Source organism: Dromaius novaehollandiae, chromosome 4 (assembly GCF_036370855.1).
Source record: "Dromaius novaehollandiae isolate bDroNov1 chromosome 4, bDroNov1.hap1, whole genome shotgun sequence".
In the NCBI taxonomy this organism is placed as follows: Eukaryota; Metazoa; Chordata; class Aves; order Casuariiformes; family Dromaiidae; genus Dromaius; species Dromaius novaehollandiae.
In genome coordinates this window covers 12,699,715-12,813,133 of record NC_088101.1, presented here as the reverse complement: position 1 = coordinate 12,813,133, position 113,419 = coordinate 12,699,715, and the positions used below count along the sequence as shown (strand labels likewise).

Genomic DNA, 113,419 nt, shown 5'->3' with positions numbered 1-113,419 from the left:
TTTTTTTCTTTGACAAATTAAATGCTTTGATTGGCTTGGAAACAGTACCCCCCCACACACTATTTTTTTTGGGGGGGGGGGCATCCCCCCAAAATAGATTTTTCCTCTGTTTCTTTGATTCAGCTATTAAGGCATTAAAAAACAAAAAAACAAAAACAAAAAAACAGTTTCCCAGCTAGTTCTGCTTAGGGTTGTCATGAAATGCTCTACAGGCCTGAACAGTGTTCAAGCTCAGAAACAGTGAAAAGGAGACGTTTGCTGTCATCACATGTAACAAGTTTGGTGCTTCAAAAAACATTAAAACACCAGGTAGATTTTCTTTGGGGATTCGGAGAATTAATGCTTGATAATACTTGAGCATTAGCATTTTCTCAGTCTGCCAAGCTGCCTATGGAAGACCTAAGCGAGAAATCTGTCTGATACATTTGTTTCAAAAAAAACCCCCAAACAACAAAAAACAAAAGGGTGAGTGGGTGGGGTGCGCTTTAAAACCAGCACAGCAGGCAATGACTGTTGTAATTTCCAGTCATGTGCTAGTTGAAATTCATAATGAAGGGAGTTAAAAATGATGTGATTAAAACCTCTGTTCCTGTCCTGGTGGCAAGATAGGATGGGAGGAACAAAGCAACGCCCTGGAGAAAGGAGAAGTGCAAACAGTTGCTGCAGCAGGAAATCTCTACAAGGTCAGAAGCGAGATGACCCGAATCTGGCTCGTGAGTCGCGGTGGCAATCTATTCACGCAGCTCCCAGCCACTTCTTCTGAACGGTGATGCAGCATCTTTGAGAGGACACTACTTCTCACACAGCAAAAGAGAGTCTGGCCGAAACTGCTTTGCTGACTGCAAGCTGGCAGCAATCCTCCAGCATTTGGTAAGTTGATAAAGTAAAGTTTGGCTGGGCAAATTTAGCTACTCCAGGTTGGGCTGACTAGGAAATAATCCAATAGCCCTTACAGCAGGCTTCTATCTACCTAACCAGGGCAGAGGATATTATCATTAGATATGCATGACTTCCGTGGGTAGGAAGAGAATACTGGGTTTTAAATTAATGATGCTTCTGGAATGTAAGATAATTTCTGATGAAGTGGGTTCAGACAAATGAGGTATTGCTGTACAAAAAAATCTTAGTATACATCATCCTTTCAGAAAAATAGCCTATAAATAATGCCATTAAAGACCCTTCCCGCATTTCACTAAAATGATTTCAGACAGCACCACAGATCATGACTTTGATTATTTAAAACAAAGACAGACTCGCCCCTACAGTCAGTCCGGACCTGGATTCATTACTTCATGCTGACTTGGACTCCTGAGATGCAGGTTCTCATAAGTTTAAACTCCAGAATGATTTGAACACAAGATCCAGAAGAGGAAAGATTATATTTTCCTGGTCAAAATCTCCTTTGCAGGGACACTTACTGGTTTATTCAGTATGTGTTGAAACAGGTTGAGGCTTCTTCTGGTAGCTCTTTATTATATTAAAAAAACAACAACAACAACAAACACCAAGAGATGCTCCAAGCTAATGCGTAACTATCTTTGGGGTTCCCTCTTTTTGTTAAGGTTTTCACAAAATACAAAATTAAATGTCTTTTCTACATACAGAACAAAGTAGAATCAAGTAACTGATTAGAATATGTACAAAAACTTACACATTCTGTCTTGTTCTTTAAAAAATATAAATATCAATAATGTTCAGGAGAATGGGTTGGTTTTATTTTTAAGGCTTCATTCTTTCAGATCCTTCATTATTTAAACGAGGTGCCAGGCAGGCAGGAAAGGGAGGGAAGAAAGGAGGTCAAGTTTTCTATTAAAGGTAATTTGTTTATTTCTCATGAGACTCTTCCTCATCTCTGGCAGGAGGAGAAATAGTTTAGTCCCCTCCAGGTTGATTTAAGATTCCAGGAAGCAGGGGTGGAGGAAAAGGGAAATAAAAACTTTATTATCGTTATTTTTTTCCTTCATTGAAATCTTGTTTTAAACCTGTCTCCGTTCATTGTCATTGTAGAGAACCTTCTGCAAAGTACTTGGATTAAATAGACTCAAGCAGGAGTATTTTACCACAGGTCCATCTGGAAAAGGTTAGAGTGAGGACGAGACCACTGGAGGTGTTTTACCACCGACCCCGGCGGAGGTAGCAAGTGCTGCAGCTAGGGCAGCTGCTGCTGTTGCATCCCTGGGCGTGAAGTCTGTGGGGAGGCTTTCCACCAGGCACTTGAGCTGTTCCTGACCCAGTTTGATCTTATCATCTAGCTCTCGTTGCTCTATGAGAAGTGCAGACTTCATCTTTACAAAGTGCTGGTAGTCCTGGAGCTGTTCCTCAGAGAGGTAGTTACCCAGGATTTCCAAGACCACACGTTCTCGCCGGTCAAGGTTTTCCTTGAGTTCCCGGGCGTCTTCGTGCTGGCCAGCCAGCAGTTTCCTCTTCTCGTTCAGAGAGCTCTGTACACATCAGAGAGAGCGCTTCAGTACCAGCAGCACCAACCTCACTGCTCCCCCCTCTCCGACCCCCCGACGCTACGTTTGCCGCCTCGCGGGGAGGCGGGATGGCTGCTCTGCACAGCCAGCAGCCTGGGGGAGGAGGCTGAACATCTCGCTGTGGCTTGAACCCGAATCCCACTGAATCGGACACTGAATGCTCTAGACAACGTGGGGCAGAAAAGGCCCCTAGTAAGCCAGTAAAACATGCTCAAAAGCCACGGCTACTGGCACAGTATGGCCTTGTCTCCTGCAGCCACCCAAAGAATGTTAAAATTGCCTTCTGCCGAATCAAGAGGCGGCAGGTTGTCGCATGACACGCAGCACGACACAGCCATTCTTCCACCCACTGGTCACTGACCTGCTGTCCAGAACACAGCCATTTTGTTTACACAAGAGACATTTATACAAATTGGGATCAAAATTCCCAGGGAAAGAACTGCATTTATTAATGCTTATACGTGCAGAACATGGCAAACTGCTGTTGCCCATCACTTTGAGTGCTGCGGTCAGAGGTATTGCTCAGACCCCTTCGTGGCCCCCAGAGTTGGATGCCTGAGTAAGGCACTTGCATCCCTGAGAGCCTTTGGAAGTCCTAGCTTATACAAGCACACTCTTCTGACTGCTGCTGTCTGGCACCCCGAGACAGGCCAAGACACTACGGTTATGCAGATACGTACCCGCTCTTCACTGTTGGCATTTTCCCCTAGACTACTCAAAACATTCTCTACCCGGGCCAGGCGTCCCGAGAGGGAGAGCAAGAGGTTCACCACCTTATCCAAATCGCCAATGAACATCTTGTATTTGTCAAACTCGTTAGGTTTGCATAGCTCACTGATCAACAGCTCCACTTCCTCTCCGAGAGCATTATTCATCTTAATGTCTGCAAGCAGGCCTTCTTTGGCTTCCTTCAGGATTTCCAGTTTCTGGGTCAAGCTCCTGATGAGCTCAGCCTGTCAGAAGAGAAACACATTGCCACTGGTCATTATCATGATCACACTGGTCATGTGGATGATGGCAACAAGAAGACACGGCTGCTGTCACTGAGAAGCAGGATCCATTCAGCAACAGCTGACAAAGGCGACATCAAGGAGGGAACAGAGAAGGCTGAAATTCAACACTAGCTGAAAACGTGAATGCCTGATCAAATAACATGGAGATATTTTTGTTCTACCATCAGTCAGTATTTTCAAAAGACACATCCAATTTGGTGTGCCATATTCTGACACCCAGCTGCATACATTAGCAAGAGGATAATCATATGCATCTTTCTTCATAAATTGTTTTCAAGCCTCTGGCTGAAAAGAGCCATAAGAGAGCTGCATCAAGAGCTACATCTCCTACACTGTCCCTGCTCCCTAACACAGCCTCAGAGTTCTTGTCTGGATGTTACGTTTTATATTGCCCACAACTGTATGAAATAACTAGTGGAAAAAATGAATTTAAGATGTCTTATTAATGGCGTGATAAGTGACTGAGCTAGAACTTGCTAATTACATATGCCTTAGCAAGAAAGGAGGAATTGCCACATTTATTTTCCCCCTCTTACAGTACACTGAAAGTACTGACTGCTCCTTTCTCGGCCATCTCAGTGTTGAGGTGCAAGCCTCACATTCAACTGTGACCAAAGAGATATTACCAATGCTCACTGCCTGTGCAGACTCTGCCTCATAAAGAGATGCATCAAGCAAGCATTTACACCAAAGATGCTCTAAATTTACTTAAGGCACTGGGTAAAGACACGGAGAGCACACATCCATTTTGTGAAAATGCTGACAACTATTTCACTGCCAAAGAAAAAGAAGACCCTAGTGTTTAGTGACTCCAGAACTAGCCGTATTGCACAAATGCTGGAGATCCCAATATCTGTTAGGATTTATGGGAAAAATATAGGCAAATGCAGAAGTCTGTGGCCTGGCGCTTGCAATTCTTGCTTCCATTTAGTCCTAAGCGAGAACACAGAAAGCAATCTCTTGATACAAGGGTTGGGAATGTTCAGTATTTTCAGTCTGTGCACTGATGAGCCATCATTACACGTATGTTAATCTATTCTGCATACAAACACTGCAGCATGAAATGGGAGTAAATCACAAGGTCACCTGAAAAGATTTTCTCAAAGTTTATGAACATAGTCTTCTTTCCATCAAGGCTGCTGGTAATTTCAAGTAGGAAGGTGGTGTACCTCAAAGGAAAGAGGATCTCCAAACACAGGTCAAGCTGAAGGTCGCTTCAAATTGGCCCCTCTGCCCAGGGGCTGCCTGCCTGAGCGGTGTTTAAAAGGCAGGTTTCAGAGCCGGGAAGCCAACAGCCCAGTTTAGCCAGACACCACTAGATGGTACACTGTGCGTGCATCCTCCGGAGCGCAGCGTTTTCTGGCTGCACTACAATCCATTGGCAGCTTCTGCACAAGCGCAGAGGCTGAATAAAAACTGACTAACATGCTCTTAAAACAAATGTCAGGCTCATGCTGGAATGACTGCCAAGCCGTGGCATTTTTTAGCAGGGTAGTTCAGGGGGAGATGACAGCAAAGGTAATACTAGACCCCACCTGCTAGGATAAGGGACAGCCAAAACTCTTTTACCTAGATTCTACCCTCAATAGGACAGGTAGTATCCAGGGACAAGAAGCAACATCCCCCCCTTTGCCTGTGATGCTAAAGCCATGTTCAAAAAGCTGGTTTTCATGAGGCCTGAGCTGTTCCTTCCTGCTGGCCGCTCCTCCCTGCTCCAGATGCTTTGCAGGAAGTGCAGGCTGCCCTCCAGCCCTCTTCTGCAGGAGACTACTGGGCTGCAGAGAGTGAAGCACCTTTGTTCTGAAGGCCTGTGAGTTGAAAGGGGACTGCAAAACACTTGCTTTATGTTGATTAATCAGCCTGTGGTCCCAAATGCCAACCAACATAGTTCCTTTGCGCATTTACAATGGAAATGAGCTTGGTTTACCCAAATGACCCTCAGAGTAGCTGCCTTCCTCAGATAATGCCTATGCAAATGTTATTTCACACAGACCGTGAACAAACATGCCAAGCAATCTCCCTGTCTCGGCCTAATCACTCCAATCTATTTCTGTTTTTCCATGCAAATGTAACCTTTGAGGCCTGGGACTTGTCCTTCAGTAGCAGGCTCACGCCTACTTGCAAGCTTGTCAGATGCCTGCAGCATGCCCACCGACTCCTTGGAGCAGCACCCTTGTCTTGTTTAAACACCCCCCACCTTTCATGTTGGTATAGGCAGGCAGTCATTTTTGAATTGAACAGCACCCCAAAAAGTGCTATAGACACAGCAGGGCCTGTGATTACCTTCGAGGCTGTGTGCTCTACAGCCAATGGCTTAGGCCAGCTAATGAAAGCTGCAGCCAAAGGCCTTAGTCGAATGCTTTTGATTAGCTATATGTGCATAACTTGCTATGCAGAAACTATCTAGGACCACAGATATAAGAGATGGCAGGGACTGTGAGCGTAGCTAGCTCATGCCAGTGCCACGGTATGACAGCTCCCTCGAGACATTGTTCTACCTGCACCTCACACAAAATGCGCTACTATGTTTACAACATATGGGACTTACACAGATATTTGTATCCTTCAGTATCCTTAAACTCTGCTGTTGTACTAACAGAATAAAATATGAGCTGTGTTACTCTGGCCAGTGCAATGTAGGATGTTCCAAATTTACAGGCAGGCATGGCTGCTTTTGATGTGCAGGTAGTAGGTGAGTGAAGAGAGGCAAAAAGTCATGGAAGACAGAGCACCCAGGCCTCCAGCAAGAACTGCAGGGGATGTTCCTCAGTGAAATTTAGCTACAGTAAGAGAGGAAAATGTTTCCTCCTCTCCTGTCCTGCTCTCCTTCTCCTCCCCATCCCATGACAAGTCGTCACACCCCCATTGTGCTGACTGAGGTGAACATGGCTTTCACCATGAAACAATAAAGGATGGGAAAATTTAAAAGAGTAAAAAATGTTTCTTTGGTGGCAGCAAGTAGGGACAGCAGGTAAAATGGGTAAATTGGCCTCACTAAAGAAAAAAATTACAAGGTAAAACCTTGTGCACCAAGACAGAGCAGTCACTGGCTATATTCCGTTCCTGTCTCTGATCTGATGTGTCCTTACTCAAGTCGATTTTCCTCTCCCTGTTTCTTCCTTGCTTTGGGGCAGGGACTGTCTTTGACAACCTATATGCTCAGCATGTGGCACAATGCAGGTCAGCCTGAGGCTGGATTTACAATAAGCACTCAGAGAAGCACTCTCCACTCACAGACGTGGGAAGGTATGTTTTAGGTTGCCCTAATGAAGCTTCACGTATGGCCTAAATGCACCCAGCTCCCATGTAATATCCAAGTGTGACATCCAAATACTGACATCAGATAGAAATGCACTTCTTTACTTTAGGACTTATTCCTATTTCAAGAAAGTAATCAGAAAGTGGTGATGCATGCTCTGAATTTACCTTTTTTTCATTGATGTCCAGCAGCTCCTCTTCCTCACCCGCTTCTTCTGGCAAGTCCTTGATTTTATTCAGCAGTTCTGCTTTGGGTGCTGAAACGTTATAATAGGCAGGGCAGTGGACCAGAGTTACAGGAGCTTCCTTTTCTTCTCTCCTACCACAGTAGAGAAAAAGGAGGAGTTCAATCTGAGTTCCACTTTTTCCTATGCCTGGATCCACGCTTTTCCAGCACCTCCTCTTTTGACACCTTCTCAGTGTTACTAACCGCAAAGGAAATGGCCAATTCCTGCCATCAGAGGGTGCATGTCAGCTGCTTTCGAATCTCTCCACTGTGCAAAAAGACCAGCACAGCTGCTCTACTGTTTAAATGATGACTAGTTACCAACTCTAAACAGGTGATTTCTCCATGGAGGTAAATCAGCATAGCTCAGCTGGTGATGGCGAGACTGACCCTTTTATCTGCATAATGCATTACAATTTATTTCAATGTGGTTCTCCAGCTATCACTTATGGTCCCCTGTCTTAGACCACTGCAGGACCTGTGCTGACCTTTGCATCCCACTGTAGGAAGCAGGCACCCCCCATCTCTCCCTCCAAACCTGGGCCTCTCATTACCTGTCTGCAAGCCACTGGTCTGGGCCTGATTTTACTCTCACCTCAGTTACCTTGGCTTGGACTGAACTGCTGCAGATTACAAAGGTTAAGAGAGCAAAATCAAATAATATCTCCAGAGATGGTTCATTTCCTGCCCCCCTACCAAGCTGAGAATCATTTTCTACACAGTCCTGAGAGGTGAGCAATAAGAGCACAGCCAAGCTAAAGAGAAACAGCATTCAGAAATGCCCTGTCAGCCTCATGCCGGGGGACTGAGAAACTCACTCTCTGTCAGTGCCCGTCTATAGCAATGCAGAAGAATTTGGCAGAGAATTCTTGCTTGTCCTTAAAAGCAAGCAAGCGGTGAGTTCTTTCGAGACATAAGCCAACAACCCGAACGAACAGTGCTTACTTGTCATCCTCAGATGCTGTCCTGATAGCTTTTTTCTGTGACATCTTCCTTTTCATGTTGCTCTCCTTCAGCAAGCTGCTTCCACTGGGGAAAAGCCCTTCCATTAAGTCCATGGTTGTCTTCATTTTGGAATCTGGATCCAGGATATCGGCCAAAGACTTATCTTTATGGACGATTTCTTTTGCTAGAGCCTCTGACTTGATATCCTCTGGGGTCTTTTTCTTTGTCTTCACCGGAGGAGCTGTGCTGAGCGTCCTGGAGTCCAGGCTGCCATTTTCCGACTCTCCAGCGACGACCGGTGGCTCTCTGTTTTTGCCTTCGGGTTGAGTTGCGGGCTGTTTATGAGAGCTTTCAGGCCCTTCAGAAGAAGCAACTAACTGGTGCTGTTTATCCACAGCAGACGGAGAGCTAGTCCTCTCTGATGCAGGCCAATTATTTTCACTGATATTGCTGCCCAGTCCTGCTGTCTCCCTCTCGACCAGGGCTTTGGGAAAACTTCGGAAGTTTCTACGGACAGAAAAATTCTGTGAGATGAAGAAAAGCTTACTGCATAGGATCTTTGTGCACACGTGGTAAAGGCCTAACACAGGTAAGTTTTCCTTCTCTCTCACCCATTTTTGTCTCTTTGCATTTCAACACAGAAAAGCCTATGCTGTGAAGCTAAAGGCACAAGAAGGATTTTATTCCCTGGATGCTGCTGTTTTGTCATTCCAACACAGAAAGAACCAGTGAGTGACCCTCTACGTTGTGCATTAAAGCAGGAGGTCCTGGAGTCAGAATCATGGAGTGTGCTCAGACACAAGAGGTAGCGGGGACACAGTTCAGTCAGTCACTTTTCTGCTCAGGGGCTGGGGACATTGAGTCTCATCCCTTGGGAGTGCCCATCTGAGCAGTCTCCACTCATCTGTCCCTTTCATGCTGCAAAAGTAAATTGCTACCACAGCCTTGGCCAGATTCTTCCCTATCGGAAATCAGAGCAGCTCCCTGGAAGCGAGGGAAGCTGTGCTGTGTTAAACCAGCCGGGCATCCAGCCCAAACTCCTATCCTTCAGGAAAAATGCCCTATACAATGTTACTGTGGCATATTTGCATTGTCATTTCGTAGCATATAGTCATCGTTCTATAATAGGATTATTTGGTGCCAGGTCTGCAATGTATTCTGGGAAACTCTAACGGTTTGGAAAAACCTGAGTTCATTATGGGATAGTTCTCTCTCAAAAACCAGTAACTGGAAGGAGTCAGCAGCCACTTTAGCTGTTTGTGCTGGAATGAGTAAGAAGAAACCCCACTGAAATCCATAGGGTAACTGCAAGGGAACGAGACCGGGGTAGTTTCTCACTCATAACCCCTTTTGCCTTGCCTGCTAAGCACCTGTCAGTACATCTGCTAGAAGACCACAGAGCTTTTTGTCTTCTTGCTTTATGCCCCTGCCCCGGCCACGCCATCTGACAGTGCTCTTGGCAGCCAGCAAAGCCTAGTGGCAGCGAGTCTGTCCGGCTGTCCCTCTCCCCTTCTAATGTGTGCGCTCCTCCACAAGCTTCACGCTCAGCAGCTGTGGGTGGGTCGCTGGGGCATGCAGAGCTGTGGAGGTCAGTCACATTTGGCTGGAGCCCTGCATATCTTACTCTATATGGCCCTACAACGCCTGAGGCACCACGTTACAGCTCCCCCTTACCTCACTTTGGCCTCCTCCAAGAGCCTGGCGGATTTGTCTCCAGCTGCCCCACTCCCCTCAAGTGCTGCCGGTGGGGCAGGAGGTGGGAATTCCTCCGTGCCGTTTGCTGAAGTGGAAGAGCTCAGCTCAGGAAGAGGATGGGGTGGCAGTGGGGATGAGAAGGGTTGAATGACGACACCAGGCTGGGAAGGAGGGACAAACACCTCATCGTCTTCATCATCCTGCAGCAATGGTGGGGGAGTAAGCTGCAGGCACGACTCTGAGATCCGGAGATGGGTTGTCCCAAGGGGAGAAGGAATCTCTGGGTCAGAGGAAGTGCTGCTCTGTGTCGGCAGGAACTGCCACCTCTGGGAGAGCTTAGGCCCGGCCACTGGAGGAGACACCATGGCCCTCGGGAAGCTGTCATCCTTGACCGAATGACCCCTTGTCACTCTGGGAGGCAGGTATCTGTAAGGCAGCCCAGCTTTCCTTCTCCACATCATTTCTTCTGTGGGAGTCTCAGGAGATCTATCCTGGACAGCATCCAAAGACTGTGCCTGAATATTACTGCTGCCCTCAGAGGCAACAGCATCTCGTTTGGCATGATGCTGTCTCAGAGCCTGGCAATCTCCTGCAGTCTGCAAGTCTGAGGCGGTCTGGGTGGGCATATTAGGTGCAGACTGGCCAGATCCAGAAGGAATAAGGTCAAGGACCAAGGGTTTAAAGCCCTGCTTCTGTTCAGGGTAGCGACTCCTTGCCTCTGTTGGGGATGGGACAAATGCAGAAGTCCTGCTATCTTGCCTGGAAAGCTCTGAGACCTTGTGGCTCTCGGTTAGTGTGGAGGAACCAGCACCAGCCTCGCTGCTGTTCTGAGGAAGGGGATAATAACTTGTGAATGTCATTTTTTCCGAGTGGCTTCTTTCCTTCTTGCTGACAGACCTGAAAACCAAGAGACAGACCATGATAAGGCTAACAATTAATCAGTGAGCAGCCCAAGCTATTGTACACCCCCTTAAAAGGCAAATTATGCAACCATGTTGGAGGCCTGGGTCAGTGCCTGCTGAGCCAGGTGCAGTGCAGTTGTGCTGCTGAAACTAGAAGTAAATCCAGTCTACTAATTCTAGGGACACAGAGCTAGATTCATTCCCACTCATCCGTCTCCCATCACTTCCAGTGCATGTTAGATCACACACATATGCACACATGTGGTGAGCATCACAGAAATACTCAGTAGAAAAAAAACACACTTATTCTCTGGTTATTGTTTCAAGGCTCAGCTGTCAAATATATAAATAAGAGTACGAATAATATAATTTTGGACTCCAGGGAAAATGAATGTATTTCTACAGACCAAGATTAATGAATCTTCTTTTGACCCACCTATAAAGTTCAGAGTAGCACAGGAACTAGGCAGTCATCTATACAGGGAAAACCTAAGTGCCTGGATTATTTTCCAGCCTCACTTTGAATTCTGTTTACTACAGATAGGGCAGGCAGTGATTGCTGTAAGGCAGATGATTTGACATTATCTACCATCAGACTCCATTCCCAATTACTGATAATTTTGACAACTTGAGCTTTATGGGCCAAAACTCCCATCATGCTGTTTGCTCCTTTTGGAAAGCTGCCATTAAAATGATTCAGTGATCTTCAAGAACAAAATGAGGCAAAAACTGCACTATTTTGATTGCTGAGATGAAGAAAAAAATTCTTAAAACCTTGGGATCCTGTTAGAAAAAAGAGCTCTATTCAGATAGGTTGGTGTTATAAAAAACAAGGCCAAAACACTTGAACTGCAACAGGATATGAAAGCTGCAAATTCAGTGGATTAAATTATTCTTTCCATCTCTTTTAAGATGTTTGTATGCGAATCCGAGAAAGAGTGGCTGGTCTAAGCGAGGCTCCTGCTTAGAACATGTAGCCAAACTTACTTGCCCGTATACCTATTGAGCTGGCAAACAAAATGAGCAATAACAATAGCGCTAGCAAATCTAAGAGAAGATCGCTTAAAAACATGAGGCCATACTGTAAAACAATAAAATACAATAAAGCAACACTGCCAATGTATTTGCTGTTCGCAAGATTCATTGTTCAAATAATCTAACACCGTCTGTCCACGCTGTTTGATACTTGGGGCCCAAATTTGCTCTAAGAGGTACTGGTACAAATTAAGAATAATTTTGTCAAAGACATGGGTTGTTACGGCTTTATTCTGGTGTAACTGAGAACAGAATTTGGCAGCCTCTGCCTGGGGGCAGGGACACTTTCCAGACAGACGGCTATTGGTATTGTCTGTGGATCCTGGACAGTAGCAATGTGTATTCTTTCCAGATACTCAGTGTTTGTCAGAGAAGCCAGATGGTAATTCTCTAATTTAAAGACCTCTCCTACTGTAGAGGCAATTGCTGAGTCTAAAACTGGTGGAACAACAACCGTTTCCAACGGTGCTTATGAGACAGCTATTGTACGTCACCTGGGGAACAACGTAAGAGCACAGAGCGTTAAGTCACGGAGCAGAAGTGACCGGACCAAATGATCGCTACCAGGACTTGCATAATTTCACCACTGGATGGAGTTTCGTCCTCTAACAAGAGAGGCGCAAGGGGCGTTCCCAGGTCCTCTCCAGCGCATTGAACGGCAGAGACCCGGGGGACCAATAAACATAATTCCTGCAGCCCGCTGTTGCCCCCCCCAAAGGGCCTGTGCATGGAGTACGCTGCAGGCAGGGATGGGATGGAGCTGGTTACATGTCAGAGGACTCGCTAGAAAACCAGCTAATCTGGCTGGCAATCACAGGATGCAGGCAAAGACCGCATCTCTTAAGACATGGACTGAGGATGCTGCCTCATGCCATGACACTCTCGCAGGCCCAAACCATCTATATGAGCCCGACTGTGTTGTACTCGCTCACACTGGGGTGGGGGAAGGTTCAGCAGTATCCTAAAAGTGGGACTTCTTGTGTTAATCATCGGCACGTGGGTAAGGTCCTGCTCTACCTGCCCCTTTTTGGTCTGTGGAGGATCCAAATCTTGTTCCCACTGGGAGTTAACTGCAAAACTTCTACTGGCTGGTAGGGAGTGGTTTGCAGGCTGTGCGCTGGGACTGTGTCCTAAAAGTCAAGAGGGTTTTCCTGTCTTCCCCTATCCTTTTGTTGTATCTTTTGGAAAAACCAGGAAAGTGTTCTGATCAAGAAGGGAAAGTGATCCCACACCTCCTAGGAGAAATGTGCTCGTATAGCGTACAAGATGCCTACACAGCACAAATGTCATAAAACTGCTAAGGTGACAGCAATAATCTGTACGCAGTCAAGCATATAAAGGAGAAACCCACAGTTCATGCTACCATAAACTTGTTCTCAAGTGGGGTTTTTAGTCCAGTTACTTGGAAAATAGATTGGGAAGAAAAGAAAATAACAAGTAGTTATTTAGAAGAATGATGAAATGCCAATTTTAGAAGAAATGGAGAGGCAGAATGAACCAAAACAGCTGTCTTTCTCTTAGGAAAAAAACAGAAAATTATTCCAAACCTAAGAAAACGGGTATGTTTTAAATAATCATAAAAGGGCATGCCTGAAGGCAAAATGAGTCTCTCCAGAATGAAATTTAGGTCATCCTAGGCACAAAAATTGCCAGTCAGAGTCTGAATTAAGATGCAGCTAGACCAGGAGCCTGCCTATACTTCTAGCTGTCACCCTCTGGCCCAGTGCTGCATATTGAAACCTTTGGATCCACAGTGTTAACTCCCAGTGTGACAAAGGAGCAGGAAGACATTTACTGCAGTTTTCTGAGAAACAGAGCTCCTTTGTGAATAATTACTTTAGTCCCTCTTTTACTGTAACAAGAGTTAGCTGTTTGGACGCTTACAGCTTAGGGCAGGCATTTATTATTTATATGTAAATACAACCAGATCAACTTCAGTTCTAGTTAACTTCAAAACAATCCACTGCTAATAGTTTCATAGTTACATATGCTCTAATATTCTGAGCTTTATGATTACACTCTTCTATTTTTAAAAACATTTCTCTCTCCCCTGTTGCTGAGCAAAACATCCTAGTTGTACAACAGAAAGCAGCCTAAATGCAAAGCTTCACGTTAGCAAGATACTTGAGATCTCCCAGTATTAGCCCATGCAAATGCTCACTTGCTTTTGGGGAGGCAGCACACTGGACTGGGGAAAACCAGACAGAGTGAAACATCAAGGTATTTTTTTCTTTTAGGATCCTTCAGTTATGATAACCTCCGGATGTGACTCTTAACAGCAGATCAAACACGTTTTGGAAGGCACCTAATTTGACTATTGCTGCAGAAACATGCTCCAAGATGACATGACTGGAAAGGAGAAATTTACAGTGAATGAATGTCTGCAGTGAAAACAAATTGCTCACAGCAGCTTACTCCTTCTAACTCTACTGGGCACAGCACACCCAAAACTGCGTCCATGTAGATGTTTTCTCTACCTCGTCACGATCCAGCCATTTACACAGACAACATATGCCACCTGTTATTGGCAGCAGGATGACAAGAACCTAACCCTGCAGTGACAGAGGGGATATTAACATATACCTACCTGGCTCCTGCACTGATCACGTAGAAAGGATCTCTCACCATGGGGCCAAATTCACTGCCTTCCCTTCTCAGCAGGTCCTGGAGCGCAAAGACAGAATTAGCAGCAAGCACAAAACAAAACAGAACAACAAAACAGTGGTGCCTCCTGGTAAGAAACCACTCCGTATGCCATTTATGGAGGGGAGGAAAATAGGTAAGGATGTGCTCCAGTGACCGGAGGGAAACCAATCATCTCTGGGGCTTTTACATACTGGTTAAATTCAACAGATTCATCCACCCACCAAGGCTCTGTCCCAGCCTGGCAGTATTTCCCCTGGGGGTCCCCAGAAGAGAAGTGGTACACCATGGCAACTCAGTCTTCTTCTGTAGGAGCTTGAGCTATAACATGCTCCTTTTCACCAGCATGCCAGGAAACTGGAGCATGGCATACCCCCCTCCAGCTCCCTGCTCCTACTTAGGGGGCCCGCCTGCCTTTCCCAGACTTTTCCAGAGAGATGGATTTTGAAAAGCTCTCAGCAAGTCCTTGCCTCTTCTGAAAATGTACCCCAGGGTATCCATGGGAGCTGGGTGTTCACCCCTGTTTTATATGCAGGTAAGAAGCCGAGCCATCTTCGAAACAGCCTTAACTGGGAAAGCTGAACACCAAACCACCTGTCCCTCAGCAGAGAGAGAGGCTGATTGCCGCCAAGGTTTGAAACTCTAGCCACAAGTGGAGGTGCTGAAAAACACCAGGAAGCCTGGCACTTGGGTCTTTTGAAAACCTAAGCACAGATGCACAAAGGTCTCAGGATCTACCTCCTCTTTAGGCATTTAATTCATCTGAAACCAGAGAAATTTAGGAGCTGAAATACCTTTGTAAATCTGACTCTCCCTCCCCTAGAGCTCCCACCATAGGACACCAGACTATTACAAGACATGAAACCAAATGCTAAGCATGCTTCTGAAGAGGTCGGTATTTTCTCACATATGATCTTTTTGGCACAGAGCTCTTCAGTGCCCCGTTCCCCACGCCCCTAGTTTGCTTTTTTTGTCAGCATTGCTGTGGAGGGAGGGTAAGTGCTGATCTTGATTTAGGAGTCGGAGCTGGGAGACATGCAGGCTGCGACAGACTAAAAAAGCAGAGGGGAGGAAGGCAGAGAATGCGTTCTGAAGACTGATAGCTAATAATTCCACATGGCTATCAATTTCCGTGTATCTTTAAACAAATTCCTGCAGTGACACTGCAACGTGATTTATATGCAGCTGGCAAAGAACTCTACATATTGTATACAAGACCCTGAAAAATATACAGTGAGGCATTGAAGACTGCTGCTAAACTGCAAATATGTGTTTCCCACAAAAGATCTGAAACCCCCCCCCTCCCAAAATAAAATCACCCTGTTGTTTCAGCTGCGGCCCCTACTTTTGCAGTTTTGGTTTTGTATTGGAGACATTTCAGAAGCAAACCTAACCAAGAGAGCATTTAAACGTATCTTCCCTCTCAGACAATTACAGACTGGTGTACATGTCTGAAGTCAAACACGCTTTCCTGAATCGGAATTTAAGAACAGGATTTTCAGAAGTGTTGTGCTATCTATGAGACTAAGTCCTCACTACAGAAGCGAATACAGCTAAACCACTCCAGAAAACAGCAGTAAGGACTCTCCCCTCTTCTGGACTTGAGCTAAGACCCTGTGAGTTGGTCTGCACTGCTGCTCATCATCTGCCTTGAGTCAGCTCCCAACAAGTAGAAGCTCCAGTTTGTCTGCTGCATGTATGGAAGATCAAAAATGACCCAACAAGGGAAAAAAAAGGATCTCAAGAACCTCCCAATCTGTCCCCTGACCAAAACAGCAGATAAACATGAGCTATGGCTGCTTGCTGTCCAACCTGTCACTGAAAAGTACATTTCAGTGACTCCTCTCTCTCTGGAAGCCTGTTTATTTTTCTTGCTGCTCTGGCTGTACTGATAGGCAGAAAAAAAGTTGCAGCTTGGCTTTCACCCTAACTCTTTTTTAAGGACCGTCCTTTTACCAAACACAAAAGACTTCATGATCGGCAAGTGTGACAAAGTGGCACAGATGAGCCTGTTGCCTGGTTGGTGTGGAAAAATACTGATGATGGGATGAGGGAGCAGTGGTGATGGAAATGCATTCCAGTCACTTGATATTCACAAGCTGCTTTTTAATTCTATTTTCAAGTGTAGTGTGGGATCTGAGCTCTTTCGAGGGAGGATATGAAGCACACAAGGGATCTGGGGAGACGGCTCCTTCCCCCCGCCTCGGTTTGGCCCGTTTCTGAGACGCTGCCCAGGACACAGCAGCTCACCCTCTCTATAATTTCCTTTATGGTACTCTGCTGAGTGCTACTTTATTGCACCTAGATTACTTGCTTTAGGCTGATAGCAAGTATAAGAGCTGAAGGAGGCATCCTGGATCTCAGCTGCCCTTTAAGTCTATGGGACTGGCCAAATGCTTTAAGACCATTTGGAGCAAGAAACCTGCCCACATGTTTTGGTTTTTCTTCCCTCTCCCCATGACGAATGGAGCCTGACATGAAAATGGGCAGGGGGAGCAGACCTGCCACTGCTGTAAATTAGTGTGGCTCAACCAGCCGCAGTTACCTAAACAGGTTGGAAGAGATTTGAACCAGCTGAAGAGCTGGCTTGGGCATTTGTTCTCCAAGAAGTTTGCCTGTTTCTACTATTTACTGTCGTCAAAGTCAGTCGAATTCCCTGTCTGTGACATCAGCCTAATGTTCTCAGCAACCGAGCGGGAGACATGGGAAGAGCAGCCAGGCTCTCCACTAAGCTTTCTCTGCAATGTTTCCCTCCAGTGCTGGAGACAAAACATCGTGGTTACTCGGCAGTGTCTCTGCTGAGCACCTCCCAGCTCCCCAGCTGTGGGGGCCAGTGGGAGGCGGTGCAATCTCAGGCAGCCCTTCGGCTTCTCTGCTTTGCATCAGGAAGGCGGTCTAAGGCCGAGCTCATGCAGGACAGCAGCAGCAGTGTATAACCACGCTAATGCACCCCACCGGAAACGTACTCCGTGCTTCTCCGGTGATGCTAACAGGCAAGGCTAAGACCCTTAGATGAGGGGTCAGGAGCAGCAAGAGCACAAGTACATTACCAGCCTATGCAACCAAATCACAGCATCTCTCCCTGACACAGCTCCAGCAGTACAAAGCAGAACAAAAGCAGTATCCCACCAGCAAGCATTTAAAATAGCATAATGCTAATGAAATTGCAATAAATAGTCTGTATCTCAACATGCATTTAACCTCCCTATTACCAATCAAGCAATTGCCATGACTGAACATTGGTCTGTTGTCCAGCATCCTCCCCCTTTCCTGGGTTCAGAGAGCCCCACTTGCCTGAGAGTATGATCTGCTTTCCACATACCTGATGCTTCTTTTCTGCTATAGGAGTGGGAGACGACCTTGAACGTATATGCACAGTGACTGTCTGATTGTCGTATCTATCAAGCAAGTCTTCCACAGACACCGATTTCCCAGATTTCCTGGCAGAGGAGGGTGTTTCGAAGAGCTGCTCCTGTTTCCCATAGCGAGGCTGGCCCTGCAAGCTGAGAGTGTCTGTCTGCGTGCCTCTGGTGAGCTCCGTTTTGGCTCTGTAAGCCAGGCACCTGTCCATTTTCGGTCGGCTTGTGATTGAACTGTCACGGCGCCCTTTCTTCTGCTCATCTCCACTCAGGTCGAAGCAACCCATCAAGCCAGGAGGAAGGGTTGAAGATATCCGCCCCGTCCTGGATATCCGCTCCAGAGATTCTCTCCGGCGGTAAAGGTTGTGGTCCTGGAGGGAGTTGATGCTGGAGGCGGAGGAAAGGCTCTGGCTGTCTGGGCCACCAGCCTGCAGATAGGAGCTGTGGGAGCGTTCCCTCAGCAGCCCCACATCTTGAGAGGACGGCCGTCTCCCCATCTTGCGCTCAATGTAGTCAGCAAGGGCGTTCTGCTGGAGCTGCTTGAGCTCCGGCTTGGAGAGGCTGGCCGTGGAGGAAGCTTTGCCATCCCTTTCGAAGATCTTGCGCCGGTCAGCCACCGTATTCTCCGGGAAGACAAAATGGAGGCCTTTTTTCTGGAGTGAAAAAGGCGATGGTTCACCATCAGAGATGCCCACCTCGTTCATCTTCTCCGGCTCTGAGTAAGACCTCTTCTTCTGCTCTGCTGTCAGCCGCTTCCGGCCCCCGATGCGCGAGATGTGCTGCGTCTTGGCATAGTCCAGGGCGGAGAGGCTGCCTTCTGTCGGTGTGACGCTGTGCCTCTCCTTTGGCGTGTGGGGAGACGATGCTGTGCTCCTCATCCCCACGTGGGCCGAGGCAGGCCTCTGGGTCACCCTCTTGGGGGCACTCCCAAACGGGGGGCTGATGCGCCGGAAGGATGTGGCCCTCAGCACCCTGGACTGAGCATCTTTAATGCTGTTCCTGTAAGCCCTGTTGAATGGTGTGTCCAGCTGCGACCCATGGGCATCCTGGATGCTGTCCTTCCAGTGGATCTCCTTCTCAGGCTCTCCTCCCAGCTGGAACGTGCTTTTGCTCCTTGGGAGCTGAGCCGCCCTTATTTGCGTCTCGTTTTCAGGACACAGGTTGTAGTATTCACTCGGCCTGGGCTGCTTCGCCGAGGCCGCCATCTGCAGCTCCACGGGGCGCCAGTCAGCCTCTTCAGGCTTCCCGCTCCTGCCAGAGGGGCTGGAGACCCTGCCCGGCTCACTGGGCAGCTGGCTGGACTCCCAGGAGCCGAGCTTGCCCCGCGTGTCCTCAAGGCTGTTCGGAGAGCACACGGTGCCGGAAGGCTGGCTCGACCTGCTCGGCCCATAATGTTGGCCAAAGGTGGGAACGCCAGCGCTCTGCGGCCGCTGAGTGCTTTGCTCTCGCTGCTCAAACTTGCTGACCTTCTCCAGCACAGAGCAGCGGAGCTTGCTGGGGTCTGGTTTGCCATAGGGAAAGCTTTGGGTGCTGCTAGAGCTGAGCCGGCTCCTCCCAAAATCTGAGGTCTTTGGGTGCTGCGGAGAAGGGGGCTCTTCGTCCTTTGGCTCGGCAGCATGGAACGGGGCCACGCTCGTGCCCTCCTCCCCCTGCCTCGCAAAGGCCTGCGGGTTCACATCACTGCACTGCTTGTGTCCCTGTCCTCCGTGATCCTTCTCCTCTTTACCATTGCTGTTCAGAAAGGACAGTTTGGTGCTGGAATAACCCTCACCTGGTGGCATCTCTTTCAGCTCGGAGCTGCTTTGCCTCCTGGAGCCCTCTGGGATGTTCGGCAAGGAGGAGAAGCCATACTGCTTGGCTTCGCTGTGACCCCAGTGATGGTGAGCTGCAGCATCTCTCTCGTTTTTCTGTGGGTTGCCGTTTTTGTCCTCCTGGGATTCAGCTGCCCAGTCCTCTTTGGGCTGGTAACGTGCTTTTCTCTCACTGGCATCCCTCAGCTGGGGCTGTGGGGCTTGAAAACTGTGCTTGGTGGGCTGTGCAGTACTTGCGGTCTCTCGGACAGCGTGCACTGCCTTGTAAGGGGGAAACAACTCCTCCTTTCTCGACGTGGTCAAGTAGACTTCTGGGCCTGCAGCATTAGGAGATTTATACTGCCCAAGTTTTGCTGCAGCATCCTGCTTTCTCTCAGTGGCTGGAGGCTGGTAAAAAACAGTCGATCTGTTTGTAGTGCTTTGGTTTCCATTCTCATCAAAGTCCAGGGCGGTGCTGGCTACAGCCTTGTCATACGAGACTGGAAGAGGTGGAGGGTACCCGCTTTCTTTGGCCAGAGCTGGATAAAGCGTCCCATTATTGCTTGCAGAAGGCTGGGGCATCTGGGCGTAGTGTGGCTCCGGGGAAGGTACTGGGTAGACACCAGTAGGCAGCAGGGGCTGCCCGGGCTGGGCTGACTGGGAATAGCTCTGCTTGGGCTTCACGGTGGGGCTGCTCTCCGGGCTCTTTTCCACCACGGTGTGCAGATGCCCTTCTCCGAAGGGGGTCTTCAGCAGCGGCCCCTGGGAGAAGCTGCTGACAAGTGGAGGCCAGGCCCCTTTTGGCTGGGTTCGGCCAGGCTTGTTCGGATCGAGGCCGGAGCACAAGCCGGGCCTCTCGTGATGCCTGATGGCTGCGTAGCTGTCACTGCGAGCGGGTGGCAAGGGAGGTCCCTTGGGGGGCTGGCTCTCACTGCCTGAGGAGCTCTGGCCTGGCTGCGCCCAGGAGGGAGCTGCGCTGTGCCGGTTGAAGCCATGGAGCCTGCCGTGGCTGCGACCATCTGCCAGGGTCCGGCCCTCATAGCTCGGAAGCAAAGCGGAGGACTTCACCTCGTACTCCTCGGAGATCCCTCGCTGGGCGTCGTAGACTGTTTTGATGTACCTGATGTCAGCCTGCCTCATCCCCTCCTGCAGGCCGCCTCGGGAGTGCATGTTGTCCATGGAGCAGGAGTGCTCCTTGCTGAACGGAGGAGCGGGGTATTCCGGGATGCTGGAGTTGGTGGAGAAGGAGCTGTAGGCTGAGTCTCTCTTGCTGTGGAGGTGGGAGAGCTGGTCAATGCTGTTGGTGGACTTGGCTGGGGAGAGGTGACAAGGGTGGTAGCCAGGGGAGGAGTGGTCCAAGCTCTCCATGCTCCCCCGGGAGCTGTACTGGTCAGGACTTCTCCTCAGGTAGCCATGCTCGTAACCAGAGAGATCGCTGGTGGAAGAGCTGGGGAAGAGCGAGAGAAGAGTAAAAACCAACTGTTAGCAGAGAGGAGGCACAACAACTTATAAGTGAGCTCAGAAGCAAGATGTTTAGTTTTGAGGAGCGCAGATTAAAACCCATATTTGGGCCTTACTCCATCCCCTGTTTGCAGTCATCCCAGTTCACAAAGAGGAACTGCTTGACATTGCAACACATGGCTCTTATTTACCAGAGAAGGGTGGGAGGGAAATACAGACAGAAACCCAGTGCATCTCTGGAGCCAGGGAAGATCAACCCCACCCATCAAACCTATCCAAAGCACTTGGAAAGCTGAATGAGTGCCGACGCCACTGAGGAGGAGGAGAGGAGCGCATGAGGCATTCTGGGGGGAATCTAATATCTTTCTTTTTTTTCCCATTTCATTTCTTTTTATGGAGATGAAGGCTATGCCCTGGCAGGCTTCCTGGAAATTCAGCTGTCCCTGGGACAGTTTGTTTGCTGCGAGAAAACTAAACAGGCAAGACAGAGAAGAGATGCATGTGTTTGTGCGTGGAGGCAAGTGGGGGGTGCACCATACTACCACTTTGAGAGAGCCCCAGGAAGTCTTTAAAGCCTCCACACCATGTAGCTTAGCAGACACAGATGCATCATGGCACTTGTCAACATGAGTTGACAGAGGACTCGTAGCCTCCAGAAGCGTGTTCATAAAGAAAGATATTTGGAGATCTATCGGCTGAAAGGGAGCTCCTATGCGCTGGCCACAGTTCTTCTATACTTCCCATGGCGACACCACAAACTGCTGTCAAGTTCCCCTGCGCTAATCTCTCCTCCCGGGCTCCTGTAGATACACTGAGGACTCGCGAGTGCACCCTGAAGATTTCACTTTCCTTTTCCCTTGTTCCCAAGTCCCTTCCCCTGGATACGGGGTTCTCTGGTTCCCAGGTGCTGTCCCGGCAGAGCCCCAGGGAAGCACCAGGAAAGAGCCTGCTGTCCCACCCAAGGGTGGCAGGGCAAGGCTCAGAGCCGCACGCCGGAGCAGCAAGCCCAGCCCGGGAGCAGGCCACAGCCTCGGCTGGCGCGGGGGATGGCTGCACAGTGGGGAGGGCACGCTCCACTCCTGCACGCTTCACCCGGCAGCGATAACAAGACCGAACCTGCTTCGTGCAGCGGGGGAGCCGGAGATGCACAGCAGCTCTGGGAAGCAAGGTGCTGTTTCTGGGAGGCAGCTGGTGCATTTGAAAACAGCCCCCTTGCTAACAAGGGCCTGCTGAGGAGCCTTGTCCTAGATCACATCCCAACTGCAGTCACTTCCCCCTTCCTGGACTAACACCCACAGGCCCAAAGGACAGACAGGGAGGGAGGAGGCTGCTACAGGGAGGGAGGAGGCTGCTAAGCACAAGGAAAGGCAAAGGGGAGCCCGCCTGCAAGGGGAAGAAGGAAGCAGCTCTGCAGAGAGATGCAGAGGAACACAGAGGCAGGCAAAACTTAGGATAAATCTGGTTTACTCATTAGGATGCATCACTCTTTATTTTAATAATAACAAAAAAACCTCTCCCTGGCAATGCCCAGCGGAGAGCTGACTGACTGACCACTAGATGTTCCCCATGCTCCTCTTCAGCCACCCAGGAGACGCAGCCACGCTGCCTGCCCGTGCCAGCCAAAGGCTCTGCCAGGAGCGGTGGCTGAAGCAAAGCCCCTCGGTGGGAAACGAACAGGCTACAGGATGAGCTGTGCTGAAGGCTGGAGAGGAACACACATTTCTCCTGTAATTCTCCCCTCATGGTTTTTTTTTTTTTTATGCCTTCATGGTTTTTTTTTTTTGTTTTTTTTAATGACCTGTTTTCTCTTTCCTCCTCCCTGCCAAGGCTCGGTCTCACCTGTACAAGAAATGAAGTTTCAATCCCAGTGGCTGTGGGGACTTCTGCCTTTTCAGGGAAAATCCTCCAAATTTAAACTTGTCTCCCTCATGCTGCCCCCAGGGTGTTGGGGGGCCTTTGGGGGCTGCTTGGAGGACCCGAGGGGTATGTGTGCCCACGCAGCTCTCCTGCCTGCAGTCCGCTCTGCCACGCCGCACAGGCTCGCAGGAGCAGCCCCAGCCCGCTGGGACCACACCGCTGTCTCCAATCTGCCTCTGCCGCAGTTCGCGGCTGAAACCAGGTGTCCTGCACCATCTTCTTTTAACAGCAATAACACTACTAGGTGAGACGAACCACTGCGCTAACTCCTTAGAGAAAAACACACGCACATAAAGTTATGATAAAGCTGAACCGTGCAGAAAGCAATTGCCAGAACCAGGAAACCCCTTGCCGAACTTCTGACTCTGGGACTATACGGTCAGTGATGCAATACTGCTGGCGACCCCCGCGAGGGGCTTGGGCTTGCTGATGGGCACAGTTACCCTGCTGCCTACGCCTTTTTTTTTAATAGGCTTATTTTGATTTTAGATTTCTTTTCTTTAGCTGGGAAAAGAGGCAAGTTGGAGAACACCTGTGAGTTTTTTGTCCCTCAGCGGGTCTTGCCAGAAGCCTGGAAAGGAGGAAAAATCAGGCATGCTGAATCTACTTCTGAGAAGATTCTGACTGACACTGATTTAACAGGCAGTGCCTACCCTGAGTGAGCCTGGAGTTTTTAAGAACTCAATTTCATCCCAAACATAAACGTGGGAATGAAGGTCATAAGGCACCTGGTTTCTACGTCAGGCAGCTCTCCAGGAACGGTTTGTCCGGCGTCACATCCATTCGCCATGGACTGCGCAGCCCGAACGACCACGCTGCATTTCTACGTGGGGGCAGTCTGCGAGGGAGCAGAGCAGGACACCAGCTCCTGCATCCGGATCTGCAGAGAGCTGCCTTAACGTCCTGGCACGGGGCTCCTGCCTGGGGCAGGGGGATTTTTAAAGCAATTAATTGCCAGATCTTCACCACTTTGCAGAGCATCTAAGCGAGGGGAACATGGCCACTCTGGCCAGGTAACCAAACAGGAACCGAAAGCCCTGCGAAGCCCTACCTTAACCATGGCTGTCTGTAAACCCATCAGCTGTATGGAGGTGACTGGGAATATTTTGCCCACAAATCCTTCATCCCCTTCCTTCACTTCTGTCCTCTAGATTTAGGCCCTTCCTTCACTTCTGTCCTCTAGATTTAGGCCCTAACCTTGCAGTTAGCACCATCAAGACAGCCTCGGGCAGGAGGCAGAGCCTCCCTGAAGCCAGCATTACGCTGGAAACAAGGAAGGCAGTAGGATCAGGGGACATAGGTTAGAAGCGCATTAGCTTGAGAGACCAATTCTCTACACACAGGTACCTGTGGGAGACGCTTCAAAACTGGACAAATGATACTAAAACTAAAATGGTAACCAAATATTGCCAGTCTATTCTCATGGCCCAGTCTAGAGCTCATATCCAAGAAAAATCAATGTGCATTTTAACAGCTGTCACTACTGTCTTCACCTGGGCACAACCCCAGTGGTGTCAGAAGCAGTCTGGTCCCTATAAAGGTCACAGGACACAACAACTAGCATAGCCATGAGCTCAGTAATCAAAGCGATGTGCTACCGACCTGGGATGGCCATTGAAAGGCTGCAGAAAAAGGATTCCTTTACAGATGAGCAGAAAATATTTTTTTTTGAATTGACAAACGAGAGGAAAGCACAGCAGACTGCTTTACATCTCTGCCTATGCAGCACATGCCCACAGTGCGTGGTGCTTACCTGGAGTGGTAGGACTGATGCCAAGGGGTGCCAAGCGTACCCTGAGATATTTGCATCATGCTGAGATCGGGCTGGTTCTCTGCAAATTTGGTTGAATGCCAGGAGTGCGGTCGGCCCGGAGTTTCACTCCGCCTAGGTAAAAGCAGAAGGATTTTGCACATCAGCAACAGACTGGCTCCTGCAGGGAAAATGCATGTGAAGAGACACTGACAAGTGCATTTACAATTGGTCCTGCTCATTCACGCGGATCCATTCACAGCCTGGGGCCGCGCGTGGACTCCCACACGATGCATCGAGCAGGGCAGCTGCATTTGATTCTGATGGATGCCAAACGAGCGCTTTTTCTAAAGGTTCCCTTCATTTTAAAGCGCCGTCTGGCAAAGTCATCTAAAGAATCAAATACCACGAGGGGGTGGAAGCCTCGACAATGCTGTTTTGATCTCTCCTCAGTGCTTGCAAAAATGCAGGAAGAGACACGACAAGCGAGTGCCACCAATGCGTGTCCTTCGCATCCCCGAGGGCCTTTCAGCCAGCCAGCTGTCCCACGGCAGCGCGTGAGCCTGGGTGCGTCCCCAGGCACGGCACAGCACCGTGGGCTTTCACTTGCTTCAGTCGCCAATGCTAACGAAGGGCTCCAACAGTTCTCAGGGGAAAAAAAAACCACAACACACCAACAACCTTTTTTAAGGCATGTAATGGTGCAATGGAAAATCAAAGCAGGGTAGTAGCAATAAAGTGCTCTTGATATGCTGCACAGACCCTCGTTTGCTGCAGCGTGTGGGCCTGTCCCTGTGCTTTCTGCGGGGGATCTCTCCCCTTATGGTCATAATTTCGAACTGAGAACGAGGAGCAGCGCAGGATCTGTGCACCGCTGCAGTCCCAAATGTGACAGCCTGCAGGCTCTGACAACCTCGCCTACCTACAAAGTGTAACAGCAAGAGGAGGATACGACACATCTCCAATCTTAGTCTCGCTCAAATTTTCATGGCAGAGCTTGTCTGGAATAGATCAGCAAATAGATTAAAATGTCCTCTGTAAATATAAAACAGGCACTTAAAGAGGGCTCTGCTATTACTGCCTGAAATTGTGGAAAGATAGACAGGGTAAAGGAAAATACACCAGGCCAAAAGTGATTGTTAGCGTCAGATGCTTAACTGGCACAAATCGACATCTGCACCAGCTGATGATATGGCCACATGTTCCCTTCAACGGAAAAGCGCTGGCAGGCAGCGGGAAGCAGTACCATTTCACCAGTATGTTTTGCTAGCCCTTTGCTACGGGTTTGAGAAGAATGGATCATTCTCTGATTGTCAGCTAAAAAGAAAAAAAAAGAAAAAGTTGGGGTTTTTTTCCTTTTAACATCTGTTAGGACAGGATTATGCTAATAAGAGTTGAACTGGAGGTTTACAGATGGTGAGCTGAGCCAAACAGCATTTTACCATTTCATGTGTAGGTGTGTTTAAAACAGGGCTCTTTTGTTACGCTCCTTGCCCAATGAAACCAGGAAGCTCAACACTGTAGGATGGGGAGTTGACAGAACGCTTTTTACTAAAAATAACCCATATTCTTGTTTTCTCTTAATCCTAAAATATCTACTGCAGAGATGTAAAGACTTTCTTTGTACTTTGGAGTAGAATGAACACCCAACATTTCAATTTCTTGCTGGGGAAAACAGCCTGTCTGATCACAAACAAACCATGTTACCCCTTGATCTGATCAGTAAGAAGCTGCAAGAGAGCTACGTAGGCAGTCGTCTGAGCCACAGACACTTTAAAAGCATTTTGGCCAATAACCTTGTAAAAATACAACATGTGGACAGGGAAACTATGAATTTAAGGAAGAAAACAAGCCGTACCAGCTCAGCCCGGGAAAACCTTGCGTTGTTTCTGCACCTACCTGATCCTGGAAATGTGGATTAAGGGTAACTGCTTAAGGCAGCAGAGGAAGGGCCACGGCACACCCGACCTCCGGCTCGTGTTGTAGGCTCACGCGGGTGATTGCCGAGGAAGAGGCAAGGCGGAGATGTTGCAGGCTGGCGTGCACACGCATGCACCAAACGGCAGGGACTGAGGGCCTGATTCAGTCCCCACTGAACCGATCGACAGACTCTCCGTGACGTGGAGCTCGGTGACGTGGAGCTCGGTGGCTGTAAAGAAAGGCACAGCCGACACTGCCTGTGCCTGTGTGTGTGTATGTGCATGCTCAGGGGAAAGCCAAAAAGTGCTTAGCCTCAGCTTTCTGTAACACCCAAAAAAAGCCCCTGGCTTCCTGCTACTTCCTTAAGCTTTATTTGCAATTACTGTTGGCCAAATAGGGAAAAGGACTGAAACCGGAGCGTAATGCGACAGTGAGCACCACTGTGTCTACAGGAGAACAGCTATCTCCAATTACAGATCTGAGGGCAGCTGAACACATTTCATCTGCCAGTTCTGCAACGGCTTTTGGTTGCACTTGCATTACTCTGGAGCACAGCTTTCAGAAACCAATTAAAACCGCTGCAAGATTCAACTTTTTGGCAAGTGGGGCAGAACTGCCCACAGCCCACGGGCCCACAGCCGTGTCAGATCCTGATTCATCCCAGACAAACTGTCTGAGTGATAAAAGCTGCATATTCCTAAGCAGCTAATTCCTGACTTGAATGAAGACAAAAAAATCGTTAGATCTTTAACAGGTAAAAATTTGGTAGAGCTCAGTGGCCTTCAACAAAACCAGGAGCAGCAGCTGACACTTTGTTCCAGGAAGTTGAAGGATTTCAAAATGCAGAATTGTTATCCCTTCAAACCAACCCATCCCCTGATGCTTTACACTAGTTTCTCAAGGGCTGCACCTGCACCACGCTTGTCGAAGTGTTCAATTTTACTACCAAAAAATTCTCCACTTTAGATAATGGAGAAAGCGATCCCTCTGCTGTAAATGCCAAGGTTAGGAAGGAGACCCTCAGTTCCTCACCGACACGTCCAGCGATCAGATAAATTGGGCACCCAGGTCAGGTTGGCACCTCGACAGACGCCGAGGAGCGAGGACGCCGGGAGAAGCCGGCAGACCCTGGTGCAACGCGGGAACCTAATAGGTTCAACAGAGGCTCCAACACTGATTACATACCAGATACTGCCAAATTCACACAGTCTGCTGGAAAACTGAAGGGAAAAGAAAAGTCTTTAATCTTGTCTGCTTGCTGTTATCTGGGTGCTCCTTGTAACTATAGCAGTTACAACATTTTCAGACAGAAACGTGACCATCACATTAGCAGTCTCCTCTGACAGAGTCTGGCAAGGGCTTGATGCAGTCCAGGCTGCAGGGACTATACTGACGTTGCTGAGGCCCTTGACCATTAATAGCCCCATAGCTCTCTTTCATTACGAGGGACTACTGCGTGTTTTTCATGAGTAAAAGAGATTATTTTTATGCTTTGTATGCATGACAGACATGGTAATGCAAACTTTATATCTTGGCACTAACTCTGCAAATAAATCAGCACCTAAAGAAAAGCCATTTGAAGGCTTCTTCACAGTATAACAGAAAGGCTGAATTATCTTTTTCCCATGGTGACAAACTAACGCCATACCAAACAGTGTGTCCAGTCTAATTTCTGTTCTTCACTCACTGTTCCTCACCAAAGCCATAGCGCGGGCACAACCAGAAGGCTTTGCAATTCAAATATACTCCAGCCCAGAGGCTGCTGACAGCACAACCATACCTCTGTGTAAAGACGTCCACCTTTAGTCAAACAAAGCACCCCAACTTCTTTAAATTGCCATTTTCTTTTTTTTTTCCTTCATGTTTGCCCAGACAGGTTTCCCTTTTCATAACTCTTCAAGTGGAACAGCTTTGCAAAAAAAGAAAAGGACAATAAGATGGTCAAACAACCCCTGCACTAGTGAGCAGACTGCTCTGCTCTAGGTTTCTGATGGCAGCATCGAGGTTGACTCCAGCAGCAGTCATCCTCGCTAGCTGCGTGCTTTGGCTGAGGCCGAGGAGCACAGCAATACGGCAATGTCGACCGCTGCTGCTGTTGGGCCAGATTTGTTGGCACAGGTGAGAAAGCACCCTATTTTGAGCTTCCCTGCATACACAAATCACCTTAAACCAAATCCACTTTAACTCTTTGGCCAACCTGATCTGAGTCAGATTATCAAGAGCAGAACAGCAAAAGGCAACTTCAGCACACCACTGAGCCTGGCCCATTAAATGGAAGATGAGCCTGACTTGACTGGCCACCAAAAGGTAATTAATACTAAATGAATGACTTCCTAATTTCAAGAAGAGACATCAAATAGACCCAGTTCCTCCCCTGCCCGCACAAACACTGTGATTTTGCCACCTTAAAACCAAACAGGAAAAAAAAAAAGGAAAGGAAAAATGAAAAAAAAGATTGTTCTTTAGAATATTCAAGATATTTATCTTCAACTTTGTTCATGTTTTATTGACCTTCCGGACTGAGTGGAACCCTGTGGCACTGCGGCACTGCGTAGTGGGGTACATGCAACAAGCAGGTTTCATACATCGTAAATGAGGCATAAACATTTCATGTTCAACAGAAGCAAGGATTTTCCTGACTGTCCGATACAGCTAATGCTGTACCTGTGCAGGAAGTTTTAAGAAGTGTCCGATACAGCTAATGCTGTACCTGTGCAGGAAGTTTTAAGAAGCTTGGGAAGATATGGACTACGGTATATAGTACACTGGGAGACTATGCAACCTTTAATTATGAAAACCACCAGAAATATATGGATGGGTGGAAAAAAGCTCTACGTACCCAGGCAGGGAGTTCTCAAGTGTTACATGCAGGCTACAGTCTCAGCTTGGGTACAGTGGCAGAGCCCACCTACCGCTGCTGAGGATCCAAACGGGTAAGGACCTACAGGTCAGAGAGCTGTTCACCATAATCTTCTCATCGTCTCCGCCTCGCTGCCCAAGTAAATCACAGAAGCAAGCATCAGAAGCCAGGACAAGCGCCTTTGCACCCACCTCTAGTCACCACACCAGGCAGCGGTACACATTTTCCTTTACCTTTCAGTCGGTACAGACAAAGGGGGAGTAAAGCTGACAGAGGGTGCAGAACAACGCGAATCAAGTCTCACCGCACACAGAATGGTAACACGCAAAATGTGAGGACAGAGAAAATAATTCCCAACGGAGAAGTTACCTTGCTTGAAACTCTAGCATTTTTGACAGCAGTCCTCTAGCCTGATCGAAGTTGCATACAGGAGGCACTTTACCCTGTGCCTGCACTTAAGAGTACACCGTACCGCTCATCTGCAAACGCAAAGGACTGCTCCGCCACACCAGAATCCCTGCCTCCAGCCAAAAGCCTAAATAAGAAAGCCCTGGCTATGTTCCACTTATTTTTCCTTCAAGTAACAGGTTTCTTCCCCTCTTATTCTGCCTGACTTTATAGCCAGGAAAAATCATCCCCCAAACCTATCCAAGTGCACTGCTTTGTTTTGCTAGGGATCTAAATATGATTTTAAAATACTTCTCATGTGATTTTAAAACACTTCATTAAACTTGGCTCTGCCTCATGACAATACTTCAGCACATGCTTAACTTCACTTGCAAACCTAAGCACCAAATCAATTTAGCAAGTGTTTTACTTCCGCCTGTGATTAAATCTGCCCTCAGTCTACGCTTTGCCAAGTCAGTGAATTAAATGAAAGGTTGGAGTTGGGCTTAGGAGAAGAAAGTTAAACTGAGCACATTCCTCAAAGCTACTGCCCCAGCGCATCCCCGGACCAGCAACCAGAATCCTCCCGTGCAAATCGCCTCTGAGCACCACTGGGCAGCAAAAGGGCAGTTTGGAGCACGGTGAAGTACCCAGCACGAGGGCAGAGGTGTCTCCAAACATGAGCTAAGGCAGATGCTGAGGAGAGGAGAGGCTAATTCATACCACCATCCATGCCTGCTCCCCCTCTCTTCTCTCCGGGGAAAACTCCGGAGTTGAACTCTCCCCCCAGTACAATTGCTGGAAAGAAGCAAAGCAGGCTGCTTACGCTAAAAGAGGAGGATTTCACAAGGAAAGCACCTTCTCTTAGGAAACACAGACTGACTTAATTTTATCCTTGCAGACAATAAGGGGATATAACTTAGCCTTTTAGAAAACTAACGAGTGCAAGCCAAGGAGGGGATGTTGTGGCTGACTGATTAGCAACTCAGACAGAGCTGTCGATGCCCCAATAAACCGACCTTTCTATTTTTACTGCGACGTACCCACGGAGCTTGTGGGGAGTTAAGTTTCCATCAGTCTCATGTCTGGCAAACGCATCATCCGAGACGAATGAATACAGACCGTTTCTGAATAACTCTTCTACCACTGATCTTGTGCTCACTTTTCCCCTGTCTCAGAAAGCTTCAAAATCCTCCACAGCAAAGAGCAGAGAGAGGAAAGCAGCAAAACCTTTCTAGGAAAGCATCTCTCCCCAACAAACTGCACCAATCTGCAGCTGCAGGCAGGCGCGGTGGCCTCAGGGACACATTCCCTGTGAGCTGCAGGGACAGTTTTGACCAGCTGCTAGTGCCAGCGCTCCCAAGGAAGGCGGGAAGAAACAGAGACGAGATATAAGGACGAGAGGGTCACGCTGTGCTGTCCCCTGTGCCCCCCCTCCCAGGGGGGCTGTGTTATCTGCATAAACATAAAGCATGAAAAGGGTCTGATTTTCCACCGCTGAGGACCTGTCTCCAAGGTGGCCACATCTAAAAGGAGTGCTAGCATAACACAGATACCTTCTACAGGCATCCTACGCGTTTCTGCAGTCCCTACACCTAGCTATTAAGCAGGAGATGAACGAAAAACTAAAGCACTCAGAAGCCTATTAGGATTTCTGCAGAGCCTGGCCACAATCTACTCAAAGCCATGTCGCTCTTAATTAAGGTTCAGTCATGGTTCTAAAAATAAGCATAACAGACGAGGCTAATTAGAAAGAAGTCGGACCATAACGGCATTGGCTTGATGTGTCTTTCACTGATTCTGTCTTTTTAGGCTCACAGAGCCTGTCTGGTAAATTCTGGGGCAGGAGACAACTGGAATAAGCTCTGTTCCTTCACAGTTTTGACCAAAAAGGAGGAGGACTTGCCAGAAAGATCTTAAGTTTGTGAAATGTTATTTCATGTCACGGGCCTGGGACAATAATATTTCCTCACCCAAAAAGTGAGTTGTCATCCTCCCCCACACTCCTATACTCAGATTAAACTCTCCCTAAGTGAAAAAACATTGCAAAGAAAACCCACTTCAGAAAGCTCAGGTCACATGTGTGAATACAGCTTTTAGCAGTTTCAGTCTTGAACCAAAAACCCGGTAAAATATCCCGACTGAGCTCAGTGCTCTACCCCAGATCAGCCTGGTCTCATTTCTCTTTCAGGTCCCTTTCCAGTGGCATTGGCAGATGTCATGCATCTGCTTTTGGTTTCTAGATGATGTGTTCACTTGCTATTCGTTTACTCCATTTGACAACCATCATTTGGGATGTCTGGTTGCATCAGACCAGGCCTTGAATGCCACGTCAGAGCTGCAGCAGAACAGAGAGACAGGTACGGAGCTCCCCGACATCTCTCTGGGGCAAGGAAGCAAAGAATCAGAGGCTTCTGCTCGGATTTCATGACGTTACCATCACCAGTCCTGCAGGAAAAAGTCTCGATAAACTCGCCACTGCTCTCCACTGGGCCATAGTGAAGAAAAGCCCTGGATGAAAGTAGAGATGACAGCCACATACATGGATGTACATTTATTTTTTTTCTACCATTCCTCTCAACTCCATGCGCAGGAAGCAGCTTGTCGCTCCTCCTCCTCTTCTCCTCTGGCCCCAAAAGAAGGCAGAGAAAAACCATGCAGAGAGACTACCTGGTGGTTAAACTACGGCACCTGTTTGGACACTGGGATGACCAGGGGCCCAGCTACATTTGTCCTGCTGACTCTGGTGAGGGACGGGGTGTGGGTGGCTGTGGGGACAATGAACCTTCAAGCCCTGCAGCAAAATTTGCCGGAGCTGGCAGGAGAGCGAAGATGGCTTTTCTTTGCAAGAAATGCTCTCCTCCGGCTGCGGAAGGAAGTGCTGGGAACACTCAGAGGTGATGGCAGCTGTGAGCAAGTTGCTCCTTAGCTGAACTCATGAACAGTCAAACATTGTAATTAATGATTATTGGTCTTGCACATCACACCTCTGTGTTATCGCATTTCTTTGGTAACCTTCAGGCTGCCTTATCCAAGCAAGGGGCATTTATCCCATTTTCCAGTAAAGGAAACGAAGGGCTGGAGAGGTGAAGTGACTTGCATAAAACGACCCAAGAGGCCTACCACAGAGCGCAGTGCTAGCAAGGGGGCCATGCGCTGCTACTCAATTTTCCATTCGCCCGAGCCTACGCCTGACAGGCAATATTTAGATTGAGGACTTTGCTCTACACGGTAAGAGAGTCCCCCTGACATTGCCTGACACTAACCAGACACCAGGCTTGAATAGGAACAGCGGGGCTTGGGTTATTAGTGTGAGAGGTGATGTATACAACCTTCCTTCTTGCTGATTACTAGATTCAAGGACTTTGTCCTACCGGGATCTTCTGGCAGGTTTCTTTTTTAATGAAAGCAATACTCAGTAACAGAGTAAGTGTGATTTAAATTGCGATATAAAGGGTATTTCAGATCTCTGCTTTGAAAAAGTACTTGCCATCAGGACAGTCTGGCTGCGCCTTTCACACAGACTGTGGCTTTGACAACTGGGAGCCGAGGCAGACTCCTGGCTGGTACTAAGAGCACACGGAGACTAGAATGAGAAGCTGGGGAGCACTGGATGTAAAGACCGTCTGCAAAATCCTCTTGTTGCTACAATTTTACTCTGCTTCCTTTATTGGAAAAAGAAGAAAGAACAGATATGGAAAAGACACAGCCGACTGCATCTTACAGATTGCTTCAGCTTTTATCTTTGAAAAGGACCCAGTTATTTCCTGTCTTTTCCAGACATTCCCACCATCTCTCAAACCATGGGCAGAAAAGTCCAGCGGCCAGACCCTCTGGTGGCTTAACCTGCCTACGGATTTGTAGAAGCCGCAGAGTTGCACTGATTTATCCCCATTGACGAAGTGGCCCAATAGGCTTAATTCAAATAATTTTTTCTCATTCTTTGTCAGTCACTAAATTAGTTAAAAAGATAAAAAAACAAGCATAGCTTGGATTCTTTTGCACCCTGATATCAAACACACAGCAACTTGCAACAGGAGAGACTTGGAAACAATGGAAGGAATGTGTTTTCGCAGCCTTGCTCAGTGCTCAGAAGGAACTCGGTGGCTGGCAGCAGAAACGCTACCCTGTAAGCCTGATTATCCAAATGTAACGTGGACAATGAGTCACGGCAGGTAACCAAGGGGATTTTCAGGGCAAGCGTTTCAGATGGTAGCTGGATTCTCCTCTGAATCACAGGGACACAAATCAAAGACAACTCTAATAAACTCAGCACAAAAACATTCATGTAGAAATGATAAATGGCCGAGAAAAATACGGTCCATTGGGTGCATTTGTTGTATGTGTATACACACATTTGTGCATATGGGGGGGTCTGTTCTGAATTAGCCTGCTTCTAAAGCACCTCAAGAAAGAAAAGGTAAATGGTGCCAGCAGGAGTTCAAACCTGCAGATAGTCAGGTGAACTCCTAATTTACTCCCCATGTTCCCTACAGGGAGCAGGGGTGATAGGTGGCAGTTCTTGTGCATCTCACCGGGACTTACACCAGTGGAGAAAGCGAAACAGCAAACCTGAAATCTGCAGTGATCTAGCACAATTCCAAGCACGGACCCTCTAACAAACCTGTCTTCTCCCTCACAGAAGCTTTTAATCATTTCAGTAATAACCATTTTGGTAAAAGACACCCCTGCATCTGGATTTCTAGACGCAATTCTTCTCTGCTTCTCATCTCAGACTGCCCTTTACAGCCAGGCAGAGCTGTAACAACACGCGACTGCACTGGCTGGCAGCAGCGCCCTTGCCTTGTTTATTTTGCACAGCCGAGGAAATGAGGCAAGCTTCAGTGAGTAAGTGCTGACTGTACGCTCGGGGGTAAATCGACGGCTGCTGTAGTGCCGCTCCTTTCCACAGAAGCTCAATTGCAACATCTGAGACACCAATCCGAAGGTCCGGCTTTCCCCTTTGATTGAGGACATTCATTCACCACCCTTAATTTCAGAGGCTGATCGGGACAACTGACAACTCATCACCCTCATCGCCTTGGGTGCGTTTAAAGAAAGTAAACAAGTGCGGGAATTGCACCCAGTGGTACCGCCAAAGCAAAGGCTGCTGAGTCTGAAATACTCTCCCACACTCAAATTCTTATACATTCAGGCGACTTCCTGTTTGTAACCAAAGCTTCAACCCAGGGTAAACCACTGAGACGGGCAGACACAGCCTCCAACACTGCCGGAAAAGCGGAGCAAAACATTGGCCCTGCATCCAAAGGCAAATTAATCCAAGTGAAATGCTGAACTTTGGGGCTTCTGCACAGATCTGCTGTTAGACCTGCAGGCAAGTAGGGCTTACAGCAGGCACATCCTGAATAAATTATTGATGTAAAAAGGCAGTGGGTTCAGGGGAGCCTCCTTCCTAAATTCACTGTGAGTCACATACTCTGGGGACTGCACAGTCCCACACCCCAATCACAGATAAACCTCTCCCTGATAAAACTAGGTGGAGGGGAGAATTCAGCGATACAATCTGCTCCATCTTGGGAGAAGATCATTTACAGTGCAAATGCTCAGCTGGTGGAAAGCAATACAAACTCAGGGAGGTTATACAAATGAGCACCTGCTGAAGAGCTGCGCCTTTTCCTCCTCCCTTCGCAGCCATCCCTGCTGCTCAGGGACAGCATCTAGAACTGCCTGCAGCGGCTAAAATCTGGAGCAACTCCACAAAGGGCAGTGGGTTTACTCCCAAAGTTCATCCTTGCTGATTAGATCTGAACATGACTCCACGTGTCCTGCGTGCCCTTTTCTCAGCCGCTTGGTAATAGAGTTTGGGCCAGATTTCCTCTGGCTGTCGGAAATCAATGTAGCTTCTTGACTTCATGTAAGTCAAGGTCTGGCCTGAATGTGATTTTGTCCTTAAAAGTCACAGCTTAAACTCCATGGTGCAATTCTCAGGAGAGTGAGACAGAAAAACCTACAAGGTCATCCAGATTACCATCTGATTGATGTGAGATGCTCTTTTGATGCCAGCAAAAGCTTTGCCTGAGTAAACAGTGTAGGATTTGGCCCTAAACTGCATGCACAGGAGAAGGGAATTGGGCTCTGCCGCAACCCTGGTCAACCCAGTGCAACTCAGAAGCCAACTTCTGAAAGCATTTAAGCATTTAAAGACGCAGATAGGCACTCAGTAGGATTGTCACGAATGCCAAACTCCCACTGGAACTCAGAATCAAAAGAAGCCATGGGGTTTTGGAAAGCCAAGCAGTTAAACCTGGGAAGCCACTCCAGGCTTACATGACTGCTGCGGAGATATTTTGGTCCCACATCTCCGATGACAACCTTTACCACGGCTGACATAGTTTTTGAGGAGAAAGGACACATCTTCTAGGACCTCTTCCCAGTGAGTCACCCTTACCTGCAGCCAGAGCAACAACTTGTTTACACACAGCCCTATGCAAACATGGTGACATCCAGCTAAGTTGATGCTTGATTTTAGACCCAAGAGGTCAGTTTCTTTCAATTCCCTGGCACCATGCCGGAGGCAAGCAAGCCATGAGAAAGGCGGGTGTGAGGCTACAAAATTGTCCTGAACCATTTCCACCTCCCGATGCCGCAGGTGCTAGGGATTCACAGTGCTCCAGGACTGTTAGCGCTGCTGCCCTCGCAAGAGGAGAGTGGCATTTGCCAGCTGCTCTCCAAGAACAGGAGCCATAAGGACACACACAGCCGATGGAGACACAAATACACAAGTTCTCACCTGGTCTTCAGCCGAAGCTTAACTCCTCCCAACCATGAGGCTTTGCTGGGCTGAAAGTCAGTGGTCACGCAGTCTGGGCTGAGCGGGCTGGAAGACAGAAGGTCAGTGCATCCCTTTGCTGCACCTGTGTCCCTGTCAAAAGAAACAAAGGCCATGTCAACATCAACACACAAAACAGTCCTTGTATGTTTAATGTTTTTAGTCCATGTTTAAAAAGCATTTTAAGAAATAATAAGGCAATATATAGACTCAGGAGACAAGGCAGGGGCATCAGTCTTGTATTTAAAATGTGTAAAGAAAACGACATGGAAAGCCACTTGTGTCTCTCCTTCTCTGTCATTGCTCAAGCAGTCTGAAAGAGTGAGATTTTGCTCTCCTTTATACCTGGGCAGCGTTCAGCCCTTCAGAGTGCTCCTCACAACCATTTTAGAGGAGCCACACAATACCGCAGCCCTGATTTTCAGCATGGAGGAAAGAGATCAGCTGCAGCATCCATGACCTAAAATTCATTACCCAAATCTGTATTCTGGGACTCAAAATCCCTAAGTGTTGAGTTCAGGGGCTCCGCTGCAGGATGTGCCCTATCCCCACATAATCATCTTCTGAGAGCTTAGAGAACGCTCTGAACAGACGACAGAAAAGCTAAGAGAAAGGCAAGGCTGTCTGCATCTCCAGATGGGAAACTGAGGCCTCAGAAGGGAAAGTGACTGATCGCAGCCAACCGGGGAGGCTGTGTTACAGCCGAGGGCTGACGTGCTCTCTTCTTTCCGAGGCAAGGCTCTTGACCACAGCGCGATCAGGAAAGCTGTTCCACTGGGGAGCCCTAAACCCAAAGACACCCGGTTCTCACCGCATCAAGACTGCAAGACAGAAGGAACAACTCACGCCACTGTAAAGCAAGTGACCTTACGCTGCCAGGCAACGCCTGGTCACACAGTGATAGCAAGAATTAGAAGTCTCTTCCCCCCCCGTACCAGTATTTCCACAAAGTTAGCAAACAAGTATTTACCCTGCTTTATCACACACGTGCGGAAGTCACCCAGACATCATGTAACTATGGCTTCAGCTCCTTTCTTCCTGCAGGCACAGGAGAGCCTCAGACTATTCAGTATTCTCATTTGCTACCGTTTTTAGCACTGAAACATGGGACAGATTTGAAATTTCTGCTAGTTAAAGGAACCCCCACGCTGCATAAAAGCAGGTACAAAAGGACCCCTCCGTGCCTCTCAGCCCACAGCGGGCCATGGCATGAGGTGCGCTGCAATTGCCTCTCGTTGTGTGCTTAGCGGGCTGCGGGCTGAGCGCACATGCCAGCATCAGGGGCTTTGGATAGCTGAGATGGCTTGGATGCCATTCCGGTGAGAGGCCGGCCGTCTTTGTGTCCGGCTCGGTCCTCCCCCACGCTCCCTCCCCAAGCCCCCACGTGCCAGGCAGGAATGTTAAGCCTCACATTGCGGATGAGATATACCAGGGAAGCGCAGCAGCACTTTCACCTAGATTAGGGAAATGGACTGGTCCAGAACAGCGTTTTCCCTCGCCCTGCTTATCTTCATCCGAATTTGACCCCAAATGCTGCCTTAGCTGCCTTTTCTTTCCATGCACCAAATCCCATTCTGCTTTGTCTCTGCCACCCACTCTGCTCTCTGTGTAAACCTTGCTAGGTGCCACTTGGAGGGATTATGACCTGGGTCCCCTGTACCTACTGAACGGAAAGGAATGAGGGATTTGGGCAGCAAGCCATCACACGCTCACTACCTGCAGCTACCAAATCATGCGAAGCCACTCACCAAACTAAAAAGATCCCCCTCCCTGCCCCAGCAGCAGCCTTCCTGTGTACCAGGAGCAGAACCTCCCTTCAGCCGCACCTGTGAAGCGCCAATACCAGAGACGGCTCCAATTCTCTTCTCTTACAGAGTTCACCATGAAAAATGCCCAATTTTTAGAGAAGCAGATTTCATTGCAAGACAGAGAAAAGACAGGAGAGCTGCTGCAGATAAAGGGAGACTTAGAAAGATTACACATACACAGTTTGCATATACAAATACGTATACAATTAAGTAAATTGTGTTACTGCTGTAGTGTTCAGAAGACAAAGCCCCACCGCGTCAGGCACTGTACCCAAACACAGCAGAGACGGTCCCAGCCCCAGAGAACCTCCCCTCTGCCCCCACAGCACAGCTCCGCAGAGAGTGCCGGGACAAGAGGCCGCCGGGAGCCCCAGGAGCGTTGAAGCACGGCTCCAACCAGCGGTGATGCTCCCGCCTGTCGTGCTGAAGCCTAACGAGGTGTCCCACTGACGGCACCGCGGCAGGATCCCCTTAGAGGGGGCCAACCTGAGCGGAGGCACTCCTCAGGCTCCGCTTCCCCTACAAGGAACTAAGGCCCTTCGCACCTCTCGGGCTTGCTAGCGGGGCCGTAATGAGAAGATGCAGTTTTGTGCTGGGGTGACACAACCTTACCTTAAAGGGGAAAGCAGGCACTTGCCTCCCTCCTCGACTTCGGGTGGCCTTTGCAGGAGTAAGACCTGATGGATCGGTACTGGGAGCTGGCCCAGCAGCCTTTTTGCAGAAGTGCTGAGGCCGGGGGCTCCTGCTGCTTGTGAGCGGTACCCTGGGGCCTCAGCCTCTTCACAAAGAGCATCTGGAGGTCCTACAGTGTTGCTAACAGCCACCGAGCTACAACCTTCATCGCAACACAGGCACACTTACAAACTCAGGGCGATTTCTTTTCTTCTTCTGACAGCACTGTTTCCACCTGTTTAAGAGCAGGTAACTGATGCAGTAGAAGGGGTTTTTTTCCACATTCATAGGAGATGGCTCAGGATCAGTGCCAAATTTCCCCAACACATCAACAGCAGTGCTAAGTCCTAACCTCCCTATTCGTTCCCTCATCACCACAACCTAGTGATCTTGCAGCACTTCGGGTCTTTTTTTGTTTTAAACAGCTTTCCAAACATCTTAAGAAAGCAAAAGGCAACACAGGCAAAATTCTGCTGTGAGCAGTGCTCCCTGAACATGCCATTTCCAAGCATGCCCAGGTGGATCCGCACTGATCCACACTTCACAACCGGCGGCTAAAAGCAGCAGGAGGGTGAGCAGCTTGGGTGTTCCTCCTCCCCGGGGAAGACCCCTGCCCGCCAGCATGCATAGCTTCGGGGTTTACCCCACAGAGACAAAGCAGCGTTAATTAGTGTCTGCATGGGCTCCAGGGCTGTTGTTTTGGGGTAAAAAGGAAACGCAAAGGAGTTTTTCTGAGGCTCTTCAAAAACTACAGTGGCTGAGCTCCCTGTGGAACAAACAGGCTCAAGAAAAGATTGAAAACTTGTAAGACAATCTATAAATACTAGCATTAACCAAGCCTGGTGGGGAACGCGCGAGATAAGGATGCTTCCACCAAGCAAGCACGCACACCTCGGGGACGGAGCCCTGCAGCCGTTTGGCCGTGGCGGCTGGCGGGCACTTTGCCTGAAGGAGACACCCCGTCCAGGCGTGCCTCCGGGAGAGCTCTGCTGCCTGAACGAGGAGCCGGGAAAACACCTCGGGCCCCCGCTGCCTTGCAACCACAGAGCTGGAGACGTCCCCCCACAAGTGCAGCGTCTTCCCTCCGCTCACGACTTTCTGCCTCACACTCAGTCGAGTGACCTCACTGTTTATCCCGGAAGATTTTCTAAGCCATTCCTAAATTATTTTCAAAGATGGATCAGTCTAACAGTCAGGAGTGTAACAGCCTCTAAATTTCTTCAACTTTAAGAAGGAAACAGCCACCTCAGCGCAGAGCAGATGTCAGGGCCTGCCTTACGCCTCGACTGTCACTACTCACGCTTCTCCTGGAGCGCAGCCTTCCTCCCCGGCCCGCAGCTCGGCACGGCGCGCGCCGTTCTCTACAGCTCCACTCGGCCCACTGGGATCATCCCTAAGGTCGGGGCCGCATTTTATTTAGGGATGCTGTGAGATGCCTCGCAGTTGCACAGCTAAAAAGTCTCCCTGGCAAGGAGTGGCCTGCAATTGCTCTTTTTGTTATCGTGTTCTTTCTAAAGTTCACAAACGGGAGACAGGAAAGCCAGCGCAGTCTATTTAAAACCCTTTAGCCTCCCACCTGAAGCTGGCAGCTGCCTCTGAAATCCTTCCTTTTCTGCAAAGTTCTTGTTTAATTATGAAATGTTATTTATACTTCTTGCTGCTTCCATGGTGCCTTTGGTATTTAATGCCACACATGTTAACGGCTAGCCGTACAAAGGCACTCTGCTCAGCTTTTCCCACATCTAAAAATACGGCCTGTTTTGATGCTTGCTTGACCAACAGCGAAAGAACCCAGCACTACAGATTAAAGCCGTATTTTTAAGAGGGACCTACAGTCAGCTAAAGTCCAATGTTAAGGGCCAGAGGAAGTAGCCTGGTCTTCAAAAGTTTCCACCGTGTCGCAGCTTCAGTCGCTTGCGCGTCGTGCAGAGAGCTGCAGCTTCGGGAGGAAGAAGCAGCATCTCCCAACCCACGCTGCAGCCTCTCCTCCGCAGTCCTCGCACTGCCTCCTGCTCTTCTAAACAACACGGCTGCCGAGGCTTTCCCTATCTTTCACTACCCTCCTCAGAGCTCTCCAAGGAAGCACGTGTGGCCTTACTTTATATGACTCCTTAATCAACTCCCTCTAAGTCTTGTTTGTCTGCTTCTGTCACCTGATGCCTCGCGTCCTTCCCCAGCCGCCACGATCTCTACAGAACTCATCTAACGTTTTAGGGAGATCCTTTGCTTCGGACCATAAATTACCCTGACCCCCTCTGGCAGCCTTATCTGCCTCCTGCGCTGACCTCCTGTTACCTGCATACTTGAAACATTTCTTACCATTTATCTTAACCTTTCGGGCACTTGGCTCTTCTTTCTCACCTTTTTCTGTTTGCCTTATCGTTATTTATACTCTCCACATTCCATCCTGCCATTTCTTAGGTTTCTGATGTTTTACATTTCTGCTTTGCACTGCTGTCTTAGTGCACTTAGCACCTCGCCAAGCCTCTTTGCCAGACATATACCCCGCACCGGTCGGGGTGTAACACTTGCCCTCCTGCAAACGCTCTTGTTTGCCGTCTGCACGCTCCTTCCTGCTGCAGCCGTAAAGACCATTTTCCTAATTCAAGGCCCAGCCCATAGGTGTGGGGCGTGTGTCTGCCCATCGGATCCCCCACCAATAATGTCTGAAGCTGCTGACCGAAACAGGCAGGCTTCACAGAGATATCAGCCTCAAAGAATTAAACTCCAAGTTTCACAAAAATAGTTACTGCGGGAAGGGAAGCAACACAAATTATCGCTCTCACTGAGGAAAAGGTGCAGTGCGAGCTCAGCCGGCCAACTAAACCCCCAAAGAGGGGAGAGATTTTGCATAGGAGAGCCACAGGAAAGCGGACTTCAGAAGTGCTTCTGCTCAGAGCACTTGCTTTCTAGCAAACTTGCCTTACGTTTCTTCTATCTGGATTAGCGGCCTGCCCTCTGCTTTACTACTGACCTGTCCGCAGTTCCAGGTAGGAGTCGAGGATAGGGCTGAGATCACCTATTAACAGCACCTGGAACTATGTTAAATTGTTAAAGGTTTTTATAATCTCTCTATAGTGGGTATTTTTCTAATGTTCCCACCTCTTGGAGTCATGATTACTTATTTTACAATAATGCCAGGTTTCCTGCCACGGTAAAAGAAAACCTAAGTCCTATGGAATCAAAACCACAAATATTAATAGGTTTAGTAATTTTTAATGTCTCATTATTGCTAAGCCAAAGGTTATTCCTAGATGGGAGGATGGAACTTAAATTCTGTTTTTTAAATCATTTGGGATGGACTGGAGTGTTTATAACCAGTATCAGAATTAAAACCTTTTCTAGAGCACCTCAAATTGGAGCATCTTAAATTGGGATTAAAGACAGGAACTTCCCTTCCAAGTTGTACAGTGACCTTTAGGCATTTCCTAATATTTTCCCCTTTGTCTTAAACCAGAATCTGAGAGGCAACCCTCCTGCACCCTAGAAACAGCAAACAGCACAGCACGGACACAAAAACAAGGGGAAGCGGCAACAAAGCAGAACTCAGCTCTGACAGTCCTGCAAGAAGGAAAACAAAAGGGTTAAGGTTCGTGTTTTATCCTTATGGCACCAGAGTCCGTGTTACATAACGCCACAGGTCGCCTCGAGATCCCTGCGCAATCAGCCCAAGCTCAGCCCAGTGAGATAAGGACAGTTCGGCCACTTCACCCCTGGCTAGCCTCATCCTGCAGCCTGCAGGCGAGCTCTCGTCAGCTGAGAGCTGGAATTAGGTCTCCTTGTGAATGGAAACGCTGCCTCCGCGACAACCCCCACCTCTTGGCAAGGAGAAAGCCTTTCCGCCTCCTCTTTGCTGCTAAAAGGGGGGCTCCCCCGCGTAGTGCTGCAGGAGGGCAGAGAGAGCGCGCTAGTGCCGGGCACTGACCTTTTGCTCTGCGGTGGGCATGCTGCTTTGCAGATCCTGCTGCTCTGCCTGAGGGGAAAAGACTGGATAGCTTATGTATTTCTGATTTTGTTACCTCCTGTGGCTGGTCCAGAAATAGCCCATAATCCACCTACCTAGCTGTCATGCTTAGAGAATCTCCTTTAGCTGAAGTGGAAGCGCCCAGCGTGGCGGAGCACAAGGGCCCCGGTCCTCTCCTGGCCAGGCTTAGCAAGTGGTGGCAAGGGCTGCACAGGTTCAGCAGCCTGGGCCCAGGGGACCTCTGAGCCAGGCGCAGAGCGAGAGCCAGCCAGGGATACGCTGACAGGACACTTTTTTGGCAGAAAAATTCTCATATGCTGAACTGAAACTTGTCCTTGGAGTCCATGCAGTTTGGACTATAGCTTCTGCTGAGAAATGACTTTCCAGGCCCTGAGGGAAATCTCTACCCTGATACTTAGGACACTCACCTATGATGTGGGAGACCCAGGTTCAAGTCCATGGTCTATCCAGGCAGATAAGGAATTCAAGGCTGTTTCATGGACACCTCAAAATGCAACAGGCTCCGCGTATTAAAACCCCCCAACCTAATGCAGAGCAGGGCAGGCTTTCAGATCTCATTAAGGCTTACCGAGTGCAGAAATCTTGGGACTGAATTAGGGAAGATTCCCACAGTTGTGCAGCAATACCTAAGTCTTAAGTAGAAACTGTAATTTCCACCTCTTGGATTTAGAAGGGGACAGTGGAGTCCAGTCAAAAACAAACCACCCAAAACCATTTGGAGAGGAGAGAGACAGATGAAAGCTAATTTCAGGAAAGGAATATTTACTACACATTTTTGTATCCATCGCAGGCACATCTGTGCTGACACCTGTTAAAATAGGATTACTTAGAGCTGATCTTCATGCCATAAGCCAAACACCAAAAGGGGAAAAAAAAATTTCCAGAAACAGTGCAGACCAGAGACAGAGCATGTGCTTTGCTAAATGCACAGACCACTGCTGAAGATAACCTAAAGGGGAAAGAGATCGTTGAGCTCTGTTGGGATGGGAATTTTTAGATTTACATATCTCAAATTCAAGCATACACCACATTCAACCTACTGGCTCCTAGCTGGTCATGCTGAGCACACGGTATTTCAGGGCAAGGAAAAACACAGGCAGACATGTCACTTAGGATGAATTTAAACTCATAGTTTTCCTTCTAGGAAGGGCTCTTTACTTAAGCAACTCTAAACTCCTCTTACCATCTAGTCCTACTTGTCCGGTGGTTTTTTTGGCTTTCTCTTTTCTCTGAGATTGGATGGGTTTTATTTGACCTGACCTCAATCCCACAGTCAGGCCACGCTGTGTTTGCACAGGCCCACACAAACACACACAGAAAAGCCGCTTCTCCACTGTACCTGTTTGCAAGCACAGAACTGAAAGGAGTATTCGCATTCATTTGGGTTCCTCACTTAATTTGGTATTGGCCGAGGGATCTTTGAGAAAATGAACTCCCTCTTTGTCTGTGAGAGAGCCCTAATCCTCGTTTTGCCCTGGAGGATTACTGGGTACTTAGAAAGGCACTCACATGCACATTTTTGGTCCGTGCCAGCTGCATTTGGGTCCACAATATGTAGCGTTCATTTTGCTCTTTAGGTTGGATAATAGGCATTCCACTGCACCCAGACCTCGACCCCAGCGACTGCCACCCTTTTAAAGGCACCCTAAATCGCCACTTTTCGAAACGTGGGCCTTCCCCACTTTGCACTGGTAGTTCTGCTGCAGACAGCGCGTGTGAGCTGAGCGTGCAGGCAGGCAGCTGGGCACGCCGCCCTGAAAGCTCGAGCCTTGCCTTGTGCTGCAGGGCAGGCTGTCAGAGCGCACGGTTCCCCGCGCGGCTCTGCCAAAAGGACCTGAACACTCGCTGGAAGGAATAACCTGTAGGGCTGAGGAATTAGTTTTTATCCCTAGTCAATTCCTGGCTTTTTATAATACAGGTTTACGGTTATGCTCAATTATAGCTCACTGTTTGTGTCACTGTACCACCCAGAGGGCCTGCTCAGGCGCTGGAGCCCACCATGCCTGGGGCTGCACACACCAACAGGCAACAAAAAGACATTCCTTCCTCCCCAAGAGCTTGCAGTTAAAGTAACCCTGACATGTCAATATTAAGATTCACGTTTCTACATTCTGATCTGCTCACGTTTAAGTTCTAAAACCTCCCAGTCTCCATCTGAACCAAACTTCATAATAATGCCACCACCGCAGGCAGGTCACAGTGGCCGTTCACTAGCGACCCGCGCTGGATTCAAATGGTTGATCTAGAGGAAGATCCCTCCTGGACACCAGATCCTGCAACCGCTTGACCACGTCTGTCCTTCGCTGTAAGCCCACCGAGAGGTTCAGCAACGCCAGGGGAGCGTCTTGACAGCTGAAGGCAAACTGGGGCATGAGACACGTCTGCACGACACTGCAGTGGCAGAGGGGTGCCCAAGTACGGCCCCACGTTGCTATCAGGCACCAGCAAATGCCCAGCACCGACTCTGTGCAGAGCTGGGCTTTTACGGCTGTGGCTCGCTGCGCTCACGGTGGGTTTGTTGCTGGCCATGGTTTTGCTCTACCAGTCCGGATATAGAGCCCTCAGCCTTTACAGTTTACTGGTGATCCCACACTGGGGAAGTGCATCTCTGCGTCACTTATGCGTCTCTGACCCCAATCTTTCTAGGATCACGGTTTAAGTCTGCAACGAAGCAATCTGGGATACAGCTCAGTGGAAATACAGTGCCCTGGCTTGCAGCTGGTGCAGAGCGGTACTGACTTGTGCAGCACTCTGCCAGCTCAGGAGAGACCTCACCTTCTCAGCAGGCGAGACCGGAGTGCACTGGGCAAGAGAGGTCACTCCTGTCATGGCCTGTCAAGTGGTATCACGAGGGCAACCACGAAAGGGGAGTGCGGCGTGCCCTGCACCCACACTCCGAAGTGAAACGCTGTCCTGCACCTTGCACTCAAACAGTTTTAACCACTTTAGAAAACAGGTCCATCTATTTACTGTGTCAAAAAAACCATAAAATAAAAGTAATAAGAGATGACATTTTTGCTCTCTTCTATCCGCAAGACTCACACAAGCATCCATAAACTTGCTCTCGACCACGCCGAACGACTCAGATTTCGGAGGACAGCAAGTCATGTTAGCCTTTGGGGAAGCTGTGGGATTTGCCTGGGGAATCAGAGCTTCACCCCTGTTCATGGGCTGTTCGGGACCAAGATGCAATTAGGAACAACCCCGCAGAGCTGGCCATAAAAAATTGGGATCAACTCTCTCTGAAGTGCAGAAGTGCTGAGATCGCTTAGCCAGAGGTGCCTCAAGTGAAAATGACACACTGGAGAACTCAGTTAAGCAGAAGGGTAAATAACACGTCTAGCCCTTCAGGTACCACGGTTACTGCACACAGATAAAACAATAGTTATCTGTACATGATCTGGGACATTCTGATGCTGAATCATGCTGATCAAAAGTCATTCAATATAAATTGTAACACTTAACTTTTCTTACATAACACGAAACAAAGCACAACTGGCTGTAAAGAAAAAAAATCGCAACTCACACAAAAAAAGACAGTCATGAGAAGGAAACAAATGTCATACTCATGTACAGTAAGAAGCCATTTCCATTTTAGGATCAGTTGCAAAAGTCAACCAACTCCATGGGAAAACACCACAAGAGCTGGGTCCAAGTGCTGAAGATACCCTGTTTGGTTTGCAGAGAGAAATTCAACAACCAGAAAATAATATTCCAGAATTCCTCTTCTTTTTTTTTTAAAAAAAAACACTCTAACCCTAACCCCTTTACAACAGTGATATTTTCCATATAAACCACAGCAGTATTAGAGAGGGGTCTGAATGCCAGACAGGACGCGTCCCACCTGGGGTCTGGTGACAGGGTGCAGAGCCCAGGTTGAAAGGCAAGACTAGCCCTCACTAGGAACCTTCTTGCACAACATGAGGGAGCTGGGCCAGACACAGCTGTGCTGGAGGAAAGCTTGATCTGCTGGTGCAGTGCCTTGCGTGAGCATTTCCTAATATGTTAAAGGCAAAACAATCTAGGTCAGTTCAGACCAACAATTTAAACGGTTTAAAGCAAAAGATTAGGAAGTGCTTACATGAATTGCTCCACTGGCAGATGGATGAGATCTCTGGCACTGACGAGCAAGCGAGGGCATTAATCTCTTCTGCCAGCACAGCTGGATCTCTCTTCCTGGCTTGCATACACATTGCGTGGTGAGTGCTTTAAGGAAACCTAGCCTTAAATTTTACACTGGCAGCTCTCCTTTGAAAATATGGATGTTACTGAAGTGCTAGAATAGCAGCTGAGCTGGGTTTTTGAGAAAATTTGGTCCCAATGCTTGGTAGGGAACATGTGACAACCTGGGCATCTCTTCAGAGTGGGCAGAAGAAAACCTAATATTCACATCTGCCACAATGCGTGGTGGATGTCCAGAATCAAGAACTGACTCAGGGCTGCAGATGAATCTTCTCTCTGCTCTCTAACCTGCCTACATCTTTGCAGTGCTTCCTGTTATGCCAGATATTAATTGCAAAAACTTGAGGGGTGGAGTGCATTTTACAGGGTTAAATCACCTTCACAGGTGCAACAGCTTAGGAGTACCTCCTCTTACACAATGCCTAATCCCTGTGATAAGAACTATTTCTCCATCATACTCACATGTTTCCTGAGCAATTCTTTATTCAACAGAGCATCTGTTTACTTCCTCAGGATTTCAGCAGGAGATTTGCACAAGTGAGAAATGAGGAAAAATGGAGTAAGGAGCTATGGATTTGGTCAGCTGCTTTACAAAATGCAGAGTCTTTATAGGACCTACAAGAATACTGACCAGCTAGGCTAGAAACAGGCAGTAATTGCTCGGTGATCCCCTTTTGGAGAGCAACTCCGACTTGCTTACGCCTTCCTTTGTGTGGCGCAGAGCGCTGAGCTTTTCCTCATTACTAGAGGAGAGCTATTCTTCCCTCTGGGCCGCTGCTGGCGTGGCCGGGCACAATGGAGAGGCTAACCGGGGTAATCCAAGAGATGTCGAGAAAGGAACAGGAAGGGAGAGCGTGCCGCCTGGCACACCTTTTAGCATTTGCAACATCTCAACTCCAGAATGAACGGCGCACTCTGCTCTCTTTTGTTTAAAACGTATTTCACGGCAACTCACAGACCATGCAAGATTTCTAAAGAGCCTCCCAGTAGCATCATTTGGCACAGAGTTCAGAGACCTGCAGCCCTCCGGTACTGCAGTATAGAAAAGCAAAGAGAATAACAACAGTTATTATAGATCACAGTAATGCCGCTTAGTTTTCCATCTATTCCTGAGGCAAGAAATCCTGTTGTTGGTTCATCATATCTCCTCTGCGCTACATTAACTGCATGGGTCCAGTGGAAAACCGATGTACTGACCCAGGGAGGGCACAAAATTAGCCTGGCAAAACCAGAAAGGACTGGAGCTTTTCAGGTACGTACAGTCCCCTGAGTGGGGTATAAGCACAGAGTAAACTGAAGCTGAGCATCCTACTGAATACAGCCGAGCTGGAACCCAGCTGATCATCCCCTTGCATTTTTATTTTTAAGGAGCACACTGAGTTTGCTGCGGTTACTGTCCTCCTGCCCCTCCTCCTGCGGCACTGCTACCACAGCTTTTTTATACCTTCTGCCATAAACCCAGCTATAAATCAGTGTGGGCAGTGAAGCCCATAGAAGTGAAGCCATTTGAGTTACAAGTGTGCCAAAGCTAAGGATCTCACCTCGGAGCATTTTGTGATTCTCTTATGATTTTTTTATCATAGTGTCCAAGACAAAATACAGAAATGCTGGCTGCTAAGCTCAGGAAAAAAAAAAAAGAAAACCCCACTTTGGGATGTTCTCTCATCAATTTTTTACTCAAATTATTTTTAGCATCCGCCAGTCCTGCACAGATGAGAGCTATCTGACAACAGTCTGCAAAGGGATGAGGTCTGCAGCCGTGATCGGACACGTCGGATGAGAGAGGAGCCCCCGGCCTCTCCAGCCTCGCGCTATGCCTCAGCACGTCCCTGCGGGGATGCACTCACGCAACCCACCCGAGAGAAGGAGGAGGCCTTGCCAATGCCACGCGCTCCCAGCACCTGCAGCTCGCCAAACAAAGCAGAGGACCCGTCACCTCCCCCTGCCCCGCGAAGGGGGCTCGGGTGCGTGGCAGCGGGTCCGGCGATGCGGGAAGGCAGCCCCCCGCCCCAGCTCGCGCCACTGCTGCTGGGGCACGCTCGGGGCACTTGCACAAAGGAGCTAATTTTAAAAGAGGAAGCGGGAGGGAGCTGAAGAATAGGGAGGACCGTAAGCGACAATAAAGTAATTATTCCCGTTTCAACAGGCTGGGGAAGCATTGTAGCTGCGGAAAAGACAAGTGGGCTCAAGTCTCCTGATTAGCACCAAACGGAGATGGATGAGGAACCAACACAGCAGCCACAAAAACTTTCACAGTCGCCAGCAGCCAGGTCTCAGTCTCAAGAAGTGACAGGCGCTCTGGGATACTGCCCTTCTTCGCACAGCACAATTAACTCCAGGGTTAACTTGGCTATCTCTACGTTACGAAGTCTTATACCATCTACACATAGAAACAAGATTAGTAATACTATGAGTGATGCACAAACAACTCAATTTCATACTAAGAGTAAAAATGTCACAAGCATTTTTCTTGTAATCACAGGACTGGGAAATGCAGGTATTTCAGGTCATTTAGGACTAGCTCTGCTGTTATGAAGCATAGAGAGACCTCTGAATTCCTCCTGCCAGCAAGATACTTCAAGTATCTTTACTGCACACAACCCTCTGTGTGAGAGCTCTTCTGTGTGCACTGCAAGGTGGAAAACTCTTCCTCATCATTTTGCCTCTCGTGTTTTGGTTTCAGTGATCTTGACTCCAGACCCAGGTCATTCCTTGGGCACAAAGCAAGGTTTGAAGCAGGGACTCCAGATGCTCTACCGCACGTGCTGCAGTATTGAACTACCATCCCTGGAAACTGTAGGTAAGCTCAAGGACCTTACGTGGATGAGTCACCCAAGGGAGGCACAGATCATGGTCTTCCCCAGTGATGTTGCCCTTGAGAAACAACAGGGCAAATTACCTCAAGGAACGGCTAGGAGAAATTACACTACAGACCAGCATAAGGCTTTGACAGTGGAGCGAAAAAAATTCAAGATGTAGTAGAAACCTCCAGCCATTTGGTGGTTTGTGAGTAAAATTCAAAGGTGACAGAAATTAGCTCTGTGTATGCTGAAATCATTATTATTTTTGCCACTGACTTCCATGTATGGGAAAGGAAACATTTCTTCAACATATATAATAGCACAAGTGCTGGGAACCCTTTTTAAGAGTACAAGAGCCTCTTTAGACCACGACAACATCCCCATCCATGCACATTAAGCACAGCTGGTTATCGGCTTTTAATGGGACTTGGCTCATAAGTCACTTGAAACACATTTAAAAACCCCACCCATAACCATTCTGTTTGAAACACTAGATGACTTTTCCTTAAAGCATCTCCCAGTCACATTAAGGAAGCACTGGGGAGATCGATCACGCAGTCCAGTACCAACTGGCAGACTGACTTGAGGTCTTTAGGCTAGAGACCTCTGTCCAATGCACCCTTCCGCAGCCAAACAAGAGGAAGCCGTTTACAAGCTGGTTAATAAAAGATGGCTCCCATCAAATTTACTATTCCACAGGGTGAACACCAGCACCCCCTCAAAGGAAGCCATATCCTTGCTAGGGACATTCAGCGATCTGCAGTCACAGTCTAGCTGGGACTAACTAGTCTAACCCTTGTTTTAAAAAAAAAATCTCTCCAAAATTAAGTCTCGGTGAAGCTAGTCCCAAACAGAGATCTTCATTTGAGTCAGAAGTGCCAAACTTGCAGAACAAACAGCAAAAACAAATCCTATTAGGCAGCCATCAGTGTCAATATTTGTTCCTCACAACTCAGAGACAAGTAGCCTAATAAACGGTGTCACACAGAGCCCGGTGAGATGGAAGAGCTACAGGACAGGCTTGGGGAAAGGGCACGACACATTAATCAGCACCACCCTGGCATAACCCTTGACAGAAACAAGGTAGTAAACTCATTAGCCACTTAGAAACTAAGCTCCTTTTGTGCTTCGTACAGTGATAGCCCACCGGTTCCAGCTCGAAGGTTTGCCATCCTTCACAGCAAAGCTACCAGCCCCCCTAAAATCTTTCCCTTTCAATCTACCTCTCAACACCATCGTCTCTGTGGTCCAGAGATCCAGGAATGCTTTGTTGGCTTAACTGCTCTCTTCCATGACGCACGACAGCACTATACAGCTATCTGGATCCCAGTGTCCCTGGACCAAAGATGTCTACACAGTAAGACGGACAAATAAGACTACGGTTCCACAAGACAAGTTCCTTGGCCCCAAGAGCCACTTTAAATTTTGTGGCTTCTCCTCCTCTCCATGGATGATTCCTGCCCTGGGTGGTGGTATATGCCTTCTTCTCGGGTGTGCTACCACCACCACGCGTGCAGCCACACGGTGACCAGAGAAGGGAACCAGCCCAGATCATCCTAACCCAGACGACTTGGCTGAAGATGCCTGTGTCAGAGCCAGCTTTCCTAGATATCTTGACCACAAAAAGCAGTTCAAGTTGGGTGAAATACAGTGTCTGTGCCAGATCTTTCAACCAATGTAGCTCAGTGAAGCTATTTGGATTTATATTTGCCCCTCACTTGAGCACCACAAGAGGCAGAGGCAAGATTTTGTTTTTCTTTATATGCTTGCTGCTAGGCCTTCTTTTACCCATGCATTTTCTTCTTTCTCTTTAATGCTTGCTACCACAGTCCTCATCCTTTGCATCTGGGATCTAATAACCTGCCTGAAACAGCCAGGACTAATATATGCCCAATATATGTTAATATATATTAACAGACCGGAGTACAAATGTTGGGAAATCCACTCAGGAAAAAATTGTGAGCTGTATAACCATGTGGTTTTGTTCTCCCTGGCTAGATAACCCAACGCGATACCAAGACAAACACACTCCAGGCTTGATCTTTTTCATCGGGACTGTAGCGTAGCTTTTAGAGCAACGACTTACAACGCAGACTTGTTCGTATCTATCCATGGAAACTGAAGCTGTCATAGCACTCTCAGGACACAGCCATGCTGCACGTGGGGCCCTATCCCCCTTACAACTGTACTGTGCATTGGCCATCAGTATCACTGTGTACTTTACTTAAATTAGTCTGAAATGGAGTCTGTCTCCAGCCTGGAGCCTGTTTGTAACTGCAAAGGAATCTGTGCCCTCCGTAACACACCAGACAGGATCAGGTCACCGCTGGAGAGCACTTGGCCTGGCTATTTTTATTGTCTGGCTGAATACTTTTCTTCGACACCCTCTTTAAGTTGCTTAAAGAACAGTAAAGATGAGCTTGCTTTTTTTTTTTTTTTTTTTTTTTTTTTTTTTTTTAAACAGATACACTGATAATCCGTAGAAATTGTGTCCCTTTATCTCAGACATTTCTCAAATCTTTTCCCTCGTTGCCAGGATGCTGAGGGCATTCTGAAGTCACAACATGATGAAATCCAATCAGGGTGAAGTGGTCTGGTTTCATTTTCATCAGATTCCTCTTCGACAGCATAAATTTACCTTTCTGATCCTTCCCCTTCCACCAGAACTGAGCCATTGCCTCCCAATGCAGCAGTTACTACTACAGCAAAAAACCCCTTCTCTTACCAGCAAAAACAACGGATGATTGAAATTCTTAATGCTTCTTTAAACCTAAAGGACTGTGCCACCAGATGCAGCACCAGTGCAACTAGAATATAAAGGATTAGAGAAGTCGTTCTCATCTGAATACAGGCAAATACGCATCGCATCATGGTTAGCCAAGCTTTTCACTCAAGTTAAACTTGGTAACAATCCCCCTAAATTACTGCTTTCAAACATACAGAAACTTTTCTCATGCGTCTGTTCTTCCCATTTGGGTATCACAAAGTTTTAGGTATTTATACTGTCTTGCAACTTTGGGTCCTTTGTACAGAACAATCCCATCCTGCAGCTCTGTGGATGCTGTCAAAGAGGGTGGCTGAAAAAGCAGGAGCCTGTGAAACCCCACTTTTGGAGCGGAGTCAGGCCTTGTCTAAAACGGGTACAAGAAGGAGGGAAACACTGACATTGTCTCTCCCCCGGTTTACAGAAGTTTAGCTGAGCTGTACGTATTGTTAATTCAGGCAGTACGCTTTATCCCCACTGTGCAGCTCGCTTATACGCCCGGCGACATAAAGGTAGTCTTTGTCTGGGGAGACGCAAGACTCCCAACTGCACTGTTACAGGAATCCAGAACAGAAATAAGCTTCCACTTGGGGACATTCATGAATAAGCATTTGTAACAGGCAATTAATACTTATTTCAGATGTCTGGCCTGCCATGGATTTGGGGCCAAGCCTGCAGCCAGCAGAAACTGGCCTCGTTCCATTTCCATGCTGATAACAGATTTCCTTCCTAGAGCTTAGAGCATCCGATATGCTGATATTACACACAGCGAGGCTACTGTGGGTCGGATCCTGCAGACCATAAGCTTGTCTCTACTCCCACATCTATTCAAGTCAGCCAGCCTCCCACTGTGAGCACCAAGGACTGATGACACCGGTTCTACTGAAACCTATTTCAAGGCCCGAGTCAGGCTCCCTCCAGGCTTAAAATGAAGCGTGTTCAGCCTTCACCCTTTCTCCCACACCCTTAACTCCATTCCCGAAACAGAGATACCACCATCCTCAGCAGGATGTCCAAGGCTAGATGCTCAGCCACAGTCACCAAACACCTGACACGGCCAGGACCAACTCTTTGTACTTCACAGCTCAAATAAACAAGTGTTAGTCAAGCAAGAAATTCCAGTGGGAATAAAAAAGGGCAAGGAAATAGTGGCATCTTAAAATACGCCATTTGATGTCATATCCTGCTTATTTATCTATTTATATCACCACTGAGGTGAGGAACCCCTAACTACAGAGACACGGGAGGGATGTTTTCCTTGCCGTCGTTGTTCACCTGGCACCCTTCTCGAGCCCATCTGCTCACAGATGCTGACAGCATCCTTCCGCAAGGACTCCAGCCTTCCTCCTGCTGCTGCCAAGAGCTGGGCCACTGCGCAAAGGGAGAAGAGCTCTAAATCACAGCGCTTTCTTCTGATCGAAAATCCAGGGTTGGTTTGTTTGCGACTGGCTGAATACAGGGACATTTGGCAGGGGCTTTTGGCTGCCACAGCATCGCAGCTTGCCCCGTCTCCCAGAGGCAGGACTCCCGCCTGCCACGGTAGCAGCCCTCTCTGCAGAGCTATGCCAAGGAAGCCAGAGCTGAATTTACTGCATACTTAGTTGCTGGCTTCTTAGAAACGTTTTATATTGAAACTTGTGGCACGCTGGTCTCTGGAAGAAGAGCCTCTGCAATTATGAAACTGACAGCTTGAATAAAAATCACATAAGAATCACAGCAATCTGTATTTCAATCACACCGAAATTCCCACCTTCCCAGAACCCCCACAGGTACTAAATGCCATTCAATAGGGGCCAACAATCTCTCAATCCTCTAAACTCTCGTGTTACGGATCTGCAGGAACACACCTCTCCTTCCCTGACACAGGCTGGCCTGGACTTCACCTTTCCTAGCCAAACCAGGTTTAGGGCAATGACTTTCCCTCAACATTGTTCTTGCGGGAATCAGTGAAAATGTGGTGCAGAACCTGAGTCAGGCCTCCACTGCTGAGAAAATACACAAGGCTGGGAAGACTCACCCAAACACTTTCTCGGCAAAAGAAGGAGCCTGGAGAGCAGGTAAGTGAGCTGCCTGGCACTGCTGACTCCTTTCCAAGAGCAGAAAACAGGCTGGAGAAAAAAGCAGCTGGGGGAGACAGAACGGGAGACAGAGGAGCCATGGGACAGATTCAGGATCAACTAGAGAGCAAAGGTAACAGCAGACGGGAGCGAGGGTGGTGGTAAGGAGCCCAGAAGCGGCGTGCAGCGCTGGGAACACGTGTGTGAGCAGGCGTGCACAGCTCGGAGGCTCCCCTGGGGGAAAGGCTGGGCATGCAGGGTCGGGTGGGCGCACAGTCGAGGTCGGGAGCAGAGCGTGCTTGCTCAGATGGGTGCTGTCGGTGTGACTCCGCAGGCAGGAAATTTAACGTGGGGTGTAGGCGGGAGGACACGCAGGGATGCCTTCTAAAGAGACATTATGACAGTGAATGAGAAAAAGGGACCTTTGACCTTCCGGGCAGGAGAAGCAGAAGAGATCGTAGAGATATAAGGCGGAGATGGGAAGAAGGGATTTAAGCAGAAGGTGGGAACAAGCTGGGGAAGAAAGAACAAAGATCCAGCTCCCTTCGTAGCAGGAAAGGAAAGCTGGAGGGAAGCTACACGGGCGAAACAAGGTCTGTGGGTCACATTCCTCAGATTTGCATAGGAGGAGGCTGGCTGCTAACGTTACACGCAAACACATTTCTGCTCTTAGCCGTTTTCGGGGTCCCTGACTCCAACCCGGTCAGAAAGTTTCCCGCTTACGCCGCTGCCCCTCGCGGCGAGGCGCCTGCCAGGTGACGGCCACCTCGGCCGGGCGAGCACGGCACGGCTGCTGCTCAGCCGCGGGGCGCTTCCCTCGGGAGACAGCGGCCTCACGGCACCCGAGCGGCTCCCTCGCAGCCGCCCGAGCAGATCGGCCCCGAAACCGGCAGCCCCCGCCGCCCCCGGGGCTCCCCCGGCCGCCGCCGCCCGCCCGGCGCCGCCGCTCTTTGTTACCGGCACCCGCCGCGCTGCCGCCCCCGCGCCGCGCTGCCCCCCGCGCTCCTCCTGCGCCCCGGCCCCCTCGGCCCCCAGCCCCCGGCGGCCCCCCGCACCGCCGCTGCCCGCGGGGCGCCGCCGCCGCCGCCGCCGCGCACTCACCGTGCCCCGGGGCGCCGGCAGCTCCCGGCGGCGCCGCCGCGCTCCGAGCCCCGGGCGAGGCCGCCGCAGCCCGGCGGCGCCTCCCGCCGCCCCCGGCAGGTGCCGCGGCGGCAGCCCGCCCCCGGCCCCGCCCCCGGCCGCCGCAAGGGGCCCCGCGCCGCGCCGCCCCCGGGGCTCCGGCCGCCGGCCCTCGGCGGAGGGATTCAGGGATTTAGGCCAGCGGGATTCCTGAAAGCAGGAGCTTCTGCTTCCAGTGCCCCGTGCTCAGCCGGCACAAAACGAGCCCCGTGCTCCTAGGGAGCCGAGCCGGTCTACGTCCAGCAGCAAACGCGGTCAAGCCGAGCGCAGCGGAAGCCCTCACGACCAAAGCCTCCGAGACTTCCCCTTTGCCCTCCTCCTGCGCTGACAGATTTGCAGGTGCAGTGACATCGGCTTCTGATTTTTCCTCGCTGCCGTTTGTCACCCACCTTCCCGGCCCTTCGCTGCCTAACACCTTCCTCCCCCTTTTCGCCCTTTCTCCTCCGTTAAGGCTCCTTTTCCTCGCTGGCCCTTGTCTGGCTCTGAGAGGCTGTCGAGCGCTCGCGGTGGTTCTTTGCTTTCGCACAAGGGCATGAATGCGGCGCCGCTCCCGACACCGCGACCTTTAACACCACTCAGCTCCTACTCCTGCGCCGCTGCCGGGCGCCCCGGAGATGCCGGGCAGCAGGGAGACTGTGAGTCCGCGGGGGCACGCGAGGCACATTCACTGAAGGAAAGAAAAACCGTTTTTGGCCCCAAACAGGTGACCGAAGGAGATGCTGGAAAAGCTCTCCTTCACTTCACCATGTGAGCAGCTGGCCTCTAATGGATCTTTTATCCAAGGATGCCTAAGGGCCTCCAAAGGTGCCTCTGTTTTACAGAGGGAGGAGATTATGCAGGGACCTGCCTTTAATTCCTGCAGCAGGTCTGCGGAAGAGCAGCGAAAGCATCCACGTCCCTGATGCGCTCTTCATAGAAAGAGCCACCGGCTTCACTGTAGCCATGTATTCACCTACCGTTAAGCTACTATAAAAGGCTACGTGGATAGTTTTATTTCAGTTCATAAGTAACTTATTTTGTCTTAGCTTAAAATGGTTCCTGTCTGTCTTGAATTAAAATATTCCACTCTCGAAATACAGTAAAACTGGCTTAATGGCCTCTTGCACAGGTGCCCTGATGTCAGGTTAAATTATGGTCAGCCAGTGCTCCTATTCATGCTAACATCTCTTCCTCGGTCTCCTAAATCATGTCACCAGCCCGAGATGCTTAATGTTTAACAGGACACAAACCAAAGAGCCTGTGACGAACCAGAACGTGAGATACGGAAGAAACACTTCAGGCGATGCTATAAAGGTGATCGGCGTTTAGCTGTGAGTCTTAATTACGAAAGCCATCACCTGAAGCTGGTACCTCTCACAGCAGCGGTGCCATTTCCTGTACTCTGTACGCTTGTGCGTCTTAGTGACAAATACTTTCCTCTACCAGATCTGGCATGCCATCGCTTGCCTGCACACAGCCCCCGTTTATTGTGCCTTTGGGCGTGCTACACAGCTAGCGTGACCATCAAAGTCAGATTACCATCCAGGAACATCCATATAGCTCCTCACAAGCATATGCCTAGGGGGACGCGCCATCAAAATGGGTTAATAATTTTGACAGCCCCAAATAGCTGTCTTAGCTACAGCACGACTTCTGCTATCACCTCTGCTGAACCCCATTCCTCTCTCTTGCAGGAAAGCTACGTGGAGCGCTCTGTTTTTCCACACCAATATATATGGTGTACGTCACCTGCTCAGGCCCGCTCCATTAGCAGCCAGGTGGGTGCATGAGAATTTGCTTCATAAAACAATTCCAAATCCTTTTATTGCGATTTTAAACACTCCAAATACACTTTGCAATCTGGCCAGCAATTCCGAGAGATACTGAAGAGGGTAAACTGCATCCCAGAAGTTCACCAGGCCATGAAGCAAAGTCCTTTTGGGGAATGTAATCATAAAAGCTCATGAACATTTGTCCTTCTGTGACAAAAACAAAAAATACCACCCGTAGCAGGAACCCGAGGCTTCCCATAACCTGGGAGTATTTATTTAAGCATTATGTATCTATGATAGCGCAGGTACCGCCCTGAGGCAGGTGACAGGCAGCTTGTCCAAGTGGGAATTAACCAGAAGTGATTGTAACAAGCACCTAAGAGCGACATGGGAAACCTTCAGCAAAGCTTCCAGCTATATTGCCCCGGAGCAACGACCGCAGCTTCCCTTCTCGACTAAACAAGCCTGGGCCAGGCAAATATCCAGAGCGGGGAGACGAAGCGCTGCAGGGAGCTGGTGGAGACTTCGAGCCACATCTACGAGACGCTCAGCGTCCACAGCTCACCTTGCGTCTCTCCTAGATCAATGACGCTGCTACTATTTTGGGCTGGATGGCAATATCTTTCTAAAATCCACGGACCATACTCTTGCAAGAAGGAGCCGGGCTGCAGGGGAACGTGCTGACCCCCTCGGATCACCTCTGGGCGGGTGCCCTGCTGAGTGGTACTCGTGGTGTCTCAGCTAGGACAGGTTCACATGTTGAGGTTGCTGGGCGATAACCTCGTCCTCTTGCCAAGTGCCAGCTTGCAAAGCCGCACTTTGCCCTGTGCAATTCTCTTCTGATTTTGCTTCAACAGAAAAGTTGTTTTTCACCGTCTGTCTGGAGCGGCCTCGCAGGCCACACTGTCTTCCCGTATGCGCTTCAGCAGCTACTGTGTGGTGGGCCAGCATCTGCATGCAACCTGCCCAGCTTAATCTGCAAGAACGAGGCCCTCCATGCAGACAAATGGAAGAGCAGGGTGTAACACCGACTCCTCCACCAGGTGACTCTGGTGACACTGGTATGAAATGATGTTTTCTGCAAGGAGTGAGAATCAGGGGGAGGATTCGAGGGGTTGCTTTTAACATTTTTTGCAGGGTTTTGGCTCCTTGTTTGGTGCTGGTTTCTGACGGCAGTTTAATCCTACTTAAGCACCAAAGTAGATGTCACACAATCTCCCTCAGCAAACTGCAATCATGACTACAGGGAATCTTCCTCAGTTCTGCTGGCGTTTTCACCGCCTTTGAAAATACATGTCTTTTGACTTAAAAGAGAAAATGCAGAAACTACAGCTGGACTCTCCAGTGCCCAGCTGGCTTTCTGATGTGTTTCTCATACGTGCCGTGAGTTGAATTAGAAGCTGGGTGAAATGTGGCAGAGATGGGTATGAGTAACAGCGTTCAGCACGCGCACTGAAGACCTCGCACACCTCGCTGCCCCCACCCACCCCGCGACGGGGGTAGCCAGAGCGAAAGCAGGCAGGCAACCTCTTTTCTTTACTCCCACGTCACTGTGAACAGCTAGCACATACATTGCTGTCATCAGCCCTGCAGCCTGCCAGCTGGACCTGGAGCAGGGGCAGATAGCTGAAGAAAAATTTGTGTACACACCACCTTGACGTGAGTTTGCCGTGTTTGCCTTTGGGAGTAGATGAAGACGCCCTAAGGCTGTGTTTGCACCAATCTTGCAAATAATTGTTGGGAACTAGTTTCAGGAGCCACCAGAAGCAGAGCTCGGGATGGTAGGAGGAGCGCCGACCCATGCCCGCGATGACTCGAGGGCAGCCCACTTCGCATGCCATCAATTTGTCCACTGTTGGTGGCCACTTGGAAATAAAATCTAGTATTCGGGTCAGCCGATCACCCATCATAAACTGCACGGCTTGTCAAATACACACTAGGGCCATTTTGGAGGGCTTTCAAGCTATTAGCGCTTCAGTTCGTGTCACTGATGGACTTTAATGGAGAGAGAGGAACAAACACAGTTTTCCTTGAGCTGAGGCTGCCGACTATGAGCAGGATCGACACATGCATGAGGCAAGTGCATACAACTGCCCTAGACCTGCAAAGCACTCAAACACATTCTTCAATTTAATCTCATGAATAGCCCCACATACGTCCCCATTCCCATATATTTAACCAGAGAAGGCAGAAATGACTGTGCTGTGGGGAAACAAAGGACTTCTTTTGAGGACTTCATCTGAGAGTTTTTTCTCTTTTGCTTTTTTCTAATGGCCACCAAAAAACCAAAACCACCTCTAAAAGGCAAAGCCCCAGTTCAATAGCAAAAAGTCCAAAAGGAAATAAATATTAGAAGAATCCTGCCAGAGGTTCAATAACACATTAGAGATAGAGAAAAAATACAGGATATCTGGCCGAATGAGAAAGCCCAGGCGTCACAGAGAACATGAATGCCAAGAGCATAAGCTGTATTCGCCCTGACACCCCGAAGCACCGGGGTCCTGCATCTCAGCGACACTCAGCAGCCCCAGGGCAAGCAGGGCCCAGGGCTCCCGTCCCCGCCGTGTCTCTGGCCCCAGGCTCCTGGCACCTGGATGCCAGGTGCTGCCAGGCTCAGGGAACAGCATGCTCTGAGGGAGTTGGGTAACTAAGAAAACTTCCTCCTTCCTGTTTAAATAAAGAGGAGAAGAGGTGGGGGAGTGCTGGACGGCGGGTGCCCTGGCAGCGACACCGGGAGAGCAGCACGGTGTTGCAACGGCACACAGACCCCGAGTCCTGCTGTCCCCCTCCTCCGCGCTCCCCTTCCTCTTGTTTCTCCCAACAGAAGCTGCTGGACACAGATCTGGGTTACAGTTGGTTCACACAAATGGAAAAAAGATTTTAGCCGAAGGATGAAAGCACAATGTCAAACGCCCCAAAAGGAAACTGTCTGGTGCCTGTAATTTATGTCAGGAGCTTTCTGGTCAACGCAGATGCCAGGCTACAGTAAATTTGGACCAGTTCATGCATTTGCTCGGCAGCTGGTGTGAAATGCGAGACCTGTGTCACGTTTGTCGGTGGAGGAAGGGAAGGAGTGGGATGGATGGGAGGAAATTAGTTTTTGAAATAAGACATGGGCTGCATTTAAGAAGGATGATTTCCTTTGAGGAGCTGTTTGCAAGTCTGACTTATCCACAGACCATGAAGAGTGGGAGCAAGGAGGGGCCGGAGCCAGGGCCATCAATCAGAGGAAAGCAAAACCCTGTGGGAGGTTCAGGTTTTGCAAAACTTGCCCAGTCGCCTTTGGATTTTGCAAACCTGAACCAAAAGTCGTTTAGAGCCAGGACTGTTTGAATCCAAGCCCATAAAGCTTGGGGAAGTTCAGAGAAACTCCCCCTTTTGGCTCACCTCCAATTCAAATTAACTCCTGGAAGGTGAAGAGGTGTTCGGATAAATGTCAGAAACTGCTCTCTAATGGGGCAAGGCAATTTTTTTCCAGTGCACAAAAGCGATTTTTCTTGGATCTCTCCCTGCACTGCATATCTCAGAGTCAAAATAAGATAGCTGTGAAAAGAATTAAGAACTGAGGAAGTCCAAAGCAGCAATAAGAGAAATCTATCACTAAGTTTTCTCATGGACTCTTCTCCCAGAATAAAAACAGTGAGAAATCTACTTAAAGTTTGAAAGGAATCTGAATGCCAGAGGTTGGTAAGGAAGTTAGTTGTCATGTGAAGGGGAATTTGGAAAGAAATTGTATTTTCACATGGCTCAGGAAAGCTAATTCTTAATGTTTTTGTCCAACTGTTCTGTCCTCTGTACTGAAACTTTCCAGATTAGGGACACAATCTTCTATCAGGATCTTTGTATGGCAGTCACCATGAGCACCTGTCTTGGCTACAAACTCTCCGTGTGAGTGGAGATACCCCAAAGGTACGAATGATGATAATAATGGCAGCATAGAGAGGAAATAGAGGAAGGCTTCTTAAACATATCAAGGAGAAGAAAAGGGGAAAAAAACAGACGTGCATCTAGCTTTTCTTCTAGCATCCTGGAGAGGTGAAAGGAAGGCAGACAGAACGGCAGCTCTCTCTCCCTGTGAAAAAGCTCCTCTTTCCTCCTGAGCTACTGACAAGCAGATTTAGGGAGAAGAAGAAATAAAAAAGGACATTTGTACACTGGAGAAAAAAGGAGGAGGCTTTTGAAGACCTAATTAACAGACTCTGTCCCCAGTCACTTCAGTTCAGCTGCACCACAAAAGTCTGACAGAGATCCATGGGACCACAACAACCTGCCTAGGAGAGTAAGACACTGTAAACAAAACCAGGCACTCCGAAAACCCAGCTGCCTCCAAATTCACGGGGCTGGGAAGGGGAGGGAGCTGCGGCCGAAGGCCTGCTTTCGTGCTCACTAATAAATTTAATTTACAGAACCTTTTGTGGGTGCTTTTTAAGGTTGTTTGTTGATTAAAGCAGCAAACAACAAACTTAGCCTTAATTTATGCTTCTTTTAACATTTCAAGCTTGTGGGGGATGCTTTTTATAGGAGTTAATGAGGCAGAATAGGTTCTTTATGGGGAAGATATTTTCTCACCAAATTAAAACCTGTATTGAAAATAAAATAATGAGATGAAGGTGGCTTTTCTTTGAGAAGTAAATAAATCTCAGAGTAGGAAACTTCTCACGCACTTGGAACTGTCCTTATCGGAGGAGATCTGAGAACAGCAGGTTCACAAGATGTTCTCTCTCTCTTTTTTTTTTTCATTTTGCCTTCCTCCTTTCGCCAAGACCGCAATAAAGCATTGTTTGCGGAAAACATGCAAACAGCTCCCGTGAGCGAGGGCACGGAAACACTGGCAGCTCAGCGGAAGAGAAAACGTCTGGTTCTCCTTCTGTCCGCTCCACTACAGCAGGGCCACCAAAGCCCACGGCAGGAACTCATCCCTACCGCGGCCACGGGGGCACGCCAGGCACAACAGAAATGGGACACCGCTTACTGCATTATATACCCGCGAAGGTCTTAAAGTAGCTCCTAGCAGAATCCTATGTAGGCAATGACTGTGTAAAATAAATTAAAGCCTCCTTACTGCCTCACCTCTAGTGCGTTTTGCCAATTCAATGTGGTTGAAAGCCGATCTTGAGGTCTGACTTCAGCATCGTTACTTGTACCTCAGTAATGTGTAAAGGCTCTCCACCGGGTTGTGCTAAGCACTTGATACATAACCGCCGAAGACAGGCTCAGCCTTAGAGATGGTACAACCTATTGAGGCACTTCTGAAAAAAGCAACCCTGCCCTCTCCGTTCTCCTGCTGCGGTGCTGACGTACACATTTATGTGACGTCTCACAGTCTCAGGGAGGCTTCAGCAGAGCCTCAACAGCATCCATATCCAGAAAGCACTTTCTAAGTTTTGGCATTTTGTGCCTTTTGGAATTAGAACAAAACTGAGGCAGTTTGATTTCTTTTTCTTAGGGAAACGAACAGCACACGCTCCTCTGCAGAACAGCCGTGAGTTAGGAGGTCTTTGAACTCACAGATCCAAGTTCCTGCCTTGCCTAAGTTACCTTGCTGCTGATCTTGACTATGCTTTTAGAAAGAAGCAGAGGTCTGAACTGGAATTTCTCGGCAGAATCACTGTGAAAAGCCCACCCTAAAATAACCCACAGCCTGCAGGTGATCCTCCACTCCCCGCTCTGAATCCGGCTCACCCGCTGACTAGGAATTCCAGCATGGGCAAAAAAACCCCTCTCTGACAAAACCCTTGCTGAAACCAACAAAACTTCTGTGAAAATTTGGATTTCCACAAATTTTTATTTTCCAGCAGAAGTTTTTTTTCCAAAAGATTCCAGATAACTCTTAATTTTATCCTCTCCATTGCCCACAGCACTGTCACAGCTCTACGGTTCCCACAGCTGTGCCTGCCCTCCAGCTCCTCGGAGGCCCAACTCAGTGTGCAAATTCAGTAGTGGAGCAGCTCCTGCTTTTTTGTATCTGCTACAGGAGGGACATGGAAGTGAAGGGAGAAAAGACGCAGCAGTGAAGTTACAGAGGACAAAGGCAGCCTCCCCATCTCTGCAATTCAGTTTGACTCGAAGAAACCAGACCCACTCAGATGCAGTTTAACATCTATGGTCCTTTTGGAGACTGTCTACCTCTCTGCTCAGATACAGACCAGGGTTACCCTCTAACTGCAGCGGTCACATTTGTGATATAGCCCTTTCTCCCTGGAGCTGCCAGGCCCATGATGCAGTTGCTGAACAGCACGAGTGGCGACAGCTCCTCCCGGGAGCTCCACGAGCGAAGGCAACCCCTCCGTGTCCTGTGCAACCAGAGCAGAGAAAGCTGCGGGTCCAAGGGCTTGAAGCACACTCAAGGGAGTGCTGGCTCATACATCTGGCAGTCAGAGGAGGACGGGGTTGTGGGAAGGGCTCAGGAGAGCTTCAAGGACAGGAATCGCAGCCTGACACGTTAGGATGCTTGGGGTTAGCCAGCACGCTCTGTGCAACTGAAGCCTCTGCGGGGAAAGTGCCAGCAGCTTCCCCTTCCTCTGAAACAGATGAGGGAGCTCTGTAACGTGTCCCCCAGAAATGATGGAGTCACCCCAGAAGCATCTCTGTGGGACAAGAGCCTCCCAAATGGACACAGCACTTGTAACAGCTGAAGTGCTGCCCAGTCTTCAGAGCAAGGGGTCGTATTTGCCGCTGTAGGACAGAAGAGAGCAGCTCTGATCGGCAAAGGTTCTTGTGCTTCCCACGTGTTTAGGGAGAATAAAAAAATGAAGAAGAGAAAAAAGTAGGTTTGAACAAATGCAGGGGGTATACAGAGAGAGATTAAGAAAATATTTGGGGTGATGCCCACGCAAAGTCCTTTAGCTTAAACCACTTTTACCATTTACGCTAAAATTCCCAAGGAGGCAGTGTAAAAAATGGTGCACAAGTAAAAGAGGGTAATGAGATCCACCTAAGTCAGGCTGTAGCAACACAAGCAAAAGAAAGTACCTGAGCACGCAGTACTGGAAGCCACTGTATGACAACAGTAATCAGCACAGGATGTAATTAATTAGAAACAAACAGAACAATGTGCATATACGATAAGAGAGCATCAGCACTGGTTCCTCTTACAGCCCTGGGACAGAAAGACTTCCATTCATTTCAGGTTATAAACACACTTGAGAATGATAACTCTCTGCTCACCAGAAAAGCGGAATAAATGCAGGCCTCATAGGTATAAAAACTGGTCGGTACAGACTTTGCTGTGTATGGTGCCACATATGCAATTGCACTTCTGGGTTATTCAGTTTTTCAATGAAATGTCAGTATTTTCTCTAGAAAGAAGACCGCCTTTTGATTTATTCATTATCAGAAAGCACTTGGATTTTGTTTCAAATCATCCCTACCTACAGGTGAGAAGGGGGCTAGCCCTGCTCCGAAGCGCACGCAGGCAGTTTTGCCTTCCGTCTTTTGAATCCCGCAGCTGAGACACCTGCAAGCTCGGTCCACAGCGTCCCCGGGGACGGCGGGAGCTTTGCAGCAGCGGCAGGAAGGCTGCCCTTGTCCCCCCGCTGCTGGCAGGCTCACGCCGGCCAGATAAAGCCAGTGCACCTGCAACCGTGCAGGGCTGTGGAAATGCCAGCTGCCTTACGCAATCGAGCAACAACCCACCTCAAATTTCAAAGCAGCTGTAGCGACCCAGCACTGTCGCAGAAGGGTATGAATGGGCTTGTTTTCATATCTCCCATGCAAATGTCTGTTAGCACAACAATGTTATCCGTTGTTATCCGCAAACAGCAGGATTTTTTTATCTGGTGCTTGGTCTTGGTTCCCGCTCATGGAAAATGTATACAAAGCATAGTCAAAGAAACTTGAGCCAAGAGACAGCCACTCCCTGTGAAACCACAGACTGCAGGAATGAGCAAAGGAACTCGACAGACATCAAAAGTCAACAGCCGGAGAAATTCCAGCGTTTGGTAACGGCTCAGGAAGATCGGCTCCTGCAAACCCAAACTCTGTATGTAGCTGATCTGCGAAGCGGCGGGGTGAGAAGGAGAAATCAGCCAGAGAATGAGTAAGAGCTTATAAAAGAAACAATATACTCCCCTTTCAGCCTGCGAAAGAATAGCAGAAGTGTGCTAGTGTTAGCTACAGACAAACGCATCCGTGCAGAGGCATGAAAACACCTCAGAGAGAGGTGAGAAAGCAAGGAAAGCATCAGATAATCTCCACAGCAAAGCCCCCGAAGTCAGGCAGGGAGAAGAGAGGATATCAAAGGGAACAGACCGTCTGCGATACGCTATACAAGAAGATGGCATCTCAAATATCCAGCAGAGAGCTCTGCAAGGGCATGAGAAAGGTAGAGCTGTGAGACTACAGAAAATGTCCATGCAAGAGACATGCAGGTAAAGGAAAGATACTCTCAGGGCTAATGTCAGATACGGCGGGAGAAAGCATTTCTGGCACACTGCAGTTTGGAGGACAGGAGGCAAAGCTCCTGCCTGGGTTCCCCTTCTGCCCATGCTGTACACAGCCAGAAAGTTCTCCAATGCATTGACCTGGACATGTCTCCTGGGCTCTCCCGCAGGAAACGATCGTCCCTAAATAAAGAGGAGAGCCCTCTTCTAAGGTGCTGCAGACATGACGCCCGCTCCAAAGCTGCTGAAATGAATGGAGACCCTTAAGCAGAGCGCCTCTAACTCCTCTCGCTTATGACTGCTCTGGGGAAGAACTCAAAGCACTCACACGTGCAATTGCCCTTCTAACTAAGAGGTATGAGTGTGACTAAAAATCACACTGCATTAAGCCGTGTAGTTTCATTCTGATTCTGTCGCTGGTGATGCTGGAAGAGAAAAACCCTGTGCTGAACTGGCTGGGTAAAGTCCAAGCTGCCCCGGGCACGACGATGAGGCTGCACCTCCTTGCAGACACAAAGCCGAAGAGCTGCGCTCTGCTGTGGGGCAACGAGGACGGGCCCGCAGGCTTCTCAGTTCAGTCCGACTTTTCAAATGGACTCCTTCTCAGTCGTGGGCTGTTTGATCTTAAAATGGGATTGTAGCCATAGCTGGTCAAAAATTTACAACAGTCGCTCATTCAATTCAATGAAATGTCTGCAGGAAACACCTACTGATTTACTTAGAAGGTTAAATATAAATTGAACTTTTTTCAGGTTTTTTTGCAGTGAAATCAGACTCCTCCAGATCTCACTCTTGGTTGAATAGCTTTTTTTTTTTTTTTTTTTTTTTTTGGTCACTGAATCCTCCAACTACTACAGGCTTTGAGTCTTTTATTCACTTCCTTTTTTTTCAAACAACCCTCCTGCTGTCAGTTACCCCACCGCACATTCCTGGGTCTTCCAGTTCTCTCTCCTGTGCTGCTCCTAAGTCCTCTTGTCTGCAAGGAAGGATGCAGAGGTTGAAGGAACTTTTTATTTGTGGGTTTTTTTTTTCCAATCTGAAGTTAACAAATATCATCATGGATGAATGAGCTTAAAGAGAAAAACATTAACTCTTTCCTGACTGTGTTGGTTCTGCAGCGCTGGAAAGTACTTAAACAACCTAGCATTATATGTTCTCCCATGAGCAAGTACACACAGAAAGGTGATGGCACCAGCCCCAAGCTGCCACATTTCTGCTTCCAGGACAACTGCATTTTATCCTCTGTATGTCTCAGCAACTCTCAGAATAGTGGTTTTAAGCTCCATCTTAAAACTGTAGTTTTAACATCCTAATAGGGATGAAGAGTCAATGAAGATGTAAACAGGCTGCTATATGAAGAAAAGGGTGTTGTTTCAGAAAGCAAGCAGCTGGTATTTACACGAGAAACTGTAGCGCTGGAGGCCTCCAGTATAGCCCTCCACCTTGAGTAAACACATACTGTGTACAGGACTTCTGATTAGCTTAATGGGCCAATGGATGTCACTGTTGCTCTACATAAACCAGAAAGGAAAGCAAAAAGATAATTAAAACAAAAAGGGCTTACAAGAGAGAGATCCCAGGGGCTTACATTTAATACTTCCTATAGCTCGGTCTGCTGGTTATGTTGCATAGCTTCTTCAGGGGCTTCATGAGCACACATCTAACATATCAGATAGCTAACCAGCGGGATAAGGCGAGGTTAATACCTGTGTATCAAAAGGGAAGCCTATTAGCACGGCTAAATAAAGCGGAGAGCGGAAGTTGGACGCATCCGTGCACAGACAGACAGGGCCTACGCAGCAGGCAGGCTAGCAACTGCTGCTCTGCTCCACACCCCACCACGCCTGCAAGCTGCAGCCTAAGTGGGAGGAAACACGGAGAAATTGCCCTGGAGGCTGAAATTTAGATTAGTTTTGTATTTGGACTCTGCATCTTCAACACCTGCAGTACATACCACCCCCCCCCCCCGCAACATCTGTAGGGTTGGCAGAGCCCTACGGATACAAAGTCACACTTCCCAAAACATCCAAGAGCTCAGGCCTTTGCAATTTCGAGGGCTCCTGTGTGATTTGGGCTGCGTCTGAAAACTGGGACTTGCTCACTCTGATCTGAAGTGGCTGCTCAGATGCTTCTGAAAAGCTTCACTTGCAGCGGAACGATTCTTCCCTTAGAGCCAGATTTTTCCAGTTACAAGCGTCGTCATCGTTGCTCCCATTTTACCACTTCATTTGCGACCTCTCCAAAAACTCATCGGCAAGAAGCATTTGTTGATTAGTTTACTAGGGAGGATTCACGCTTGTGCAGCGCGATGCTCACTGCTAGAAGAAACTAGGTCACCGAGAGGCTATTTTTGTGATTGCCAGAGATGCAGCTGCCATATTTCTAGGTCAGTGGTCACTCCTACTTTAACGGTTTTATAAAGGTTTAAGACACAAATGGAGTTTTTGCTGGCATTCCCACGTGCGAGGCAATAGTCTAACATTTAATGAGAGGTGGCTTTCCGTTGATTCTGACTGTTGCAATGATAATTTACACTGAATTACTGACAAGGCTCTGGGAAACCCGTGGAGAAAGGCAGAGTCACCAGAGCACACAGAATAAAAGAAAATCGGCCCCATCCCTCCGCATTTGCTGTGGAGGCCTCCCTCAAGACTCATTCGAGGTAGCGCAAAGGCTCGAGCTCTGCCTTCGCGCCTGGCAGAGCCCAACCGAGCCACGGACCGGGGGCACAGTTTAACCAGGGCTCCCTGCATCCCTTCTGGTCTCAGCTTTCCACGGCAGCGGCATGCCCTGGTGGCGAACACCCTGCTGTGGGGAAGAGCCGATCTCCATGTACAAGTCCTGGCCCCTCTTAACTGATCAAGGGTTGCACTGCGTGCCCGTAGGGCAGCAGCGATACTCGGTGGCACTTTCACATCTTTAGGGTGATGGAAAATATGGGTCCAAGAACGGCCCCATCTAATGCGGTACCTGCCTCCAGCCGTTTTCAGCAGCCGCTTGTTTGGGGCAACTGCGGAGTGAGCCACCCACAAGGAAAGCTGCCTCTGCGAGCCTGTGGCTTGTGTCCTGCAGACCAAAACTTGTGAGACTTTAACCTATCTCTGCCTGAGAGCTGTTCTACTTCCTACTTCATAGGCATGTTTTTGCCTGCTGCCCTCTCTCCCACCCTCTCCATCAGACACACTAAGAAACATCTAACTTAAGACCAAGTGAGAAGCACTCACCATGTAATTTGCAATTAAATATAGCTTGCACAACTCTTACACTTACCATACCTGTAAAAGCACATTTAAGCTAACCTATATTTTTGAAGTCTCAAAACCTCCAGACTAAAATTTCAAGTCCCTGCCTTCCCTTTTACAGCTGGATAAGACTTTGCTTCTGCTGCACGAACCAGGTCACTATTTGCAGCCAGGTGTGTAAATCTCCTTGTGGTTACACACTGGAATAGCATGGATTTCACTGTTGCTGAAATTATGGAGAACAGAATTTGTCCAGCTACATCTCCAGATGGAGGGATCTCCTGTTGTGCCAAATGTCACCTGCAACACAGCTATTTAAGGATTCGTTCCTGCTCCTAATTAGGTCAGCATTACTTTGTGAAGCCTGGCTTGGACGCTTGCTTCCTACCAGCACTGTCCCAGGTGGTGCGAGAGGGCATGGCTGAAAACAGTTTCCTGCTGTTCTTCCTCTTCCTCTTCCCTGATGTCACTTAGAAGAGCGGGCCCACTGCTCTGAGCACCGTGCAGGTGTGCCGCATTACACGGTTTCCACTGAGCAACTCTCCTTCCTGTGCTGTCTTGTCCACAGGTGGTACTGGGAGGTGTGAGCTCCAAATTGCCAAAGGAAAGTCGTAAGGATGTGGCTAACAACCTGCACAAAAGGCTCAGTTCTGTGGAAGGAAACTGGTTTCCTGTAACATCAGTCTCTAGGAGACATTCAGAGGTCTCGCCACTTTGTGCTGATGGATTTTGCCACACACTTTGCAATGCCACAGTGAGAACCTCACGTGCCGTGTTGCATCTCCGTTACTCAGCCCTGCAACTTGACGGCTCTGACAGCAGGAAAGCCCGGCGAGCAGCTCGGCATCGCAACACTGATGCCACCAGCCATGGCGATGACAGTCGCCCTGTGCTGTCATGCAATTAAACTCTTGTTAGCTGCCATCGCTGAAAAAAAGTGTGGTTTATTTGCATCGGAATGGGCCAAGCGGAGGAACTCACAGTTAACATTAAAGCAAACAGCAAGTAAGAAACACTTGGATCTATAAGTGGTAGAGAATAACTTAATCCAAAGTCAGGTAAAATACACCTAAAACCTTAGACATCTAAATAACAATGCCTGGTTTTAAGTATGCCTAAGCTGCAACTCCTGACGATTTTCTTGGGGCTGCCACCGTAGACGCTTAGCATTTCTGAAAAGCTAGGCCAGCTGCAATTTAATTCCTAACTACTTGGACCACAGGAGAGTAATGTACTTGAACAGAGTTGTCGAAAATATACCTTTGGGAATAACATAGTAATTCAAGATTACATGACAATACAGCATCCAAAGAATGGCCATTTAATGGCTGTTCAGTATCCACTGAAAATGAGCCCATGCCCTCAATCCACTCCCCAGAAAAATGTGTCCACTCTGCAAAATACCACAATGCAATTTGCACTAAGTAGGGTGACAGTGGCAAACTGCCCTGGCAGAAAGGGTAGGTGCCCTGTCATTTTATAAGGTGAATAGTCAAGGTTAAATTATAAGCTATGTTGTTGCCATAAAGCCAGGCTGCCCCCACATAGCAGTATTAGGTCCTAACTCCTTTTGGGCAGAAATATTCAGTGCCTGCTCTGACATTTCTGCACCTATGAAAAGGGAAAGTAGGTTGTTTTCTAGAACTGATCCAAAAGACTACAAATACAGTGGTAGGTTTGGAAAACAGATTTCTTTGCAGTTTCTAGTACTTCAGCACACTATTGAATCTCATATCCAGCCACTGAATAAACAGAAAAGGAGCAAATATTATGCACTTTGTATGATGGCTGATCAAACATTTAAAACAAGTGAACACAAGACTTGTCTGAATGATACAATGCCAACCTGAGATTAAACTCCCAATGTGATATGATGCTATTCTGATCATCTTATCAACTCTAAGAATAAATCTAACAATAGAAACACATGTAGTCAAACTATGGAGACCATATACAGTCTTCGAAGGGACTGTGTAGGAGATAAGGAAGAAAGCAAACTAGCACAATGACAAGACTATTTACAGGTTGCTGGTAGTGGACCTGGTGTAGGCTGGAACGGAAAAATGCCTTTCCCATGCACAGCCAGTTGTCTCAGAGTAGACTGCATTGATCGGTACAGGTTCACGTTTAAAAGAAGTAAAAAACAAGAAGCACAAGGAAAGGTGACACAAGGCTGCAAGCACGAGGCTGCAAAAATTGCTCATCAGACCCGCGGAGCTGAGGTACGCACCGTCGCGACGTGCTGCAGAAGGCCAGGATCTTCTTAATCGCCTGCAGATTCGACTGCATGGTGCGCTCTGTAAGGAGGGCGAAGCACCCGCACCATGGGTGCAGCGGGCTGTGAAGGGGAAGGTGAGGCTGCCTCTGGGAAGGCAGGCCAGGGGCAGGCAGAGAGCCGGAGCCAGTCTCGCGTGCCCTTTTAACAGGCAGTCGCTGATAATGACAGAGCTCCGGTCGCTTGCAGCCAGCCAGCCATAGCTTGTTGTACACTCACGTTGCCGTAATTGCCGCTGCTGGCAGGCACCGAGCTGATGAGACAAGCGCAAGGAAGAGCGAGGTGACTAAAACAGGGAAGGAAAAGCAGAAGGGTTGTAAGAGTGAAAAGGTCACTCACATATTACCCCTTGGGAAAGCACTGCCCTCCTCGGTGAAGCTAATGGCAGACCCCCTTGTTCGAGTGGTCCTGGGTTGCCTGGTACTCAAACAGACCAGTACAGCCCCGCCGACTTGCACAAGGGAACAGTGACTTCTCTCAGCCCCAGACTGACACTGTCTGCAAGGCCTAAAACTTTCCTATTTTAAAAGTTAACTCATTCTTAAAAGCCCCTACTTCAGTTTCATGGTGGAGTCAGGACTCCTCAGGAAATGATAAGAAAAAGACAGAGAGGCAAGACCAGCAGTTCTCACATCTTTTCTGGTTTTGATCAGTCGCCCCGTGTGATCTCTAACACTCACAAACAGAGATCGGAAGCAAATTTTACTGCCAGTTTCACAACCACACCTATAGGTGCTGTCAACCCAGCCCTTGCGTTGGGAACTAAAGGCCGTGGTTGGGTAATAGCCAGGTCTTATTCCTTCCTTCTTAGACACTGCCTTTTCTCATCCAGCAAAGAGAACCAGACCTGAGAAAGTCCTTTGCCTCCTTGTATGCAAGGACAGCGTAGTGCAGACTACTGGAGGAGGACTGTTGTAACCCAGGCCCCTGTCTTCCTTCTCAGCTGTTGCTTCTCACCTGCCCAGGAAGGGAGGAAAAAGAGATGAAAAAGGCAGCGAGAAGGATCACACAATCACAGAAGGGTTGAGGTTGGAAGGGACCTCTGGAGATCATCTAGTCCAACCCCCCTGCTCAAGCAGGGGCACCTAGAGCACGTTGCATGTTGCATAATGAAATTAATAAGGGAAACCAAAAAGAAATGCCAGAGAAACCACAGAGAATAAGAAACCCAGAGAAAGGCAGACAAGGGAATCCTTATGAGAAAAGGTCACCTTATTGAATCACATATGATAACCTTTCTGTGCCTATTTTGTGCCAACCTATCAAATTTAATTGAAAATTTTCTCATAGGGGGTACTATAAAACATTTAGGGAAAGGATTTAATTCCTTATTATATTCTGAAGGTTACTGACTCAGACAGGTCCATCATGTACCCATCCACGTTAAGTTAAATAAGACTTTCCTGTAAAGTAGCCAGGGTTATGGAACGTTTTCACCCCACTCCTTCAGTTCCTGATCCTGAAGAAAGCACAAATTATGGGACCTCTCTTACAGAGAGGCAAGCTGAACCATTGCCAAATTAAGATAAAGATCTCAAAAAAACCCAGATGCCTAAATTGATCACCTGAGTTTCAAAAGTGCAGAGCACTCTGCAGACCCCACTGACTTCAAAGAGACCTGCTCAGGCCTTTAGGAGTTTGGGCCGGGGGGCGGGAGGGGGAAGATGGGGATGGCTTTTTATTGAAAGCTTGGCCCATAGGTCAGGGTTGGGATGGGAGAGCGGGCTGAGCAAAATGAAGGTGCAAGCACATTTCAGCACATTGCACTCAGCGCAGGAGCTCACCCTAATCCGCCAGACCTGTGCTCGCTCCAGGGGATGCTCGGGGGGAAGGGTGCTCATTTTCCCAAGTGAGCTCTGCCCAGCCCACTCCCTGTCCTGCTACACTGTGGATTTGCTGAATTTATGACTCTCTTCGCCCCTCTTTGTGCAAGTGGACTGTATCTTCCCGCCGTATCAGCAACAGGAGATCAGTCCAGCCTGAGCTTAATTAATGAGGTGCTGAAATTCAAAACACTTTCCTTAAAGAGTACACTAGCCAGCAGGGCAGTGCTCTCCTTTGATCCGCAACCGGCTCACACTGCTTCCTGCTCTGCTCCTTCCCGGCTCACTTCTCATACCGAACTCCTCTGCACATCATAAAAATTGGCTACCATAAGACAGGAGGACCAGATGCAAGCAAGGCACCAATAATCCCACTCCCAAAATAATATGCCCCCTTCACAGCTCTAATTACAGACAGCCAGGACAGATTCACGAGCCTCACGCTGGAGACAGGAATGTTTTTAATTACATTTGGTCACTAGACTGCCACATACCCAAATGCTCCGTCAAATTATCCAAGTATGGTTCCTCCCTCTTCATCATTTATATCTCTGAAGTTATTAATGCTAAGAGCAGCTATGCATGGATTAAAGACCACTGTGGCTGTGCTAATACTTCACAACAAGATGGCTTGCTGGCTTGGTTTTCCTCAAACTCTGGGGGAATTATAGATTTTGCCTTAGGATTTGCCTAAGCTGGATTAATATCATCCATCCACAGTTGTTAGACCCCCTTGAGCGGCTCTATGTCACAGTCCAATTAAAAAATAAAACATGACAGGACAAGAATGATGGGGTATTTGTTCACACCTCAGATCTTGTGCACAAACCTTGTCAACAGGACTCCAGAAAGAGAAGTGAAATGTGCTCTAATTGCTGCTCCATGGCCCAGAGTTTGCAAGCTCATGTAAAGTGGGGGCAGAAAGGCAGGATCTGTCTCTGCAGCTGGCTTCAGTTCAGGTAAGTGGGCAGGGTGACGCTAATAGTGGGCATTTTTGAGCACATGCTGTTCTTCAAAGTCATTGAACCATCATTTCTATTATAGTAGAAAAACCCTAATGATGTCAAGTAAGAAGCAGTTGTGAAGTTAATCATGATTTTGAAAATGAAGTTTGGATCTCGGTACACATGACGCGACAAGGATATGCATTGTGTGACTCCAAGGAATTAAATAAAGCCAGTTAACAATACATGGGGCAAAAGCACTCCAATAATAGAGGGAATTCAGCAGAATATTTTAAGACAATGTGAACTTCATTTTATCACCACATAAAAGTTGTGCTTAGCTTCTTAATCTGAATTTTTCTGCTCTAATTCAAAAAACTTCTCATGGTAAGAAAAAGAGACTACAATCTATTATAAATGCTGTGACATGTCTTTTTTAGAAATATATCCTATTCAGGCACACAAATCAGCGAACACCTTTATCGGGATTTTAAACCTAGCTGAAACCATTTTATTGCTCTACAGAAAAAGCATGGATTATTATAAATACTGACAGCATTCAAGTTACCCGACCAGACAGAAGACACAAAGTATCTAGAAATTCTGGCTAGCAATCAAATAAAGATGCATCACTTTCAGGCACTCCTTTACTTCTAATCCTAAAGCAAAAGCATACTCAGTACAGGGCAGATCAGCGCCTGCAGATGCAGAGCTAGCTGGGATAAACACATCTGGGGACATCAGCTTCTCCAGCTGGGCATAGGTCCCTCAGAAATGCTTTTCACCTTGATCACTGGATTTGCATATCCATAGGAGTCACTGCAGAAACAGTTTGTCTTGGAGGATTTCACCTAACATGCTAACTTCATGGCTCAAGAAACAGAGAACTTACTCTATGCACCTGGTGACACTGAAGAATGCCTGTATTTCTAAAGAAAAAAAAGATTTCTTAAGACTGTTTCACATGGTGACATACTTCAAACGCAACTTTTCACTCAGTTATCCTACATGCGGCGCAGTTTACTTTCGTGCCAGCACTCAGGATCCTTGGGCAGATAAGTCCCATTTCTAACACTGGTGCAGCACAGAATAGGAGCATGATCCTTCTTATCAGCTTCCTCCTACACCCTGTCACCCTGAACACGGAAAGTACTATCAGCTTCTACTTTTGAACCCTAATTCTGGAGAGTACTTGAAGCCATGTTAAGCACATCCCTGCATTGTGCGCACGTGCTTAGTTTGCATCACGATCTGAAGTCCACTATACGGCAACGCACACGCAGGCTCGGAGTGGCGGAAAGGCTTACGTGCTTCCTTGAACGCAGGCGGCTGAGGTGTCTCTCTGACGAGATGCTGAACAAGACCACGGCCCAAAGCCACTTGTACAGACTGCGAAGCAGGAATCGCTCAGCAAACTCGGTTTGGCAGCCTCACAAACCATAACCAGCTGGAAAATCATATATTGCCTTCTAAAAGAAAAACAAATGTTTGCTGAGAGGGTACAAAGGTTCCCATCTAGCATTCCCTCTCCCTCCATCAGTGGCACAATAAAACCCTGATACTTTGGAGGCAAAATGATTTCTGAAAGGAGGGTATCTCAGTGGCCAGCAACTTGCTCCTTCAGAAGACCAAAACCAGAGTTTTCTCTAGTCACTAGACCTCACACAAATCTTTCTCCTGCAGAACTCTCTACCTGGATGATGTATTTTGCTTAAAGAATGACACTGACAGATCTCTGCAAGTTCCTTCTCCTCTTGGAAAATTTTAATAATGAAACGTGAAGCTCTACTAACAGAGCTCCAGCCTCTGGATTTCCTTGCATTCTCTCTTTTTCTGTCCTTCACTAGTTTAAACACAGTCATTTACTTTTCTTCCTCTCATTCACGCTTGGCCCTTGTCGAACCTTTCCAACACAGACACAAAAGAGATGGGTACACACACAAGGAATAGGACATGTTGGTACAGCACTGAAGTCAGAGATTGTCTTTGTGACAAGAGTAAATAAGAATTATACTATAGCATACTGGTATCAAAGCAGTGGCACTCAGAAACATAAGCTATGACTTAAAAATAGTAAATAATCACTCCTGCTAAGCTTCCTTAGGTGGGTTTCTTGTTTTTCCCTTACTGCCTTTTCAGCAAATGCAGGAAAAGGTTCCAAGTTACCCGCCACAGCCATAAGATGCTTTTTGATTTTTGAAACAAGTTTGGGGAAAAAGGAGGCAACTTGGCATTCAGCACGTCTAAGATTCAACTCAAGAAAGCATTTATGCTTATTCTGAAATACAAGCTCAAGAGCTTTGCTTTAAACAGGACCATGATTCCTTCTGCAAGTATTCATACACAGCTGATTTTGTACGAAAACCCTGTATGTTATCTTGGCACAACAGCAATAAACCTTCCTGTTTCCTCATGGCAGAGCTGCCACAGAATCACCTTCAGCCATGCCGGCAGGAGCGGCCAATATGCTGGTGAGGTTCACGAAAGGCAAAGGCAATGTGTCAGAGAGGCGTGTGGCTGCTAAATGACCCTGGTCCGAAGTTTCCACGTTTCTCACAGGAAATGAAGTTTCCAGCTAAAAAATAAATATTTTGTTTTGAACAGGAAATGTTGATTATTTTCATGAAAAAGCCAGTGCCCTCCAGCCATGATCCTGGGGCTGGGAAATGACACCACACTGCCCTGTGAGGATCGTTATTCAGTTACCCTCACTACTCAGATTCCCGTATGAGCTGGCCTCTCCCCTGATGTCCTGCCTTTCCTCTCCGGACAGATAAACTGTGGTGAACAAGCGACATACCATCCTATCATGAAACCCAGGCTTCAAAAGAGAGTGGGATGGTGAGTCATCCAGAATGGAAATATTTTCATTTTTAGTCTTCAAAATTCCATGCCTTTTTAAACAATGTGTGAAAATGCAAGTTCTCAAAGCTTCATCAAGTACAACAGCCCACTTCCAAGTCTGAGTGTTTTCAGAACTAGGGTTCGGGTTCAGATCATTAAAGAAATAGGTTGGTTACAAAGTTTGGGCCCCTGACTGAATTATTTCCAAAGTTCAAAACCGAGGTTGCTATGTGAAGCTTATTCATTTCTACTGGAAATGATGATGGACCTACGAGCTGGGGCTGGGGGCAAAAATTCGACATGTCATCACTAAAGCCAACTGATGGATGCCAGCAGAAGATCTCTTTCTGCACAAGAAATGTAATAAAAACCCATAAAAACTAACAGGGAAGTATTTGGAGTGGCGGAGATCTCTGGAACCAAATTCAAGGCCTTTTCAAAGGATAGACATTCAAGGTCTTACTGTTTTCTAGTGTATACCATTTTAAGGAAAATACACATGCAGTGCGTACAGCAATTATTTCCTACTTAAACCAGAATAACTGTGACCAGAATCAGACTCCAAAGCTATTGCTTGAGAGTTGTTAGTAAACTTTCTATGTAGGTCACTGTAAAGCCCCAAGCCACCCATCATGCATATGATATTTATTTTAAAGGGATAAATAATACATACTGAAGAAAAAAAAAACCCCATGCAATCAGCCCACAACATTCCAGAGTTATTTACTGTATTTTTTGGTCATTTTATGTTTTTTTTAACCATTCTAAACACTGTCCCGCTTGATTCGTTAGCCTTCTCTCCAGTGAATAACTTGAGGTTTTTACAAGTCTAGCAAACACTCCACTATTATATCATTCTAACTTGAGCTATAATAGTAGTGACCTCTAACAAGTTGATAGCTGTTATATACGCAGAGCTGGGGCTTGCATTTTTTCCCCCTTTTTCTTTCTTTTTTTTTTCTTTTGGTGAGAGCTGGGGGAAGGCAGAGGCAGACAATCTTGTAACATGCTGATTTGTTCTGCTGGTGTCCCTTACCCTCCAGCCTGCCGGACTTATTTTTCAGCACACCCTAAAAAACTAATCAAAACAATCGCACAGCGCAAAAGGTGCAGGCAGCGACTTTCTGACACTTTTCAGGAATCGCCATCACGGGGAATTCTCATGCCCCACCACCCACCCTGAGTAACCTTCATAACAAAACAGGGCTGAATGCCTTCAGAAATGATTCAGGTCAGAGCAAATGTTGCTCATGTTTTATCACCCGGGAAACTCAGAAACTTTCCAAGAATGAAGTTATGGGAGCAAAGCAGGCAGCCGGGCGAGCTGGGGAGCTCTAATGTACTGTCTCTCGCAGACAACAAGGCCTCAGTGTCAAAGCAACAAGACCAAGGGCAGAGGGAGCAGAGAAGAAAGCCTCCCCGAGATGCTGCACCACACTGGTTACAAACAGGTGGCTGAGTGCTAAAGAAAGAGACACAGAGAGAACAAGCAGTGAGACACAGGCATGAATGGAATATTCTTTACAGGCGGGTATGAGGAATTTAAGGAATTAAGAGGGGCTTTTTTTGTTTCCCAGCTTAGCAGAAATGTTCAGGCTTTAATTATCACTCGTCTTGTTGATGGAACATAAATCCTCAAGAATTCCCTTCTGGGGCACTCTGCCGTCTTTGACTTACCTGGCGCTTACAAAGGATTTGATCTGGTGACTGGTGCTGCTGTCAGCAAATACGAGAGACCAGTGTTAGAGGGTTTTAGCCTCCTTTGTTGATCTCAGTTTGCACAGTTGGGGGACATCAGATGGACCGGCATTAAACAAAGAAGTGCAATGTGTTTTTGCCCTGATTTCCAGGGTGCCACTCTGTGACAGGAGTGCCAGCAGCCGCCTCTCTCATTTCCACCAGGACACGGCCTCGCTGTCTGGGGCTCGATCCTGCAGGGCTGTACATGCTGTCCCCAAGCCAGCATGGGGGTAATCCAGATCATTTCAGTGCAACTACTCACATTCTTAAAGCTGATCATGATCTTAAAAGCTTTGCAGGATCAAACCAGAATATTTGGCACTGCATGGGACTGAGCCACTCAGGAACCATTTATTTTAGTGAGCCTTGCTATCGGTCTCCTAATCATGTTCACGGTACCACTGCAGGCAAAAGGCATTTCTGCACTGATCTGCTTGCACTTTGCACTGCATTTTAAACTCCTTATTGCAAGCAACTCCTTATTGCAATGCCCTTTTATTTGAGCAGCCCAACAAATATCCTCAGCCTACAGTAAGCAACAAAGGCAATGAAATTATGAGTGGTGTAATTTCCAAATCCTGGGACAGGTCAAATCCAGACTGAGCTGTAAACCATGCATTTTTGGCCTGTTTCTATGTCAGTACTTTAAAAAATAAAGAAACCTCATGACCTCCAGGCCTGCAGCAGCTCACACTGAACTTCCTGGGACTTGCCATGAAAAGCACCGCGCAGGTCTGAGCCCAAGGTGAGTATTAACACCCCCAAGAGTCTTTAGCTTGGTTTTCAAGGAAATGCTCTGTCTAATTCTCCTTCATTTCTTTTAGAGCCTGATTGGGTTTAAAGACAATGTCAGGGGAAAGATATGCAGGGAATTAAAGCCCCTATTGTTTGTCAGCAAAACTTTAATCCCCACCGGTGCAGAGTGTGTTGTGGTCTCCACTGTGGAGCTCCAGCTATTCTAACCAGGTCGCATAGCTGTCTTCTGCCCCATTTGCTTTGCCTGTTTCCTGCACCGAGGTCACAGGAATGTGACTGAAAATAAATCTCTCAGCTAGAGAGAAGCCTTCTTTTTACATCTCTAAGGCTTGATGTAGTTTACGCACAGGACTTAAAGCAACTCGCCCTGTTGTTCCTGTGCCCTCTGGCAAGCCACATGCAATGCAGGAGCCAAGTTTTATAGCATAAACAAAGCAGGTTGCTAAATAATTGAGCTGACAAACTGGTTGGAAAGGTTGTGCTTCCAACCTGGCAAGGAGGCAAGCTGGTCCCTTGACCTCAGAAACAAATCCTGCCCCTGCTTTCATGGAACAGACATCACCACTCGTCCCTCTGGTCCTGCCGAAGTGTCAGGTGAGAAAGGCAGGTGAGCGACACACACCACTCTTGGTGATTAGTCCCTGGGACTTCAGGAGTCCTGCCTGGCTTTGCCTCAAAACGCACAGGCTCACAATCAAGCGATAGCCCTTTCTGAGGCATGGGATGTGGCGACAGTTCTCACGGGCCCTCTTTCCAGCCCCTACCCCGTTCGCCTTAATTTCTCCAGCAGAGGAACCAGCAGGAAATGGAGTAACTGCCTAAAGGAGAAGGGGGAGTCGCTGGAGCCAGTGGCACAACTCAGGAACTAGGAAGGGCCGCACAGTTGCACGCCGTTGCAGTGGAACCTCCCCACAGGTAACCGGTGACCGCATTTCCTCAAATACCCCCGTGAACTTTACTCACTCCTGCCTTACAGAAACACAGAGTGAGGTACCATCTCCCTCCAGCGTGGACGAAGTTTGCTTTGTTGAGCCGGCAAGCAGTCAGGACAGGCATTATTCTGAGCTCTGCGGTTTCCCTGGGGGGAAGCCTAATGGCAGCGACACTGAAATATAAAAATCTTCTCATCAAACGAATTTTTTCCGTGCTGACTCCACCTTTTAAAGCTAGTCCCTGAGCACAAATGTGAGTAAGGAACCGGAAACATGACTGCGTGAACCCCGAGCTGGCAGAAGGCCTACAGCGGAGTAATTTTCATTAAAAAGATAAGATCCTTCAGAATTCTTAGGCAGCTTATGGTAACTATGAACCCTTAGTCATTTTTAAAAGAAAGCCGCAACTTTCATAAGCACACACACAGAGGAGCAAATCAGATGAAACATACGTGCCTGTAAGTTGCATGACAGAAGATATTTTAATGACTTTGAAAATTAAAGGGAGATCCTCTTACACTTTAACTATGAAAAAATAATGCTTAGCTCTTGGACTGGTCTTTTCTTCACAAAAAGGTAAAGCATGGCTAATCCAATTTTGCAGATGGAGAAGCTGAGGGGCAAAATGATTTTTCTGGTGCCACCCAGGAGATGAGCGGCAGAGCTGGGGGTAGAGTGGGGTCTCACATGTCCCAGACTTACGGAAAGGTGAATAAATACAGTATAGCAGAGGAAAGCTATAAGGATAGCTGCAATAATTAGCCATACTACCTAAGAAATTACAGAACTGTAGCTACCAATGTTTGTTACCCAAAAGCATATATCTCAAAATTTCAGTTTTCAGAACAGTTCTCACTAATAGCTTGTGCTGTTTCATTTCTTGTTGCTGGGAATGCTTTCTCAAAAGAAATTACTACTTCACCATAACACCAATCGGCCGATGTAGCTGGGACTAAGAGAGCACAGCTCGGTGCATAAATGCACAAGAAACCACAGGAGTCTCTGCTATTGCGTGTTGCTTTGAGAACTAACCTCACATATGTAACAGGCACAAGTGACACCATACATTCAAGGAAGAGCTGCAGCAATACAGTTTTACTTAATGAGGTTGTTCAAATGTCGTATCTTTATTTGTGAATTAGTTCTTTGGAAATGATAACATGAAAAGTGTGATGGGGACAAAAAACATTAGAATATCACATTTGCTCCTTCTTACAAAAGAGAAACAAAAGAAGAGAGTCTCACAGAGAATGGAAAACATTTGGTATAGCTCACCTATTTCACAAGACAAATCTCTTGAACTGTTCATGACTGCAATGGCCTCTTTCAAAACAGCTCTGGGATCATTAACGCTGCTATGCCAGTCAGGGCTTCTCAAATTCCAAACGTAAACACTTCACACCAAATGACAATAGTGAAACAAATGTATTTGGGCCAAAACTCCACATTGTAACTTCACGGGCAAAACACTTCTGGCGTAAATGAATGTGACCTGCCGAATCAGATCTGAAAGTCGTGAGGCCACAATGATGGCCATAATGCCCTTCAGGCTGATGAGGACTACTCGATACCACAGGGCTTGCCCGGATATTTCCACTGCCTTAGGGCCACAGGCTGCCTTTTGCTCTGCTTTTACAGCAGCAAGGACTGCGGTTTCCTAACCCACGAGCAGGGCTCATAGCAGATAAAACAGCGTAGATAACAACTGACAGTAATTACAAGGCAGTGCCCTGATGCCAAGGCCAACACTGCATCCAGGAAACCTTATCGCCTCTAACTCATGTGTAGGGGATCGTGTGGTTATTCGAAAAATTTTTGTCTTAGTCCCCTCATTTTGGCTACCAATTTCCAACAAAGCACTGCAGGACTAGACTCGATCCAAAGCATCCATTGGATAGGAGCTAGGTCACAAAGCTGACGCAGAGGTATATCAAAAAGAGACAAAGGAAACTGCAAAGGAGCTGCTCCACCCTACTATCTGCTAAAACACAAGTTCAGGATCAGTCCGAAAGGTCAAGCAAAGCTGACACTGCTGGACCTTTCCCCATTGTCTGGTCGGCACGTTAGCTCCTCAAACTGTCTGTTCCTTAGAGGCTCACACAAAACGGGGACAAAGAAGAAAGCACCTTTCACCCCAGAGCATGTTGGGGGTCAGAAGGTCGTAAGACAGCTCAAATTAACCTTGGGACTGCAGCTGAAAATCTCAGGGCTCTGCAAGAGCACTCCTCTGCCCATCTCGCAGGGCACCGTCAAGGCCGCAAAGAAATGCACAGCCTGCCAGCTGCGGCCTCTGAGCTTTACTCCCACGAGCAATCCTTATTCTCTGATTAGTCCCGCTGCAGTCATGAGGGGAAGCAGGGCCCATGTAAACCTGCAGGAGGAGGAGAAGAATGGTGCAATGGAAACTGTGCTGAGGTATAAACAGGGGGATTTTTGCAGCCCCTTCTTCCATTGTGACTTCTCCACGCTTCCCAATCCACCCCTTTGGTTTTCCTCTTTCTTTTCCTCTAGGATTTTCCCTTGTCCATAAAGCAAAAGCCCTCGGAAAGAACTGTGGGCAGTTTCCTGTTGGTCCCTTCGCATCGCAGGCTGGATGTGCTGCGTAGCTACGTCATCACGTAGCATAGTGCCACATAAGTGCGCACAGGGGTTGTAAAGACACAGGAACACCATTAGGAGAGGCTGGGAGTAACAAATATATTACAGGAAAGCCTGTTTTTATGAGCTGTCCCAACTCAGCGTTACGGACCCATCTGCTGCTGAGGCTGTCCAGTCCTGCTCAGCCTGCGCAACACTCACTGAGTCAGTCCAGCACTTACTGCTGCCCCCTTCAACAACATGCTGGAGAAGAGCCTCTTGCTTCACTGCAACCTGCTTTTAGTCACTGGCTGTCCTTTTATATGTAAACCACATAAAATGTACAACCCCCCCCAAAGGACATTTGGACATCTTTGCGGAGCTAGAACAAACTCCCTGTTGCTCCTGCCAGCTTCTCTGCTCAGCAGAGTCTTCTCAAACAAGCACACAAAACAAATACAGCTTGCTCTTGGTTTCCTCTGAAGCAATGCACGCGCACACACCCACACACACCCATTCTCGCACCATAAGCTGTAAAATGGCTTCCAGCCCTGTGGATTACGATTTTTCTTCAACTTCAAACCAGCTGAGCTGAAACAGGAAGGTACGGAGCTCAGTTTTCCGGAGATCTCCTCTCCGGCAGGACCGTTCTGCCTTCCAGCAGCAGGCTACCCCCTTCAGCGCTCCCGGGAGAGGGCTCAATGCACTTATATCCTCACTTGGTCTAGTTAAAACACACACACCGACAGCCAATCCCAACAGGGACGCGAGGGCCGTTTGCAGGCGATTTCTCCACTGCATTTTGGCCATGATCGTTTTTAAGCGGCCCAGCTTCGATTCCATACAAGGAATGGAGGAGCCTCCAGAGGTCTGGTCGCCTAGCCTGGGTCACATGCAGCTTGGGCGGGATCTTAAGTTTCTTGCTTGTTTGAACAACTGAAGACAGAGAAAGAAACAAGGTTTTCCCTTTCTCAGACACCATCTGATCTTTCCTCACCTCACATTTCTGACTCCCTACAAGCACTCTTGCTCCCAACTCCCGTGTCCCTAACAAGCCCTTCTCGCCTGTAAGGAGCAGGATTTTCAAGTCTGCTTCCTTCCCCGACTGCACCTTGTCTGCTGTGTTATTTGGATCTCGCAAAACCCCGCTAGATTCGAAGCACTGCAGAATCCCCAGGGACATGGAAGTGCCGGGCTTGCAGAACCTGGATGGGAGGGAGGATGACGGAGTACCTGCTTCTGTTTTTAGCCTCAAAAGGCTCATTTTGGGTGACTGAGGCTGAGGAAGGTGGTATTTTTTCTTTTGCCAGGAAGCAGTTTTTCTAACCACCCATTTAGCAGGGAAGTCTTCTGGGCTGCAGTTACAGCAACCAGGTCAAAGTACAAAGATATTCCTCTGAAAATTAGAGAGAAAGGCCTTATTTTTTTCTTTTTAATTTCCATTTCATACCTTCAGCTGTGCAGTATGTTTTGCTAAGTGCTTTGCACACAGTAATTAAGCCTCATAACATCCCTTACCTGTAGCAAGGACGGTCACGGTGCTGCACAGATGGAGAAATGCAAATACACAAAAGTAAACACCTTGCCTCGCATCTCACAGTGAACATGTGGCGCAGTCAGAAATGAAACCAAGGCATCCTGGCCCCCTAACACTTGTGCTCATCTCTCCGTGACACCTTTGAAGAAAAGAGAAAACTCTTTTCTGCTCAGGGGTTACAGCCTGGTTCCTACTCCGCCGCTGTCCCAACCGCCAGCACGGCAAGCACGGAGGCCGAGCGCGGCGGGCACGGACCGAGGCTGTACCCTCAGCTCCATGGCTGCTCCAGCCCGAACAGAGAGGAATCAGGAACACATTGCCAAAAAACTCAGACCAATACAAGAACTGTTCAGTGGGGAGAAAGAGACTCTCCGTTTCTCGTAATATACAGGCTTCTCTGCAACTCGAGGGCCTATTTATCATCATAAGTTTGTTTATGGACTAAGCAAGTGCTTCTTTGAGCAATGGATTTCTTTCTAGAGCGATGGGAAGTGATGGCATTTTTACAGACCTTTTTTCTCGAGGAACCAGCATTTGTATTTCTCCCATGGCAGTTTCTTACACTCTTACAAATACCAAATAGGTTAATGCTTTCTCTGAGCTCTATGTTCCTAGACTATTTCAATTAAAAATATGGGAGAAAGGAAGAAAGACAAGCAGTATTTTTCTCTGGGGTAAGTGGATGTCACTTCACCAAGGTCATAAGATTTCCATCCCCTTTGTTACAGGTGGACCAGCCCAGCGGCACGTCTTTGCCTTACGAAGCCATCTCTGCCCAGTCTCTTTGCTCCTAACCAATGCCTGCACCAAGCCTAACACCCAGCTGCACAGAATTGCCCCAAGAGGAAGCAGTTACCCATCATTACAGCAATCTAACAAGAGTCTGAAATTGTTTACCTAGTAATCAGACCTTACACAATGTAACTATGGGCTTTTATTTTAATGTTTTATATTGGGAAAGAGGTATACTGCTGATTTTTTTTAAGGTAGATACTGGTTAATTATTTTTTTCCTTAGGCTTCCAAGGGGATTAGAGCTGGGTAAACACCGAAGAATAACACTAGCTGTATTTCTGCTTGCCCCTGAACATTCACACAAAGAGTTGCTGTCTCCTTGCAAAGTACCTCTGCTAGCTGCTCCTAGAAAACAGCCATCATCTGAGGAAGGTTAGATCTCTCAAAGAAGAGATCATGTTATGAAATAGCAGTGTCTCCTTCCATGTTGTTACGGGGAGGAGGAATGGATAGGGGGAGGGTCGCTCCCTCCCTTGACTCCAAGCCTGGAGCAATATCACGAGCTCTTGTCCTTAATGGTATCAAGGAGCTTGTGCCCTTAGAAGACTTCTTATCAGCAGAAGAAAAAAAATGCCAAGTTCCAAAAAGGTATGTCTGAAGGCTTAATGGGTTGAAATATGAGTCTGGGTCTCTTGCACTGTGGCTCAAAATAAATGTTCGGTTACGATATTTTGTCAAGGGCCAGCTGAACATTTCCTGCTTTGTCAGCTTTACGAAAAGGAACAGCCTCTGTTCGTCTTCCAGAAACACGGATGGTCTGATAAGAATAACTTGAAAAAACAACAGTTCAAATTCCACTAGTACTAACTCGTCATTAGGCCAAAGCGTCTTCTAATTAGATCATTTAAAAAGCCTTTGGCAGGCAAGCAGATAGAGCTAAACAACAGGGAATAAAAGCACTGGGAGCCTGAACGGATTATGAACAGTGCTGCATCTGTCCAAAGGTTTGTGTTCACTCGGGGAAAAGGTCGGCGCTTACCTCACATTCGCCAAGGTGCAGCCGCCAACCTGGCAATCTCCTAGGAAGGACGAGGCAGGGGGAGCTCTCAGGTACGCTAGCGGCTGGGGGTAAACACCAGGCACTGCTGAGCCCACACGAAAACAGCAAAATGCCTTGTGCTCTCTATACATTTCTCTGTGATGGCAAGAAAGCAGCTCTATTTGCAGAGTGTGTGCAGCACGACCTATGAATGAAGTTTTTTCTACTCTCAGTTCGCAGCTGGACATGATACATGGGAGGCACATCATAGGGTGGGACATTCATAATAAGCCAAGAGACAACAACTAGGCCGCAAGCTCTAAATGGTTAAAGGGAAGTGTGGGAAGTGTCCCAGTGGCTGAGCCAGTGGGTATTTTGTGCAAGATCTTCCAGCATGAAAGCTGGTTTTTAAAACATCACAGGGAACCTGAAGTGTCAACAGATTTCCAGCGTCGTCAAAGTTACAAGAGGCACCTAGACATGAAAATAAACTAGCTGCACGTTTAGCCCTGGTTCCCAGCATATAAACCCTGCACAGGAACAAACCTTGTCAGCACTGATAAGGATATAGACTGGTTACGTAAAGGTAAGTGTTTTGTGGCCTCATAGACGGTATGTTATGAACAAAAGAAACTGTTTACTTATAAACTGGTCATCCAACGGCACTAACCCATTGTGCTAGATGGCAGCCCTGATTTGGGTAATCCAAGCCTAAAGTAATCCAAATCTACCATAATCCAAGGAGTTTTGCTTTGGATACGCTGGATGTACACATGGGTCTTTGGAGGAAACCTCATGTTGACCTCTAAGTGTTGCTGCTAGTCACTACAGAAACGTCCTTGGAGGTTGTCACGTTTATTGTCATGTTTACGGCTCCTCACACAGAGATGACCAAGCCAACATGCAGCCTCTAAAAACATAAGCAAAATTAAGCAAGCATTCCTTTATGAGTCACAGAAAAAAATGCATATGCCAAACAATTTAGAACAAAAAATACAACTGAAGTGATATCAACAGAGCATACAGAATAGAAAAGATGAATAAACTGAAGGACAAATAACTAGAGATGGAGGAGATGTGACAAAGGTGTGTAAAAAGGTAGAGAGCAGCCTGATATAGCTACTGCTAACCTTTCCAATGAGAAATCGCTAAAATTAAAAACAAACAAACAAACCAACCTCTTTTCCTCTGATCTTGAAAACTTGCTGCTGCAGGATGTTATTGGGAAAAAGTCTTAAAAAATGTGAGACTGAAATAAGGCTGAAAGAATCATTTTCCCAAGTGTATTGTTTGCCAGGTACGTTACTGAAAAGAAGCAATTATATGTACTCTGAAGCTCCCGTTGTTAATTGATGCTAGAGACAAAATACTAGGTTAAAAGGAACATTGATCTTTTTAGAAAGGGTCATTCTTATGTTGCTAAAATACTATTAACCTTCAAAATGGTTTGTGTTTTAGACTGTCTCTGTTATGCAAATTCAGTGAAGACATGTTTCAGAAGCCAGGCCCAGCCCTAGGTTGTTTAAGATTAACCAGTTGCAATGCCGGGAAGAAACAAAGGCAGTTAAGGGACCTGGGAAAGGAGGTACTAAGTGCTATCTTAAGGCGCTCCATGATAACACCCAAGGTATCACAAAACCTGCTATTCATCACCTGGTTTGGTGAGGTGGTGTAAAGTGTATCTCTGGGCTCACCTAGGACGTGCTGGTGGAGAAGGTGGCGTAGGGTGCTGTTACCTGTACTGAGCACACCAAGGGGCAGCCTGGGGCAGGCATTAGTGTGGTCCGTGCTTGGAGGAGCCCTGCTCATACACTGCATGGCTTCAGTGGCTCCGCTTCTGTTGCTCCTGGTGGTTAAAGTTAACAGGGTGAAAAAAATCTGTAATCAATGTCACCAACAACTACTGCGGTATCCGGCACTGACTGACAGCGTGAGGAGTAAGGACACATTCAGCTCCCTTCCTGACAATGAAAAAATGGTACCAAGGATCATCTACTTTACATTTTTGCTAAGTGACATGCCGCAAAAGCATACACAAACTATGTCATCTCCTGAGGCTAGTCTCACCTTTTTAATGAAGTGACCCCACAAATTTGGCCCTCCACAGAAATGTGACAACAGTGAAAAGGGACCGTTTGGTCCTAGCCTACACCAAGCTCAGACGATTCCTTGGAGTCAGGAGAATAACTTCCCCTGCTGGTGTTTTCCTCACTGTATTGGAAACACGAGGCTGCCAGGGCAGCAGCCTCTGTGAGCCACCTTCGGACTTGCTCTGTCCCTCGGGCTGCTCTCGCTCACACGTTAGCATGCCCACACCATGTCCTTTTCCCTCTGCCCCAAACATGCCTCCTCTGCAGGAGCCAGGCTACTAGGGGAGACCCAAAGTGTGTTCCTTACCCCACTGATGGCTCCTAACATGAACGCAGTCCTGCTGACCCTTACGAAAAAAAAATATGTGGAGTGCAATCGCACTAGGAGAGAGGCTTAAAAATGCTTCTGTGCACCTCCCCTGTCTTTGAAATTGGATCAGACATTTCTGTGAGCGGTTTCTGTGAGCCGGCCAGAACTGCTTACTCAGCCTACGGAAATCTGCAGAGTCATATGATCAAAGGGGTTTTTCTCCCAGAGCAATCTGAACTCTCAGGGCTGCCCTATCAAAGAAACACCATAAAAAGCAGAAAGCTGGGTGTGCCTCAGCAGCTATCTGCCTTTTTTTTGCTCTCATGCCTGCATGTAAGTAAGAGACAAGGGAGAAATCTGCAAGTCCGTAATGCAAGGGTTAGACACTTCCTATGCTAAGTTCAGAGGCAGTTTTCTTCTGTGGCAGAAGAAATAGGTGCCTGGAGATACCCACTGCTACCGAGCGCTCAGGACTGCAATACTCCAGCCTGTGTGTGATCAGGATCTGTGGAGTGAAATGGCAGCAATGAACAGAAAAGACAGGCAGAGGGAGAGAGGAAAATGTATCACTTCTTAGCCTATAATCTAGCCCTCATTTTAGTGATAACCATAAATAAAATACACATCTCTTTCCAAAACAGGTTAAAAATGAGTTTTCTCCTGAGACATCAAAATTTCACCACATGGAAAGCAGCTGTATTTGCAGCCCATTTTCTTTAAATGTTTTCTGCTCCTGTGGTATGTGGGTAACTCCAGATGTGACACTGTTTGTATCACTAGCACACCCTCAGTGACATATTTTGCCAATGTGTTGTCTGATCCTGCCTAGGAAATGCCTAGACACATGGGTAAAGATGCTGGAGGCTACTCCACAGCACCAAACTTATGGGAGGTGCCTCCTATGAGACATGGATCAGAGTTAATCTTCAAAAGCAGGTATTAGAGACAACATTTGCAATTAAAGAGCAGAAGTAAACAGGCTCCCACATAACCCAAGTTCCAGCATTACTTGTCCACTGTGTATCTGGGCTCACGCCGTACTCTGAACTCTTTGTCACTCATGGAGCTGTTAAATGGACATAATAAAATTGCAAGCATGCTTACAACACCAGTCCCCAACTTTTATAAAAGCAGGAGTCTTCTACATTGATATTGCATGATGTAAGTTAGGCCAAAGGACTAGACAGATAGAGAGAGTGAGCTAACAGGTTTGGAGACAAAAGGTCGCTCGGGGCTCACACCAGCTCTCTGATATTCTTAGAGCCACCTCCCTCCCCCAAATCTCAAAGCATCCATCACGCTTTGAGAAAGCGAAGTGCTCACTTGGGCTTTCCTGGCTGCAACTGAAAGAGCCACATCACTCCGCTCTCCTCAAGGTGCTCCAAGGGAACGGGAAAAGCAGCAATGAAATGGCAACGTGAAATCAAAAGATGAGAATTATTCACGCTAAATCGTCTCCCTTCAGTTGTCACCCCCAACCTCCTGCTCCAGCAAAGCAGAGTCAAAAACTGCACTGGAAACAAAGCCCTCCCTTTGTTCTCTAAAGACTAGAAGCCTTTTTATATTTAAATGAAAATCTGTCAAACTAATTAAGTGAAGATGTAACGGTCTCATTTTGTGCTCATTAGAGAACATCGTAATGGCCATAAATTCCTCTGACGGAGCGTGTATGTGTGAATATGAATGTCTGGTAAAGTCTCATAAACTTCAGGCTGGACCATGTCTTTTGTCTTTACGTTAGATCTTGTAAGACAAACAAAAGCCACAGTATTGCTTAAATTAGATGCAAAGTGCTATGTTACAGCAATATTATAAGCATGATTCTTGTGCACACAAACAAACCAGGGGACTCGAGTGATGGTTCCCACCGTGACTGCAATGTGGCCCTTGTGTCGGGCTGTGATGTGATGCATTGTCCTAGACCGTGTACAATTTTCTGCTTGAAGATAGATGGGCAATACAGCTGTTGCTGTGGGTTGCTTTGAATATAGTGTCAGGATAACTTCAATAGGATGTGACATTCCTGGCATTTTTTGCTTTTTGATATCCATAGACAAAAGGAAGAAAGAGAAAGAAAGAGATATGGACAACTGGCATCCTGAAAAAAACACGCTAGTTTATGTCACTTGTACTTTATTTCTCACATCCTTTCTCACTCTTTTGTCTAGCAAAGAAATTTCCCCATAGTTGGAGGATGGAGAACTTTTGAAATAAAAGTGGGTTGGATTTGAAACAGAATCCAGTTTCAGTTAAACAAATGCACAAAAGAATCACCATCAAAGATCATCTAACGTTGCATGCAGGGGCTGAGGTGGAAAATATTCAAGAAGAGAAGGAGTTCTGGAGGCCTGCTGTAGTGCAGGAACAGCAGCAACGGCAGCAAAATGTCAGGTAGAGAAATGGACTATGGAGCAATATGAGGAAGAGGATTCAGACAGCTGGGCTTCCCGTCGCAAGCCATAGGCACAGCATTGCATCTAATTACGGATGGTAGGTAGACTCTTGGATGGGGGGATGACTGCTGCTAGAGGAAGACTCTCTAGAGTGCCAGGAAACCGAGACTGAGCGAGCTTTACAATCTCTGATGCCCTCAGCAGCAACAGCGAGGCAGAACTGCTGACCATCCCCGTCCCCAGCGTCTCCAGCTGCACTAGCTAGGACAGATGTGGCCATTTGCGCTAGCGGTTCTCAACGTGCAGTCCTGCCACGACATTTCCCATCACAACAGTTTTGTCCAAGGAGGTATATGCAGGCGCTATTTCCTGAACCTCTTGTGCTGACCACTGGCCAAAACGAGATTGCAAATCAGGTGAACTATTAGGATAGCCCCGTATTACATGGTGCCTCCCAATCCCTTAGACACTGGGAAATATTTCTAGTAGGTCATATGCAAGGAAGAGGCAACTTCTGTGCAAACCTGTCGACAGCTGTTCTTAGACATGAGCAGAGAGGAGGCTTTAATTTTTCTCAAGATTCATTTACTTCTGTGGCCAGCTCCTTGTAACATGAACAAAGACAGACTGACGGTGAAGGAGAACCACCCCTTCGGCAGGGGGCTTCATTAGACAGTTATTCTGTTGCAGACACTTCTCTCCACTCCTGAAACTTTGGTGCTTTTCAGGATGGAGGAGTGTACTGAAATGATGCCAAAGGAAGCAATTCATCTTCCTTCCTCCCTCATCCCCAAAGCAGTTATTATAATGCAATGATAAATGATGCTGTACTATTGCAAAGAGACAGATTTCAGCTGGAGCGGCCTCATGTGAAACTGAGATGGATGGATGCTCTCTTTACGCCATGGGCTGGATTTTCAGGGGTACCATGACTCCAGAAGCAGTGATGGGAGCAAATTATCTTTACCAAATCAGACGTGCAGGTTAAGAGTCGCCTCCTTCTCACAAGCAGTATACAGGGGGGATTGACTTGTCCTCTGGGCTTTGAATCATGAAGGCTAGAAACTTCAAGCCAATAAAAGTCAACAGCTTCACAAATCTGATGACTCAGGAGCCGGAGCTTTAAAACAAGTATTACACGTCACATGAGCGGGCAACAGTGCTTAGTCTCAGTAAAGAACGCAGCCTGCATTTCTGGTTTGATTTTAAAATGTTCCTCAAGACGGAGCAAAGTGCAAAACTCTGCAATAAACACTGAAGAGAGAGAACAAGACTGAACCTTAACAGAGCTTAATCATCTCCCCACTTCCGTTACTGATCCCACTGTCAAGAAATAAAACAACCGAATACCACTTCTGCTTTCAGCAGGGATTATGGGAGCGTCCATGCATGGATGAAGGATCTGATTTTACCTTACAACAGCCTTTGAGCAGAGAATGCAGAAAACCAAAGAGATGAAAGGGATAACTAGATGCTAAGGTATATAGTTAAGATTGGCAGTTTACTCTGAATGAAGCTGGATCTTGTTTCTGCTCAACGCAGCTCATAACATCCATCTGTAGCTTGCTCTTGTTCCTCACTTTTTCTGGCTAGGCCAGAAATATTAGCAGCCTCATGCTTGTTCAACAACTCTGCTTACAGTTCAAGCTTGCGTCCAAGAGACCAAGGTCCCCAGCTGCTGGGAAAAAAAGTCTGTGGGGAGAGACTGAAGATGCAGTGAAATCCATATTGGCTCACTGCAGAAATAAGCATGATGAAGGGCACCAAGTGCTTAATTTTAAGTGTTGTTTTCTAAGCCAGTTCCCTTCTGTGCAAGGGCAGCTACCGGAAAGGAGCTATGCTAGCTGTACACTAACTATCTGTAGCGGGACAGCTAGCTCCCTGAAGTCAGTGCACGCTTTCTCATTGCCACGAAGGGCCTTGGATCAGGCCTATAGTACTCCACATTCAAGCAAACATGGGTAAAGGGGGTTTTTCTACTGATCCTTTGGTCAGCGCAGAGATCATCCACGTCTCGCTGCTCAGCTGGGAATACCCAAGAAGTGAAGTTCACACACTTCTCACCTCCTGCTATTGCTGCTTTTCCCATCTTACTCCCCTAGTTCTTAGACAGGTCCTTTACTTGAAAGGACGGGATGCAGGAGCGCGGTTCCCACTGAGTAAGTTCCCGATTACAGCTAAATCTCCTGTTGCAGAAGCATAGCCATTTTGTCTGAGTGAGATCAAAAGTAAAAGAAAAACATGAGCAGGTGAAAGGCTAATGGCTCCTGAAGATAGTTCTGCGGCGATAGGGCTGCGATTATTTCTTAGAGCAACCTTTCTCTCATTAAAGGCAGGTAGGTATCAGATTTTAATGACTTGTTTTTCCCATCTCAGTAGGCCCAGAAAGACTTTACTTCCCTGTTCTCCACAGCCGTCTTGCAGCAGAAATGCTTTACTTGCCTTCTTATCATGGTTAAATGATACCCGCAATTGAAAGCAGGATTTTTACCCTTCTCTACAACCTTAGGCAAATTCACCTAGTTCTCAGAGAGCTGACAGGAAGGCAAATCACCTACTGGAAAATGACAGCTGTCAAGTGATAATAAATACCTGTAGGGAGACATTCACCCCCACCATGTACCTATCAGCTTTCACTGAAATTATACTCTCCTCCCTGTGATCAAGCCACTACAGCTGCGTGCCTGACTTCAAACGCAGCCTAGCATGCGGAGGGTTTTTTCTTTTCTGATGTTTTTCCTCCCTCTCCCCATGCAAGAGATCTTCCGGAGTGGCAGGACATGTCTGAGAGCTTCCTTTCAGTCTGCCAGTTCTCCGACCCTGCTTTGTCTAGGGGTTTCTCTGCACATTTCTGTATTTATTACAGGCTGTTAGGCACACAAACGCAGAAGCAGGAACCACTAAAGGAATCAATATACTGCTGTTTGGAAAAGTTAAGTAGCCCTCAAGTTAAGTCTCACCTCACACCTCTTGAAACTCTTACGTAAAATTACAACATATAATTCCTTGCCTTACAGGAACTAAAACACTCGCTTAAAAACAATCCACTTTGCTGAGTCAGGGCAGGAGGTTGAGCAATTTACAGGAATGAGGCCACAGTTACTTGACAGCAGGAAAAAAGTTAGGGTGTGAGAAGAAGAAAAAGTCTGCATTTGAGAAGGGATTTTCTAGGGGAAGAGGTAAAACCATTCACTCAGCCCGCGAAGCCTGTTCCTACTCCTGCTGCCTGCACAAAGGCTCTTCCAGCATTAACTCCTCCGGGCGGCACGCATTGAGACACTGCTAGGAGACACAGCTCTTGTGTGGCAAAAGCTCTCCTGGCATAAAAGTCTTATCTCGCAAGGACACCGATGGAGCCACACTATTTATAAGCTCTGAGGATCCGGCCCCATCACTACACTTTGCAGCAAAGCCCTCAGGTACAACATGAGTTTTGTGGGGCCTGAGGAAAATGACAGGTACAATAAATAAATAAATAAATACATACATAGGGGTTAGCTACAGAAGTTATAACCTTGGCATGTGTAATAATAAGGCAGAAGAAGTCTCCACTTGACCAAGAAGGAAAACTGGGTGGCTATACATCCACCAGAGACTTTATTGAAAATAAGCCATGGCAAATATGGACCTGCTACTGACTTGAACAAAACGATATTTTGGCAGTCACCGAGAGATCACACACATCAGTTCAAGTTCCTTGAACGTCACGGCTCAGAAGGAAAACCGCCTCCCCAAGCCAAATGCAAGCTGAGCTGCAAAAGACCCTCTCCACCTTTACCATGCATCGCCGTAGCAGGAATCCAAGCCCCGACCCCGCTTATTCACAAGCATGCGTGTGCAGGAGCGGGGAAGAGGGCCGGGAAGAATTTCTTCGTATGCGTGTGCAGGAGCGGGGAAGAGGGCCGGGAAGAATTTCTTCGTTAGAAAAAAAAAACCCGCACACAAAAAGAGCCCCAGCCCATTCCTGAGACGCTGTTGCCATGGGCTCGCAGGGCTCACAACAGATGGCAGCGAGGGCACCCCGCGCCCCGCTCTGAAGCCGTCCACTCAAGCATACCGTCCGCATTCCTCGCATACCTCCGGCCGCGGCCCCGCGACGCTCCGCCGGCGCCTCTCCTCGAGGTGCCCGTGCCCAGCCGCCGCGCGCCGCCGGACCCCATTTAAGCGGCGGGCGGACGCTCCTGCCGCCCCCTCCGCCTCGCGCCGGCCCTCCCGGTGCCCCGCGTCTTCCCAGCGGACGTGACAACCGGGCCGCCGTATCCGATTGCAGAGCCGACACTTTCTTTTGAGGGTTTGAATTGCTGGGAGAAAGTGATTTACTTCTCCAGTTTGTTAACCGGAGGCGCGGGCCCCCAGCCTGCTGAAGAGGGGGAGACGGCAGCGAGGCGGAGAGGCTCTGAGCCACAATGAACCCCCGGCACAGCGCTGCGCTTGCCGCTTCATCCAGCCGGGGCTCGGGCAAGGTTATCCGCGAGAGCACCCAAAACATGCCAGGCCCTGCAGCGAAACCTGCTGCCGTCTCCGCCGCTGGAGGCTTCGCGGCTTCAGCCTGCCCCTCGCTCCCTGCACGAGGAGGAAAGCGCGCCTCCGCGCAGGCAGCCAAGCCTGCCCGCTTCCCGGCCCAACGAGGCTAGCGAGCAAGGCAGTCGCTATCGCTCCCGCACGCACACTTGACGCTTAATCGCACTGTGCTGGTCCCCGAGACGCAGCAACAGGCACGCTGGCGCTGCGGCGAGGAATTTGAACGTGCTCTGCCTGTCGCTTGCTGATCACGCGTAAGGGGGCTCTTTGGGGTCATTTGCATTTGGCTGCTGGAGTCACTTCTTTTTCCCCCCTTTTTGGGGTTTATAACAGCGAAGGAGACAAAGCAGCAGATGCTGTAGGCTGGGAAACGCGCGCGCCCTGCTCGTCGGCAGGTCCAGCCAACATCCGCCGCCGTGCCTCGACTGACCCTCCTACACGCTGCCGTGCCAAAGCACCGGGGCGTGAGGTTTTTTCTCTCTCTTTTTTTTTTTTCTGATGCAGACAAGGAACAAACATGACGTTTGAGAAAAGAGTATTTGTGACTTTTGCCAGAAGTCGGTTTGCGGGACTGTGCACGCAGCCTCTCCTGTGCAGGCATGCAGGAAATTCTCCCTCTCACACACACACACAATGGTTTAGATTTGGTATTTATGAGCTTAAGTTAGAAATAAAGGAGGAATGAAGTTTCCAGGTGGCTCTTTCTTTCTTTAATCTTTCCTACGTTTCCCTCTCTCTCCCTCTCTTTTCTACCAGTCTTTAATCAAATTCCTGCTGTTACTGTTATTGAACAAAGGAGATGCTGGCACAGCCTGCGAGTGCCTATGCACACGGGTTGCCTTCTAACAGCCAAGTTGCTACGATTTATTGTTAAATGGTCCCTGCAGGCTGTAATTTCTAAAAGAAACAGAAAGAAATGTCCAGCTTTGGCAACTGAAGTAAACGTTAATATCTGGTATTTGTTCAGCCACTTGTGTTTTTATGAAGCACTGCTTTTAACCCTTTGAAGGCTTCAGAGAGACTTATCTTGGAGACACTGCAAAACATACCGCATAAAACTGCAGTATCGCCCCTAGGTGATGTTTTCCATTTGCTTGAAGGAAGTGACCACCAAGGCTCTGTGATTCAGGTCACTTAGGCACCTCTTCAAATCTCAAGTACAACGTACATAATCGAATCACGCCGCTCAGATCATTCCCGGGAACAGAGAAGAAATACGCGGCTGGCTCATCTAGGACCGGATAGGAAGGCCACGGGAGACTCACACGGGCACAGATTAGGACCTAACTAATCCCTTGTCCATACGATTGTCCACACTGATTTACTGCCGAATGCTTGGCTTGCAATACTGCGGCCCCTCTCTGGGGAGAAGCACAGCGCCGGAGAGGCAGGGAGACGTGACCCCCCTCCTTCGCCGAGCTCCCTGCAGCCTCACGGTTAGCGTACACGGGTCCCCCAGGACCGGAGGGTCCTCGTGCGCCAGCACTGGCTCGTGGGCATGTCTCGGGGTGATGGCATCTGTGCTGCAAAATAGCCTGTGTATTAGACAAGGCAGAGCATGCTGTACTCACAAACCACAGCCATTTCTGCGACTCCAGGACAGAGTGTTTCACGGTGATTTTCTTCAGCAGACAACCTACAGCAGAAAACACCCCTTCTTACATCGCCAGGGAAACAGACCCTGGTATTTCACTAACACCACTTGACCTTGCTCTTCCTCACACTGCCAACCTTCACCCGATGGACTGGACCATCACCTTGTGAAAAACCAGCACAGTAATGACGACAAGGGAAGCGCCCAGCAAAAGATTTGGCCCGTATTTACTGAAACAATCAAACAAACCCAAAGTTAAAGATACACTAGCAGTAATAAAGCAAGTAATGAGTTTAAAGACTACTTAATTGGTTTACTAAAGGAGCTAATATCTCAGGAAATAATCAAAATCAAAGTTCAATGAACTTGGTTTTATGATTTCACAAACAATCCAGCAGGGCGTATAGGTGTGTATAATATACAACAGGTCTCCAACTAACATGAATTGGTGCACGCCCGTGCAAGAGCTATACTGATTGCCATTTCTTAAGAATCAGTCTCCTTCACATCCTCTTTCCACTGTCTGCACTATTACTGTATTAAGAAAACAGTAAGCATATATCCTAGGCTGCATGCCTAGCCCACCTGCATTAAACATTGATGCAAAGCGTTGGCCTGGTTTGACACTTAACTTAAACAACTCTCAATCAACTAATAAAAGAGTAAATAAAAAAAAAAGGCAACATTTATATATTCCAGATTGTAAAACTGTAAAACGTAGCCCACCCATCATCATGTGCATGTAAGTCAGACTCTCTGCTCATGAGATTCAGCATCCTAAGTGCATGGTATTATTTATACCCACTGACATGAGGGGAGAAAATGCTCTAAACATCCTATACGACTCTGGAGGCTCTCAGAAGTTCACGTTGCCCCGTGGGCTTCTGGCACACTTTGAGCCTAAAGCCCAATATATGGATTTTCTTACACTTACTCAAGACCTTTCCCAGCAACAGGACGCGAGCAGCGCTGCACTGGCTCCCTGCTTGCTGTGAGCTCACCCACGACAGCGGCTGAAGAACCTCCCGTGGCATCGCCCAGACACCCGTTTGCTCGGACGGACCCACAGCACCTAGGGCCAACAGGCTCCATACGACGCTTGTTCCCCCTCTCCCAAAGCCCCGCCGCGAGGTCCAGCTGCCGCCGCAGGCACAAAGCCAAGCCCGGCTTGCTTTGCTGTAGCCGTCGAGAAGCTGCTTACCTTACGAGACAGCAGCGCGAGTCTCAGGTATTGCCATCCTCGCGGCGGGGGCAGCCTGCCATGTGGCGAGCGCGGTCCTCAGAGGGGGGAATGACAGCACCGCCTCGGGAAGCGGGGAAACAGGAGCACAGCGATTAAGATAACAAGTCGCAGATACAGGTGCTGTGCGCAGAGGCACCTCAGGACTAAGCTGGCAGTAAAAAGCAGGAGGTTTGCTCAGTGGAGGCAGCTCAGATTACTGCCCTCCTACCAAGCAGTCGTCAGCAGGCCTGACAGACAGGAGCAGAGACCGTGAGGAAAGGGGAAATTTGCTGAATGAAAGTGCCAGTCAGCTCTGTCGTGACCCTCATGTATTCCTGCTCCAGCAGACGGGTGGCTGGCCCTCTGTTATCATTAATATTAGGCTTTTGAGAGAGAGAGCAAAAAAGAAACTGTATTTAATAAAGAACTGTTTTCAGTCACCCAGAATTTATTTACTGATTCTTTTGAAATTCACCACCCAGCTTTCATCTGGAAAAAATAACTGGGAGTGAGCACTGGGGATAACGACTCATGACGGAGGAGAGGCACAGCAGGACCATCGCTCTCGGTTGCTCACTAGCCCACGGGTTGGGGCACAGTAATTCAACCGCAGTTCCAGGGGTTGCAGATGACCCCCGCAATGGTTCCCTTCTGCCCACCCGGCAGCTCTGTGGCTCCCACTGCCTCTTCTCCTGCGCCAAAGCACCAGGCCCTGAGCCCTGAGCCACTGAACCCAGTTCTCCAGGCAAAATACCGGCACGCTGGAGGAGCTTCCCACCTCCAGAGAGGGAGGGCTGCACTCACTGCCTCCACTCTCCTGAGTGCACCTCAGAGTAGCGATCAGTTTTAAAAGCCTGGTAAACAGAAGACTAGGGAGGTAACTGTGAGCTGAGCTGCCTGGCTCTTTTCAGCTTCTGAAACATGATATTTTTAAGCAAAATTACTGATTTTAATTAGCGTAGGCATACTTTTTTAATAGAAAAAAGTAAGTTACGATCTATTTACGCAGGTATAACCTCCATGAAAATTATTTACATACAGGTAACAAAGATCAACCCTGTCTCTCTTCTAATGCCAAAGTGAAAGCAGGCAGAAAGCTGAGGAGTTTTTGAAAAAATTGTTCTGTATTCCAGAGCTACTGATGTAGCCAGTGCTTTGTCCATGCTCACACACACGACTACTCTTTGTCCACCTGCATCTGCGTGAGTGAGTTAGGCTGCCTTTCGGCTACCAACAAGAAGACCTGTGCATATAAAAGATCATTCGATACTGTCTGTGCACTTTCTGTTCTTCATTATTCTTTTGACGGAGATATTCCATTTATGCAGCCACAAGGGAGAAACGATACCATGGGATATGGGTGACCCACACAAGCCCATTCATTAAAGAAAGGAAAGTAGCTACAGAAACCACTTCACATCAACATCTGTTTTACTGAAGTAAATCTGGGATTATGTTAGCTTTCCTTAGCCTTTTCTGACCTCATCTTCCTTCCGAAGGAAACCTTGGCTTAAGCAGGAATGGTTGGAAAAGTATGTGAGAAATCATTTTATATTCAAGGGTAATTAGGATAGCTGAGCAAAATGAATAGTTAACCAAGCTAAGGATATGTATACATCAGCATATACCAATGTCATGCAACTGAAAACCCCTTGTAAAACGACCACATTTATAGTTGACTCTTGAAATGAAAGCAACGCAACCGGAGCATCGTTACAATAAAGATAATGAAAGCCAGTTATTCGCAGTGCTCCCCCTGCGGCTGCCCTTTGAAGCTGCCATCCTGCTGCCCTTTGCACCTGTACAGGTAACCAGCACCTCACTCAAGTCCAGGTATTTGCCCTTTGGACTAAGGGTCAGCCCAGGCACAGATATAGATAGACGTGAGGCACAGACAGGCTTGTTTGTTCAGATTTTCATGCTATCCCGCTCTGATCCAGCTCCAACTTAATCCTCAGGAAATTCCAAAAGAGGGAGATTCACACCCTAAAGGGCACTTTGTACAGCACTCACAGAGATTTCCCAGCTTCTCCAGTGTTACTTTCTGACAGTTTGACTATTGCCTGAAGGAGGTAAACTAATCCAGAAGCACTTGGTGGCACTAAGCAGCTAATGCAGAGTGGCAGTGGCTAGAAATCGCTGGGTTTCTAATACAGTCTTTGACGAGGGGCAGTCTTTCCTGCCCGGTATAGGGTAACACGTTATGGTGGCTGGCATCTGTTTTTAGAAAGCAAAGCCTTTTTTACACTGCCCATGCTGTGGCCTAAATCTTTTTTCAGAAATCGTATCTAGATCTACTTCTCCACATTTACCAGTTACCGTGGGAAATTCCCTAAAAGCCTGACAGCCCTAAATTATAGCTAATTACATCCTAGGCAGGAGGCCTGTTGCCAATGATTTCAAAATTATGTTCTGTTCTTCCCATAGCTGTCTGCTCCTTGTTTATTACTGGGCTTTGCTAACGAGACAGGAACTGCAATCATTTTGATGACTGCATAGAAAACGTCTCTAATGAAAATAGTGATGCTTGAGATAGTTAGAGACTTACCAGTTTGATCCTACACATAAACAAATTTTACAGCATCTACTTACCACGAAACGTGCTGTACAGATCTCAGAGAAGCTGCACAAACAACGTGTCAGGACCCTGATGGGTTTCGGCAAAGTCTGACCCATTTACATGCACTGAGGACCCGTCTCACTATTTCTAGTCATCACTTAAGAATCCAAATCAAGTCTCATTTTGTTAGCATGTTAGAAAGATGCACATTAAAAGAAAATCCCCTGCCCAAAGACCTTACACAACAGGGGAGATGGGGCAGCAGAGCATCAGTGACGTCTGGCAGACAGCGAGCCAAGAGACAAGAAGAAGACATTACCAAGAGCGCACTGGAAAGCTGTGGAGTCCACGACCAAACCTACAACAGTGCTAGTCACAAGACCACCCTCAGTCCTTAACCACTGTTAAGGCCAGCTTTGGTCTCTCAAGCTGTCAGTCTTAAAACTTCCATGTGCACCAACCCTTTCTTTTTACAGTTCCTCAGTCACCATCGCTGAAGAAAAAATAACCACACTGGATAGCAGCTCTCTGGAAACATGCTGCTGCATTGCTAGAGAGTGGGGAGTGAGGCAATCCCTATTCTAATTAATTTCATTCACAAAACTTGGAATTATTTGAGGTAATTTTTTGGCACTCTGTCAGATACGACACAAAATTACATTAGTGTCATAAGAGGAAAAGATTAGTCCAAAGAGTTCTTTGAAGAATTGTGCTGGCACTTGGCTTTTTGTAAAAGTGCCAGCAGCTTCCCCTCTCTCTAGGAACAGCTCATTTTCTCCCAGTCAATGAGGGAAATCACTGCTCAGTGAGGCTCTGAGCCAAAGCCTTTTTGAGTCCGTGGGAATCTTTTCACCGACTTCCGTGGGCTTGAATCAGCTCTAAGGAGGAGCCTTACTGACATCTTCCTCCCACACTTCGATACTTCGATGTGGTCATTTATCAGGCAGAGTGGAAGACTCCCCTCGCCTTTTTTTTTTTTTTTTAAATCCTGAGCTATAGCAATAGGTTGCTGAAAGAAGAACAACTTTGTAACTATGGCACAGGTATTCAGGATGTCTGGGTTTAATTCCTGATTTTGCCACAGCGGTCTTTGAGCGAGGGGCTTAGGACCAGATTTGTCTGAGAACATAGGACTGGCCCTTGCCGGGGCAGAGCGAAGGCTCATGTAGCCCAGCATCTTCTCCCTGCCAGCAACCAATAGCAGACGCCTACGAGAGGAGGAGGAGAACACAACAAATATATCCTTACGCCAAATACCCTCCCGGCCCCCAGCAGTTTGCAGCTCAGGGACCGCGTAAGCACGAGGCGATCCTGGTACTCAGCAGCAGGTCGGCGTGTGCCCCAGGGCTGGTGTTTGCAGGGATGCACCCCTGCCTGGGCTCTCGGCTCACCCCCAACTTGAAATAGGCAGCTTCCCACTGACACGCCTGGCTGTCACCACATCTGAGCGCTATAAAATGCTTCTCCTCCCAGCACCTCCCCAGGGTATCACTGCTCAGCAGGGGGCACAGGGACACGGATGTGTCAAGAGAAAAAGCCACGTGACCCACGTCGCATGGGGAATCTGTAGTGAAGTACAAAAATGAACATGCAGATTAAAGCTATAGCCAAGGATAAGCTTAATCTTTTCCTTTCGCACAGTCCTCAGCACAATAGGAAAATAAGAATAATGTTTTCCATCCCCACCCCTCCTTTATCTGATTTGTATTGTTAGCCTCAAGGCTCTTGGAGACAGAAATAGCTTCTCACTGAACATATTTGTGTACTGTGCCTCTCCCAGAATGATCTCAGTTCCCGTTGGGGCCTACTGTAAACCCGGGACGTTACTGTAACACTAACAGTAACTGAGATAGAAGTATGGAAGAGGAACCTCCTTTTACCTACAGGTAATAGGATTCTTTGCAAAAATATGAAATATCACTTTCGGGAGAATAAGAGTATTTCTGTCCCTGTGTTCCGCCCTTCTTAGCACATCATTAACAATTATCTTTTTCAGCACTTATTAACTAAAAGAGATGAACTGTGTTCACATTTATCATATGCCAGAAGAGGAGAACAAATGAGCTGATTGCCACTGCTACTAAACAAGCAATCAACCAAGCACCACAGCCCTCATATTAGACTGCTCAGTGAACTTCATAAGCTAGAGTTCATTTCCTCCGATTAAGCCATAAAAAGAAACACACTGAGCCTTATAAGCTAAGAAAAAGCACAGTAAATGACTCTACAGAACTGAAAGCAAAGTAGCTGGATAGGAAAAGTAAGAATATGAACTTAAAGTTCTACAATATGGCTTCAAAGCTAAATATAAAAGAAAAGGATGCAGAAAAATATATGGTAATAAAAATATACATGTAGACCCACACATATCTACAAATATATCTATACATATATATTGTTTATCTAAATAAATAAATATATTCCCCCTGCATCACAAAGACATGCTTGCCTTAAAAAAACAGAATTACTTTACCTTCTAGTAGCTAAGACCACTTGAAACTAAAGCATGAAATACTTCATAATGGCAACTTTTTAAAACCATACGAGGAAATCAAGTACAAACATTATAGATCCAATCTCCATGACCTAACTCTCAGTCACATAAAACTATCTTCTGCCCAGAACAATGCTTTTTTCTAGTGGCAGCACAATCAAGCAGATTAGGTCTAGGACAGTAACAAAACATTTAGTTCCATTCCTCAAATAACCACTAACTTTTGTCTGTGCAAGTGTTCAGGGCAGGAAATGCCAGGTAGTATACTATAGTAAAAAAAACTCAGATTTCACTGCTCAGGTGCGTTCCACACAATGTATGGAACAAGCTGCTTAACAAAGGGATTTATCATATCTTTCTCCATGTTACTTGCCTCATAATCTCTTTCACTACCACTTATTCCGCAGTTTTAAGCATCCCCACAATCACAGACCTGCTTTTCTCTTTACAAACCAATTCACCTAAAATTTTTCCTTCCTCTGCTAATTACAGAATTTTCCTCCTGCCTTATGTGTTGTTTGCTTCTGAGTAAGACCCTGAGACATCAAACTTTAACAGTGTTTTTTTTCTCTACATCACTTCTAGAGGTATTGGTGGCTTTCAGCACCAAACAATACCATTGACTCAGAACTGCTATGGTGCCCGGATCTACTCAGGAAAAATGTAGAAAGAAATCTTTAACAGACATTTGAAAAATAATCTGGAGTATTCAAAAAATAGCTTTTGGCGGTACATAAAGAACAGACAATAGTAGAAACAGCAAAGTGGTTTTACCTGAGATTGTTCAGGAAAACCATCTCGCTGTGACAGATGACTTCTGAGTATGGTTTTAATTACAAAGTCATGCTTAAATCCTTCAGGTTTAGAGCATCTTTTGCTTCCATGAATGTGCAGTGCCTAGTACAATGTTACCCTGACCTATGAGTACTGCTGTGACATGGTGATATAATACTAACTGTAGTAACACTAACTGTGCATGCCAAACTAGCATGTGTTCTAGATTTTATACATATATTTATGGCGTGGCACATACAATTCATATTATAACAATATGCCATACCCAATGTATCACACTGGCATTCTGCTGTTCCTGTGTTAACCTTCTACCAGCTTCACAAAGACAGATTTTCAGCTGGGGTAAACTATCATCACTTGGCTGAAATTAAAGGACAATATTTGCCTCAGTGGAGAAGTTTGAAATTTCTCAGATTGCCTATTTCTGTATTTCAAATTGTCCATCCAGAAATTCACTTTTCATTCACTTCAACCTTCTAGTTTATCTTCCAGCCCTGAACGGATGAAAGATAAACTAAACAGACAGGTGAGTAAGGTCTCAATCAGTCTATGAAAAACCATGTTCTCCCTCTAGAGAGAGGAGGGACTGGAATTCCAGCATAATTTGCTAAAAAGCCATCAGCTATCAGCATGCTCGTGGCAGACACTGTAAACACACAAGAGCTTCAGAAAAAGCCATCAGCTATCAGCATGCTCGTGGCAGACACTGTAAACACACAAGAGCTTCAGAAAACTGTCTCTTGGGTCAGCTAAGTACAGCTTTGCTCACTTCAGTTAATCATATATGGAGGGAGCCATTCTCAGCATAATTGCAGGCACCACTAAGTTTGGGATAGACACAAGCTACTTACCATTAACACTGAAAATCTCTGTGTTTACTTAGATCTCACTGGAGAGCTGCCCCAGAAAGCAAGAGATGATACAGTCAAATGTCCTTCACTACATAAAGCATACTGTGAGAACTGGGCAAATGCAAGCCCTTGGGGTAGGTAAAGCTGTTAGGAGGCATCAGGAGCAGTGGCAGCCAAGCACTTAAATTGCAGTATCTCTCTCAGAAGCGAAAGCTAGCGCCAAGTCCATGGCACCAACTCCCCATTCAAGCTGCTGCTGACTTGCATTAGCGGAGGAGTCGCTCATGGGCTGTCGTGGAGAAGGACAAGGCTGATGGGTGGCTTCGACTGCAGCCAGCTCAGAAACGCTATGCTTGTGTGCCACTGGGTCCTACGGTGAGCCTCGAGAGCGCAATGAGATGTTAGGGCAACTACATGCTATAGAAACTCAATGTGTTTCATCTTTGATATAATATTATATACACTACATAAATAACACCTGAATAGGCTTCCTATGGTAGCTCATATCCCTGTGACAGTATACATGTGAAGAGACACACATTTTGCACACACACCTTGGAAATTATCCATAGGTTTTACTTTAGGATGCTGCTCTTCCGAGATTTATGTTTCATGCAGACTCAGCTCTATAAATGCAAGTGTCATCATCAAAGCCCCTCACATCACAAGTCAGAGCCTACGTGCTGGCCTGCACGCTAAGAGCAAAACCCTTGAAGAGCTGTGCAGGACTCCTGCATGTCAGAGCGTACAGAGTAAGGGCCTAAAACATGGGTAATTCTCCCCAGATAAGTCTTACCTGCTGTTCCACCAGCAAACTTTTAATAGAGCTTTGCACTCATTAACCAAGACTGATGCTAGATCCAAGAATAAAGACTCAAAGGGCCAAATTCTGACCTGAGGTAACTCATTTGAAGTCCATTCAAGTCAATGGAGCTGTGCTGGTTTACACCCACACCAAGAATGTGGACTGAACTGCCCGCGGAAAGCTCATTTCACTATGTCCGGACGTCTCAACAACACGGACTTCATGTTTTCACCTCTGCCCTGCCTGCGCCAGGCAACAGTGAACACCACAGCAACTCCCAGGAATGGCTTGTAAGAGGCCTTAGTTCAAACAGTGGTCGTGTCAGAAAGGGTGCCCGGGAGCTGTTGTCCCTGTGACTCTGGTTGCCTTCAGCATGATATTCGCAGAACGGCTACATTTGCCATCATGCCTCAGTGATCTAATTGCTGCTGTTATGAACATGTTGAATGTAAAACTATGTAAACAGTGTGACGCTCTGACAGCCATTCTTGTTTAGTGACCTGTGGAAAAGTCTATTTTTGGCAACTGCTGTAGGCCACTGTGGTCGTGGCAATGCAGACAAGGCAATGCACACGTTTTCAGCCTTATCTTCAGCCGAGGTAAGCGTGGGCAGCACGATTGGATTCAACTGAAACGACAAAAAGGTCTGGGTCTTTTTTTAATGTGCCCTACTCAAATACTGCAGCTGGAGAAGAAGTGACGGAAGAAACAAAGCTGGAAAAAATAACAGGAACCCTCTTCATTGCATGGCAGTGAAATTCTTCTTTCACAGTTAAACAACTGAACCTTATTTCTAGGGCTTGTAGATTTAGCTATCAAACACTCAGCCTACTCCACCTGGTTAAAGATCAACTGGGTATCAAAAAACCTCTTCCTAAGGTAGTTTGCTGTGGACGGTAGGCAAGCGTCTTTCTACAAAATTAAAAGCCCTGCAAAGCCCTGCACTAAAAAGGAAGGAAGGGGAAGGAGAAAGAAGGTAATTTTGTTGTGCAGTGCTAAGTGTGTTAAGAAGCAGATGGCAGGAAAAGGACTAGACTAGACCACCAAACTGAACCCACCACAGCCAGGTGCAAGCACACAAGAGATACTGGCAGCTGGGTATGTGAGGCAGAAAATGATAACTCAATTCAGCAGGGAGTGGAAAGCGTACCTAAGATGCACTCGATAAAGCTCTGTAATTCCCTGACACGCAAAGTAGTTCTTACTCTGGCTTCAGCACACTGAAGTGTGAAGTATCAGCAAGCTTCCTCTTGGCACACCAGTTGCAGGCCTGAGGTCTACAGGAAGAAACAAATACATAGATATCTGAGTCCACTGCCCTCGAAATAAATGGGCCTAACGGACATAGGGAGGAAAGAAGAAATGCTCTGAAAGAAAGGAATGGACTTCAGGAGAAGACTTTTAGACAGGTGAGACACATGCAGCCCTGTTAGGGAAGTATAGCAAGCTGAACACCCTTCCAAACTGCCATGGAGGACTCCTGAGCTGAGGGTGAGACAAAGCAAATGCAACGAGGGAGCATCCTTGAAAAATCATTTATTAACAGATGTCTCCCAAATAAGGATAGTCTTTAGGGATTAGGCACAGGATCTGACAGCAAGGTTCACTTCCCACTTTTGCAGAGAGCTGGCTGTCTCAGGCAAATCATTTGGTCATTCTCTGCCTCAGTTTCTCATCTGTAAATGGGACCAACTATACCTTCTCTGGCTGCTAAAGGCTGTTAACTCTCCAGATGAGAAACTGCCACTTTGCAAAGAGACTAGCACAAAAGGCTCTTCCCAGCTCACGGGAAGTGATGCAGCTTATCTGAAATGTAGTCATCCTGACTGCTTAACTTTAAGTTTCCTCCAGTAGGCGACAGCTCCACATATGCCAATCCACACCTGCCCAGTCTGTTGACCTTTTTGTTGCAAAATTGTATAAAAACAAAAATAACCATTTTCATAACAATCCAAGAAGCTGGATGTGCTCAAACAGGAATCAAATGCAGTCCAGCTCTGGCAGCCAATAAATCTGATGACTGTATAACGCACAGCGAAACTATAAACGAACAACATTCTGAAAATCAAGGCAAGCAGTTTTATACCTCTGGGAAAACTACAGCTGGCAGTGCTGGTTGCACAGGTTTTCAGTTTAGAGATGGGGTAGCTGAGTCTTCTCCCACTAACACATACTGACACAAGGATGTTTAAGGGAGCCTAATCAAGAGGGTTTTGCCACAACTGATTTTCCAGATCATGTAACTGCAGCAGAATTGTGTTTTGTTACTATCCCCAGAAGAAAGAAATTCAACAGTCAATAGTGAGATTACAGGCTTATTTTCTATAGTTGAGAGTGGCAGATTTTAATCACCCTTTCCACAACCCTTTCTCTAGTCACAAATATATTTATGCATTTACATTACTCTCTTCCCTGCTAATTGATTTACTTTCAATCCCAAAAGTATCAACTCATCTTTCAACAGCTCAGACTTACTCTACTGCCCTGGGCACTAGAAACTTACCTTTGTCCTGATATAAAAACTGAAATTAAACAGAAATCTGCGTATGCTATGGGGGCCATGCAAATATATGGAGAAGGCTGAATATATTCTGTAGACCCTCTATTTGATGTTCTTTGTATAAAATGTCTGAATAAAATATCTGAGCTTTCTCTGCACTACAACTTCTGATGTCATCATCATACTGCTATAGAGAGCTCCTGAGTTTTTAATAAGAAAAACAAAACAAACAAACCTTCAAAAACATGCTGACCTTGAATATGCATTGGAACAAACCAAAAACACAGCCACCAAGCAGGCTTTGCTATTATTTGCACATGACTTTTAAGGGGTAAAGTCCAGGGCAGTGTGAGTCTTTGTCACTTGCCAGGCAAAAGCCTTCATGAACAGTGAAATCACTAAAAATTCATGCTAAAATATAAATGACTGTTTAGTGAGTTTTCAGACAGTTGGTGTTTGTAGCAAGTAACCCTGATCCACTTGAATTAACTCATTATGACCAATTTACAAAAATCAACATCTTAGGCACTCCAGAAACATTTTACTTTCAGCTGATGGAGTACTGCAAAACATCTTCTTCTTGTCCATGTAACATAAAGAACAACCCCAGCCGGGAAGCCCACTAGTGCTTTCTTTGCCAGGCTTAATGGCTAAACTAATTAGGTGTGGGGTAAAGACGACCTGCATATCCTTGGTCCTGTAGCTTTATCTCAGAATTTGGCTTGCAAACATTTGTTTGTCTTTCATCACATAGACATCGGCCTCCCCAGCAGCATCCCCTTACCTGAGAAGAAGGCTCCACGTAGCTCTGTATTGAGATGTTTTCCTTAATTAGTCTGTTTTTTTAAATCTTGCTGCATTTCACTCCATATTGTTGGAAGCTTTTTTTTTTAATGTAGAAACTCACTTTCCTTTCACTGCTTTCCTCTTTCCCACCGTTCTTCCCTGGGATCCTTCTTTTATCCCCTCCTAACCCTCTTTCCCCATTGGACTGGAGACAAAATCTTTGTCTTCTACTTTGCCACCAGCTGGCCACAGAGCTGAGTTGTGCCACCTCTGGGGACTGATAGAATTTGGACAACTTCTGACCCACTGCCCACAAAGCAGCCAGGACCTCACATTTCTAGTCTGTTGCTACTTCCTCAGCCCACGCCAGCACTGCAAGGTCAGCTGGGACTGTGTCAAATTACCTGAACTGAGGGTTGGGCTCTCAGCTCTTAATTGTAATCTTTCAGCTGTAAGTGTACAGATTGTCACAGAGCTTTAACAGTGCAAGAAAGGCTTGAAGTACCTTGAGTTTGGCAAGGAGATATTATTTGAAAAAAATACCTCTTAGAGTTAGTGTGCTTGATCTTCTAGTGGTGATGAAATGAAACCATGACAGGCTCTAAAGCAATTTTCTTCAAGTTCACCATGGCATTCCCTCCAGGAAAACATGAAATACCCTTCCATGCCCATTAAAAAGGAGAAGAAAAGGTGAAAAGGTCTTGGGAATTTAAAAATAATGGAGAGAGAAACTATTATGTTACACTCTGAAGTGTAATTTTGCAATACAAGGCACTGCTGGCTAACAGTTAATTCCTTCAGAGCTGGATCACCTCCACTTTCAATAACTCACCAGCTTTCATAAGAACAATGTGATCAATGTGCATTTAGATCGCTCCGCTTGATTCCTACTGCATGTGAAAAACTAGCCAAGGAAATGAGAAAGTGCCTCATTTTCTCTTTTAACTTGAAAAAAGAGGCCTCAAAGCTTTGTGACAGATGTGGCCCAGCCATTCAGGCATCTCTCAGGGAAATACTAGGAACTGCTGAGTTTTGGCCTGGCTCTGACACTGCTGACCTTGAGTAAATCACTTCTGCCTGTAAACACATATATACGTATACGTGCATGCGTGTGTGTGTGTGTGTGTGCGTGTGTGTGTGTGCATGTACACGTATGTATGTATGTATATATAGAAAGAGAGGGAGAAAACTCATCCACTTCTGGCATTCAGTTTGAGATGCACAGGGCCTGATTTGTGCAATGTACTTGTTCTAGTCTGTAGGATGATAAAAGGCTTTCCACAGCACAAGCAGAGTTTTTAGGCCCCACCAGAGAAATGCTGCTAACGAAAATACTTAAGTGGAGTGGACAGAAAGAAAAATCTGGGGAAGAAATGACTGCAGTAGGACTCCGGGGTTTGCATACTTAAGTTTTCTTGCCTTTCCATTTCTTTTTCCCTTTCTTTTCTCTCTTAGGTGGAGAGACCGACCCTGAAGACATTTTTCACTTTAGGCCAAACAAAACCAGATATTTTACTAGTTCATCTAGGCAAAATGAAATTAAAATGTGATGAAGGGCTGTATTTTCACAATTTTGCTATTCTGGGTTAAATTCAACATTTTGTTCAATCGGTACAGCTAGGCTACAATTTACATGGGCCTTAATTAAGAACTATATTTTTGGAAAACACTCAGAACTACTTCTGTAAATATCCTCCCACTGGCTACGCAAACCATCTAGCAGTTCCACATATGAATATTCAGAGTTTGTCATAAGGTCATTGTAGTACCTAATGATACTTTAGATAAGCAATACAATGTAGCCAGCAGGAGCATGAAATATAATTCAGAGAGCAGGACAGTGCCTGAGCTGTTCATGCCTGCCCAACTTGGACATCATTGCTCTGATGTTAGCCAGTTGTTCCAACTTAATGACTCAAGCTGGTGCCTTTTGCTTGGCTAACGACAGCACCTCAGCTATGCTGATCTTGACCCAGATTCCTCTCTGGCTCAGTGTGGAAATTCAGGACAGGGCACTCCATAAGGTGATACTAGCTATCATCTAACTGGCACAGAAAACGTGTTTGGACATACCCACAGCAGAAAATATACAAGAAGCCTCTCTATTAAGGTCTTACAAAAACCTTGAAATTCCAGGTGCAGACACCTCTGATTCAAAATGTGCATGAAGATTAAAGTTCTGTGACCTGACCCTAAGACAAACGTATTTCTTTATCATGCATGTCTCCAAAGGAGACCAGCACAATTTGCATAGCTGAGTTAAGCTCAGTACACTGTCTGAGACGCAGCATGCTGGCCTCATTACTCATTACCATCTACAAGGTGCATTTCCGCTGAGCTTTTAATGTGCACAAAGGGCTTCGAGCACCTTGGCGAGGGGATGCACAGAATGCACCACAGGTCCCACTCTCAGTGTGAGCGCGGAGGCTGTGGCTCAAGAGATGCAGGTGACGTAGCTGCTCTTCCCTGAGATCATGCCCCAAGGCCAGTGTTGATCGGACTACACTGTCCGCACAGCCACTCTGTCACTCAACTACGGAGTATAAAATGGCTCCAAACACTGCTGAGGCCAGTGGGAATCCTTCTGCTGTCAGAGCGACAGTGATAAAACCCAGCAGTGAGGTAGAAGCTATGCACAGAACTGCCACACTCTCACAGGGAGCTCCAAACACTTGTAAGGAAGAAAGGGCTGCTTGTAAATCACTGAATGTGAATCCTGGATTGTCATGTGGCAGGGCAGCAGTGGAAGAGTCAGATAAATATTTCACATGCTTGGACCTTGCAGTACAAAGGAATCATTGAAATGCTGGTTGAAAGGAACAAACGTTTGCCCTTGGGCTCATGCTTGTGTGCTTAAAACAAGGCTACTTGCCAACATTAGATGAGGCGAAGTCATAGGCTTTCAGAAGGATATGTGAGAGGGGCGGCTGTGACACTCTACAGGGTAAGAGGGAGCAAGGGAGTGTTGTGTCTTGCCTACCTGCGGACGACTAGCTTCAGTTTCTTGTAGGACCCTTTAACCAGGGAGATGGCTTCTCTCCTGGAGCTGCTCAGTTCCACTTCATTGATGTTCACCACCTCATCACCAGCCTGCAGCTTGGAAGGCAGGGAGTCCGCTTTACCTCCCTCTTCGATCTACACAGGAAAGAGAGGAAAAACAAATGGTGAGACACGCCTGCCACAGTTTGGCTGTCATGTGCAGAACCGAACATGCATTTCTGTTGAAGGAACAGACCAAAACTCAGCAGTCCAAACAAAAAACATCATCTCCCTCTCCCAGCTGGCTTCCCAAAAGGTCTGTGCTTACCTCCCCCTACATTTCATACGGATAGAAGCTGGGGCTTGGCAGCCAAGTGACTTCTGCCAAGAAGTTTTGTTTTGAATAAGCCTAAAAAGTCTTTGGTATTTGGAAGCAGTAAACACCAGCAAAACGGTCATGGAACATCTCCTGATAAGAGCATCCAGGCACAAGCCCAAGTACAAAGCCTGGATTAGAAGAGCTTGGTATGATTTTCTGTTCAGGCTCCTGTTCATGATCTAGCTGGCTCATTAACAACAGCTTGTTGCTTACAGGCCAGCAGTAGAGCAGATGCACATAGGTGCATGTAGTTAATGGCATGCAGCAGCTCTGTAGTGTTTTTCAGCTAAGGATTTCAAAGAACAGTATAAAAGAAAGTAGAGAATTATTCTAATTTTATGAGAAGGTAAGTAGCTTGCCCGCGGCTATGCAGTGGCAAAGTGAGTAAGAGAATCTCAGGGCATTTTCTTCTCTGTTTGGAACGGTCCATCGTGCCCATTGTATGGTCCTTCATGCACACTGATTCCCCATCAGTGTGTCGGCAGTGATGCATCAAGTGACAAGCGACAAAGCAGAGGACAAGAAAATCTCTGACTCCCACCTTTGTGCACTAGTGCACTACCCCTCAGAAAGGCACATGAGCATAGTAATACTGAAGACTAGCAGAGTGTAGGTTATAAATGGGTTAATGCGCTGTGAACCCTGAATTTCTAGAGACTGAAGCACAACAAAAATGGCTCTTATTACAA

General features: G+C 47.4%; 1 protein-coding gene across 3 annotated transcripts; it reads right to left on the bottom strand.

Annotated features, from left to right (window-relative positions):
* Nucleotides 1–1,446: 1,446 nt before the first annotated feature.
* Nucleotides 1,447–112,456, bottom strand: SHROOM3 (shroom family member 3). Of its 3 annotated transcripts, none has more exons than XM_026103554.2 (10): nucleotides 112,353–112,456; nucleotides 36,390–36,521; nucleotides 24,475–24,606; nucleotides 17,517–20,790; nucleotides 14,139–14,215; nucleotides 9,594–10,511; nucleotides 7,920–8,426; nucleotides 6,917–7,067; nucleotides 3,158–3,430; nucleotides 1,447–2,441 (listed from the first exon to the last, which is right to left on the bottom strand). In XM_026103554.2, the coding sequence occupies exons 3-10, from the start codon at nucleotides 24,531–24,533 to the stop codon at nucleotides 2,082–2,084; spliced, it is 5,619 nt and encodes a 1,872-aa protein (XP_025959339.2). In that variant the 5' UTR covers nucleotides 24,534–24,606; nucleotides 36,390–36,521; nucleotides 112,353–112,456; the 3' UTR covers nucleotides 1,447–2,081. The 3 variants fall into 3 exon arrangements, with proteins under 3 accessions (XP_025959339.2, XP_064366507.1, XP_064366508.1); XM_064510437.1 differs by lacking the exon at nucleotides 112,353–112,456 and adding an exon at nucleotides 98,561–98,776; XM_064510438.1 differs by lacking the exon at nucleotides 112,353–112,456 and adding an exon at nucleotides 55,799–55,897.
* Nucleotides 112,457–113,419: the final 963 nt, after the last annotated feature.

Coding starts and splice junctions, on each gene's coding strand:
- SHROOM3 (XM_026103554.2), bottom strand. CDS start 24,533: ATGATGCAAATATCTCAGGGTACGCTTGGCACCCCTTGGCATCAGTCC. Junction 20,791..24,474: donor CATCAGTCCTACCACTCCAG/GTAAGCACCACG, acceptor GCTCTTCCCCAG/CTCTTCCACCAGCGATCTCT. Junction 7,068..7,919: donor ACAGCATCTGAGGATGACAA/GTAAGCACTGTT, acceptor CTACTGTGGTAG/GAGAGAAGAAAAGGAAGCTC.